Below are 144,179 nucleotides of genomic sequence, written 5' to 3'. Positions count from 1 at the left end.
AGCAAAGTATCTTCTCTGATGGAATTTTCATTTTAGTAATTTTGTCCTTCTTATTACAGCCTTAATCTGGAGTGCTAACCTTTGGCTTCCCACATTGACTCCCAAATGTCAGTTAATATTTTTTGTCCTCTATCACAGAAACAAATTTTGATAACAGGATCTATATATTTGATCTCCCAAGGTGAGTCCTATTGTTCATAGGAAAATCCCCTAGCTTTTATTTCCAATTTAATGTTGTACTCTAATAAATCATTTTCTAGTCCCTTCTTATGGCTTGAATCTCAACTCTTGTCAGTTTCCTGAGTTAAAAATCCAGAGACATTTCATTAACTCCAAATAGTCCAAATTGTGGGATGGGTATTCAGCAATAGTTTACCCATTTAGTCTCTGACTACTACATCTCAGGATCCCTACTTTTATACTTAAATCACCAGTAGGGATCCACTGATACCTTGCAAAGAACTTGTAAGTGCTGACTATTTTCCTGTTTCTACAGATTGCTAAGCCCTCATGGACTTTGTGTCTTGTCTACTTAGCTGAACATCTCTTTCCTTTCCCATATTGATTCAAACATCTCTCTCCTCACCCTAGTGTCTGTGACTCCATACATACCTGTGTAATCAAAAAGAAAATTATGGGCAAAACTACAGCCACAGAAACCCTTCATCTGTACGCCAGTCCCTTCAAGGACATAGACAGTTTATAAATTGTCAGCCCAAATTTTTCACTACACTACAGAATGTAAATCTTTTCAGTTATTACTGATAAACACCATAAGTTTCTCTGGACCTTAGTTTTGTTGTAATAGCAATCCCTCTGGAAACACTATATGCAAAATGAATGTGCTACTACATTGGTCCAAAGGCCACTAAAAGCAGCATTTGATCATGAGTTAGCTTTTTATTCAAATCCATCATGTTGGAACAACACCAGACATCAAAAAAATTAACCTTAATGTGAAATATTTTAATTTAAATTATAGTATCCTGTGCTCTTTATTTTCATCTGTAAGTGCATTGCTAACTGATGCTATAACTTATTTCAGCTCTTTCCCTAGTAAAGTGTAACATATCCATCATGCTGAAACACTTAAGTTACAGGCAGTTTACTCACATTAGATCTCATTAGCAATTACAATAGTGTTCAAAATACATTACCTCATTTGTCGCATAGTCCATATAGATTTTTACATAATGAATTAGGCCAATTAGTCTCACATGACAGAAGGAAATCTTAAATAACACTGTCCTTAGTATAAGACAAGCTTGACTGAAGTGCAATGAAAGAAACTATAAAATTAATTTGCTTGGTAAAATAAATAGCAAAAAGGATTAGATAACCAAACTTAAAGCTAAATGTTTGTGGTGGAGGCTAAGCATCAGAGAGAAGAAAAATAGCAAAACAAAGGACAATGTCTCACTCAGTTTGTTTTTTACAAGACATAAGTTCATTTGCATAGCTAAGAGCCATGTTTAGATGTCCAAACTAACTTGCTTATAGACTTCTCGATTGAGGTCATTATTGTCCTTTGGGGAAAACCTTGCTGAGTATAATCAGCCAAGAGCATTACAGCTATTGCACTGATCAGTAGCTAGAGAATTTTGGAAGCAAAGGCCAGCCATCTCTCCATGGGTTCATTTATCAGTATAAGTTGTTTCTTCATGACTTTCAAATTATTCCTTCATATGACTCTTTCCAACATCAAATCCAATTTCCTATGCACTGTATTTCTTTTTTCAAACTTCATGCAGAACCATAACACACACAGGGTTGATAGGTGTTACCCAACCAATTTTACATTTTAACCTGAGGAGGTAAATCCTAAAGACACTCCCATCACTCCACCTATGCACTCCATGACCCTGCAAGGAGACTGTGCCTTGTTACTCATCAGTATAGTAATTATCTCTTCCCTTTGTAGATCATAATTACTTTCCTCATTGTTCAGTTAAGGACTGTCATGCAATGAAATGACTGTGGGATGGTCACCTACTTAAAAGTGCCCCTAGTCTTGCATTTATGGGCATAATAAGTAGTGTCACACAGAGTCAACAGAAATACAAATCTGATAGCAAATCAGTTCCTGAAAATATACTCAGGAACCTATAGCAAAAATTTGTCCCATAATCCCCCTCTAATTAAGGTGACTCTTAATAAGTAACTTTTAAGTCATAGTAGTTAAGATAATTTTTCACTGAAGGGGAAAGTGAAATAAGTATTCTGGGTCAATATGGAAAGAGGTTTTCATAGAATTCTCATATTATAAGAATGAATTTTTCTTTTCCTTTTAAACCAACTATCCTTTTCAAAGGAAGGGTACATTAGAGAAAATAAGCCACCAGGACAGTAGAGTCCTTTGAACATGCCTGCTTGGAGAGATCATTTTCCTTTTCCTACCATTTTCTTCTGCTTACAAAAATATTTCACATATGAAAAGTTACTTACCAGACTTCACTAACACATGTACCTGATGTTTAAATTACATCTTTCTAAACTGGCATGGTTTTTAAAATTAGGTTTTTGAAAATATCACGGTTTTAAAAATATTGACTGCAGTATTTTTCAGAGTTGAACTAAGAGACTGAAGAATTTTTCAAGTTAACTTTTCTTTTTATCAGTTCCCAAAGTTCTGCAAAATTTCTCATTATACCTGGTGGGCAACCCTGGGAATTTTGTGCCTCTGAGTTAGGACAAAATAGAAATGTTAATTAAGAATTTGCATCCTTAAGAGACCTTCAATATTGCCTTAAAAGCTCAAAAATGACCCAATTTTACCAAATGAAAAATACAGTATATCCTCTATACAAGTGGTTGAAAACTCATTTCAATTAGTTTTTATTAATGAATTCCAAAAATTTAGCTCTTCGCTGGTTTTATTCAGAAATCCCCGGAATTATGTGAAATAGCTTCTCTCTGAAAGACTTCACAGTCTAAACAGGGGAGCAGTTTGTGCATGCAAAACAAATAATTATATCAGAAATTGTAACCTTACGTGACACTATTAGAGAGAGAAAAGATCAAACTGAGACAAAGATGGGGAAAATGACAGTTACTATCCTTAACCCTGGGAAGGACTTGGCTATTTGGACAGAGTTCAAGGATCCCATATGTTTTCTCAAAAGAATTGTTAACTTTGCCTAATTGATGGCCACATAGAACTCAGTCCTTCTCATGTCTAAGAGCCTCCCTGGCACAAAGGGGCCTGTGGCTTCCATCTGCCCCCAATAAGAAACTCACAATATGTGCCCCAGAATCACACAATCAGATTCTCTTCAAGAGACAGGCATGGACTTCTTCTTGCCATACAGGATTCAACAGTCATTAAAAACAGTACATCAGCAATACTACTCTCGAACTGTTTCTAATGTTTATTTCATTAACATTTTTAGAGACTTATTTATTTCTTTTTAGAGAGAGGGAAAGGGACGGAGAAGCAGAGAGAGAGAAACATTGATGTGTGAGAGAAGCATCAATTGGTTGTCTCTTGCATGCCCCCAGCCGGGGACCTGGCTTGTAACCAAGGCATGTGCCCTGACCAGGAATCAAACCTGTGACCTTTCAGTTTAGGGAACAATGCCCCACCCACTGAGCCACAGCAGCCATTGTTATCTCATTATTTTTTCTAAAATGTTATAAGTCCCAGTGGCTTCCTTGCTTTCTTTGGTAGCAATCAGAAGCAAAACAAGGCAGGCAAGTCCCTGATGATTGCTTAAATATGTGGCTGTCCTATGCAGTTTCTCAGCATCAACTTGTACACTTGCACAGTGTTAGCCAGAAAATTCCTTTTAAAGTTCTCTGATGTATGAAGAAGTTTACAGTGTAAGTACCATCTCCTTTCATTTCCAAGCCCAGTGGATTTGCAGTCATAGATCTATGTCATTTGGGTTTTATTATCATGAATCTAGGTCTCCACAAAGACAGCTTCTTCAATTTTTCCTAGGATTTAATTATTTAATTCTCTAGTCCCATGTTTAGCCGAAAGCCAGGGAAAGCCTGGATCTCTAACCTAACCTAGAAAAGAATAATGGCAATAGTAATATTGGACATTTATTGTGTGATTATTATGTGCTCATAACTGCATCATGAAATTTGTGTATAAAATCTCATTTAAACCTCAAAATCCTGCTGCAAAGTCACTATTAGATATCTATTTTATGGAAAGAAAGCAAGTCTCAAAGATATTAAATGACTTACACAAGGCCATTTAAAGTAGCTGCACAGAGATTTCTAATTCATTTCTGGTGCTGTGGCTAGTATCGATGTAGGGCATTTTCACGGGAAGAAAACCTAGTCCCTCTTGTTCTTTCTCACAGAAGACTGCCTGTCCATTTTCTGTCTGTCAGAGAGAGCCAAGAGATACTTAAGGGAGAATGTAGTTTTTGCTCCATACACTCTGGAGACTAGAAAGGCCTCCTTCAAAATCATAAAATCTTAAAGCTGAAAGAAACCTTAAAGATTAAGTAGCTCCAACCCATTGTTTTTAAAAATGTCCTTTGCATCAAGCAGTTCCTTATCAGCAGATCAGAATTAGAAGCTATAACCTAACTTCAAATCTAGATGGTTACTGTTTTCCTTTTAACTCATGAAGCTGCCAAATGACTTTAAACACTTTTCTCCCTGACTTACTGAGAATACTGAAGATGTTATAAGCTGTTGTAATAAATATAACAAATGCATTCCAAAATTTCATGGGCTCAACATACTTATTATTTACGTATCAGTCCAGCATGGGCCTTTCTGGATAGCAAGTGGCTTTTCCCTATAGGGTGTTGAGGAACCGAGGTTTCTGTGGATCTCATGGTTTCAGCCTCCTCTGGGAACTGAGCATTCTCTGTTTCTAGCTGGGCAAAGGAGAAAGGAGGTGGATGAGATATACTAGCATGTCAAAGTACAAGTGATACTGCATTTGCTCACCTTCCATTGATGAGAACTAGTCACTTGGCCGCACCTAGATGCAGCAGGGTCTGGGAACTGTATTCCCTGTCAGATATCTGCTTCCTAGCAAAAACGCTACTCCCTGGAAGAAAGACTATACATTTTTGGTGGAGAGCTAGCTATCTCTGCCACATTTTTTTCTGCCACGTACATCCTAAATAACAAACTCTAGTTTTAAACATCTACTGGCGAGTAGAATTTAGAATATTTCTAAGTTGTCCTAAACTTCAAAACTTGAGAATAGTTAATTAGATTATTTTTCCTGACATTTTGCTCCCTTCCTCAAAGGGATCATACACCCACCCATGACCTTGCTGTGAGTCTATAAATGGTCTTTCTCTTGGGCAGAGAACACTTCCCCATCCATTCATGCTGGGCATGAGGCGATGACTTGTCTTGCCGTGAATATGGGTGAAAGTGGTAGGTTCCAGTTCTGTGGTAAGGCCTTGAGAACGATTATCTGCTCATCTGCTGGTTTCTCTGCTATCGGCTGAGAGAAGAATATGCCACAAGTTGTTACTCTTCCCAGAACAAGGAAGTTGTGGGAGCAGGACTGAATCTAATCTGCATCTAAAACCAAGCACAGCTGATTTCAGCCAAATTCTACAAAAACTGTAACAAGAAAAGTAAGTGTTTGTTTTGTTAGCCATGAAGTTTTTAAAGCCTTGATTGTTATATAGCATTACCTCAACAATAGTTGACTTAAATATGAGATTTGATCATTACATGAGTATGAGTAGTTAACAGCTGGCCTTCTAGGAAGGTTGGCAAAATGACCATCTTAGATTTTAAAGAAACCAAAGATTTAACAAAAATCTGTTTTCCATTAATGTTCCTAGGAGCATCTCATTCTTTCCAAGAGTTCCAGGAAAAAATATTGTCTTTTATTATTAGGAGAGAGTAGTTCCTCTTCAGGAATAAGCCCAAGGCATCAACTGCAAAGCCTGCTTTTTTAAATAAAGGAGGCTCAACAGGCATTCCTCAGCTATGAGGAAATAAAGCTTGACAGGACTTCTCAGTGCTCCTCCAAAAAGCCATAGCCTCCTGAACTATAAAAATAGAGAATTTTTGCTTCCACTTCTCATAGAAACACTTTCACATATACAAAGGTAAGAACTATGGTCATGCACTTACCTAATCCATCTGATTCAAAGAATAATAAAACATGTTACTTCCAGGGTAGGCAACTGTGTCACACCTGCAGGTGGAAGGGAGCTGGAGCCTGTCGTCCTAAGTACAGGATATTTACATGTCAAAAGAGACAAAGGCAAGACATCTCTCAGTTGGAGACTCATGGGGCTACCTGGCTTGGCAGAGACTTTATTAGCATACCATGGGTTGGAGTTTAGACTCAGGCATATTCCCTATCCAAGGAGATGTTCTAGAAGGACAGGGGACATTGGCCACTTGATTCTTGATCCTCACATGTGAGGTATCTAGCTACTGGTTTTTAAAGCCATTTATTATTTACTGTAAGGTAATTCATAAGAAATACATCTCTGATCCATAGGACTTCATGTGAACATTCTAGATAAAATTAATGATAAATATTAAAAACCAAATAAAAACCAGATTAAAGGAAATGCCAATTTTATAAATTTTAATTTCCTTAAAGTTTGCTAACTTTTGCCTTTATTCTCAGGGCAGCCAGTGCTAAATAAGTACTCAATTTTTTTCTGCAGAATTCTGAATGGGAGTGTGGACTGGACATAAGCTGAAGCTCATATCACAACAGCCAGCATGGGGCTGAAGCATCTTGCCAGCAACCACTGCTTGAGCATAAAAGCAGATCCTCCAACCGGTCAAGAAGAGTTCTGCCCTGGCCAACAGCTTCGCTGCAGCTAGTGAGAGATCCTGGACCAGAACTACCCTGCTAAGCCACTCCTAGATTCCTAACCCTCAGAAACTGTGAAACAATACTGTTTTTAATTGCTAAATTTTGGGTAATTTGTTATGCAGACTAGGTAACTATTACACAAATGTAAAACATTTGTGTAGAGTGTGTGACACAGACTGTACACAATAAATATCAGCTTTACTACTAGTTAATAAAGACATGATACGTCTCTTCCAATCAGGATGTTTTTCCCCATGTACCCCCTCTCTCCCAACCCCATTCACCATCTCAGAAATCCCTAAAAGCAAGGATAGTGTATATCAGAAGCAATATTTGAATAGATGACTCAGAGAATTTCAAAATGCCAAAAAAGACTATATACAATAGATCTAAGAATCCCAAGATATTCCAAGAAGTAAAACTAAAAATGGTATTTATATCTGTACCATCACAGTGAAACTACAGAAGGTGAAGCCAAAGAGGAAGTCTTAAAAGCATCTGGAGGAAAAATGTAATCATCTTTCAAATGTGATTACTTAACTACTAACTTACTTTGTAGCAGCAATAAAAGCTGTAAGAGAATCGATTGATATCCGTCTTCTGTCCACCCAAAACTCTATACCTATTAAAAATACCCCTCAATAATGAAAGCAAAATAAAGATATTTCCAAGTGAACAAAATACTGAGAGCAAACTACCAGCACATTTCAAATAAGGAAATTCCAATGGATGTACTTTAGGTACAAGGAAATCAAGCTTGGATGTGGATTCTGAGAAACAAGAAGAAATAAAAAGAAAAAAAAATTGTAATATTTAGAAAACTTTTAAAAAATGTCTCCTGTGAATAAAAGAGACAGAATAAAAATATACAATAGTTATGTAGAAGTTGGGAGGGAGAAAATATGATTATAGTAGTTTAAGTTGCTTTGTTTTATCTGTAATTAAATTTAGACATTGGGAAAATAAGAAGGTATATCATAATTTCCAGAGTAATCACTAAAAGAAAAAAAAAGTGCATAATTTTTGACATACTATGGGAAGACATGGAAAGATCAAAAAATCAGTTCAGAAGAAGTCAAGAAGACAAAACAAAACATTCAACAAGTATGATAATTGGAGAGCACAAAATGAAATGTTGAATTTAAACTTGTATATATAAGCAATTATATAAAATATAAATGCACTAAATGCTCTATTTAAAAGATGATTATTTTCAACTAAAACCCCCCCTGTAATCTAACTATATGGTTTTTATAACAGACAAATCTAAAACATAAAATCCAGAAAGCCTGAAAACAAAACACAGAAAAAGTTATAGAACATAAACACCACTCAAAAATATAGTATAGCTATATTAATATTTTAAAATAAATATTAAGGTAAAAGACTTTATTAGACATAGAGAGTGCCAAAACATATGGATAAAAATATTATATTGACCCAGAAGATATAACAATTTTTATTTTGTGTGCATGTACCTAATAACATATTTATCAAAATTTATAAAGTTTTAAAAAACAGAATTTCAAAGAGAAATAGGCAAGTCCACATTCATCCGGCAGATTTTAACATTTCTCTTTTAGTGACTACTAGAATAGAAAAAAATCTTAACTTAGTGGGTATATTTAGAACATGGTACCTAACAACTGAATTGTGCACATCTTTTTTAGGCACACATAAAACATTTATGAAAGTTTGATCATAAACTGAGTCATAGGGTCAAGTCACAAAAGCGTTCAAAGGATTGAAGGAATACTCAGTATGGTCTCTGACCAAAGCATTTACAATTACTCTAGAATAAAAAACAAATATCTATTTATGTGAAAATATGTTGAAATAAAAAAACTTCTAAGTATCCCATAAGTCAAAAAAAAAAAAAAAAAAAACCATAAAGGACTTTAGAAAGTATTTCAAAATGATTGATCATGTATTACATAGTCAAATTTGTAGTGATGCAGTTAAAGCAGTATTTATAAGAAAAATTGTTGATTATATGTGTTATTTTTCTCTAAGTTTTTTCAAAATTAATGTAGTAAACATCCATATAAAGAGTTAAAAGAAACCCAACAAAAGCAGAATGCAAATAAAGAAATAAAGGTAAGCTAAAATATCATTAAAATAGAGCAACATATAATAGGTAATATTTAAAAAATCTAAAAGTCAGTTCTTTGAAAACATTAAACAAAATACAAATAACTATTACCAGGAATGAAAAAGGAAACACCACTTTATATCCTGCAAATTTATTTTTAGAAGTTATTACAAACAAATTTATTTCAATAGATTTGAAATTTTAGGTGAAATGGATGACTATATAGAAAAAATAATTTAGCAAAATAAACTTTAAAAAAATAGAAAGTATAAATATTTACATAATTATTAAAAATACTGAATCAGTACCCAAAAATCTTCCCAAAGAGAAAACTCTAGGCTAAGATTACTTCTCTGGCAATTTCTATCAAAAATTCCAGAAGCAGTAATTTCAGTACTATCTAAACTCATCCAGAAAATGCAGGGATTGGGTGGGGAAGACAGGATGAAATCGCCCCAACTCATTTAATGAGGCCAGCCCAACTCTGACAACAAAGCCTGCATGGACAGTACAAGAAAAAAGTTAGGCCAAGTTCACTCATGAACATAGATTCAAAAATTGTACACATAGTAATAACAAATGGAATCCAGTCTATATAATGCATTCTGACTAAGCAGATTTCTTTAAGGAAGTTAAATTTGGTTTAACATTTGGAAACCAATCAAAGTAATTTTACCACATTAACAGATAAAAGGGAAAAAATCATCTTATGACCATCTCCATAGATGCAGAAAAAGCATTTGATAAAGTAAAATTTTTTTAAATATTTACAAGTTGATTTTTAAAAATAAAGTGTCCACAAGTGACTCGAACACAAAAGTGAGAATCTGAGAAAAAAAATAAATACATCTATATTGAGAGATATTAAAGAATTAAATGTATTAGAAAATAAGTCATCTCTGAAAGTTGGAAAAATCAATTTTATAAAAAATGATCACTATCCCCAAATTTATCTTTAGATTCAATCTAATCCCAACTAATCCCAGCCATTTTTAAACTTCTTTGCAGAAAAGGAGAAATTACTATTAAAATTTATATCCCAAAAAGTTTTTTTCTGTCAAGAAGAGCCAAGACAATTGAATAAAAAACAGATTTGGAAGACTTACTGACTAGATGTCAAAATTCATTATAAAACAGTGTAACATTGCTGCAAATAGAGGAAATAAATAAGAAAATAAATTCAGACAGTCTAACATTGGTGCAAATAGTGAAAAACAAGCAAATGAAAAAGATGAGAAATAGACTATATATGTATGGACACTCGCTTTATAGATGTGTACTTAGTGGTGAGCCCCTGGCTGGTTTGGCTCAGTGGATTGAGCGTCGGCCTGCGAGCTAAGTGTCGCTGGTTCGATCTTCCAGTCAGGGCACATCAGAGAAGGAAAACTCTGACTCCAAAAAACCTCCGCTGCCTTGCGGCATACCTCTTCAGGGGAAAGGCTAAGGGAGTAAACCCCGACAGAAAATCCGGAGCCGGAGTCCCTAAGGCGGTTTGACGTTGTAGTCAACACCGGCAACTCCTGCGGCGCACCTGAAGCCAAGCTGTATTGACTCCGTCTTTCCCTTGGACCCTTCAGCTGCGAAGAGAGGGGGGGTCTGCTGCATGGGCAACAGCAGACCCTCCATATCACCCTGCCCAGGCTCTGTAGCTTCAGCTTCACTGGAGAGGACACTCCAGCGTCATCGCAAGATGTCGATTCAACACGGGAGGAGACAGATACCGGGTCACTCCCAAGTCGGACTGCACAGCCATTCTCGGCGGTGCAGATAGGCTCTTAAGAAGCTACACCATCGTCTCTCGAGACGGACGGCTGCCGACGACGACTTAGTGGTGATCAATGTAGATAAAACAGACTTTTAAATAAATGTCATTGGAACAATTTGATGTCCATATGGGAAAAATATTAAATTAGTCCATGAAGTCAGACAATACATACAAATCAATTCCAGGTGGATTAGAGATATAAACCTTACATAAAAGACTATTAAGCTTTTATGTGATAATAAAGAGGAATATCTGTATATCTTCAGGGTAGGGAAAAACTTTGTAAGCAAGTAAAAAAAAAAAGTATTACTAAAAAGGACAAGACTGGCAATTTTACTACATTAAACTAAGAACTTCAGTTCATCAGAAGACATCCCAAAGAGAGTAAATAGACAACACAGAGATTGGAAGAAAACACAGAGAAGGACTCATATTTTAAACACACACACATACACACACACAATTTTGAAATGGCCCAAAGATTTTAAAAGGCACTTTAAAAAAAAGAAGATCCAAATGGCTAATAAACATATAAAAAGGAACTCAACCTGGGAAACACAACCTCAGTGAACTAATACTGTATACCCACAGATTCTTAGGTAGTCACCCGAGAGAGACTCTCACAGTAGCATTGTTCCTAGGAACCCCAGACTGAAAATACCTACATATACACTAGCAATAGAGTGAATAAATAATTATGGCACAATGGAATGCAGCATGACAATCTAATCTAAAATAGTAAAAATGAATGAATTATGTCCATAATACAATTGTAATTGTATTATGTCCATAATATAATATGGACAGATCTCATAAATATATAATTATTTAATTTAATAAAGTTAAAAATACATAAAAGTAAACTACATTTACTTTTATGCATGTATACATATTTTTATGTATGCATACATATGTGGAGGGTATTTTGGCAGTGTTATATTTCCTGACCTTGGCCATGGAAACATGCATGTTCACTTTCTACTATTTATTAAACTATCCATTTATGGTTTTCACAGTTCCTTGTATATATGATTAACTTCACAAGAAAATATTTTTTAATGTAAATGAAAATAATTATCTATGCTTGTTTTTATCCCCAGTGGGTCCATCCTAAAATCTATGCTATTATTTAAAAATTTCCATATGAGATGGCCATCTGTATAGGTAATATATAACATGCCAGTGAATTTCTTACAGAGATAAGAAAGGAGATTAAAGAAATGATTGCATCAACAGATTCATCCAAGCACTAAAAATGTCTTTGTAAAACCCCATATACTCTTTGGATAAGTAATCATGATTTTGCAGCATTTTAAGTTTCCTTTGAGGTAGTTCAGTGATGTGGAACTAAATCATTAGCCAGTTCTTCAATGTGTAACTTCTCTTACCTGTGAAGAGAGGCAGAAAATGAAGTGTTTGGAATAGCACAGAAAATTTGTGTTAGCTGAATGCTGAGAGACTGGCACAAGTGGCTATTTCTGAGATTTAAATATCTCCTAAAGATGTCCCGCGGGATGTGGCAGTTCCTATTTCTTACAAGGTTGATGACTATTACCTGGAGATCTTTAATAAGCACAGCTGGTGAGCAATGGGACATAGAAGTGTAAAGAGTCACAGAGATAATTCCAAGGACAGATATGCTTAGGGATGTCCCTCTGAAGCCCTTGTTTAAAATCACCTTTTTTATCACACTTCTCTCTACCTTTTCTGTTAACATATCCTGACCTCTCACTAAGTACTGACTTTTCTTTCATCTGTCCTTTTTGGCAGTTAAAATGATGATGAAGAATTGAGAAAGAGGGATGTCAAATGGCATCAACCAAAGAGTTCTGGTTCCAGCAAAAATGGAGTAACATTTATACTGCTACATTAAACAGCTAGAAAACATGACAAAATGTGTAAAACACAGCAGTCTCCAGGAGTGCAAGACTGTGATCCCTGAGAGAAGGGAAACAAGGTGAGCTCTGCCATGGCCCTAGCTTGCTGCCTGGAGAGTGTCTAGGCTATGGTGCAAAAAGGAGGATCCAGGGTTCAGTTGTCACATTGAATTGAAGAGAGACAAAGACTACAGCTTGGAAAAGCCCAGGCAGCTAGAATGTACCGGGAAAAAATAGAAGAGGACTTCAGACAGAAAGAGAGCTCTGTGAATCTACAGAATAGTCACTTCAAGACTTTGGTAGAACATTGCTGTGCACATGTATGAAAAAAATGACTTGAGACCAGGCTAGGACACTCCAGAAAAAAGTAGTGGAAACAATATGTGGAACTTGCACAGGGTTAGGAATAGTTTCTGTTCTCACCTACCAGAGTGCTAAGACAAGAGTGTTGGGTACAATGCTCAGAAACTATTACTTTAGTAATGGGGCTAAGTACGCACTAGATCAAAGTTTGCTCAGAATCTTCTCTATAAAAGATTAAAAGGAAGCCTCAAAATGATCCAACTGAGTCCAAGCAACTTATCTGCACACCAGAACAAACACCATCATTATTTTTTAAAATGTAGTAAAATCTAATGACATACTTGGGTAAAATTCACAATGTAAGTCATCCAATCAAATTTATAATGTTAGCATCCAGAGAACAGGAAAAATCTTTGCATATTAACATACGTGCAAAGAAGCAGGAAAATAGGACCCATAACTAGAAAAAAATCAATCAATAGAAACAGACACAGAAATCACACAGATAATAAAACTAGCTGACATAAAGGTCAAAAATGATAAATACACTCCAAATATTAGGAAAGATAGAAGAAAATATGAATATGTTGAAAGAAATACAAAATACAAAAAAAACACAAATAAAATTTCTAAAGATGAAAAATATGGTATCTGGCATAAAAAAAAATTCACCAGCTAGAATAGAAGCAATTAGATTTTGCAATAGAAAGACCAATGAACTTGAAAGCACATTAATACAAACTCTTCCAAAATTCAACTAACTAAAGATTTTGAAAAATGAATGCACCATCAGGGACCTGTGGACAAATATTAAGCAGTCTAAAGCAAGAAATTGAAGTCACGGAGGGAGGTCGGAAAATACTTGAAAAATAATTGCTGAAAATTTCTCGGATTTGATGAAATCTCTAAATCTATTAGCTAAGAACCTTAGAAACCAAAGAATTAATCTAAGAATTTGAATGGAAAACTAAATTTTAAAAAAATGAACATTTATATAACTTGGAGACTAGTCAAGAACCACATTCTAAGAAGTTCCCAAAGTGACTCTCCATTTTGAAGGGACTGAGTTTTTTTTTTTTTAATTATAAGTCAATTTGAAAATCATTCAGAGTAGTGTGATATAAAAATTTACTTAAAATTAAATTGGTTAAAGAAGTTCAAGCATCCTTGAATAGTGACTACACAAAAATATTTTTTGGTAATCTCAAGATTTCCTCTGTTTCATCTGACATCAAGGTTCTCTGTCAATACTTTCATTTTTCTCCTGAGTTTTACTGATTTTTTAAGTATATTTTATTGATTATATTGTTACAATAGTTCCAATTTTTCCCCTTTGCTCCCCTCCCCCAGCACACCCCCTCCCCAGCAATGCCCCCCAAGTCCATGCCCATGGGTCGTACATACAAGCTCTCCCACTTCACCCTTTCATATATTCTTCTTCTTTTTTTAAAATTAATTAATTACTTTAACAATAAAAAATAACAATCCCTCCCTCTCAGACTTAAGACCCTTTATAATCTTATAAAGGACAATGGGTGAAGGTCTCAAGCTCCTCTAGCTGCTTCAAGCTAAACATGGTCGTTGTCCTACCTACCCTTGGGTCCAGACATTCCTAATAAGAGTGGGGGTGGGGAGGGGAGGGTGGCCTTCCCACATGGGGAAGGATCATGCAGACTCCAGGTCAGTTGGCTGTCCCCTGAACAGACAGCACACAAAGTTTATCTGCCTCTTCCAGGAGACAAGTTTATTGCTTACCAATCCAGTCTAGGGCTTTCTTCCAATCCCATGAACTAGGTAGGGCCTTGTGGAAACACCAACAGAAGCACACATTACATTTATTCTTTCCTAAAATAATCATCCTTTAGCTTCTTCAGTCACAGCTCATATGACCTCCAAACTACCAGAGCCTGAAATCCCATTTACCGAAGCCCCTTCGAAAGTAAAGCACGGGGTATACTGAGCATGGCTGGACACGATTGGTGTTTGACTTTTCTTGACCTACAAGATAGACCGAAAGTGCATGAATTCTTAGAGTAAGAGTGTCCTGTTGGTTTTTTTGTTTGTTTGTTTGTTTGTTTGTTTGTTTGTTTTTCTAATTGCCTAAATTCATGAGATATTTTATACGAACCCTCAGGTCAGACCTAGCCCATGCTTCATAAAACAGGCTTAAAATATTAATCTCCTATTACATTTCTTTTTCTTTTCTTAGTCTATCAATATTACTTAATTCTATAGTTCAACATATTCACTATTCAGTTATTTATAATAATAAAATTTCATAAACAAGCACTCTTCGTTTTCCTCTTAGTATGTATGGTATACTAAGTACAGTATATTAAATGTTGAGACAAGATAAGAATCAAGGACAGAGCCCTGTAGCAAAGATATTGATCAGAGAGAAAGCAAGCTGTGAAAGAAAGGAAGGAAGATGGAGGTTTTAGAATGCCAGTAGAGAGAAGAGACCCCAAGTTATATATTTGGTCTTTGGAGTCCTTGTCATGGGTGCTTAAATTTATATATATTACTTAATGGATCTTGTAAGAACAATTTCTCCTCTTGGGGAACAAAACAAAACAAAACAAAACAGAAAGAGGTGACCCAAATTTAATTGGCACTTACAACAAAAGCTAACTCTGCCAAAAGCTAAATTTTAACCAAAATTTATTTTTGCAATTTCTAATTGATTCAGAAAATAATAATGGGTGGCACCACCTCACATTCACAGAATTAAAATATTTCAACAAAATGTGCTGTCCAGCATCTTTTGTGAAAAGGAACAGTATGGTTCCTTGTCTGAGTACCAGTAGAAAAACTTCTGTTGTAGCGTATGTTTTTCAGGGTTTATGTTCTAGTTCTGATATCTTCTGTGTAATCTGTGTAGCTTCAGGTAAGTTACTTAACCACCTTGTGCAACATTAACTCCTTTTATAAATCTGTAAGAATGCTCATCTATCTGTAAGAGTTGATCATGAGAGCTGACATTAATTATTTGCTATATGCCAGAAACTTTTCTGAGAGCTTTAGATATTTTTTGATAAGAAATACGAGACACAGAGAGGCTAAACAACTTGCCCAAGTTCACACATTGAATAATAGTAGATTCCAGATTTAAATTCAGTCTGCGTCCAAGAAACATGCTTTTATGCACTATCCTGCTTTCTCAATAGGCTAAAAATAGTGCAAACCTCAAAGCAATGCTGTGAGAATTACAAGAAATATTACAAGGGAAATAGTTGGAATAGTAAGAGTTCACATATATAACTATCAATACTGTTTTAAAATCAGACATCTCTGACTCAAATAGCACATTCCTCATACACCTTTCCAGGAATTTTCAATGCAGCACAGGACAGTTTATCATTTTAAAATACTACATCAGTTTGAACAGTTTCAAGATGATGATTTATTTCAAATAAGTTTTAAGTCTAATTGTCTCTTGTAACTTGCAATAGGCACACGTACTAATCCATACAGCACACACCAACTGAGTTTTGAAATAGAATTTTCACAAATGGAGTTAATTTGAAATACATTTGGAGAATTTAACATGTAATAAGAAATCCCAAGATAAATGCCTCCTCAGAAAAATAGTAATTCTGAAATAAGAACAATCTACTTGCTCTGCCCATGTAAATATATGCTTAAAATAGTCTTAGGGCAGAGAAAAACTACAATGATGTCAAAAAACAAAGGTAGACAACATCCTGAGCTGCTGGCCACCCTAGATCCCAAAGCTGCGCTGGAGATGTGTCACATGATCATGATCATTAAGCAAGCAGACTGCCACTTATTTCCAGGAAGAGTCTAAGAGAAAAGCAGGTCAAAGCTCTGTCCTTCTGCAAAATGTAACACGGGGAGAGAAAGGAGGTAAGTGAACGCATGGTCCCCTGGTTTTGTCATTGTGTCGTCTGCTGGTGAGTGTGAGGATTTCCTTGCTAAGAAGCTGTCTGAGGCCTGTGAGATACGCAAAGGCAAGAGAAGTGTAGCACTGTCTCCTTCACAAAGGAGAGGACTGAAACACTGATGAGCGTAACCAACAGGCTTAGTGAGTCAAAGCACAGCATGAACAAGGAGCCAGAGAAAAGATGCCAGGAAGGAAGTTTACGAGTCCCTGAACAAGGCCAATAAATCCTTCAGCACCTGGTGTCAAGGCCTCAGTCTGTGCACCAGATGCAGCCTGATGGATGGGTTTATCTGTCCCAAAAGGCAGATAGAGATTGTTCTGCCTTTGGCCCCACACATAGTTGAGACAGAGCTCTAGTGTTTCCCGCCTCTAGCTTTCTTCAAATGTTTTACATGTGTTCCATTCAGTATTTCAATTCTTTGCCTTCCAGTATTACCACTGAAAGAGCAACCTTGGGCCTTCAGTATATAAGGAGTGTGTTTACCATTTTTAGACTTCCAGGACGTTGGAGTAAATCAATGTCCATTAATTCAGCCCACTTGGAAGAAAGTGAGATCATCTTTTATTGCCTCTCACCAACAGAATCACTCTAACACACTTAGGATCCTCGTCCAATGTCCTTCATAATCACTTACCAGAGGGTAGCTCAGGCATAGTTCCTGTTTGCTCATCACTGGATATAGATCAGGGTTGAATATTAGCCAACAGGTCCCAGAAGCCAATTATTCACCTGTACCATACAGAAGGTCAGCCTACAGAGATGCATCTTTATAAACTAGAGGACTGGGTTTAGCTCTGCCTCTGAAAAGCTGAAAGAGGGTCACAGGTGTGGTCCAAATGAACAAAATTAGGGTGGAACATATAGAAATGTGTGTCAAGAACACACTACCTTGTAAAGTCCTGAGCTCCTAGCCTGAAATAGTGTAAATACCTGACATTAAGCTTTTGATTGCCAAGGCATGCATTTCAAAGACATCTATCTTGAATAAACATACTGCCAGCTACATGGTACAACTACCAGCAAGTCAACTAGATAAGGAACAGGCTGCCCCACCCATGAGGTTCCCCTTTTAGAAAGGCCTGGGTTCTCTCACCACTTAAATGACCTGCCTCTTCCTTTCCACTCCCTAATTCCTGTTTTTATGTTTTAATTCACCAATAAAGAATGAAGCCATGAAACCTTAGACATCCCATCCTCAGACACTAATATAAAATGTAAATAATGAGATGCCATTCACGCCCCTTTCACACCCACCAGATACGTAAAAAATGTTAAAACTGGCACAGATGTGGAGCAATGGAAAACTTCACATACTGACATTAAGAGCATGAATTGGCCCAACTCTTTGGATGGCAATTTGGCAATACTGAGGAAATTTGTTTGTTTATACCCTATAAACCAGAAATTCTTCTTCTGATAATTCATCTTGAGATATTTTTGCATATTGTATTCAAGGCAACAAGTTCAAAAATATTTATTTTCTTATTATTTGTACTTCTTATTGAAAGATTGTACTTCTCGTTATCCATCAATAGGAAAATGGATAAATAATATACTATGGCATATGTAGATAATGGTATATGATACAGCAGTTAAAATAAGCAATAATACAGCATTGAAAATATCAAAGTATGTAAACTTCAGAAACATGCTAACAGTAATAAGAGCAGATACATAGTATTTACAATGTGCCCTATATTGGTCTAAGTGCCTTAGACATATTATTTAATTTTCTTCACATCAATATTTACCTTTCATCACAAGCCTAAGAGACTGGTACTATTATCATCCCATTTACTAGATGAGGTAACTGAGGCACAGGAAGGTGAAGTGACTTACTTGAGGCCATACAGCTAGTTGGTGGCAAAGGAGTATTCCAACCCAGTCTAGCTCTTAACTGCATACTAGTATATTACTTCTGATTTTTTTAAATTTTATAGTATACTATTTACATTTATTTTTAAAACTGCAAAACAATACCATGTAATTAGCATTCAAAGATATAGAAATATGCTATAGAATTATAAAACCATAATTCATAATATAATTTACAATAAAAATATTTTATAATTTATAGCATAAACATCACATTCTAAATGTTTCATTCCATCCCTTACCCCTGATTCCAATTGCTCCCATGTAAAGAAACAGGAGGTCATTGCTGCAGCTGAAGACCTCATGATGTACTTCCCGCTTCAGTTCACTCCCCTAAGGCAGCGAACAGCTGTGGTCGGTAAAGCAGTCACTTCCAGCCTCAGTGTCACCGCAGCCTAAGTAGAGTGGTCTTTGATATGTCTGCGACTGTAGCAGGAGTGTTTGAAGAGACTGAGACTGGAGAGAGGTGGGGGTCAAGAAAGGGAAGCGAACACCACCCCTTCTCATAGCCCGCTTCAATTCTACCTGTCCCGGCTTTAAATGGATCTGTGCAGTTGAAACCACCAGTTTGGGCTTCACCACAGGTTCAGCCTACAATGTGGACACTTCAAAGACTTCAAAGGTAGGGGACACAGTACTATATCTGGAGTGACACCAAAAATGTAGGATTTAGCAAAGTTTTCGGAGGGTGGTTCAAGGGCTTGAAGTGATTTCCACTTCAATACACTGTAAGTGAGTGAACAGAAAAGAATAAAAAAAAATAATAGGCCTGAGGAAGGGAAAAAAAATCTCATTCTTCTCTTTTGTTAATGCTATAGAAATATCAATCCTGAGGCCTTGGTGAGATTTTTATAAAGCCTGTTCCGTGAATCTGAGCCTTACTTTCAGCAGCAAAATTCAGGAGGCTCTACTTTTATGCTTTTCAACCCAGTTTCGTTTTTAAATAATTGATAGGTGAAAAGAAAAGAAAGGAAAATGCAATAGGAGTCTACTCTACACCAAGTTGTATGCTAGGTGCTTTCATCTAGTTTTATTCTCATAACAACCCTATAAAGTAGTATGACTGGTTTCCGCTTTCAAACGAGTAAACTGAGGCTTTGAGTGGTGACAGCCAACATGCTTCACTAAGGCACAAAACTGAATCCAGTCTAACACTTTGACGCTGCAAAGCTCATGCCTTTTCACCAGGCCATGAGGCTTTATAATCATCGAATTTGAAAATGGCCTAACTAAATAAGCCAAAATATGATAAACACTCCAGTTAAAAACACTCATTTTTAAATTTACATACAAGCCAAAAATGCTTTTTGGATCTCCTGGAAAACTCACTGGGGGTTGATATTGTTTGATTTTGGTTTCCTGAGGTATGCTCAGTGGTTTCATAAGGTTTTAACTAGTGCCCATCAGTAGTGATGGCGGGCATTGCAATAGGGGCTCTCACAGGCCCAGAATTGATTCTCTGAAGGTTTTCTGGCATCTACTGTTTGAGTTCTAAACAATTAGGAAAACTAGATATGATTACAGTAAGAACCTTTCTAATTGAAAAATATAGGGTTTTTAAAACCAGTTTCTCTATGAACTGCCTTGGAAAAATGAATATTGTGTAATTTTCATTTTGAACTAAAGACTTGGAAACCTGAGTAACACAGAGGCTAATGATAAACTGAGTTGAGCAGAGTCTCTTCTGAGAGCCATAGTGATGTATTAAAACAAGAATTATTTCATACTCTGGGCTGTACTTCAACGCTGGATTCTCAGCAGACTGCGAAATTACTTTCCAGATAATGAAATTATAAAAGAATTTTAATTTCATGTTAGAACTTGTATTACAAATTATTAGGAAAAGAAACAGAGGAAAACATAATTTTCAAGCAAATTCCTCCTGTGGATTGCCAAACTGGACAGACTTCCTGATGAGAAGACTTGTGAAAAGTGTTATTAGAAGCAGCAGAAATACTTGAAATTTTCAAAATACAAATTCTGTTTGAGAACAATGTGAATGTACTTAAGTGTCAAAGACATTTAATGGCTGTGATTCAATAGCACTGAAGAGGAACACTTTCAAAGTACACTAGATGAACATTACACAGTTTTGGCATCAAAGATGCCTTAGTAAAAGGGGCCTTGGACCAAGAACAAGTGCTCTTCCCCAAGAATGAGCATGCAGGCCTGACAACATTAAGATCACAATCACGCATCTGTGGGAGCTGATATTGAGCAACCACTTTTCCGTGGATGTAACCAGCTATACCATTCCCCCACAGAGCTGCTTCCCAAACCACGGCTGATTCCTCTGATAGACTTGGTGTTTGACTGAAATGAAATAACATATATTAAAGCATCTTCAGTTTAATGAGGCAAAAGGAATTTCCTCAAAAGCCTAAGGCAATAGAAGCCAATTCTATGGTAGAAGGATGTTTAGGAGTTGCTCTTTACTGGTTAGAATTTTGCCTGTTTTTACAGCTTAGAATTCTTTTTGTCCCCACATCTCAACACCATTGAGGACAGCAGGTGATCTCCTAGTGACACTGTCACACCAGAAGAAGGCATCAAAGCCCCCTGTGGTAGGTAGTCAGGGTTTTCTCCGGCCGTTAGGAAGAAGTAAGCGCCTAAAGTCCCAAGCTGATTACAGCCCATTTTAGATGTCTTCTCCCACAGTAGGACACAAGACAGCATTCAGGGTGTCAAACATATGTCATCAAAATGTCCTTAATACTCATTAAATTAAAACAATATGGGTCACAAATGAACATAACTGCTAAGTAATACATTACTGAAACATTATCACATAAGGTCATGAATATATTGAAACTTCCCAAATGTTTCAACTGGGGAAAACACACACATAAACACCAATTTGTGTGTGTGTGTGTGTGTGTGTGTGTGTTTGTATGCATGTATATACAAATGTGTGCATCCCTATGTATGTATATTAAGTTCAGCATAATGAAAACTTTGAAAAGTATTTGAGGTGGCGAAGTAGCAAGATAGTAAATGAGCTTTCTCTGACATAGATATTTTTTTCATTCATTAGCCTAAAGAGAAACATTTTACAAAATAATACATAGCATTTTGTCTAGAAAACAAATTTACAACTGAGTTATCTCATTCTAAAATTGACCTTAAATGCCTCACATAAATCTCAAAGTTAAAGCCTGCCCTAGACTGGGAAAATAAGTAGGAACATGGAGATAAAAACAAGAGTAAAACTTGTGGTTTCATGTTGGCGAACAAATCTACCTTAGAGCACATGTTTAAATGTCAGTGATGAAATCATTTCTTTAAATTTAGTGATTTTATTCTAAATACAATTTCAGACTTTAACCACCTTTAATGTACCCTCACGTGATGTGCAAGCCACTGGAACTCGGCACCAAAAAAAGTCCTGGTGATAAAGAAAAGGACCAGCATGCTCCTCAAGTGTTCTTCATGTTGCTTTGGACCTGACAGAGGACAGTGCCTCTTAGTGAAAAGCCCATAGCTCCCAAAGCATGAAAAGCGATTCCTATGAAAAAGGCCAAAGCTAAGCAGTGGGTTAATAGCTTGGCCCTGGAGTCAGAGCAATTTCAGCCCCACCACCTAAGACCTGTGCTACTCAACCTTTCTAAACTACAATTTCTTTACCTCTAAAATAGGGACAGCAATAATGTACACCTCATGGGGCAGTGAGGAGAAAATGAGCCAGCTGTACTCGTAAATCTCTCAGCTTCGTAGTGGCCTGCCATATAGTAAGCATACAAATGCTCAGTTCTTCTTCTGGCTGTTGTTTTCACCATTTTAATTATTATTATACACATCTCTATTGGAACATACATCAACTCATAGCACCCAGTTAGTTGACTAGATTTTTTTTTTTAAAGCACACATACAGTAGGTTTCATTCTCTCTTAATTTTTCATTTTCCTGATTAGAAAATGCCATTCAGTATCCTGTATTCTATTGTTAAGCACAAAATTTAGCGAAAAACATCCTTTGACCATGCCCTGGCTTTTGGTTTCAAAAGCTTAAACTCATAGAAGGTTTTCTGAAAGATATTTTAAGATCAGGCATGAAACTGAGAATAGTAGAATCTGTGTCATTTTCCTCCAAGTGCCCCAGGAAATGATTGTTTTGTGGCACCCAAAGATAGCTGACTCGAGTTTCCAGCACCAAGCTTCACCTGGAACAAGCAGAGTCACTGTCCTCAAGAATCATGAGGATATCAGGTTGACCAAACCCAAAGGCTCTCCTTGAACATGTTGCTGCATATAAAATTCTGGCCTCTCTTACCCACCTACTCAGGAAGAGGGACCCAATAATGAATGAGACTGAATTCCCACCACCTTGGCGTGGTAGGCACTTAGGGTAACAATTTCTTAGCTTTTAGGAAAACAGTATGACATTTCTTGCACAGTTGAGTGTATGTGTGCATGCACACATATATACATATATGTGCATATATATACAATTAAACATACATAACTATGTATACATATATACACATATATTTAAGGAGAAAAAATTTATCCTCACTTCGATAATTCTAGAATTATCAATTATTAATGACAGAATTTTTATCTTAGAGACTGAAGTGAAGAGATGACAGCGATAATGGCATATCTATTCTCCACAATACCCATTCAAACCAGAATTAAACTGATCTAACTTCCAATAAAATTTTCCCTTTCACATTACTGCATTTAAAAATATCATATCTCAGAGGATTCAGTAAGTCGATTGCTTATTGACTTTCCAGCAGGTCCATATAATGTAATGAGTCTTTAGGTCTCTATTTTAAATTGCTATTGGATTTTTAAGATTAAACAAAGCATATGAGAAAAATTATAGTGTTGGAAATTGGGAGTTGGTCAAATGACTACATTATTATCCTATCAAAACTATATTTAAACTTTCCAGGATGAATATTAAATCACTACAAAGGTTGCTTTTAAAAAGGTTCTTACATTGAACAGTTTATAAATTATATCTTTGTAAATTGACTATCTTTTTATAATTTTAGTTACTATAATATGAGCTTATATCCCCATATAAAAGTCTAATGGCCTTCTCTAGATTAGGTAATAAAATTAGGTCCCAACTTGAATGGATTTGTGCTGTTATATAAAAGTCATAATGAGACTTTCCCTAAAAACTTAAAAATAGCAGAAAAATTCAGAACTTTTGACTATGATACATCATAATCAGAATATTATTATAGAGGCAAAACTGACAATGGACTCCACTGTTTAAAATACTTCAAAGGTTTCCCATTATTCTAAGGCTAACGACCACTATTTTGAATAGAGCCTGGAGTTCCAGCATGGCCTGGCCCCTGCTTAGTACCACCACGCCACACGCCACTCTCCCCACTTGCTTTCTGCTGCCATGTGCTTTGTTTCTTGCCACCTGCCTCCCTCATCCAGCTAACCCCTTCCCATTCCTTCTCTTATCGTCCATATCCTTTTGGAGAGCCCTGGACACTTCCATAGCACTTCTTCATGTGATCCATTGTTCCACATTCGACTTCACCTAAGTGGTTTATTTATTTACCATTATGCTGAGCCCAGCATTGAGCACCAGTGACTCAGAATCACATCTGTTGAAGGAGTGACTGGCTTCAGTAGGACACCTGAGCACAGGGTGCCCACTCCAACAGCAGTAAAGCCCTCCCTTAGACCACCATAGAGACAACATGAAGATAGTTTTCTCCTTGCAGTGAGGTAGAAGGAATATAGCTTCTCAGCCTGGTGACTGCTGGTAAATTAGATAGGGAATCATTCTCATATTATCCATGAATATCAAATAGCACATTTGTTCTGGGAAGTTTTTTCTCCAACTGACTTAGAGAGACACCAAAAATCTGCAAATCATATATTTGGTAAGGACCTAGTGTGCAGAATATTTATATACAACACTTAGAACAAAACAATAAAAGGACAAATTACCCAGTTTTAAATGGGCAGAGTATTTGAACAGACATTGCCCCAATGCCGATATGCAAATGGCCACCAAGCAAGCACATGAAAAGATGCTCAACATCATTACTCACTGAGGAAATGCAATCCAAAACCACAATGAGATGCCACTTCTCACACCACTAGGATGGTTACAATCAAAAGACAGTCAATACCAAGAGTTGCTGAGGATGTGAAGAAATTGGAACCCCAATACCTTGCTGGTGGGAATATAAAGTGGTAAAGCTGTGTTGGCAGTTTCTCAAAAAGTAAAACATAGAATTATGATACAGGCTGAATTGTGTCACCCCAATGTGACTGAATTTGGAGAAAGGGACTTTAAAGAGGTAATTGAGGTAAAATGAGGTTGTATTAGTGGATCCTAACCCAACAAAGGTAGTGTCCTTAAAAGAGGAGGAGGCTGGGGGGCGAGAGAGAGAGAGAGGCACACACAGAGATGACCATGTGAGGACACAGAGAGAAGGCTGCCATCTGGAAGCCAAAACAAGAGACATCATAAGAAATCAAACCTGCTGATACCTCAATTTTGGACTTTTGGCCTCCTGAACTGTGAAAAAATAATTGTTTAAGAAAAAACAAAGCAAAACAAGAATTCTATTAATATTTAAGAATTTTCTTCCATCCCCCTACATCATTTTTAAATAAAAATTCCCAGTGGGAAACAACAGTCCTAAGGGTATACCCTCATGTAGAAGACACAGAATGGAGCATGAAGACTATGATTAAAAGCTGTATGGTATCCTAGTATAAAGCCTTCTTTTGATGACTAAACTACCTTTATAGAAATTTTAGAATCATTTGCCAGAAGAAATGGCCCAGAACTTTAATGAACTACATAAATCTGAATATAATCACATTTCACCCTACCTGTTTATTGCTTCTCATGAAATTCTCTTACCAAGTCCTACTGTATTTGCCATTATCTGCCATACCTGAAATAAAATGATAATTCCCTAAATAATATTTGAAATGTGTTTTCATTATAGGGTCTATTTGGTTAGTGTTCTCTATCACCTTTTAAGTACAATGCTGGACTATTATATATTTATTTTCATAGCGTTCTTCACTTACTTGGCACAGTTTAAATTGTACTTGTAAAACCTAAGATAGACAAACATTAAGGTCCCATTTACTCTGGCCTTACAAACTGTTCTGTTATAGCTATACAATAAAATTAAAACAGATGTTGTTGGAGAAACTGGGAGGATTTCTATCCATTTGTGCCAAGATATATTTATCTCCTTGCTATCACCCAAATACAGGCTGAATTAATTAAAAAAAAAAAAAAAGTCTTTGTACTACCCCATGAGTCCATTCTTCCGGCTATATAAAATTATTTCCAAGTACCCTCTGCCTTTAGTCTCAAAGTTTTTTGTTTCTTTGTGTTCTTTAGTTGTATTTCTTCTATTGCTCCATGAATGGGGGAAAACATGTAAGAATTCAGTTTGCAAATGCTTGGTCTCGGCCCCCAGGGAGTCTATCTCTCTGCCTCAGGCTCCTTAGACCAAGCAATAAAAAGGCTCCATGAGTTGGATATTTCTAGACTGTGAAAAGGCTTCCCTTTTCTTAGCCTTAAATTAGAGGATTATAGGAGTCCATTTAATTTTTACTCAGCTTTATCTGTTTGGAGTGGAACATTTCAAATTTAAAACCATTTCCCCCCATAAGCCTCAAATGAATTATATTTTAATGTGTTTGAGTATATAAGTCAAATAAAAGTAAAGGACCAATTGTATCATGAGTCAAAATATACCCAAGATTTACCAGCTCTGATTGTGGCCCAAGATTAGGTCACGACCTATGATGACCCAACCTATCATGAGGACCAGAACGACTCCCAGTTTTGTAAATCAGGACGGCCACTCCTGAGCAGAGCAGCACCCATGCGTGTAACAGGGCACCCTCAGCTCTGTCGGGTGCAGCTGCCTTCCTAGGACAGCACACAGAATCTCTAGTAAAAGTCTTCCCCATTTCCAATTACTCATGTCAGCGAAGGAGTATACCACTCTGGGGGGAAATGCAAAGGTGCATTTTCCTAAGTAATATAATGTGTTAAGGAGATATTTTGAACTGTTCAAAATGAACATGTTCTTTTCAAAAGTGTCTACTCCATGTTTCAAGGATGCAGGTCCAGGGATGGCAGGGGTTTTACCAGATGTCTCCTTTGGTGAGTCAGTTGGCCTGGCCGTCTCAGGAGAAGAGTTGGGCGAGGCAGGGGACTGCCATCGCTCAGCGTGAAGCCATCCAGAAAGTCTGCAGGCCTGGGACAAGGACATGGAGGACCCCAATAAAAAGAAGTTCATGGAGTACTTAGTATTTCCCTCTGTACTTTGAGCTAAAAAAACCTCACTCCTAAGAAGAGAGATGCAGACGCCATTTTAGCAAACCCATTCCCCTCACCTAGCTGTTTTAGTAAACAAGCTGTTAAGTGACTGTGAGAAAGCTTCTGAAAGAACTATTCTCAGCCTTTCTGACCTATAATAAGTAAGCGTATTCTTAAGGAATTTGCTTCTGAACAAAACCTACATTGGTTTGTGGTATGCATCCTGCCATGACATTTTACAGAGTGGGGCAAAAGTAGGTTCACAATTGTGAGTACACAAAAGTTTATTCTTGTATTTTTATTCATTATTATATTACTTTCCATAGGAACAACTGAAACATACACACACACACACACCACACACAGTTTATAAGGTACTTGAACATTCCCTAACATTGGTATCTGCCAGGGTCGTGGAACCAACCCCCCGCAGATACGAAAGGCCGATTACAGTTAAGTTTGGGGAGAGTCTAAACTTACACTCAGACTTTTTACTGTGTGTGGCAGGGGGGACACCTAATCCCTTCATTGTTCAAGGATCAATTGCATATTTCTGGCATCTCAACAGCAGCTTAAAGTCTCCTGAGTATTTCTGAGGAGAATAGTCCCAGGAATCTGAGAGGGTGAATACAAGATGAGTGAGAAACAGCTGCTGGTATCGGGAGCCAGGCCGCCATTGGAGCTTCAGTGGATCAGTAAGTGACCCGACGTAAAAGAAAGATGGGAGAAGGAGCTAGGGACTTCGGACGCCAAAGAATGATTAAGCTGATTAAGATAAGATTCCAAGTTTTGGGGAGCCAGCATGTCAAAAAGCATGCAGAGGTTATTTTGGGGTTCCTTCTTTCTTCTTGCATTATTTCTGCACTCAATTATGTTTGTTTCACGGCTAGAATTTCATTAGTCATACACCTTATTTATTAAAATCTGTGAAAACAAGAAGCCTAATTCTAGACCCATACAACATTTGGTCCAGACTTCTTAAAATGCAGCACAACATCACCATCTAGTGTCCAAAACCTAAAACTAAAGTGAGATGTCACTGACCTACAAAATCAGACAGGAGTCTCGGGAAGAAACCACTATTCAGCCGATAAGAAAACAATTCCTGAGAGCCTAAGGGATATATTTGCATGTGCTCACAGAACTAACTATGCGAAAACAGATCTCCTGACAGCCAGCCCAGTCCTGTTGATTCAAACCTAATTCAGTGGTAAGGGAACCTAAATTACTTAGTATTCATATGGCCTAATGACATCCTAAAATGTGTTGGAGGAAACAGCAACAATAGGGGAAGATCCTCTTTTATCTCAGTCTTCAACTCTAATCCATAGATCTGCCCTCAAAGTTAAAATATTTAGATGATAACTAGGATGTTATCAAATGTGCACAAGCAGTTGAAAGGAACTTAAATAAATACAGATTTAATTAAATAAGCCTCCAACTAGTCCTGGAACAAAGAAAAACATTAAGAGCATTAGGTAAGGGCAACTTATTTCCCAAAGGGCTTTTTGTTTAATAACCTACAATATTCAGTATACCAGTACCAAAGGAAACATGTACCTTACCCACCTATAATATTTTGTTTACAAGTAAAAGAGGAATTTTAAAATACTTATCTTCACCAACTATGTTATCTAAACCTTCAAACAATAGCTGAAAATAGGAATTTAAAACAATACTATGGTGATTTTATTAACAACTTCTATTGTACTGTTAATTTCCTATAAAAGTCACCTTTTAGGCCCTCATTAGCCTCCATTACCTATGAACCCATATTTAATAGCATCTTTCTTTATCAGCAACCTCAGGACAAGGTGGCTACGAGTTAAGAAAGGGTGGGAAAGCACTTAGATGGGGCTCACTTTTCCATCTCATTCATAAATCCAGCACCTGGCAGATTAACCCTAATCTCCACCTATACTTACATCAAAGGCCTTCAACCTCCTTCCTTCTGGCTGCTCCTGGGTTATCAATGCCCAGAGTTCAGCGCAAACAGCGGAGACAGCCAACAGTGCTAGTAATGCTCATGGCACCTGCTTACTTTTGATTTTCTGTGCCTTAGCTGACTACTTATGACAAAACCCCCTGCCATCAGAGCCCTAGCTTAGCTGGAGTCCTGACAGGGCCTCTGCTGCCCTTCCTGCCCCAATTCCATGCTTGCCCGAGGGGTACAAGGCTTTAATCAAAGGCGTAAAACCAGGATTCTCAAGAAGGGGTAGGGAGCTTATCAGAATCACCTTGGGAGATATTCCTAATTATAGCCCCCCCACACACACACTTCATCTTTTCCTTACAGAGGGAGGATTTTATAACCCTCAGGTATGTTAGAAAAGGGAAAAAAAAGTTGGAACCCATTGGCTTCAAACAATGAGAAAGGTGAAGTTAATCTTCTTTTGATTCAACTAGAAAATACTTTGAAAGAGAAAAATGAAACCCAGTCTCCAAAGGACAAAATTATAATAAAACCTTAATTAATTTGGACCCCATTAATTCAAAATATGTGATAATTAGAAAAATGGTTAGGTTAAAATTTACCTTTCCTCCAGCTGGGGGAAAAGTGACTGAAGATTACTTTCTTGTACCTAGGAAAAAATGAATTTGCTAAGCATATTAATATTTCCAAAGACAAAAACATCTCATTGATTGAGCAAGTAGTTTCCAGACAATTTAGGTACATTTAACAGATAAACAAGTGCTACCATAATTATAAATCATTTCTTTCTAGTCATTAGAATAGATTCCTTCAAGGACCTTTTCTAGGCAGACCCAAGGAATAAATAGTATCTATTGGAGGTAATAAAATTAAAGTTCCTCTTAAACCTTCCACAAGTCTGGCTGATCTAACCCCCGTTAGGCCCATTTCTATGGTCTTATGAATTCCACGTACTGATATACTCAGAAAGCACTCCTAGCATCTCCTGCTTATGTGTTTCAGTCATCAAATGGTATCAAAATATGTTCAGGTTTTTATTACAGCAAAGAGCAAATAAACAATACTTAATGAAAATGTAAGAATTATGGGGGGGGGGGATCCAGCTTTGCAATATATACACACAACTGATGCAGTACTGATATTGGTTTAAAAACTATGTATCAGTGTTTCCTCCAAATTTTTTTTAGTTCTCTAGCTTGTGCAAAGGTGTTATTCAGAGTGGAGTTTGTGGGGAGTGTGGGGAGAGCAGCTCTGTGGCCAAAACATTTTGGGAAATGGGGGTTGAAACTAGTTAAGCAGGTTGCTTTACTGCAGAACCTTCTGAGCCTTTCCTTTGCAAATAGGCAATGTCTTTTACCAAGAGAGCAGTGCAGTACTTTCTAAAGGGAATCCTTTCTTCACTGAGCAACCGGAAACATATCCCAGTGCTCCATGAATACTCTTTGGGAAACGCTAAACAATTTGTATAACAATTAATGAATATCCTCAGAATTTCAATAATTAGCTAAAGATTTTCTACTGCCTAATTATTTCAACCCAGCAAACAGAAATAATAGCAAAAAATTATATCCCATATTGTTAATATATTTATCTACCCTATTGCATTTGAATTTCTTACAATTGCTGGCTGTAACCTGAGGCTTTGTGAACTGAAGTTCCTATGGTTTGACTTAAAATATTTTAATTAAGTGAAGCTTTCTGCCCTAAGGCCTTCTAAAGCAATTTTCAAAACCTTAGAAACAAACAAACAATCATTATACCAATGGGTTACCATTGACAAACCACAACCATTTCCAGGCCCTCATTTCCTGCTTTGTTTTACTATGTATGCGTAGAAGTATTTTATTTCAAATGACAACAATAAATCACAGAGTTAGGCACTGCACTGCCTAAGTTATGTGCCCTGGGCATTGTGGGAAATACAAAGCTCACCACAAAATACCTTCAGCCACTAAAGAAGTCATCTAATACAGGGGGTGTTGTGCCTATATCTAAAGTAGAACTAGAGCCCTCAAAGTTTTCCTGGGGGAGAGTTATTTCTGACTTCCTTCGGAGTGTTATATTTCCACTTTAAGAGTATAAATATATATTTTAATGTGGTTTTGAAAGGGCTCAACAAGAATTTCTCAAAGTGTGGTCCCAGGACCAGAAGCTTCAGCATCACACTAAACAAATTCTAAACTTTAAGCCTTAGAGTCATAAAAACCTAAATTTGATGTCACTTAATCTTTCTAAACCTTAGTTTTTTATCCATGATTTTTAAAAATAATGTTACCTACCCCCCAAAGTTGCTTTAAATAAGGGAAAATGATGGTATTCGAGGGGGACACCCCCCAAAAACAGAATTTATTTAAAAATTGTCTATTTATTCTTACATGGTTTTTTTTTTTTTTTTCTATAGAGTGCATTTTTATAAGCCACGATGAACAATTTGGGAGAAAGAGACAGTAAGTTAATTAATTAAGTAAACAAAAGAGCTATATTAAATTACAGCTTAAGTAGGAAACACCCTCCTCTTTAATAGATCTATTAACATAAATGTGAAGCCCCGTGAGGGAAAGCAAGGAAGGAGAAAGGCCATATAATGTACATCCAAACCAGGGCACAACTGATAAAAAGGGTAACAGGCAAGCACATTTTTATTTTAATGTTACTTAACCCTTTTACTGCTCTAGAAAAGGCAGATTGAGTTTGAGGAAAGGATACTATTTGAAACCCTGCAGAGCTGACCATATAATAGCTCTGAGGGAAGCAAGATGACTTGCAAAGCTGAAATGCAGGCTATGGGGGGAGGGGAGTCATTGGCTTGGGAGGGTTAAGCAGCTTTATCTGATCTTCACCTCTTTCACTGAACAATTAATGGCCTACAGTCTGGAGAAATAAAAAGGTAAAAGTGAAGCCGGAGCTCCTCAAGACTCTAACTGGCATTAAATGTCCAGGAATAATTTACAGGCCAGACAAAGCTCCTATTCTGAACCACTGATGAGAAAGACATTTTTTTTTTAAAGGAAAAAGAAAAGCAAGAATGGAAAACCGAATTTAGGAGCTAATTTACGCTCAATTTTTAAGTAAACATCAGTTGTTAAAATCTTTTTGCCTTTGTTATTAAACTTGTTTGATAAAATTGCAACAGCAAAGTATTTTTTAATAAACTCTTTTTCAATTGTTGTTCTTTACAGCTGTCCCAATTTTCCCCCATTGCTCTCCACTGTTCCACCCCCCCCATCCCCACTCCCAGAGTCAATCCCCACTCTGTTGTTCATGTCAATGGGAGAAGTGGGAGAAGAAGGGGAAGGGTCTAGTCAAAGAATATGTATTCTTATATGTTTAAACTTGAGTCACCTTCAAAGTACTCTTCATTTAATGCAATATACGTACCTATCAAGACATTTTTTCCACTACTCAAAACAGCTTTTGAACTCATCAATTTTGATGCTTTTTAGTGTCTCTGACATTTTTGGTTTCACCTATTCCACATCAGCAAAATGTCCCTTTGAGAACTTTTTTCATCCAGGGAAACATAAAGAATTTTCTCAGGGCAAGATCGGGTGAATAGGAAGCATGGGGCACAAAAGTTGTGCCATTTTTGTCAAAAACTGCTGAACACTCAGCGTGGTGCAAGCAAGTGCACTCGTAAATCACCCATCGTGAAATGGACAAACACGTTGAAAGAGTCTTCAAAAAAATTCACTGAAGCCAAATGCAGCCTCTCACAACAACACCAGCTGGTACACTGATACAGATGGGTTCCCAGAACACTCACACAGTGAGAGAAGCCCGGACTACAAGGTGGCCACCTTCCAGAAGAAAAATTTTTTTGTGTGCGGGTCCCTTCCCTTTGTATGTAAAACACTTTCCATAGTGCCAGTATTTAGTTTGGAAACAGAATAACTAAGTAATTTATTGACCCACTATTCGGGGGGTAAGGGAAGCCCTGATTTAGAGGGAAAATAAACCTTTCTTTTCTCTACAAAGTTCATTCTTGAATGGATAACTCAGGGCACTCTAGTATACTGTGAACCCTCTATAGGTGTGCCTCACATTTTGTTCAATGTATAAAGTTGTTCTTTGCTATTCCATATGTACAACGTCTATCCAGAGAAAGTCCAGCCATTGTTAATATAATGGGAACAGTTTGCACAACATTGATGTAACCTGACAGCCAAGGAGAGTGGGCTGGAATGCGCATGCATGAACAATGATGGCTTTACTGTACTAGTCAGTGGGGGTGGTGGATGCCATTGAGTGAGCATGTGTACTGTGTGGCCATCACATTCAAAATCAGTGAACAAGTAGAGCAACAAAACTGCATCAAATTTTGCTTTAAACTTGAACATTTCTCTACAGAAACTCTTCAGATGATTCAGAAGGCTGAGCTATGGGCAACTGGTGATTGGCAGCTTCATCACCACAACCTGACTGCTTATGCATCACATCTCATGCAGAGTTCTTCGGCAAAACATCAAATCACCCAGGTGACTCAGCCCCTCTACAGCCCAGATTTGGTGCCCTGTGACTTCTGGCTTTTCTCAAAACTAAAATCACCTTTCAGAGGGAAGAAATTTCAGACTGTCGAGGAGATTCAGGAAAATACAATGGGACAGCTGATGGCAACTGGGAGAACTGTGTGGGGTCCCAAGGTACCTGCTTTGAAGGAGACTGAGGTGTCATTGTCCTATGTACAATGTTTCTTGTACCTTGTACCTTCTTCAATAAATGTCTCTTTTTCATATTACATGGCTGCATACCTTTTAGACAGGCCTCATATACTTTTTCTACAATGGCTGTTGGGCAGGACATTTTGGCAGTTGGGCCCTGTGGTCAGTAAGAGCAGGACGAAAACTTGCTGTCAGGTAGGAGAGAATACATCTTTGCCCAAGAAAGGTGCAGAATTGATTGAACCAGATGAGAAGTTGGCCTCTGGAGCTCAAGAGAGTGCTGCCAGGACAGTGAACAGTACAGGGACTGAAGGGCAAGGGGACAGCATTCACAAGTGCAGGGGCTGTGACCTCTAGGTTGTTTCACTTAATCTTCCTAACACCCCATGAGCCAGGTCCTACTCTTCTTCATATTATAGGTGCAGAACCTGATCATTAGAATCATAAAGTAAGGGACCCAAGGTCACAGAGCCAGCATCCACACCTCCCTCTGACTCCTCACTACACGCCCCATGAGCTCTCAGTCCCTGGGGTGCTATTATGGACACTGCCATTATTCTTAAACTGTAGTAGTGATTGTGTTGAAATTATTGCTGAATTGCTTAGTTTTGTTTTGAGCTTTTCAATTCCTCCAAGTACATCACTAAATTTCTAATATCCCAAAGTGCGCCAAGAACACGGAAAGGAAGCTAAGTGCCAGGCTAGGTTTTATTAAGTTTCGACTCAGGTATTGTGCCCTTGTGCCTTGCCTTTAAAAACCACACTGCAAAGCTTGGCCTCCTTTGATCTTGTCTTCCTCTAAAATGAGTTCCTCTAGAGTAGGTTTAAAATTATATTGGTATTCTATCTTGAATGCCTACAGTGACCTGGAGTCTCATTTTCTGTCTTCCCCTTTGGAACTCTCCCCGGGGCTTCTGTTTCCTGCTTTCCCAGCCTGAAAACTTAATTGGCCTTATCTCTCCCTCATCACCTCTGGCCCTGCTGGTAACCAGTCCCTCCGGAGGAGGCTCCATGCAGTGTGCAGATGATGTTTTATTGAGCTGTGTACTTGAAACCTGTATGGTCTGGCAAATCAATGTCACCCCAATACTTTCAATTAAAATAAAGTAACATAATTAAAATGGACATCAATTTTTAAAAGAAGCCTCAGTTGTAATAGAGCAGGGGCTGCTCTCCTTCCATTTGCTGGAATAGCCCCGTGACCACAGGCCTCCATGCCAGGAATCAATTGAACCCACACAGCTTAGCACTGTTGCGGCTTCTCGACCCCCCACCTACTTTTTCAATATCATCTTATCAGTTCCCTTCTGATCCAATCCATTACATGAAACTGAAGTATACTTCATTTATTAGTTGCTCTTTTAAAATTCCGTGAAGGCTTGGGGAGCGGAAGAAGGCGGAATGATAAACGCTCAAAAATGGAAATTTTGGTCATTTTGGGAAAGAGGTATATTGAAGTCTCGGTACTTGAGGGGTTTCATTATATACTTCAAAGTAAAATTAACACTATTTCTGGGTCTTATTCATGCCTTTTGAAATACATATCCATGCTGGCAGCATCCCGTCTCTTAGTAAACTTGTATTTAAGACTGATTGATCCTCTTATCTTTCACTAGGACGTCTTGGCCTTTGAAGAGCATTTCCTGTGTCATTAAGGTTTTCATTTCCAGTTCTTGAAGTTGACAACAAACACCACTTTTCTAGTGTTATGGGACAGTTGGGCCCTTGTCATTAGCAAACACTTCAGGTTTCTGAACTGACATTTTGTTCAAGAGGGTATCAGAGGAGCTAATTACGCTACGTCTCTTTGCTTTAGAGCTGTTGGCCTTGGTAGAGTGGCTGTGTATTCAGAACTTTGCAAGATGGGTTGGGTTGTTCTCGGGCCAAAGCAATCCCTGCTGTAATACAGTGTTGTGAGTTTAGCTAGGCTACTCCATGGTATTGCTGCCTAGGCCTCCATTTTGTGTGACCGAGTGGTCTGCGGGAGGCCTGAAACTGACTCTAGGCCCCTCACGCATACCCTAGATAATAGCCCACAGAGTCACAAGTAAACAATCAACAGTCTCTCCACCCCACCTCAGGGCCTTTCTCTAGCGCACCCCTTAGAGTAGACCCCCATGGAGCTGATGAAAACTCTGCTCTTTTTGGTTTGAATTTACCAATTGCGCCTTAGCTTTGGGAACCCCAAAGCACCCCATCTATGAACCCTAGCCAAGGCCTGCACCCCAGGCCCTACTGCTCTCTCCTTGTGCTATGCCTTGACCTTCCCCTGCAGCCCCTTCAGGCATGCCATGTATTTCCTCCAGGACATGTGAGTAATAGACTTTCCCATTTCAGTTTCCTTTGTGGACTTTTTGTTAAGCCATGGCTCACCACCGGGCACCCTGTGCTCCACTTAATAAATGTTAATTTAACGAAGTCATAGTACACAGTGACATAAATAGAACAGCAAAGGTCTGTGGGATACTTCTGCATCTTTACCAAAAGTACACCCAGAATGTATCTGCGTAAGCAGTAAGAAGTGAGAGAAAAACAAGATAGAGTGGGTGCTTGTTTTAATTATTTCCCTATTAACTCAAATAAAAGGTTTAGAAAAGAGCAAAGTCTATTCTCAAAAGAAATGTGTTTTTTAGCGGTGTGCCGAATTATTTGGTTTCAAAAAAATCAGCACGTACATACTCAGTTTAAGGAACTTTCTCTGATGTAACAGAATGGGGATACTTCGTTTTAGGAGATTATTTGTCTCAATGTTGAAAACCACCTTGCACATCATTACTGGGGATTAGAGAATGCTAAGTCCTTCCAATTCTTGACTCAGATGACAAACAAGATTTCTTTATGCTATAGTTAATGTCATAACCTATGTGTTGAAAAGCATTTCTGATAGTTCTTCTAAAAACTTAAATCACAAAATACTAATTCCTCTAGCAAAGCATTAACTGAAGACCTCAAACATTTGGCAATTAGGCACCAATTAAATTTTTCATGTACCCTCCTGTTAAACCTCCTCCATGTCTTTAAAAGGAAGCCTCCAGCATTTTAATTCCTTCTTTATGTCACCATTCCAAAAATTACCAGATCCAGGCTTTCTTTATAATCTTTAAATACAAAAGGGGATATTTTCTACCTGAGCTAGAGATAGGAAGAGAAAGACAAAGCTCTCCTTCTGTCCACAGCTCAGGCTAATCAAGGTTTCATTCATCTTCAGACAGCTTCCTGGACAAAACCAGCCAGATCTTTCATTGCTTTATCTACAATGACCTCAAGCTGGCACAAACCATAATGCCATGGATTACTTTTCTTATGATTCATGGAATCTTTCTTCTTCATCCATGTTCACAGTATCCTCTTGTTAACTGAAGGGCAGCCCCTACAAGATAAGTCAGTTACAGCATTTCTAAGAGAGGAAAACGTAAGATAAACCTGCAGTCAGGAAAACAAAATCAATAGACATTTTTCATGTTGAATTCATGTGCTAACCATACAAAGTTCATTGAAGCTATAATCTATCTCCTTCCAGGACTTGTATTCCTAACAGGATATTTTTCCAATTGTGACTTTTATTTTTATTCTCAGTAAATGTTACTTTAGCCCATCAGGGAAAGTAGAACGCAGAACTTTCAGATGTGAATTTCTTGTTGATTCACATTTCATTATGTCTTTAAATTGATACCTGGTAGATATATTTATAGTGCTGTCTATTTCTGTAAAGACAGCCGCAAATATAAAAGCTTAAGAATGTAAAAGTGGAAAAAGTAATCTGTGATGAAACTCACATTCCATAACCTTCCAGCCAGTTATAGGCTAAGGGAAAAGGTGGCCTTCAGGTGCAGAGAAAAATGCTGAGAGACAAGAGGCAGGCCATGGTGGGTACTTTCATGGGCTTAAAGTTGTGTCAGACTTTAACAATAAATTACCTGACAGCAACACTGGATCCATGAAAAACCCCTGTCTCCCAAGGGCTTCAGTTTGGCCACTTATCCTTCAGATAAACTCAGAAGTTTTCTTTACAATTTTAAACAGTGTGTTATTTTGAAAACATAATAACTGGGGGTCATTCAGGGAGCAACAGCCCCTGCTTTCCATTTCTAGTGGTTTCTCTTCATTGACCAAGAAGAGCACAGTCAAGTTTCACCTTTCAGCTAAAGTGGCACATTTTGGTTGGGTGCTTGTGAATTTAGACCTATTTAATAATGATTCACATACAACTTCCTCTCTCTTAGTAATATCATCTTCCATGCTTTTGACAAAAAATCTAGAAAAATCCAAGGCATCTGTTAATTTTTGGCATATTAAATGTTTGTGACAATTCTTTCACAAAGTAAATAGCATCACTTTAAAAGAAAACTTTATTTCTTAGCATATTTGATTGGCATGCAGAATAGGATCCTGTTACCATTGAGGAACTTTTCTGGGACAATGGTTTTTCATGAGCTCCAGGGAAAAGATAACATTGTTATCCTTTTTTCTTATTATTTTAAGGTTTACATAGGATATTTTACTTGGACATTTTTTCCCATAAGAATGTCTTTCTCTGTAGTTCCTCCATTATTAAGCAGTTCTCTATCTTGTACATTGTAAAGACATCTTTGCCAGATTTCCATAGCATTCAGACATTCTGATTACAAAAAACCACAGTTAGTACTATTTTATATGAAACTTTTTGAATTTATATCTGGTAATATTATTTCTACTCATCATGTTATTTCTTTAGTTTCTTGAACACAGTTCCACTAAAAATCATTTACAGATTAATGAATGCAATGAAAGTGTATGATCCATTCAAAATTTTTTTGACCTTTTTATAGTATATGGACTTTCTACAATATTCCTGTTTCATTACAAAAAGGCTTTTACCACCTCAGAGGTCTATGTACTAGAGGAGCTCTGAATAATGTTATCAAAGAAAAGAAAGACTTTGGATTTAAATCCTAGCTTTTCTATTTGCTAGCTATATGGTATTGGAAATAGAAAAATAGGAATAATAGTTCTATAGTAAGATTGTTCTCCTAGCTTTAAATGTTTGTCACAAAGCCAACATCCTATATGTTGAGGTTAGTATTGCTTTAAATCAGAAAATAGTCTAAGAAACCCTGATCATATACCACACGCACCAACTCCTTCTGAATAAAACATCAATAAAGAGTTCCTTGAGCACAACCCTTGATTTCTAAGACCCCACCCCCATTCCTAGATGCCTAAATCAAGGTAATCATCTGAATCATACCAACAGTAAGTACATAGGTTGGCCAGCAGCCTGTGGCATCACCTAGAATGAGAAATTTACACAATAGCAAGACTATAATAAGTAGTGACAAACAATCCTATAAGATCTTCTCATGGAGTTTGAATGTAAGGCACCTAGAGATCAGATGTGGAGCAGAGCAGATGGGGAGGGGTGTTTGGAGAGAAAGGGGAATGCAGATACCCTTTAGGAGCCAAAATAAGAGAGAAGTCAGGAATGGAATAGAAGCACATAGTTTTAGTAGAAGAGGTAGAAAGAAGGTGAGTCCTGACCATGAGGGAACGATGGACACACCCATTCCAAGGGGTGGTTCCTGGAGTGGCTATTGCTTCTCTAGAACATGTCAGGTCTCCTAGATGTTCAGCTGTGAACAGCCAATTGTCAGTGATTCCTTATTTCCTATAATATTTATCCCTTGTAATGAGTTCCCTCCATAGGGTTTGCCCTTGCGCCTTGTGGTCAACCTGAGCATTGCTAACGTGGAAGGGAGGAGAAGCCAGGGAGGAAGGGACTGGCCCAGGGCAGAGCTCCTCACTTCTCAACTCTTCACGCTCTCTCCTTTGCCTCTATTCTTTCACTTCGACCACTTAATTAATCTTAATGTCAAAAAGGGCCTTAAAGATCACTTAAGCTACCTATCCATAGGGACATTTACTATTCAATGTCTGCCATTAATTATAATTCCTAACTATACTTCCATTTTCCCCTTTTGAAATGCTCCCTCTTCTCCTTTGGGCAGGGTGGTGAATCCAAGTGCCCTAATCTCCCCACACACCCCCCAAAATGCTAAAGGGGTCTCTAGAAAGTCCTCCTATTGGCTCCTGCCTCTTCTTGTCCTTATTCAGCCAAGAAGTGAGCACACATTTTAAGCTCACCTAATATGGTTTTCTCTCTAGAGACTTACATTTTAAGGGGAAAGGCTAAGGTCAGAAGAGCAACTGACATTATTTTATTTTATCACCTTCCTTCCCTTCACTCACTCTATTCTGACCCCACTCCCTTCTCATTGCTTGTTCTACTCATTTTGCAGTTGTTTTCCCTCTCTGTGCTATACTCTTGCCCCAAGGTACCACAGGACCCATCCCATCCTGGCCTCTCATACCTTCTCCATTGTTCTAGTCCCCTACTATGGTTCCTTTCAGAACTTGTTCTATTATTGTTCTTAGTCTGAAAGCATATCACTACTCCAGCTGTTACATATTTATTTGTTTCTTATTTTATTGTCTGTTTCCCTGGCTAAAAATACAAGCTCTACAAGACCAGAGCATTTGTTCATTTTCTGTGATATCCCAGTACCTGGCTCTTTTGATATTCGATAAATGTTTAAATAAAGCAAAAATGTATTCATTTATGTGATGGTATCTGGATTGCATTGTGGAGTGGTTATGCCAACTAGACCTTTTGGAGTTAACTGGGTTTTTCTCTGTTCAAAACCTGTTCCATTAGACTCTCCTAGCAACTCCAAGCTCTCTCAAATCCTTTCAATACATTCCATTCTTGCATAAGTTGCTTAAGATATTTAATTTTGTTTTAGTAAATAAACCCTAGTTTACACACTTCTTAATCAATGTCTGAATTTCCTGTAACATACTCTGCTCAACCCTGAGTAGACACCAAAAGAAAATGGAGAGGCAACATCCCACAGCTTCCCACCTTAGAAAATCCTTTCCCTCTACTATAGATCCCAGTTTTGCTCTCTGGGGCAAAGGCAAACCAACTGAATTCCTCTTCCACTAATAAAAGGTAGTGGGTTATAGGGCCTCCTCCCAGTCACAAATGAACTCTCTTTCCTAAAAAACTGATTTGTCTACTCTCTAATGATGTTTAGACTAAAAGGACATAACTTAGTATGGATGTTTTATATAGATGCCCATTAAAAAATAAATCAAACAAACAAGGGAAAAAATGTGCTGCAGATATAACAAAGAATGAAGCTAATATTCACCAAAGAGATACAGAAAGATAATAACTCTCTTGGTATCAGACTTATTCTCATTCCAGATCCTGGTTACAGTCCTCCTACGGTCTGGCTACATTGTTTGCCCTTCAAATAATTCAATATCATCTGACCCGCCACCCCACCCCCCAGCCCCATAGCTAGAGTTAGTTTGAATGGCTTGCAACCAAGCAATCTTTCTGAAAAATAGCCCATCTAGTACATATTAAATATTTATAGATCCTTTAAAGTAAAGGACCTAAAGAAAAGGTTAAACCAATTCAAAGTATGAATAAAGGTGGTCCCAGCTTTTAGAGTCAACTTGTGCTTCCAGCGATCTCATCTTTAAGAGAAATTCCACTAAGGCAAACCTTCTGGCCCATGCACTGTTTGCAGGTTGTCCATTTAAGGTCCTTAGCTTTAGTTTTCTAGACATTGATGGAAAACATCAAATGATTCAGTACAGGCATGGAAAATGAAAAACAGGTGTAGGCATCATATTTTTTAAAACATGACTTCAGATGTACTTATGGGTACTTGTCACCAGAGTGATTCTTCTAAAACCCAAAACTGCTTCAGCCATTCCTGCTTCTAATCCTCTTTCAGTGCCCCATTTCCTTTCATATAAATGCAAACTTATAGATGCTTAATATCTACTTACCCCTCCAATTCCTTGTTCTACTTAATTCTTTAAGTATGCCTTACAAGCACTCCTCAAAGTATTTCAGCACAAGTATCTCTGTCTCTAGAATAAAATAAACAGATCTTCTGGGGTCTAGGGACATTACCAAAAGCTGCTCTTGCAAACAGAAGATTTATGTGAAATAGTCTTGTTTGATTACATAAATTGTTACATTCTATTCAATAATATATACATATTTGTTTTGAGATACCGTTCCCCCTTAAACGACAATCCATAATGAGTTTTAAGAATGTTACATTTGTTTTTCCATCTATAATGTCTGTTAAGAGTGCCTAGCACAGATTAGGTGTTCAATAAATATTTGTGAAGAAGTAAACAATTAACTCTCAGCAGATGAATAGTCATTTCTGTTCTGTGGTCTTATATAATACGCCTGGCACAGAACTTGGTCCGACAGCTCGAGAAGCAGAGCTGCAGTCAACTTAGAACTGCTTGTCATCTCCTGACTCTAGCACACTCTTCAAATACAATTACCTGTCATGTGCTTGGAAGCTTTCCTCCACTATGTAAAGGAGAGGTATTTCTGTGCTTTGCAAGCACCACTATCATGAAATTTAGTATACTGTACTGTAATTATTTGTCTGCTTTGCTGTCTTTCCTACAAGATCAGAAACTCCCAGAGGTAGTGATTCATGCCCTTGTTCCCCCCCCCCCCCAGGAACATCAGCACTACCACATGGCAGGACTGAGTGAATATTGTGTTGAATGAGTACATCAGTGAATAATTCAGATTACCTGAAATAGACACATGGCTGCCACTGTTTAGGTCTTTGCAGGTCACCGCTAAATGCAGAAATCAGCATAGTGAGAAACTATAAAATGTGGGATATGCCTCTGGCCAAAACATCATCTGTTACCTCTCCTTTAGAAAAACTGAGTAGAGAATGAGGTTATAACCAGAACCACTTTAAATTCAGAGACACCAGTGTAACTGTGTTTGCACCAAGAGCTGCTATACACTACTATTTCTTCCCCCTCAGTGGGTATTACAACTAAGTAGTCATGAACTAAAGGAGCAGAAATACATCCCTCTTGCCCTGATCCTTCCCTTCAGCCACATGGCCTATTACTCAAAGAGGCCCAGTTACTCTTGCCAAAATCTAACTTCATTTCTTAGCACAACTAAGCATTTAAATATGTTAGAAAATTAAACACTAATGAATTTGTCTGACAGCCCAAATATTTATCTTTTGCTTTAGAAACACCAATGGGGGAAAGTAGAAGTTTATGCAGTGTGGGTCATGGGTATGGAGAATAAACAGCCAATCTCCAGTGCAGTCTGTACCCTATTCAATGTTAGGAAACCCTTCCAACATTACTGTGTCCTTTATAATCTATAACACTTTGGGGAATCTGGAAATTGTTTTGCTGCCAAAGCATAGAGGGGGAAGGAAAGGCAACAAGCCAGCTCCTCTTAAAGCCAGCACAAATGTGCCATTCTCTCATCCAGCAAAACAATAAGATCAGCTCCTTTATCACTAATTTTTCACTCTCCTCGCCTACTTTGTAAACACGGCATGGATGACTTTGCTCCTTATCAGCTGCAAACTGAATCTGCCTTTGTTGAAGCACAGTCAATCAGCAGGCTTTCTGTGCATACACTCAGTGATATACCCTACTGAAAAAAGACAGGCTTTCATTTTCCCCAGCAATATCAGAAAGAGAAAAAAAGAAAAACAAAAAAGGACTCCTCTGAACAGTATAACCTGGAGTTCATTTACTCTGCCAGAAAGAATGAGATTAAAAACCAATGAAGGTCAAAGCTATTAACATTTGGATCACAGGGCATTTTGCCTGTTAGGATCTAGTTAGACAGGGCCTTTGTAATTGCCCAGTTTGTTTCCAACGTGTCATGTAAACACTAACATTAGCAAACGCCTGGGTGGTCTCAGGCAGCTCAAAGGCCAGCTTTATCTTTGATTAGCAGCAAAAACACTCAGTTCTTTATAAACCAATTTGAATAGTCAATGAACCTCTTCGTTTTTGCTGGTATCACTTGATTGTGACATTTCCAAATGGACCATAATTTGATTTCCCATTAGAACCCTCTGCTGTACCTGGTAAGTATATGATTGACAGCTTCCTTGTACACTAGGCAACTTTGAAGGCTAGCACGTAGACTTAACAAAGAATGCCCTTGATCATCAGAAGAGACTAAGGAAATTTGAGTGCTAGTCCAAAAGATAACCTTTGTTCATTAAATCACTGTCAACACACCGTGAAACAGCTTCTTCCTCAAGTTCTGGCACTAACATCTTTTCTTTGCTCTTATGCTTCCTGAAAATTGTAGCTGAACTCTGAGAGCATTTTCTCAACTAATTTGCAAATAGTGGGAAAGCTGTGTGTAACTTTGAATGCATGCCCAAACCCTTCACAAAAAGATGAGTAGTATTTACATTTCTATAAATATCAGTACATGTAAAGGAAACTCTCCTACCTTTTACACCTCCATTTTCTTCTCTACCCACACAAACCTTAGTCCTCAAATCTTGAATTTTTCTGAAGTCTTCCCTGACCATATCAAACGTCACACGTCTTCCACTATTACGAGTGCTTTATGTGTGCACTGGTATGGTTTGTTATTGTTTCTTGATTACTTATATCAGAGTCTTAAATTATTATTTATTAATTCCCATCTCTCCTGGTACAATCTGAGCTTATTAAAGGCAGACTCCTTTGTTGCACATCTTTTTATTACCAGCAGCCCAATGTCACTGAAGTTATTTAAATCAAGCATCATGGCTCTGTGTATTAGCTAGAAGAATGTTGTAACCATTCTTCAAAAAACTATATATACTACGTCATTTGGGAGTTACAAAAATTCCATAAAGTCTAAATACCCTCTAGGTTATCTTTTTAAAATTAAATGTTATTTGTTGCATTATTCTTACTACTTTGATTTGGCTAGACTGTTTTATTGTAATGAGACAAACCCCCAATGAAGCTAGCTTAAAAAAAATAAGGAATCATGTCAAATAGCACAGCTCAGCCTGAGAAGAACTGCAAAGTCAAACATCTACCCCTTTGTTCCCATCTTCACTTTTGCTTCTCAAGTGACTGTTCAATTTTTTTCCCACCTCTACTTGTACATCACTGCCACCTCAACACTGTGGTTTCAGCTTTTGAGTCTATATATAGTACTGCAGACCAAGAAACTGGAGCAATCTGAACAGTTCTACCCATGTCTCAATTCAAATTTTGACATGGAAAAACTAACTGGCCCAGTTTGATTTATGTTTATGCCTCTGGTCTAGTCATGTATGGCCAAAGTCACAGAATATATACACTGCCTCTCTTATGAGATATGGGTAGGATATGCTCTCTAAGATGGGAATAGAAGAAAACAAAAAATATAATAGACATCTCCATTACACATATTTCTGAATATTTCTACCATGATCAAAAATCTGAATTAAATGTTTATTATTTATTAATGCAACCAACATTTACTGATCATTGACTTTTTGAGGATCTAACATAGACTCCCCGATACAAAGATAATTTGCAGACTCAGTGCAGAAAAAATACTTCAGTAAGAAAGAAGGCATGGAAAGAGATAATTAAAACATATTATGATATGATAAAAAGTCCTGCCAGCTCTTCAACAAATAGTGTTGGAACATTTGGATATTCATATGCAAAAGAATAAACTTTGACCTAAACCCTACATTTCATACAAAAATTAACTCCAAATGGATCATAGGTCTAAAATGAAAATGTAAGACTATAAAAAGTTTAGACAAAAGCATAAGAGAAAACATTCATGGCCCAGAGCTATGCAAAGCAGTCTTATATATAAAACCAAAAGCATGATCTGTAAAAGAAAAAAAAAATGATAAATTGAACTTTTGCTCTGCAAAAGAAACTCCTAAAAGATTGAAAATAAAGTTACAGACCTGGGAAAACATATTTGCAAAGCACCATAGGAAAAGAAATAAAAATAAAAGGTATAAGAATATAAGAATTAGAAAGGAGAAGACAAAATTGTCACTAGTCACAAATAATAAAATCACCCTATTACCCATCTTTTCAAAGATATTTTAAATTCTGTTTCTGATAATACTAGTATCTGAACAATCTCTGGGGTTTTCTTTTTCCTATTGTCTTGGTTTTTATTCACTTGATTCTGTATCCTGACATGCCTGATCAGTGTTTATTGAACATTGGACATTGTGAATGCAAAACTGGAGAAAATCTGAATGATATTTTATTCATTGGAAAAGATACAAGGTTCTTCTGGTTGGCAGTTAGATTTAGGGCAGATCACTTTGATTCAAATCAGGAATTGACCTATTACCTGCTGGGTATCAGATATTGTGGGTTTGTTCTCAATACCAGGGTGTAGTTTCTAGAAGTCTTAACTAAAATCATGAAGTATTTACCAGGACTCCTGGAATATTCACCTGTAAAATCCTCTGGGCCTATTGTTTTCTTTGTGGAACATGGTAAAAATACTAATTCAATTTAATGACAACAGGACTTTTTAAAGCTTATTTTTCATCTTATGTTTGTTTTTAATACATAATTTATATTTTCCCAGGAATTTCTCTATACATTGGTACTGTTTTCAAATTTATTGAAAATAATAAAACTATGTTTAATATTCTAATATTCTCATTTCTGTTCAAGCTGGTTCCTTGTTTCATTCCATTTATATGTGCTTTCTCTCTCTCTTTTTATCTTGATCAATCTTGCCGGAGATTTTTATTTATTAGTCTTTTCAAATGATCAGTTTGGCTTTGCTGTTTTACTCTATTGTACCTTTGTTTTCCTTTTTTTTTTTTTTTTTTTTTTTTTGGCTCCTTTTATCATTATTCTCACTTTATTTTTCTAGATTTATTCTTAAATTAATTTTTTAACTTCTAATATTGACAATTTAGCTTACTAACTTTTAGTTGTTTATTATTATTATTAGTTAATATAAGCACTGAAAGCTAAAAGTATTCCTTGGAACACCTTTTCAGATGTCTCCAACAACTTACTGCATAATATGTTTACATCAACAGTCAATTAAAAATACTGTTAATTTTTATGTTTTATTTCTTATTTGGATAACTTTTTTAGAATAGTTTACTAGTTTTTATAAGTATTGAGTTGTTTATGGCTATCTATTTGTTATTGCCCGGGCTGGTTTAGCTCAGTGGATTGAGCGTCGGCCTGCGAGCTAAGTGTCGCTGGTTCGATCTTCCAGTCAGGGCACATCAGAGAAGGAAAACTCTGACTCCAAAAAACCTCCGCTGCCTTGCGGCATACCTCTTCAGGGGAAAGGCTAAGGGAGTAAACCCCGACAGAAAATCCGGAGCCGGAGTCCCTAAGGCGGTTTGACATTGTAGTCAACACCGGCAACTCCTGCGGCACACCTGAACCCAAGCTGTATCGACTCCGTCTTTCCCTTGGACCCTTCAGCTGCGAAGAGAGGGGGGGGTCTGCTGCATGGGCAACAGCAGACCCTCCATATTACCCTGCCCAGGTTCTGTAGCTTCAGCGTCATCACAAGATGTCGATTCAACACGGGAGGAGACAGATACCATGTCACTCCCGAGTCGGACTGCACAGCCATTCTCGGCGGTGCAGATAGACCCTTAAGAAGCTACACCATCGTCTCTCGAGACGGACGGCTGCCGACGACGACGATTTGTTATTGATGTTTAACTTCATTGCATCTTGATTAAAGAATGTAATCTATGTGATATCAAATCTTTAAAATGTGTTGAAATTTGCTTCATTGTCTAATAATGACTATTTTTTATAAAAGCTCCATATATATGCTATAATTGTAGGTTCATTTGATAAATCTTATTAATTCAACTGTTCAAATACAATTTTTTTTATCTACTGTTAACAAAGAGATGTTTTGAAATCCTCTTCTATAGAATAGTGAATTTATCAATTTTTGCTTTATGTGTGTGAAGGCTCTTTTATTAGGTTCATTTAAGTTTCAAATTCTTATATTTCCCTAGTGAATTGAACCATTTATTATTGAGTGATGATTCCATTTATTTCTTAAAGTTAATTCTTTAACTTATATTGTTTATCTTCAGCTTTCCTCTAATTTTATATTTTAGAAACATTTCTCATGAACTTTTTAATATACTATCTGACAATCTCATTTAGTGAGTCTAATCTAATACATTTATATATTTGGATTTTTCCTGTCATATTATGTTTTTATTTCTCATTCCTTTTCACTGCTTTTTTATTCTTTTGGACTATCTGCTTTTTAAATTTTTCTTATTCCTTTTCTGCCTTTGTTAATTTATAATTTATACATACCATTTCTATTCTTTTTGTTTTCCTTGGTATTTTACCATGATATTGAAAATATCAAAGTCTATAGTAAATGTATATCTCTGTCTCTTACAAAACTTACTAGAACTTCAGAGTACTATATATTGAGTCAAACCTACACCTAGATTACATGCTATTATTGTTCAGTACTTTATATCTTCTGTGTTATCATTATTTTTTAATTTAATTCCACAAATTGTTTCTGATTATTTATTATTACTATTTACTCTTGCTGTTTTACTGTATTTTGGGCTTATCTGAATGTCTTTACCTTAATTACAAGATATTTTGCTGGATATAAAATTCTAGGTTCACAGTTATTTTCTGTCAGCATTTTACTATATTATTGTATTTTCTTTTAGTTTCACTTTTGCTATGGAGAAGTCTGCTTTAATTCTGCCATTGCTTTGTAGGATAGTTCTTTTTTCTCCATCTATTTTTCAATGTTTTCTACTAGTCTTTATTCTGCAGTTACATTGTGGTGATCCAGATGTGTATTTTTTTTTTCATTTATTCTTCTTGCTACACGTTGTGCTTGTTATATAAATTGATTTATTCTCTTATTAGATATCTCTTCAAATATTTACTTGTTCCCATTCTCTACTTTTGTCTTTAAGAACTCCAATTAGATATATGTTGGACTATCCTTTATTTTTTGAACTTTTCTTTCACATTTAATTTTTTTCTTTATGCTGTATTATGAGTACTTTCTTCCCCCACCTACCTTAGTTCTTATTTTTCCTCAGCTTTCTCTAATCTACTAGTAAATTTATCCCCTTTGCTTTAATTTTTTGATTATTATACTTTTTCTCAGAATGTCGCTTTGATGTTTTCCAAAACTTACCTGATCATGTAAAATATTCATTTACTTCTGTCTCTTTTATTACAAATCATCTTTTATTTCCTTAAAATACTATAAAACTATTTTATTATCTGTATCTAATCATTTAAATATATTTAATAGTCTTTGTAAAACTAAATCTGTTATTCTTTATATCTATTGTATCTATTCTTAGTGGATTATTTTCTTGTATATTTGGTAATTTTTAATTGCAACTTTATAATTGGCTAAATTTAATCTAGATGACTCCCAAAAGGCCTCAGGGACATTTTTCTTCTGAAAAGATTAACATTTGTTTATTTTGATATCTGGGGATGCTATCACACTTACACCACTATACTGAATTGCTCCAAGAGTAGACTTATTGTCTATTAGCATATTCAAATCCTTCACTGGCATGAACTGAAATATATACAAACAGGTTTCCTAGTCGCTTATCTTCATAGGCTGGCAGACATTTTGCTGCCCATACTTTCCTAGAGCTATAGGATCATTATTTGTCCTGGACTTATACATGTCCCAAGTGGACTCAGCTACCCCCAACCACTAGGCCAAGCCCAAAACTTAGTTCTCTGCCACTCTAAGGGGCTGCTAATCTTCAAACTTCTGGTTTCTCAGTATTGGCTTTCGTCCCCCAGGGCAGGACCAACTTCTGCATCAGTATTCACGTACATTATAGTTTCAGTTTTCTTCAATTATTCTGTCTTTTAGAGATTTCCTGAACCTTATTATGGTCTTAGCAATACATTTTAAATTGTTTTTGTTGTAATGTATTTGGTATCTGAATATTTAGTGTTTGCGCGAGTCTTTTTTCTTTTTCTTTTCTTTTCTTAAATATTTTATGGTTTATTTTATTGATTATGTTGTTACAGTAGTTTTATTTTTTCCCCTTTGTTTCTTTCTGCTCAATACCCTCCTCCCTCCAGCAATCTCATCCCACTTAGTCATGTCCATGGGTCATGCATATAAGTTCTTTGGCTTCACCCTTTCCTATATTATTCTTAACTTTCTCCTGTCTATTTTGAATCAATTGAATATGATTCTTAATCCCTGCACCATTTCCCCATTTCTCCCCCTCGCCCCTCTCAGCTGATAACCCTCCAAATGATCCCCATACCTATGATTCTGTTCCTATTCTGGTTTGCTTCATTAAATTTTGTTTTTATTTTTTAGATTCAGTTGTTGATAGTCATGAGTTTGTTGTAATTTTAGTGTTCATAATTTTGATTTCTTTTTCTTAAGTAAGTCCCTTTAACATTTCATATAATAATGGCTTGGTGATGAAGAACTCCTTTAATTTTACCTTGTCTGGGAAGAACTTCATCTGCGCTTCCATTCCAAATGATAGCCTTGCTGGATAGAGTAATCCTGGTTGCAGGTTGCCTTTCATCACACTGAATACTGCTTGCCAGTCCCTTCCTGCCTGCAAAGTGTCCTCTGAGAAATCAGCTGATAGTCCTATAGGCAGCCCCCTGTAGGCAACTCTCTGCCTCTCTCTTGCTGCCCCCAGGACTCTGTCTTTATTTTTCACCTTTGATATCCCAATCATGATGCGTTCTGGTGTGATTCCCTGTGGGTCCAGCTTGCCTGTAACCCTCTGTGCTTTCCAGACCTGTATGTCCATCTCCTTCACAAAATTTGGGACTTTTCCTCATTTTTTTCAATTCTTGCTTCCTCATTCTACACTGGTTGACTGTTTTTTCTTCCTTGTGTTCCAAATCATTGATTTGAACCCCGGTTTCCTTCCCTTCACCATTAGTTTTGTGTCGATTTTCCTTCGTTTCACTTAGCATAGCCTTCACTTCTTCTCTTATGTGTTTGCCATACTCAAGCATATCTGTCAAGCCTGTGAGCATCTTTATCACCAGTGTTTTGAACTCTGCATCTATTAGGTTGGCTATCTCCTTGTCGCTTAGTTCTCCCACTGGAATCTTGATTCGTTCCCCCTTTTGGGTCATACTTGTCTGTCTCCTCATTCTGACAGGCTCCTGTGCTTGTTTGCCTCTGTGTCCCAGGTAGAGCTGTTGCTCCTTTTACGTTGTAAGGGGCAGAGCCTTAGGGATTCATCAGTGCAGGGCGACCTGTTTTACCATGTTGTGGCGCTGTATGTGGGGGAGGAGTCCAAGAGGGAACAATGCCACCTGCCTAGCACTCGCCCCTTTTCTAGGCACCTCTTGCACTTCCGCATTGGACTGGCACCCCTCTAGCTGCTTCCCTGGCCATTGTTCCCAGAATGGGTGGGTCTGCGGACATTCTAAGACTGTGGGGTCCCTTTAAACAAGTGGACTCTGCTAAGAGACCATAAGTTTCTGCCTCCACCCCAACCCCCACTGGTCTGTACAGTCAGAAGCAATGAGGCTTGATTTTTCCTGGTACTGGGACCATGAGCTGCTAGGTCCAGTGAGGAGCTGGGAATGCTCCCCAGGTGTCCATCCTGACTTTAAAATGTGTGACTGCACTTTCTGCTGGCCTGCCACTGCCATTACCACTGCTGCTGCTGCCACCACGCCACATCCTCTCTGCCCCAGTTCTGCCCCTCCCACTTGTCTGGATGAGTATTTCCTCTTTATACCTTTGTTTGCTGGACTTCCATGCAGTTTGATTTTCTGGAACTTCTGGTTGTCTCTAGTTTTGAGGTAGGTGTATTACTTCTTAGTTGTGGAGGGACAGGCAGCATGTCTGTCTATACCTCCATCTTGGCTGGAAGTCTGTGCAAGTCTTTATAGAATACCTTGTCTTTGATACTGCCAGAATCATTTGGGTCAGCTATTAATTACTACTTTTTAAAATTCATTGACTCAGCTAATAGTTTCAATTTCAATTGATAGCCCCTTGTCAATTTGAAAGTTTCTTTTTTTTATTTTGGAGATTTACTGTTTAATATCTGCTAATTAGACTTCTTCTATTCATTACATTATTTAGGTCTTCTGTGTCCATATTTTTGTCTATTTAATTACTCATGAAATGAGAGCAGTAAGTTAATATCTCCTACTATAAATGTTTCTGTACATTACTCCTTGAATTTCTTGTCATTTGTGTTTTATTAATGTTTATGCTATGTTACTTGGTACATAGCTCTTTATCTGAGTCACCCCTTATAAAACACCTTTCTTATTGTTCAATGCTTTTTGCCCTAAATTTAATACAATCTAAAGTTAGGATCTTAATCATTCTCTCTCTCTCTCTCTCTCTCTCTCTCTCTCTCTCTCTCTCTCTCTCTCTCTCTCACTGCCTTACAATGCATTTGCTTATTTCTGAATATCCAGTCTTTCTTGCTTACTTTGTCTCCCTTATTTGTGACATAGTTGGATTTTAGCCAACTACTCTTAACTCTTTCTGTGTCTGCTCAAAACAATAAATCTTAAAGGTGATTATTTTTCCTTTTAGACTTTGATATGGTATAAAAAATTAAGGTGAAGTTGGAAATAAATATTTAATATTGATAGTCCTCTAATTAACGTCATGATTTTTTTAAACTTCCATAAAACTTCTACTTACATATTTCCAGCTTTTAGATCAGAGAAATAATACCTTCTCCATTTATCATTCAGGTTTTTTGAAATATAAATACAGAGAGGTAACCATCTTTTAAAATTGTACATATAAGATACCATCTCTTTTAAAATACATTATATCTTGCCTTGTTAACTAAATTGGGAAGAGCCAAGTTTAATCGTTCGTAAATTCATGGCTGTCAGAAAACAGTCCAGTAACTTGCCTATTTTATTACATCATAAATCATGGTTGAAGAGCTGAGATCACTGCTCTGTACCACCAGAAGTACAAGAGGCACAGCCACACAATGCATTCATTACTTATAATTCATTACATATTATTAGGTTAATTCTGTTACTGACTAAATTGGGACAAGCACATTTTAAGGTATTTCTTAATTTCAGATATTAATTCTGATTTCTGTTTTTGAAATACTATATTTGTATTATCTGAGGATCATCTATTTTAAAATGTTGCTTTGTCTTTTGATTCCTCCACTTTCTCTTTTATTCCTCTGACTTCTTTTACAATATTCCAATGATTCATTGTCTCTGTCTTAGATCCCCTTTATTCTTTGTCTCAAAAATATACTGATACTGTTTTCTGTTTCTGCCTAGGGAACAGTATATGACTAAGTGTGGCTTCTGGTATACTTCCCAGGTCATTTACCTGAAAATTTATTTTAGTCTTTATTTCAGTTCTATAGTTCACAGCCATTATTTCACTCAATAAGAAAGATGGAGCTCATGGAATTTACTGACCAAGAAGTAAATTTGAAAATACTGACCTGTGAGACACCTATATTATTTTCTCATTATCCCTTCCCCAGAATGTCTGTGGCCAAGAATTCCAGGATAAATATTAAGGGTGTAAATTACAACCTGGTCAACCAGAATTATCAGATACAACATAGAAACACTGAAAAGATGACTATATCTTGGAAAATCTCTAAGTCTTTGTGAATTATGCTTTCATAAATGGGTACTGTATAATTTTAATCTACCTTCCCTACGCTGGGCAAAAGAACACAAGAGATCAATAATCTGGGGTGTTTCTAGTCAATGTTTTTTTTTTTTTTTTTTCTTCCATGAAACATGGACTTTTACTTTTTTCAAATTGGGAAAAAATTTTAAACAGATTTTCTGTTAATTTTTTTTTAAGTTTTAGATTAATAATTGAGAGAATTCTGTGTGATTACAGAGTTCTCAAGTTGGAAATTAAGTCATGAAAGGATCTTAGGATGTCATTTAGCCCAAACTTCTACGTGGTAAACCTGAGGTAAATGATTAATAATAAAGACATATGTTTGAGGTTAAATCTCTAAAGAATGCACATTATAAGTCTGTGAGCAAGGGTTTAGACAGGTAGTTCTATATTATCTGTTCCATACCTAGTTTAATTTTCCTATTACATGAAAAAGCCAAAGTCAACATAAATTTGTAAGAGTAAAGAAAGGAGGCATCATCCAAGAAATCTGATCCCAGTTTTAATCCCTTACACTGCTATAGACTTGAATCACAGATATTTCCATTGCTTTCAAGGAGGTTATGCCTAACACATCTCTCTAAAGCTGATAATGGGCATAAGCCCACAGTTTAAAGAAAAGTTTTCTAAAATAAATCATGCTATTGGCACTAACGGCACACAATATTCTTTTTAAATGAGGCAAATTTTATAATTAGATTTCTGAATCTCTCCTCAAAATGGACTCTTAGCACCATTAGTAAGGCATCATTCTTTCAGCTGACAAGGAAATGTTCATTCTGGTGGACTCTTAGTCCCCATGTTTCTGTTAGAGGTTGAAGTTGCTTGATGAATGCCAGAAGTTATATACAGCAATCTATATCTACAATACGATAGAAGACATATACAATGATGGCTATTCATGGTTATGTTGCAAGAGACTCTGTTTTTGCCATTTCTGCTATGAACTTACTAAGTGCATCTCTGCACTTTGTAACTGCTCATGAGTCAACCATGTCTATCTTAAATCTTTTCCTTAGAGTCATTTTGAAGCAAATTTTTAAAAGATAGGAGCAAGAGAAATCTCTATTAGTTTTGGAGGGTTAGGCGACATTCTGAATTGGGTGACTCATGCTTTAATCATTTGTGACCTGGCTTTTTTTTTTTTTTTTTTTCTCCCTTTTCTTTTCTGTTTTTTTTTTTGTGTGTGTGTGGGGGGGGGGGTGGTTCTTACTTTATTCTGTCCCTTTACTATAATCCTGCCTAGTACTGTTCCAGGAAACATCCCCCTCATCCACTAATCATACATGCACTTTGAGAAGAATCTGGTAAACAGTTTACCCTGAAGTATGAAGGACAGATAAGGTTTTGTGTGCCCAAAGTCATTGGTCATTTTATAAAAAGAAAAGCAATGCTTGTAGTTAACTATAACCTAAATTACTAAAATTCTCTTTATGAAATTCCAAATGTCAGACAATAGCTGTACATTTCTTGGAAAAGCTAGATAGGTGTTTCAGTACCCAAGAATATAACTGTTTGTTACTAGATCAAGAATACTACTAATAGATAAAAGATGTGTATTAGTATGTGAAAGGGGTGAAATAAACAAAAAAGGTTCTTCTTAGTTCTGAAGCCAAAAAGCAAAACAACAACAACAAAAACAGAAAGAAACTTAAGGAATATCATCATTCTCTGGAATCAAAGTTCAGTCTCACCCTTTTTATTTCTAAAATGAACATTCGCAAGCAACATCTATAATGGGCTTTGAGATGAGGTCAAGAATGAGGCCATATGCACTGTTCCTCATTCCTGGCTGTGAAATGTACTATATATTAACATGCACCTCTCCCCACAGAGGTCAGAGGTGAAGCAGGCTATATTTTGATATGGTGCTTTGGGATATAAAACAACTGTGGAAAATAAAACTAAGGATAGTTTAACCCAATAAATTAGTTCTTCTCTGAATACTCCCTTAAGAAGGAAAAATATATGTTAAATATGCTTTATGTTCTTAAAAACCTTAGCTGATTAATTCTAAATAATAACTATATACATTATTCTTTATGGTACTTTTATACAAGAATGTGTAAATAATTATACACACTAATTCATTAATCCTTGGACATCCTGTGGGGGTGCAGGTGGGAGGGAAGGGTTGTGAGAAACACATGGTAGATGTGCTCTGCTGGGATGGTTAATTTTTCCAGCACTGATTTCATTTTTGGCTTGAAACACAAACTATTGTGTGAGTCCTGCTTAAACTAAGAGTAAGAACAAGAATAGACCCTATTGCTAGCTTAGAACAAATCACTTTGCTCCCTATGTCTGAGCTACGTACATCTCTGAAATAGCAGAATTTTATAAAATATGTCCAAATTCATCAGGCTTTGACATGTTCAGATGAACTAAATTATTTCACAGGCATTTGTCCCCTAGAAATGTTCTCAAATATCTACCAAAATTTTATCTTAGAATGTGTGTGAAAATTACACATACCCGTTGTAACATAAAACTGTAAGAAATAATTTTGTAAACCAGGATACAAAAATACTATTTATCAGGGGGAAATTAAGATTGGCAACTTAAAAAACTTTAAGCTAGATATTTGCAATGCATCTAATTGATAATGGATGAGAGTTCAGACTATCTAAAGAGTCCTATACATAGACTTGAAATATGAAAAACAAACCAGCAGAAAATGAGCAAAAGATATAAAGAAGCAATTGCAGAAAAGGAAGCCCATATTACCAATAACCATTAGGAAAAAAATGCCCAATCTCAATTCTAATCAGGAGAAGCAAATTAAAAATAATGTGTCAGGTGCAAATAGTCAAGAATGTGAATAGACAGGTACTCTATACTCTGGAGGTGAGAGTGTAAATTAGTTTAAGTACTTTGGACATCAATTTGATAATATCTAATAAAGCTAAAAATGCATATGCCTATTTCTATAAATTCTACTTCTAAGTATATTTCCTATTACAATTTTTGCATATGTGAACTAGGACTCATATACCAGGAGATTTTTTGCAGCTTTGATTTTAACAGCAAAAAGCATTATCTCCTTCTACCCTTTCTTTCTATGTTATTTCCTGTACCCATTTAATGAATTTTTCATTATTCCTCTTTGTCATCACCTCAGAAGTTAAGCTTTCTACTTCTATTTTAACAGCAGCATTCAAATTTATACTGTGCCTACTTAACTTTTAAAAGTCTTTAGTAAATTAATGTTTGCATTCTCTTCCTGGATTACTCAAGGATCTTATACATTGATATATATCTATATAAAGGGGGAACCCCCAAGAAGAACAGAATTATCTTCTGGAGGATGGGCCCCTTGTAGTACACTGCCCCCACCAGAGGAGTGTTTTTGGAAGCCATTTGTATCAGTATACCAGCTGGTATTGTTGTGAGAGGCTGCATTCAGCTTCAATAAGTTTTCTTTTTTTCTTAAAGACTCTTCCAATGTGTTTGTCTCTTTCATTATGGGTGACATACAAGAGTGTCTGCCCATACCTCGAACTGCGTGTTCATCAGTTTTTGCCCAATAACAGCAGGAATCTTGTGCCCTACCATCCTATTCACCTGATCTCACCCCAAATGACAGGGGTTTTTTGTTTGTTTGTTTCACCAGATGAAAAATGTCCTTAAAGGAAAACATTTTGCCCATGTAAAAGAGGTGAAACAAAACAATAGCAGAAGCACTAAAAAGCATCAAAATCAACAAGTTCAAAACTGTTTTGAGCAGTGGGGGGGGGAAAAAGTCTCGATAGATGTATTGCATCAAATGGAGAGTATTTTGAAGGTGACTGAAGTTTAAACATAAATACACAATTTTTTGATAAATAAATTCTGGGTTTTGGGGGCCCTTTATCATATGAGGAAATCTGATATAGTAATTGGGTTACATGATCATAGAGGCCAAGAAGTCTTCAGAAACCTGCTGTCTGACAGCTGAAGGTGCAGGAAAGCCTGTTATAATTCAGTCCCAGTCCAAAGGCTCAAGAATTAGGCATCTCATGATGTAAGTCCTGGTCCAGATACTCAAGAACAGGAGTGCTGACATCTAATGGCAGAAAAAGATGCTTGCTCCAGCTCAAGCAAAGAGAATGAATTCACTCTCCCCCTGTCTTTTTGTTCTACTCAGGCCCTGAATGAATGATGCCCACCCTCACTGAGGAGGGTGAAATCTTCTTTCCTTAGTCTACTGATTCCAATGCAAATCCCTTCTAGAGACATCCTCAGAGACCTCACCAAGAAATAATGTTTTACCAGCTATCTGGGCATTCATTAGCCCAGTTATATTGACACATAAATTTAACCAACAAAAATAGCATTCAGTGAACCCCTACTATAGGGCAGGTATACCATACTCAGCCCTTTATTGGTAGTTCATTTAATCCTTACAACAATTTTCCAGTCTTACTGATGGGGCAAGGGGCAACAGGAGGTCTGAGAAGATAATGTATGCCCAGTGCCACACATAAGCTGTACAGCAGATAAGGGCATAAACTAATGAATGACTACATCCAAGATTCCTGCTCTTTCTTTTCCAATCCTTCTACTACTTTAACATCAGCATCACATACACACACACTCACTCACTTGTGCAAGAAGCAAAGTTCTTGGGTTTTCATTCCACTTAAATCTATTTTATTTAACTCACAATATCTAATTATGTCAATTTGGTTTACCAGGTAAGGTGCAGTCCTGTCCTGGAATACAAAGAGAATCTGACACCAAGGAAACTAGATGAAGAGTAAGTCAGTTTAATTGGATGGGATGATGTCAAAAGGGCCCAGGGGACAGAGGTGCCCAAGCACATGAAGGCAAGAGGACCCTAGACAGAGATTTTTGTCTTTTGTCACCCAGTCTTTTCTATACTTGCTATTTCCACTCACTGTTTTTCCCAGCTCCTCCAGCATTCCTAAATCCACCCCTATGCCCCACAGATTAAACATCCAGACACAGAAATCTTCAGGCTCATATCTATAATTCTTTTAAAAAGTTCAACAACAACAAATTCTCAAAATGAATCTGAGCCTTTTATTTCTTCTTACATGCACTCTTTGTGTTAGGATCATCTAAAGAAATGAAAGAACAAAATCAATCCCATTTCATATTTGGATTTCAGCAACACGTGGGAATTAGTTGAGCCATTTCCTTGTCCTATATAGGGAAATATGTTTTCCATGACATGGTTGGCTGGAACCACACAGGTAAAATAAAAATCTTTAAACTACTTCCCTTTGGATCCAGAAATGATGAGCAATTGAACATTCTGTATCCCCCCAACTGCAAACCAGAAAGCCCCCTGTCAGAAGCTATTCTTGCAATATTATACCTCTAATGTTGTGGGAAGTTATTTGAGGCAAAAAGCAGTGGTCATAATGGGATTGTGTTTCAAAAAAGAGCTGGCTCTAAGGCCATGCTGTAAATGAAAAACATCATAAAAGAACATTACCATACTTAAAAAACAGTGAGACTGCTCAAATAACTCATTGCAGGCTATTTTATAGTCCCCTAATTCTGTTTTTAAAATCAAATGCAACTCTAAAAGAACAGCTCACTTCACATTGGGAATAAAGCCAAACCACTTCAGTTTATGGAGAATCTCAAGTTTTACCTGCTAAAATTCATTCATTTGATCAGCATTTATTCATTCCTTCAGAAAAGCATATATTGAGCACCAACTATATGTAAAGTATTGGATTAGATGGGAAGAAGCACTTCCCATGCAGTATTTTGTAATTAAACACAGGCAATAAGACCTGTACATGTATCACTAATCAAAAACATAATAAATTAGATACACAAAAGAAAAACACACAAGGGTGTGATAATAGTGAGAAGTTGAGAAAAATCAACTCTGGCTGAATAGATTCTAAAAAGCTTCATGGCTGAAGTAGCATATAGGCTCAGCCTTGGAAGATGAGAACAGAACACCCTTGACCAGAGAGACAGTGTATAAAAAGGCAGAGCAAGAAATTATACTCGTGGAAGGCAAACAATTCCATTCAACTGGAATCTGAAAGGAATGTAGACAAAAGCCCAAAAGGCAGACTAGGGCATGATTTTGGAGAATCCATTGTGCTAAGGCTAGTTGTGTGGCCTACTGTCTGATCAAAAAATAGACTAAGAAGTTTTAATTGGCTGCTATGAGTCACCTGATTTTTAGGGGATGACTGAAAAGGGATTTAAAATTTTCATATAGTCAAAGAATGACTATAAAGACATTCTCTTTGCCTTGGTTGTTATGCTACTGAAAGTTAACTCCTCTAGCAAAGAGAGGGAATCCTGGCATTGATTTTGCACACACCTCTCATTTCTGGTTTCAACTTACATTCCTTAATTTCCTTTGCCCTTTGTTCTTAGTTCTTCACATAAAAAATATATTTCATATTCCATATGCTTTTATTATAACACAATGATCAAATAAACAGATTAAATACAGAGATATAAATGAAGAACAAAATAAAAATGAAAGTGTATGCCTCCAAATAAATCCATTTTCCAAAAGTTATATAAGTAATGCTCTCCAAATATACCATCCTACACATTATTCTCTGATGATCATTGATGAACAAATTCTGTAATTTCTATAGTTACAGATTTTTTCCATAGGTAATTTTATATAGCCCTAGCTCTATAAGTAAAATGAGCACTACCTTTCTTTTTCAAAAGAAGAAATTAGATCTCTTAACATGGAATTGGTAAGCAAGCAGGAAAAATAATTTCTTAGGCAGTGTTAAAGCCACAACCAGATCTGCTTTTGCCCTAAACCCAAATTAATGCTTACCATAGCACTATGACATACCACCTCAGAGCAAAACATAACAATTCAAAATTTTTTGGCATATCCAAATATGATGTGGCCATGATAGTCATAGTGATAATGGGTAACAAAACATGTACCCTAGGACATCAATGTCCTATGCATTTTCAGATGACTCATCACTCATATCACCCTAAATGGGTAACTATTTAGTGTTCATTAAGGTATAAATCTGCATACTCAGGTAAAATTGTGGTTATAGCCAGAGGGGAAGGCAGTGGGCAAAAGGGGTTAAGTGGGGACAGAAAGAGACTTTGCTTTGGGTGATGGGAACACAGTGCAGTGTGCAGATGATGTTTTGTTGAGCTGTACAATTGAAACCTGTATGGTTTTGTGAAGCAATGTCATCCCAATAAATTCAATTTAAAAAGGATCCAATTCATTTATGTACTCTTCTAATATTTTCTATTCACCTTAGCAGTGTACTAGTTGTAAACTAACAAATATCAAAGACCATATCAATGTAATTGTATGCACACTGAGGCATTTAAAAGAAATATTAAGCCAATGTCCAAATGGCTTGTCTAGGTCTAGTTAAAACATCTGAAGCAATAGGAATGAAAATGAAAAGCAGGAAGGATCAGAGCTGAAATTCCTGCAGTCCAGTAAATATTATCAATGTGTATTGGAAAGAGGTAGTGGGAAGAGATAGTGGATTACCCACATGGTTTGTTGGTTGGTTTACCCATTATACAATATCTTAGCCACTGTTGAAATAGAAGCTTAATCACAAAACACATGCCTGAACCCTGAATTTATGGGGGAGCCTGGCAGTAGAGTGTGAGTTCTATACCAGTCTGATCAGGGAGTCAAAGTATGTCCTTAAAGTATAAATACATTTCCTTAAGAGATTTTCTAGCATTTAGCTTGACTTGCATATTCTCGAGCCAATACCTTCCTCCCAAAAAAATGTAAGAGAAAAAATATTAAAGACAGGAGGCTTTCAAATTTCTACCTGCATTAACATACAAGAGCATAATAGTTTTGAAACCATTTCTGCTTAATGAACACCCACATTTGCATTTCAATAGTACCTCGGGGTGCAATAAAGTCAGTACAGCATAGATAATTCTGAAATCAACCCTTTTCTCCCTCTAAAAGGTCCTTTAACTATAAAAAACAATTTTAATAAAAAGGTAATTGTACTCAAGATCCTCCATTATATATAATACTCTTCATCATAACATAAAGGTTTGGCCCAAAGACCAACTTGAAGGAATTCACAGTAGATTAATGTCATTATTAGTCATGACTGTGTATAGCAAATCATGTTCTCACAGCTCTTCCAACATGAGGTCAAAACAGAAAACTAAATTTTAATTTCTGTAGAGTAATTCCTTAGCTGTCTGTCTACCCTGACTACTGCATGAAGGATGGGATCAAAAAAGAAGACTCTCTCGTGATCCATTAAAGAGACTGCCAATGGCATTGAAAAGAAAGTCACATAATGAACACTTTTGGTCAGAAGTAACAACATTAAGTTACAACACGTTCAATCAAACTGCAGAAATGCCTCCAGTTATAGCAGCAGATAGGAAAACTAGGGTCACACATCCCCACATGCCCAAGACCTAGAATGTCAGCACATCTAAAGTGATGAAGCTCATGGAGATGGGCAATTCATAAAGCACAGACACCCATAAAGCACATTTTTACATCAGATATTTAATTTCAAATTTACATTATATATAACTTATAATGTATATTATAAATTCAATCTATGATCAAAGCTATTCTTCTGCATTTTTTAAATATTAATTTTACCTGTTCACAGTGCCCTGAACAGTGCCTGGTATATAATAGTCATTTACTAAATATTAGTTAAATGAATGAATGAATGAATGAATGAAACAGAACAAGTGTTAGATCAACAAGAGTCTCTCCTCATCTCCCACGGTAAACTCCTTCAAGTATGAGCTCCTCATGAGCAGGTAGTAGAGGGCCTGGCTCCTAAGGAGCATTCAGTAACTCAGCACCTAGTTTTGGGGTGAGTGATGTATTGATTTTCTATTACTAACCTTACAAAGTATCATAAACTCAGTGGCTTAAAATTCTTATTTTATCATTTATTACCTTATAATTCTGTAGACCAGAAGTCTAACAGGAGTTGAAATCAAGTGCTGTTAGGGCTGCATTCTTTTCTGTAGGCTCTGAATGACATCTGTTTCCCTGCCCTTTCCAGCTGCTGAAGGCTGCCATGGTCCTTGCGGGTTGGTGCCCTTCCTCTACTCTCTCCACATCTGCATTCTCTGTAGTCTTCAAAGCCAACAATGGTAGTTCTTCTCCCACTGAATCACTCTGACCCTACTTTTTTCTCCTATTTCTCTCTTTTCAGCCTTCCTCTTCCACTTTTAAGGACTCTGCTGATTATTTTCTTAGGCTCACCTGGAAAATCCAGGCTACTCTCCCCATCCCATGGTTAGCTGATTAGCAACCTTAGTTTCACCTGCAACCTTAATACACTCTTGCTCTGGAACATATAGTATATCCACAGGTTTTGAAAGTTAGATGTAGACACCCTTGGGGCTGCTATTCTGGGGGTGGGGGGCTGGTAAATTCTTGGTTGTTGAGTGTGTGAGTGAGTACCCATAAGCCAGTGAGAAGACTGTTCTGAGCTTCAAATGGCAGGGCAGGTTATATAAAAGTAGCAAGATTTTCTAAAATAGCCTAAGATGGTTTTACTTGAAGATAAGGGACACAGGTAACCCCTGAATCCACTTTTGATCAGAAGAGTAAGATAATGGAAGTTGAGTGTATGGAAGACTAATCAGGACACAGAATGCCCAATACTTTAGAGAAAGAGAAGACTGGAGGGCAAGACCACGGAGAAGACAGGTGTAAATATTTGAGTGTCAGGGATAAGGGTCTGAATTAAAGATAGGAAGGATGAATGTGAGAGACTCCTCAGAAAATGACTGAATGGGAATGAGGAACAGAGAAGAAACATGAATCAAATATGTCTACAATACTGTGAGCCACAGAGATTAATGAAGAAACCAAAAAGTTAGAAGTGGAGCCAGTGTTCACATATGAAAAACGTAGGCTTGAGGTGACTAGATAAGATCTCTAGGTTGAAATGTTCAGTTTTTATCTAACCAGACAGAGTTTAGATAAGGAAGCAGGACAGGAAACCATCACCTTTAGTGTTAGAAGTGAGTAGCATCCACAAGTGGTAAAGGAGCTGTAGCCAGGAACCCCAAGTTTGTTTTATCCAGAATAAATCTCACCTGTAGTCAAAGCTCTTTACTCCATAGTCTATCACTCTGCTCCTTCCATAGCTCAGAATGGCTCTCAGACACCTGAGGGCAATTCTTAATGAACAGGCACCTGTGCTCTGATTTCTGCTACTTAGCCATGTCTTGGTCTCTCCCTGGACTTCAGCCAAGCTCAGCAGAGAGTTTGGGTTGCTAACTTCTGTTCCTGATATCTGCCAGCTGTCACAGATGTTCCTGGGCCCATATTAAAATGCTTGGTGTTTGAATCCTTGCTGTTCCTCACATCTGTTGAGTGTCCTCTCCTTAACTTCTCTTTAAACTTTCTGGACCTTCTGCCCATTCCTGTTTCTGATACTTCAGCACTTGGAATACAGGTTTTCTAACTATTTATCTGTACCTTGATTCTATCATTAAAAAATGGTAAAGGAGGACTTCTGGCCAAGATGGAGGTGTAGACAGACACACTGCATCTCCCTCCACAACTAAGAAGGAATACAACTACCTCAAAACTAGAAACAACCAGAAGTTCCAGAAAATCAAACTGCATGTAAGTCTAACAAACAAAGATATAAAGAAGAAATACTCACGGAGACAGGTGGGGGGGGGGGGGCAGAGAGCCAGGGCAGAGAGGACACAATATGGTGGTGGCAGCAGCGGCAGCAGCATCAGACCAGCAGAAAGCCCAGTCATACATTTAAAAAAGTTGGGAGGGACACCTGGGGAGCGTTCCCAGCTCCTCACCGGACCTTGCAGCTCAAGGTCCCAGCACTGGGGGAAATCAAGTCTCATTGCTTCTGACTACGCAGACCAGTGGGGGTTGGGTTGGGGTAGAGGCAGAAACTGCCGGTCTCTCTACAGAGTCTGCTTGTTTAAAGGGCCCCACAGTCCTAGAACATCCACAGACCCAACCATTCTGGGAACAATGGCCAGGGAAGCAGCTAGAGGGGCGCCAGTCCAGTGCAGAAGTGCAAGAGGTCCCTGGAAAAGGGGCGAGTGCTAGGCAGGTGGCATTGTTCCCTCTTGGACCCCTCCTCCATATACAGCACCACAATGTGGTGAAACAGGTCGCCCTGCACGGAAGAATCCCTAAGGCTTCACCCCTTACAATGTAACAGGAACATAACAGCTCTACCTGGGACACAGAAGCAAACAAACACAGGAGCCTGTCAGAATAAGGAGACAGACTAGTTAGTATGGCCCAAAAGGGGAAACGGATCAAGGTTCCAGTGGGAAAACTAAGTGATGAGGAGATATCCAGCCTAACAGGTGAGGAGATAGACAACCTAACAGATGAAGAATTCAAAACACTGGTGATAAAGATGATCACAGGCTTGACAAATATGCTTGAGTATGGCAAACACATAAGAGAAGAAGTGAAGGCTATGCTAAGTGAAACGAAGGAAAATCGACACAAAACTAATGGTGAAGGGAAGGAAACCGGGGTTCAAATCAATGATTTGGAACACAAGGAAGAAAAAACAGTCAACCAGTGTAGAATGAGGAAGCAAGAACTGAAAAAAATGAGGAAAAGTCCCAAATTTTGTGAAGGAGATGGACATACAGGTCTGGAAAGCACAGAGGGTTACGGGCAAGCTGGACCCACAGGGAATCACACCAGAACGCATCATGATTGGGATATCAAAGGTGAAAAATAAAGACAGAGTCCTGGGGGCAGCAAGAGAGAGGCAGAGAGTTGCCTACAGGGGGCTGCCTATAGGACTATCAGCTGATTTCTCAGAGGACACTTTGCAGGCAGGAAGGGACTGGCAAGCAGTATTCAGTGTGATGAAAGGCAACCTGCAACCAGGATTACTCTATCCAGCAAGGCTATCATTTGGAATGGAAGGGCAGATAAAGTTCTTCCCAGACAAGGTAAAATTAAAGGAGTTCTTCATCACCAAGCCATTATTATATGAAATGTTAAAGGGACTTACTTAAGAAAAAGGAGATCAAAACTATGAACACTAAAATAATGACAAACTCATGACTATCAACAACTGAATCTAAAAAATGAAAACAAAATCCAGTGAAGCAAACCAGAATAGGAACAGAATCATAGGTATGGGGATCATTTGGAGGGTTATCAGCTGGGAAGGGGGAGGGGGGAAAATGGGGATATGGTGCAGGGATTAAGAATTATAATCGACTGGTTCAAAATTATCAGGGGTAAGTTAAGAATAATATAGGAAAGGGTGAAGCCAAAGAACTTACATGCATGACCCATGGACATGAACTAAGGGGGGTGGGATTGCTGGAGGGAAGGGGGGTACTGGGCAGAGGGGAACAAAGGGGAAAAAATGTAACTACTGTAACAACATAATAAAAAATATACTTAAAAATAAAATATAAAAAAAAAAGAATAGTAACTGGCAAAAAAAAAAAGTACAAATGGTTGTTACAGAATGGTCATGGGGATGTAAAGTATAGCATGGGGAACGTAGTCAATAATAGTCTAATAACTATGCATGGTGTCAAATGGGTGTGTGATTTATCAGGATGATCACTTGTGTAACATCTAACCATTGGGTTACACCCCTGAAACTAACATAATTATGTCAACTGTAATTGAAAAATAAAAACAAATTATAAAATAAATAAATAATAACCCTGAAAAAAAATAGTAAAGGAAACATTATTCAAAATGGAGAGGGGAAGCCATGAAGGGCAAGCTCTCACACACATACCACTCATCGCAGCCTGTGTAACCAGCAGGAAAAAGAAATATTAGAAGTATTTTAACCAGGAAGGACAATTTTTTTCCATGAGAATTTTATCTCCTGCTTAAAAAGAAGTAGAAGAAAAAGAAACAAGGCACTAACCACCACTTGCAGCCAATGTGAAACCACCACAACCTCCATCTCCTGTTCTCCTCTGGTGAATTTCTGTTCAAAACAACCCACCCCAATTTCCTCCTAAACCCTAATGAAAGCTGACCATGCCTTTGTCTTTGGGACTTGCCTGCAACTTGCTACAGTTTGCTTGTTCCAAATTGCAATTCCTCTGCTATTTCCAAACAAACTCTTCATTTATAATAAACTGAGCTTGCCTTAGTTTACCATTTTGTTTAGGTCAACACTATTCACTTCTATGCACAATGATATGGAGGTAAATAACAGAGATTTCCAGAAAGCATATAACAAACAAAACTCCCAGCTGGTATGCAGAAGCACACTGATGTGCCCGACTGGGTTGCAGGTATGTGAGAGAGTGATGTCATCCAGTCACCTTCAGACTTGAGTAGTCTCATCTAGAAACTCCTCTGTGCTGCACAATCTTCTACAAGCATTACAACGTGAACCAAAAAAGTTGGAAAGCATGGATCTATAGTAAAGATCATAGAGGTGAGGAAGAGCAGAGAGAGCAGCTGGAGGGAAAGAAAAAGGAAAAACAGTGTCATGGAAGCCAGAGGACAAGGACATTTCAAGAGAAGGGGAGGCAGCACTGTCAAATGCAACAGAGCAGCCAGGAAGAATGAGGACTGAGAAAAGGCCATTGGGTCTATAACTGTGAAAGTTCATTTATCATGTCAGGCAAACAGTTGATTCAAGAGGGAAGTGCAGGGCTAAAGGGAACTAGAAAAAAGGTCAGCATGATGCCTAAAGAAGAAAAAGAACATTAAAAGGTATCAGGAATGCTTTACTAGTCAGGCCTAAAAAATATGCCAGAAAATTTAAGGTGATCTTCAGCTAGAAATAACAAAACTGGCAGAAATCATTTACATAACTGAGGCAGCTTATTAAGTCAACCATAACTGTCAACATTTGCTTAAGTATCTCAAAACAAAAAAGGAATGAGAGGCAAGTGTTTAAGATAAATAAAAATTAATCCAGTTCACAATCAAATGGAGATGCCATGAGTCCAAAGAACATTTATGTGTGGGATTTTGTTTCAAGACTCTAAATTTAACAAGCTGAAATTACCACAGCATTCAAGAGTTTGAAATGAAGAATTTTCTTTTAACTGGATATTTTTATTTCATTCAAAAAAGAAAAAAGTAACAAAACATCTATAACTTAGTTTCCAGAGAAGCAAGTGTTTATTGGGCTATTAAGATAAGCTTTGTAATGGGATAAAAGGGAAACGGAGTTGTCCCTCCCCACCCTCTCCAGCCCTTTCAACACGGACTGTCTCTTGCTTGCACATGGAGGCTCACTATAGCAACTTGTGAAGGCACCCAGGTAAACATGAGTGAGATCTAATGCCTTTGGGAAAAACACCTCATATTTGCGACCTCCACCTCGGTACCCAGGAGCTTTTTCCCCAATCCTCAACACCCAGTTGGCTGTCACTAATGAGAGGTAGAATGATAAAGTAGTGTTGAGGAAGAGCTTTGCATTCAGATAGAACCGAGTTCAAATATTGACTCCAATACTCAGTGCATCAACTTGGACAAATTATTTAACCTCTTCACACCTAGACTTACCACTTTTAATATCTACCTTAGTTGCTGTGAGGATTAATGTATGTAAATGCCTTGGCACACAGCTATTTGAATGATTTCCTATTTGTCTCCTTTACCCTCACCCATTCTCAACCCCACAAAAACCATTTTCCTGCCTCAGCCAGCTTCTCCCTCTCCTGACCTCTGTCTTCCTCTACCTCACCTTGGTCATACGGGGCTCTCTATGCAGCCTCCCCTTGTCTGGCCCTAGTTTATATTTCAGCCTAAAGATCTATGGCTATCTGACTCCCTGAGGAATCTAAGTACCAATGGAGAAAAACACTATGAGAAAGATAACAGCACACATGTCAATGTCCATTCAACCACAATTACTGAAATAGGACCCGTGTCACCCAGTAAGAGGTATGGCAGTTTTTAGCTACTTGAGCATGTTCAGAAAACAGGGCAATGTAGTCTTTTATTATTTGGAAACCTACTTCACCTAGCCTATATCTCCCAAGTCACTATAGTAAGCAACTGCACAAACATTAGAACTTCAAAAATTCCTAATAAATTTGAGGGGGAAAATTATTCTTCTCATTCAGCTTTGCTTTCATTATCTAAATTCAAACTTTCAAAGAAGTGACCTAAGGCATGATTACCTAGAAGCAAAGAAAGAACATTAAAAAGTTTTAGATCATTTTTTTACCTTCTTACATGTTAAATGTATTACCTGAAGTCTCATAACTGAAATCATGACATCATGACAAGTTGAAAAGTTTGAAGAAGAATGATTTCTTTTAACCCTGTTGCCAAATCTGTTGCCTCCAGAATACAACAAGGATGCCAGCCTGTTAAACCAAGCATAGCATACCATGGTCTGGGGACAGTCAACTGACCTGGAGTCTGCAAGATCCTCCCCCATGTGGGAAGGCCACCCTCCCTTCCATACTCCTACTCTTATTAGGGATTTCTGGACCCAAGGGTAGGTAGGACAACAACCATGTCCAGCTTGAAGCAGCTAGAGGAGCACAAGACCTTCGCCCGTTGTCCTTTATAGGATTGTAAAGGGTCTTAAGTCTGAGAGGGGGAAATTGTTATCTTTTTTTATTGTTATAAAAAATTAATTAATTAATTTTCTTAAAAAAGAAAAACATAGGAAAGGGTGAAGCCAAAGAATTTGTATGCATGACCCATGGACATGAACTAAGGGGGGGGGGTTGTTGGGGGAAGGGGGATACTAGGCGGAGGGGAGCCAAGGGGAAAAATTGGAACTATTGTAACAACATAATCAATAAAATATACCAAAAAAAGGGAAAAACACTAGAATAGAATTCATAAAGATGAAAAACTCAAAAAATAAAAAATGTTTGAAGAAATGTGATTGGATCAATTCCAATATGGGGTAGAGCAAAACTGTTTGGGTAGACATGATCAAGCATTGAGCAATGCTCTCTAAAGTTCCTTGTTTTAAGGAAATTTGACAACATATTCAAAAAAACACCTTACATAAGTAATAAATCAAATTGTAAAAATTGATGGAAAAGAATGTACAATGAATCAAAGCCCAAACTCTTTTGAACCATTTTAGTAATTTAATTAAGAAACCTATTAGTGATAGGTTGAGGCAATTAACACTGTTCAGGACATAGCCATAATTGATAGCTGTTTGGTAACACAAATATCTTTCCTAGAGAGAATATAATATTATTCTAAAGTAGCCTCTTAGATCATCTAGCTAGAGTTGTGATATTGGGTTCAAAAGATTTATGCATGCCTTACAAATAAAAATAAGACAGAATTATTATTTTTTAAATTGAAAGTCAAAGTTAGGAGGAAATTTAGAATTGAACTCCTATGTTTTATAGAGGAGGAGACCTCTAGAGACCTCAAACTTGCCCAAGTAACAAAGGGAGTTATTGGTGAAACCACAACTAACAGGTCATCTACTGGCACCTGGTTGAGGCTGTAGATGTGTCACATTGGTGCTACTTCATGGCTCAGGCCAGCCTCTGATAGTCCTGGGCTCTGCCGAGCCCATTGGCTTAATCGGTACCTCTGTATAGGACTACAGTCATTACTCATTAGCCCACTCAAAGTCCAGCCTGCCTGTCCCTTTGTCATCTAACACAGTCACTGTGGCTTTCACAGATATACATCAACCAACCGATATCAGAAACAAAATGGCAAAGTCTTTGTTGATTAAGAAATTTTAAGTGTTATGTGTACATTGTTTAAAAATCAAATTGTACAGAAATATTATGAAAAAAGAAAATTTTTTCTAATCCACTCTCCACTGTAAATTCCATCACCCTTTGTAGTCACAATTTAGTCATCAGTGGTCATAAATATGTTAAACATCTTTTTCATGATATCTTAATTATAGACATTAACTTTTGACTCAATGATATTAAAGCTGAGAAAAAGTAGCTCAATTATATTTTTTCCTTTCCCTCCTCATAAAATTTTATCAGTTGTATTATTTTTAGTCCTTCTACTGCTTAACTTTACAATTTGAAATAATATAGCTAACCCTCCATATGTTTTTCCATCAACTTTAAATTGGCTCTCTTGACCTTCCACTGTTAGATGAAGAAATTTGAACCTTCCCCTGCCCTCCACATCTTCCCACCATCCATCCTCACCCCTGACTTCTGTCAGCTCGAGCACGATTTCCATATTGTCAAGGTTTATAAAACTCACATTTTGCTCCATAACTATAATTTAACGTTCAGTGTTTTGTCTGTGGGTTGATCATAAAAGTAAAATGCAATAAAAATTATCATTTATTATATTATTATGATGACTATTTTTTTCACTACAGAATCAAGTCACGTCATTGGCCCAAAGGAGAAGGGAATATATCCTACACATCACTAAACCTCAAGGGAGAGTGATGCAAGTGTAAGCACTAGAGAGTACCAAGCTACTCCAGTCTACCAAGAGTAGCAGCATTAAGCCCATTAAGAAACAGTTCTCTTTAATAATCATCTGCTTGTGACCGCACCCTTCCAAAAAAGAATCATTCTTGACCACCTCAGCATACTTGCACATTCAGCAAATGTGTTAAGCTCAGCTACCTGCAGCCAAACCTAGCTGCAGATAGTTAAGGCAATTTTTTGGATTCTCATCAACAAATTAATGTTGATAATGAAAGAGCTTCTCTAAGAGCTCTGTATTATACAAAAGGGCTTGTAGCTTTAAGTCTAAATTACACTTTGCTACCTAAATTGCTGTGAAAACTTCAGCTTCCCTGAGCCTCAGTTTCCTCATTTAAAAAACATTAGAGCAATACCAGCTATCACATAGGCATATTGTGAGGATTAAGTTAGAAAAAATACGTGAAAATGTATGGTAAATTATAAACTGTTATGCAAATACAAAGTATTGTTGTTATTAACAAGGAGCACAGGGTGCTGCTTTCTATGAAATTGAAATGCAGTACAGATGCCTAACATCAAATTAAGGACATTTTGAGATAAAAGAATCAAAATAGTATTGCATAAATTGGTGTTCTTTCCCAGGAAGGAATTTAAAACTGCACAACTAGACATTAAGCAACCTGCTGCTTTAGATAACTTATTCAATACATCGATAATTTTACTCAACACACAGACTCAGCAAGGAGCCTCGTTCCTCCCTGCCAATCGTCAAGGACAGGATTTGCAAGAACTACTAAATGGAGCATTTCATTGGTCAAGTGAGAATAAAATAAAAATGGGTTTTAAGGTTTTGTGTCATGGCCTATACCTGAATCTAAGTCAATAATAAGGAATTAACTCTGATATCATTTCACATCTCCACAAAGGAAAAATTTTTAAAGTTTAGGAACCCAAATAGGTTTAAACACTCTTAGTGCTGCTCCTTGGACAGTCTTTCCAAATGTTAATAACAACTTCTTTTATTATTGCAGCACATATAACACAATCCTTTAGGGTTATTAGAGTATCATTCAAATTCAAAGAACAACGTAGACCAGGGAGTCAAATTAAATTACTCTAGGGCTGTAAAAGTAAATCTAGGTCTCATGTCAGAATTGTCCATTGCACATGATACTTCAGAGTATCTTACTAGGAACCTCAAGTCCCCAGCAAAGAGAATATCCATGAATATTATTCCCCCAACCTAAGGGGGGAAAAGTCCTAACCTAAAGACTCCACACCAGGGTTCAGAGTCATCCCCTCTATGTTTGCCCTTTCTTAAGGTTAACACACACAACCCTGGGAACATAAATCATTAAGCTATTTCTAGGATCTGCTAAGACCAAAATATGCCTGAGAAACATCCGCACACCCAAAAAGTCATTTGCGATCCAGTGCTGGATTATAGGACTCATTAGAGCTGCAGACCGGCTGAACCCAGCCGATCTCCACTCGTTTTAAGAGTCTGTCTCTTTTACCCTTAAAGGTAACTGAATTTTTTTCTCAGCTGGTGATGAGAAGAATCTCTGTCTTTATTGAGTAGATATTTCCCTCAAGTGTTGCTCTCCTTAATGGCAATTTTACCCTATTATGTGTATTTCCCAGGGAGCCAGAGAATGTTAATGAATGTCAAGCCCACATTTCTCTCAGTGGCTGGATTTCCAGTGTGGTTGGAGCAGTGGACTGCTGCAAGCACACATGCTAATCAGCCTCCATCTGCACAGGAGGCTGCGTGCAGAAACAGACAATTATTTTGCTCCGTGCAGGGCTGCTTGGGGAGGGGAAGCAGCTGCAGAGGAGTAAATTCCCAGGGCTTATGGTTATTAGGGACCCCCCAAAGTACACTTAAGTCTTTGAAATAAACACCCAAAAAAACTTTCCAAAAATCATGAAAAGAAAATCTTACTCTTCAGGTCCCTTCACCATTTATTTCAAAGCCTTTTCCATCAGAGGAAATATTTCTCTCCAACTGATTCAGGGACAAGGTCCCAGGCATGGGGAGCTATCCCACTGTGTACTCAGTAGTAGGTGGGTAGATTTTCCTTTCAACTAAATGAAGAAGTTCCGGAACAGGAGGTTGCAGACAATGCTATACCATTGACACTTGAGAGTGGAAAATATTAAATATATCTCCCATTGAGTAATCATTTCTCTACTGTGGTGTGCCCAAGGGGAGAAGTCATAAATGAATTACTGATCATCATAGGAATGTTGAATTTACAAACTACGAGACATATTCTCTGGTGGCCTCCATTCTACAAATGGAGAAATTTATGGCTCTTTAGGCACCAAGAAACTCTATGTCAGATAATCATTTGACATCATTATTTTGAAGTCAAAAAAATATTACATGATCATGCTTCTCATGTTTCACCCCAAGCCTTGAAATATGTTTTTGGGAGGGTGGCACATGCATGCAACAAGAAAGCAGGGATCACGAAGGCAATCTGATAACTGAAATTTTTGGATTACCAAAAGAGCTGCCCCTTTGACCACACAACGGAAGAGAGTAATTTTCACATCATCCCTAACCCTCAGAAACTCCTAATATACTACCTCTGGTGTCTGAAGAGGAGCAAGACCAGACCGACTGGCAGTTTTAGTTTCAGTGTGGATACTTTTAAAAACCTGGTGCTGGCCACATACAAGAGAACTCCTGGAAGGTCATGGGCATGGCCAGTCCTTGGTCACTGAAGCCTCTGCTCTGGAAATCCCAGAAGAGAGCTGGAGCAGAACAGAGGCTGCCTTGGGTTCTGGAGCTTTCCAGGTACCCTAGGCACTCCTGGGACAAGGCAAAATTCGCCCAGGGCATGGCCCAGGCTCTCATAGCTACTCCAGGAATAAGTAGCATGACCAGTCTGCTACGCTCTGAAGTGCGACTCTGCAGGAGCCCAGGGCCAGAGTGCTGACTCCCTGGTTGGGGTAGAAAGGAAGAGAACAGAGGGGTCTCCCAAAGAAGCTGGCTACTGGGCACCACCGAAAAGAGACTTGTTTCTGAGATCTATCCATTCAGTGTCAGTGAAGGCTTCCCTGTCAAGGAGCCTGTAATTGTTTTCCTGAATGACCGTTTAGTAAACTCATGGGATTGGCCCAGTTTGATTAAATCTTCTCTGGAGTAACAGGCCTCATAGCTGCTGATACAGAAAAGTGGGTCAATGGTGAAAAAAGGTCTTCCCACCAATGGAGAGGAGAGACTAGAACAAATGACAGATCTCTATAACCCACTCGTTGCCTCATCCGTCTTAAATATAACAGAGAGAAATTAACATGTGACTTTGCTCCTCTGCCCTCCAAAACCCCAACAAATGGGAAAAGAAACTCAGTTTGCATGTCCAGACAAAAATGACAGAAAAGTATTGCTCAAATGTATTGTCCAGAGATGGGTCAAATGTTCTGAGACACATAGAGAGGTGTGTAATTTCCTAAAGCAAGGCCCATCACATGCCACACAAATAAGCCAGCCACAGGAAATCCTGATGGTCTGACAGCATGACTTAATCTTGACCCCAGGACTCACCTGGTTGTATACTAACTTCACTTCTATGTTCTAACCTTAATCCTGAGTGATGGTGGAAGAAATCCTGAGCCAAAAAAAGCCCCAGTTTTCTGTGGAGCTAGACTAGGAAGGAAACAAACCTGTGTGACCCTAATGCAAAATTTTCTAAGAGTGCTTTCACAGGAAATGCATTCTGACGTCAAAGTTTAAAAATATCTTCCCATTTGTCATCACATTTAATCCCCACCATTACACTTGAAGGCAAGTCTCATACCTGTGGGGCATAGATTACAAGTCCCTTTCTATGTCCTAAGAAATGAAGCATGCAAAACATAACTGAGTGGCCCAGCTTTGCCCAGAGTTTTAGTGACATTGATGACATTAGAACCTAAATTGCCCAATGCCTGTGCCTAGCTCACCAAGAAGTCCCCAAGACCCCTACAGGCAATGAGAGAGAGCAAGCGAACAAAGTAATATTGGGCTCCATATGGTTCTGATTTTTATATTATTGTGCTTTATTTTAATTTACCCACCAACAAAAGAATAATAATAAAGGAAACTAGGTGGAGACTGGAGCCACCTCCTCTGTGTCAGTATTACGAATAGCATTTGGAATGAGCCTTTCCGACAGATAGACCTGGAAGCCACAACCAATCATGGGACAGTTCACGAGGCAGAAGTGAGATGCCACAGGAAAAAACCCTCATGGGACATTACCCTGGAGTAAGTGTCTTTTGATTATTAAGTGATTTCCTGATTTTGCTTATTTATTTATCTAATAATTCTCCTGTCCTGTCCTGCTTCACACATTGACAATTTTCTCCTTTTCCTCCCTCAGGTAGCAAAGCCATTCTGTGCTCTCTCGTGGCACAGCAGAAGGATGCAGCCATCACATGGCCCTCTGGCCTTGTCCTTTGCCTCACACGTGTCACTAGGCCTCGCTGGAGGGTATGTTGCACAAATAACCCAGTCATAGGAAATCCTGAAGGTCTGACAGCATGGCTTAATCTTGACCCAGGACTCACCTGGATGTCTACTAACTTCACTTCTCTATGCTGATAGAGAGCAAGTAGCCTCTAAGTCTCTTCCTAGCCGCTGAGTTTCCAAAGTTCAGTTTCCCTGGAAAGATGGAGATGTCTAGAAGCATCACTGATGCTTGAACTAAGGGAAGAGAAGAGAGCAGAGAATCTAAAAACTCAGCTTTGATGAGCCCTGTTACAGGCTAATTGTGCCCCCACCCCAATATTTAGATGTTGAAGCCCTAACTCCCAGTACCTCAGAATGTGACTTCATTTGGAGAGAGGGTCTTTAAAAAGGTAATTATGATCAAATGAGGTCACTGGGGCAAGCTCTAATTCAATATGACTAGAGTTCTTATTTTTTTAAAAAGAGGAAGTTCAAGACACAGACACACACAGAAGAAAGATAATGTAAAGAGAGAGGGAGAAGATGGCCACCTACAAGCCAAGGAGAGAGATCTCAGGAGAAACGAATCCTGCTGACACCTCGTTCTTGGACTTCTGGCCTCCAAAACTATGAGAAAATAAATGTCTGTTGTTTAAGTCACTTAGCTGGTGGCTTTGTTTTGGCAGCTCCAGAAAACTAAGAAAAGCCCCAAAGAAAGGAATCTGAGTCTTCCTCCTAAGAAGACTTCAAGCCCAGGCTCTAGGGTAAGAGAGGCTCTTTGATGAGTGGCTTTTTCCTTCTATGCTTCCATTTCTTTATCCATAAAATATGGGTAATAATAATGAATACTTAACCTAAACTCTTGTTATGAGAACTAATCAAGGTAATATAAAGAACTACCTGCCTAGTAAGCACTCACAGATTATTTGCTATTATTATTCCTCCGAATGAGGGCTGGATCTTTACCTTTTTGTGACTCCTCAAGGCACCTTCATTCAGTAAATTCCCAACAAGTATGTTCCTAGGATTAACAGTTGCAACAAAAGAAAAATTAAAACAGAATATTCATTAAAAATAGGTTCGCATAACTGCCTGAAAAGTGGATGTTGCAAATTACTCACCACTGAGCAGTTAAAAAAGGTACAAACAAAATACAGGTCATAGCCTAGACAAATAGGTCTCACCCATCTGAAATAAATGGAAATGGGGCTCTAAGAACACACTCACATACCATTATTTAGCTACTGATATGTTTAGACTCAGAAACAAAAGCTATTACCTAGCAAACGCTACAACTTCAGAGAGGAAAATAAGAAGCAAAGGACTGCATTTTATTTTGCATTAATGTATGACATTTTCTGCCCTGGAAAAGTTCATAGCTATAGTGTTCTTTTGTTGTTTAGGGTGTGTGTGTGTGTGTGTGTGTGTGTGTGTGTGACCTTTTTTCTCCACATGCATTATGGTTGAATGTGATGATTGTGAGTAAAGTTAATTCTTAGAAAGGAGCAGTCTCACCTTATACATATTAATAAGCGCTTTTTTTGAGAAGCAGTGACAGCCCTTGATACATTTTGACGAAAATGAAAGGGGAAAAAAAAAAACAGTACCACTATTAAGAACACCCCTGAGGTGATAGAGAGCCACATCTTTGATATATCAGCTCTTGGTCTCAATGCACATACTTATTAACTCACCTATGCACCAAGAATTAGAATGAGCTCCTTCTTTAGACACATATTCTTAACAGCAGTCCCAACAGACATCTTGGCACCTACAGCAGGGTTTCCATGTGGACTGTGGTGTAATTTTCTCACAGCCTCACTGTACAGTTTGTACCAAGAGCATCTCTCAGCAGATTAGAGACAGGCAGCATGGAAGTGATCGTTAAAAAGCTTGACAAGGCCAAAAGGGTGGAAAAAATATCTCAGCTCCAAGCAAAATGCTCGCTGTTCTTTACTAAGAGAAGGGCATGAGGTTGTGCCTTCCAAATTATTGCCTCAAAGATGCCAAATGATCTGAAATAGACATACAGGGACAAATGGGTGCCGAGTCCAGAGATCCACATTTGTATGACTACTGTGCCTTTTCCTCAGAAAGATTCGGAGTGCTCTGCAAACAGTTTCATTAAGCCCCTCCACTCCCTTGGAGGGAGCTGGGTGGTGGCAAGTATTATTAGAGCTCTGTAGTTAGAGAGGCAGCAGCACAAAGGGACCCAACTATGTGCAGGAAAGCTTTCAAGAATGAAATGCCTCGACTCTCAGGCTAAAAGCAGCCACTGCAGCAAGATTTTTGATTTAGAAGAAATACTAAAAAAGAAAAGGGATGCATACTAACCTATGTAAGTATTTTTCCACTTTTTTGCTATTTTTTATGAGTGTATTAGTCAAGATCCTTGGAATAACCAGAAAGTAATGCGCACAGTGACAAGAGTCTATTGCAGGGCCACTGGAAAAGGGAAGCTGCCCGGGGAACTGCCCCGTCTGGTGCAGAAGCACTGACCAGGACTCCTGACTGCATAGGGCCTGGGGATGGAGATGCAGCATCGTTCACAATAGTCACCTGGCTCAAGCAGCCTCTTTGCTCTTTATTTCTCTACTTGTGTTTTCTGAAATACAATAATAATAATAATAGCTAACTGTACTGATTGCATAACAAACCACCCAAACCTCAGTGCTTTTAAACAATGATCATTTACTATCCTTATACATCTGTGCATTGGCTGAAGTTCAACAGATCCAGGCTGGGTTCTCCAGGGAACTCTGCTTCAGTCTGCAAAAGTTGGGTGGCCCCACTTCTCATTATGGGCCTGGGGCTGCTCTGGTCCTTGTATCTCTCATCATCCATAAAAAAGACAGTGATCTTGCACCTATTCTTTCCATATTGGTGGTTAAAGACAGAAGGCAGAAACAGGGAAGACTTCTAACACATAGACTCAGAACTTACACATAGTCAATTTCACCCATATGCCATTGGCCAAAGTGAATCATGTGGCCAAGGTTGGGGTCAAGACAGGTGTGAACATAGGGAGCCTGTAAAGAATCAAAGCCAATAAACTCCGTCTTACCTCACTAATATCCTGAGCTAATAACAAACATATCCTGAACAAACTCATTTACTTACTCCTCACAACATGCTATGTGATAAAGACAAAAAGAAAGAGGTTCAGAGAGGTTTGCAAAGGAATAAATGCCCACCATCCTCTAATAAAATGTCTCCTATGGAAGAGTTCACACCAACCACCCCCAGAGGCAGGTACCTGAGATGACCAGCCCCTAGATGGCTGCCTTCAACAGTGCCTGGGCCCCGAGGCCATCAGCCGTGACTAGCACAGCAGGACTCGTCGGCAGCCGTCCGTCTCGAGAGACGATGGTGTAGCTTCTTAAGAGTCTATCTGCACCGCCGAGAATGGCTGTGCAGTCCGACTCGGGAGTGACATGGTATCTGTCTCCTCCCGTGTTGAATCGACATCTTGTGATGACGCTGAAGCTACAGAGCCTGGGCAGGGTAATATGGAGGGTCTGCTGTTGCCCATGCAGCAGACCCCCCCTCTCTTCGCAGCTGAAGGGTCCAAGGGAAAGACGGAGTCGATACAGCTTGGGTTCAGGTGCGCCGCAGGAGTTGCCGGTGTTGACTACAACGTCAAACCGCCTTAGGGACTCCGGCTCCGGATTTTCTGTCGGGGTTTACTCCCTTAGCCTTTCCCCTGAAGAGGTATGCCGCAAGGCAGCGGAGGTTTTTTGGAGTCAGAGTTTTCCTTCTCTGATGTACCCTGACTGGAAGATCGAACCAGCGACACTTAGCTCGCAGGCCAACGCTCAATCCACTGAGCTAAACCAGCCAGGGCAAAGCAAGCACAGCAGGACTAGGACTGCTGAAACTATGTAGTTAGAGCCATAACCTCACTGCAGAGAAGAAACTTGGAGCTGTTATTCTCAGCAGAAGGCTATACAGTGGGTTTCATGGCCTTTCCAGGAAAATAAAATTCTTGTGTTTATCAATGTCTCAATAAGCAGCTTCTCCCAGCCAAGAGCAAAAAAGATAAGCTAACTGTCTACAGCTACATTAGGAGACTGTTACAGAGCTACTCTCAGGGAATCCATCCACAATAGAAGCTATTACATAAGTAATAGAATAATACATAATCAAGCACTTAATGAGGATATCGAGGATTTTGAATTGAACCATTTAAAATGAGCATGGTTGTTTTCTGGCCTCTCCCACCCTTACTGCAGCTACAGGAGTCCCACAGAGGCATGCACACCCCAAACAAAGACAAAACACAGCCTAGGTTAAAGAAGAGAATCGAAAGTCTAAAGTTTGGGACTTCCGGCCAAGATGGAGGCTTAGACGGACACGCTAGGTCTCCCTCTACAACTAGAGAGGAATACAACTACTTCAAAACAAAGGATAACTAGAAATTCCAGAAAATAAAACTACACGGAAGCCCAACATATGAAGTTATAAACCAGCGGTGCCATTTGGGCAGGTAAGAGTTAAAGAGGGCAGCGCTGTTTGCGGTCGCACCTGAGACAGCGGTGGGGCGGCGAAAAATCCCGGCGGCAGTCAAGCCCCTGGCAGTGCGCGACCCCAGCGCTGGGGAAAGCAGCCACCGCATCGCCTTGAACAGTGAGGCCCAGCGGGGCGGGAGGACGGATCCCGGTCTCTTAGCTGAATAACTGTGTGAATCCATCTTGGACCCCCGCCCCCAAAGAAAGCACCACAGGGCTGCGAAATAGGTCGTGGACAGGCAGGCGCCGGTCGCTGAATTGTGACGCGTACACAGGCACTGCCCCTTACAGCCGGCCCAAGAAAACAAAACGCATCTGTCAAAATGAGGCAGACAACTATAGAAATCCCGGTGGCACAGCTCACCAGGCAACAGATGGAGAACCTGACAGATGAACAGATAAGAAACCTGTCAGAGGCTCAGTTCTGGGCCATTGTTATCAGGTGGCTTACAGAATTCACAAAAGAGCAGGAAAAAGATAAGAAAGAAGCGAAAAACATTCATAACGAAAGGAACAAAACCACATACGAGACAGATGGTGAGGAAAAAAAATCCAGAGTTCATTTCAACAAACTGGAATATGGAGAAGGAACAAGCAGTCAACCAATGCAGAGAGAGGAAATGGGAAGCAACAATGAGAGGATCAGAAACCTCTGGGACAGCTATAAAAGGCCCAACATAAGAATCATTGGTTTGCCAGAGAGTGAGGAAGATGAACTAGAACTTGAAAAATTGAGTGAAAATATAATAAAGGAGAACTTCCCAGACTTGGGGAAGGGAATAGACTTGCAGGTCCAGGAAGCAAGGAGAGTTCCCAAGAGACTGGACCCAGGGAGAACCACTCCAAGACACATTATAATCAAAATGTCAAAAATTAAAGATAAAGAGAGAATCTTAAAAGCAGCAAGAGAGAAGAAAAGAATTATGTACAAAGGGGTCCCAATTAGACTATCAGCTGACTTCTCAAGGGAGACCCTACAGGCAAGAAGGGACTGGCAAGAAATATTCAAAGTAATGAAAATCCAAAACCTACAACCACGAATACTCTATCCAGCGAAATTGTCATTCAGAATAGAAGGACAGAGAAAGTGTTTCCAGGACAAAATAAAACTGAAAGAGTTCATTAGATCCAAACCACTGTTATATGAGATGTTAAAGGGACTGGTTTAAAAAACAGAAGCTAGGGAGATGAAACAAAGGCAAACTAAACAGGCAACGAGAGTGGAAAAGGAACTGTGGGTATGGGAAGCATATTAGGGGGAGGTCAACAGGGAGGGGGAGTGGGGAGAGGGAGGGAGATGATATAGGAATTGGGGATCATGGTAGGAGGGAATGGAATAGACGGAGAGAGGTTGGGAGGAACTGTATGCACAACTAATGGACATAATCTAAAAGGGGGGGACAACTGGAGGGAGGGGGGCCACCGGGTGGAGGGGAGCAGAGGGAAGGGAAATTGGCACAAATGTAATATTTTAATCAATAAAACACATTAAATAAAAAAAAAAAAAAAGAAAGTCTAAAGTTTGAAAAGGCATCAGGAAACATTTATTAAATGACTCCTATATGCCAGACAATTTGCCTACGTCATCTTATTGAATTCTAAAACTTTATGAGGTATCTACATTCCCATCTTAGAGAAAAGTAAACTGAGACTTGAAAGATATAACTTCCTCAGGGTCTCACATCCAGAAAGAGGTGGATCCAAAATTCACATCTGAATTTATATGTCTCTAAGCACATGATCTTTCCAAAAGATTGAATAGTATTGCTTTTTAGAGATAATCCATATGTTCAGTTAAACAAGACTTCAATAGGAGTCTCTTTAAGCACCAGCATTATGTGATCCTGCTTTGATCAATAGGAAGGTTGGGGTCATCCTTAACTGGAGTTACATGAGGAGTGACCAACAGTTTCAGTAGCAGAAAATAGATGAAAAAAAAAAAAAAAAGGTTATAATTTGAGGCTGGAGATGGAATATGGAATGAGAAGTGGCAACTATAGTAATGTAACTAACCTTTCCCACCCGTCTCCCTGGCCGACCTCACCCAGGCATCTACAGATTCTTAAAATAGTGTTATACCATCTGTAGCTGCTTGTGGAACAGAGACTCTAATTATTTTAATTGAACATTTAGTGGGACAATAATACCCTAACATATGAGATGACTTGGGTAAATTTGAGTACCCCTTGGAAATAACTTGAAATTCTTCAGGCCCATGAGTCTCTATAGTCATTTGAAAAGTCTAAGGAAGCCAGACCATATATTTGACTATGTGAAGGAACCAGACTACTCCAGCTCAAACTCAACATGTGTTTCCACTCACTTCTCTATCTATCCTAGAGGTTCAAGGATAAATCGCTGTAAAAATTAGGATCTCTTCTAATAACTGGAGAGCTGAAATCAATTGGATCCTGTTTCCCAGGGGTGTTTCATACCTTTAATTAGATGTAACTTAGCTAGTGTTTTTTTTTAAAAAAAAAAACAGTCAAATACTGGGCTTCAAACACCTTAATGTACTCGTTAAGAGAAGAGACAGTGAAAGGAAATGCTGAAAGCAAGAACTAACCCATTCCTTCTGCACCATGACCGGTGTGCCATATCAAGGTTTACATATACTGTAGAATATCTACTCACAACGAGAAGTGGCCCTTGCCCTAAAGAAGCTTAAAATCAAGTAGCTTCATTTCATAGCACAAGCCAGTTTATTCTTATGGTGGCAGATTCCTTGGAAGTTTTCCAGGCAACAGCAAGAAGTTTCAAAGCCCAAACCTAAAGTTCTGTGTGGTTCTAAGCATAAATTTCTCATTAATCTTCACACACATGATCACTTTCCAGATCTATAATAAATTAAGAAAAAAATATTAAAACAAGAAAATGAGGGCAAGACAACCCTTCAAATCACTGAAAAGTGTTGGAAAAGATGAACAGTGAGAAACTGAAACAAGAGAAAAACAACAACTGCATTTGCAATTAGTAAACTATATAAAAAGTATCCCAAAATGCTCTCTATGAGAAGCCTACGGCAGATACAAACTTTCAACCTTTAGTTTTCTATTTCATTTTAAAAGCTTAATTGGAGGTTCTACCACATTGTAAGTTAAAAGCAGTCATAGAAAGTATTATTAAAATTCACAGCTCTTATGGCAATATAACCATCATAAATGTGATTTGCCAGACCAGATGTTCCAGCTGTGGTGGAGGCCTTGCTCCCTTCATATAAGCTCGTGTACAACCGTTCACATTTTATTTCACTGCTGTTGAACATGGCCCTTCACTTAATTTAATTAAAGCCTGAGGCACCAAATAATCTATTTTAAAACTAATTCTACAACTAATTTACTTTAAGTAGATATTATTGAAGAATTCAATCCTTACTTGTAGCAATTATTACTTTTTTAGTAAAATAAATGTTAACAAATTGTGTGGTAGTACCTGGAACCCATGACCTGATACTTGCAAGCAGAAGCCCAGATTTATCAGCTGGCCAAAAAAAAAAGCGCCATTCCTGATCACTCTCGCCCAAGAAATTAAACAAATGAAGAGAATCTGGGTAGGCAAATCCATTTTTGACTTGCTAAATCCACCCAAAGCTGTGATTTTTATAAAATCATTGGTAATTATTATCATTTATCATGTTTATTTTACAGTAAAGAAAATTGTATTGAATAATTAACTATATAGATAATATGCACTGAAATGGAACTGAAAGAAAAGGAGAGAGAACTTCAAAAGGCCATACAACTTCTGAGAGAAAACACTCATGAAGGGTTCTAATACTGAAAAAATAAATAGTCCTCGAATTCAGTATGTTGGAATATTCATTTTATCTAAGATGTAATGTTTCATGCAGTTGTGGATCAAAGAAATAATAAGATGCTTAGTGCTAAGAATATCATATTTATTGAATGACATATATCATTCAGTATGTTTGGAGACTTCCTCAATTTAAAAATGACACAAGATGCTTTTTGATTTTTAAAGCCACTACTGGCTCAAAATATAACTCTTATTTCATGGACATTATATATTTTTCTACCACCTACTAAAATTGCTAGGCACAGGAAAACCCAGTCAAACTTTGAAGAGAAACACAATTTTGAGGTCTAAGCCTTCCTCACACTGAAATACAGATAACACATTCTTAAATCAGAGAAAGAGCTATGAGGCAGATACACCCACAAGCAACTTCCCTAAATGACTCACACTAAGAACTCAGGCAGAGTCCAGGGACAATGAGTTCGAAGTTAAGAATACACCTATGAAGTTGTCTGGCTTAAAGAGAGCATTTGGAGAACGATGAAATAAAGTGCAGAGCTCGAGATGTGGGTGTTACATACTCATAACATGGATTTCTTTACGGAAAAATTTCAGAAGTCTAATTCTGTTTTTCACAGAGATACTCACGAAGATGGATATGGGAAGGCCTGAAGCTGGTAAGAACAGAGCAGTCTCTCAACTAGTCCAGAAGAAAATAAAATGATGATCTCAACAAATTATTTCAAAGTGACAGGAATGGATTTGATCTACATAAAGGAGCAAAGGGCACTGTGGAATGGGAAGAAAGGCATTTACATCATGAAGAACTAAACATTTGCATCTTTTCTATATATAAAAACATTACAAGGTTATACGTGGGATCTTTAAAAAAATCAATACTCTAATATCAAACATTCCACATTCCCTGCAGGGTCAACAGAATTGCTTTTGATGCTATAGACACTTTCCAGGTGTGGGATGATAAATGGTTAGGAAAAAGTGAATCAATAATTAAAGGCTGCTTCATCAAAATCATCATCATCATCATCATCCTCTCCTTTACTTCACAATTGTACGCAAAAATTAATGATATGAATGAATTTCTCCAACACACTTTAACTGCAGATTTTTGTTATTTTATTCTAAATCATTACAATTCTCAAATTGTTATCATTCTAGTTTTAAATAACCACCAGAATAACTTTTCTAATAAGATATATTTTTTCTTTTCCAATTTATAGATTAAAACAAAGGAATTTTTATGTAATTGTTTTAGATAGCAACTTTTTGTGGTAAGGGTTTATTATGTTACTAAAGATGACCACTTTTTAAAGAGAAACTAGAGTGTAAATGGTATAATCCAAAATCAACCAGCTGGCCTCATGAAAATAAATGAATAACCCTCAAGCCTACAGTATATTTAAGTTTCCTAAGGGAAAGTACTTTGAAGACTCATTGGGGAGAAATTCTGGAATAATGTTTCTAAGGGTATTATGGTTCTCATGTTTCCACCAGGCATGAGATATAACTCTCCATTAGAGCAACCAGGACAGTTCAAGTGAACCCCAAATAGTTGAAATAGAGAGGAAAGGAAATCCATACATTACTTGACCCTGTCAAGCAAAAGAAGATTCATAAGCCTATTATTTCATAAATGCAAGAAACTGTGTAAGAGCATAACTCATCTTCCAAATCCCATTTATTAAACTTAAGCAAAACCTTTTCTTTATAGATCTTTTGCTCAAAATATTTTCCTTTCAATTTTTATGACTAGTCATTAGTTTTCATATTTTAACATATTGAGATGTATTTGGAGGTAGTTTACTAAATAGCATGATTTATTTTACAGGTGGGGAGTGCACATTTGTTAAACATATTCATGGATTTTTCTTTTCTAAAAAATGATATATTTTCCCTCTGTAGAAAATGTACAGAAAATCTCATCACACAGAAAAGCACTCTTTCTTACTCAACACATATCTTCACAATGACTAAAGAATGCCAGACTTTCTCAGACAGATAAATCTCTAGGATTCAAAGGCCTGGCTTCTTCAAAAGTGTGTCTTTCTAAGGCTACCAATTAAAATTGCCTTAGAAATTGTAAGAGAAATTTCCTGCACACAGAATGTAATGTTGGAGACCATAGCACATCTCTGCCCTTGCAATGCCTACCCATAAAATAAAACTGAAATGTGGGAGAACCATATAAAGAATGAAAACCAGATTTTCTTCTTCTAGTTAAGGAAACACATACAAGGGGGGACCCCCCCAAAAATGGAATTTATTTATAAAAAATTGTGTATTTATTCTTACATGTTTCAACTTCAGTCATCTTCAAAGCACTCTCCATTTGATGCAATACACCTATCAAGATGTTTTTTCCACTGCTCACAACAGATTTTGAACTCATCAATTTTGACACCTTTTAGTGCTTCTTCCACTTTTTGTTTCACATCTTCCACATGGGCAGAATGTTTCCCTTTGAGGACTTTTTTCATCCAGGGAAACAAAACAAAAGTCACTGGAGTGAGATTGGGTGAATAGGGAGGGTGGGGCATGAGGGTTACGTCATTTTAGTCAAAAACTGCTGAACACTCAGCATGATGTGGACAGGCGTGCTCATAAATCACTTGTTGTGAAATGGGCAAACATGTTGAAACCGTCTTCAAAAAAATTTACTGAAGCTAAACACAGCCTCTCACAACAACACCGGTTGGTATAGATGGGTTCCTAGAATACTCACCTAGTGCAGGAAGCCTGTGCTACCAGGGGCCCGCCCCCCAGAAGATAATTCTGGGTTTTTTGAAGGTCCCCCTTGTAGATAACTCTCAATGAATTAATCACATAGGTGTCAATCATCTAAAACAAAATTTAAACCTAAACTATTTATCCTTGACTCTATAATATTATGTATAGATACTTATATATTCTTTTGTACATTTATATCAGAATTGAATTTGCAATTCTGTAAGGTGGAGTAATACTGTGGAAGGTCAGTAAATTATTTTTTCTCCCACCAACTTGCCTATTAAAACAACTATTTAATCTTGTGTCCCTGCCTCAGTGGAGGAATATGGTCAAAAATAAAGGTCTCTCTATGGTTTAGTTTCCAGAAGACTAAACCCTGTTAGGAGATTATACCAGGTACACAAAGTTTCAGCTGGGTTGGAGAGAATGAAAGAAAAGGAGAGAGAGAGGGAGAGAGAGATGTGGGGTTCTTGAGGATGGGGCAGGATCTGAGGAGCCATGCAGGCAAGAACATCATATATCTTAGCAAAAGGCTTCCAGAGGGGCTTTCATTGCTTGAGAGCCCAGTGGAGTAGAATAGTCATCCACAAGCTGCCTGCACTTCACTGGGGGAGCACCATCCCACCCCAAGGCCCAGTGCACAGGGCCCTCCTGAACTAAGAACTAAGGGTGACACATCAAGCAGCCTGCTTGTGGTTTGGCAGTGCCCAGAATGAGTGATTCCTCCATGTGCCCTGGACAGGGCTCATTCCCTGTCTCCCTCACTCTGAGTGAAGAACCACTAGCTCATAACAACCCATAGGCCTAAGACAGGGGCAGAGAGCCCAAATGCCTAGCAGGGTACAATAGTGCACTTATTCTGGGACACCCTGAACAGAAGCAGCAGTTAGTCACAACCCTTTCATGAGTGTTTTATTCTGGCTATTTTAAAATTAGTTTGTAGCAGATATCTGAAGTTCAGGAGACTACACTTTGTCCCCGCTTCCACCTGGGGAGCATGCTAAGTTAAGGAAGAACGTTGATTGAGGACTTAACTTTCCACAGATAACCTCTAATGTACAAAATGCCATGTGAGGAACAGAGATCCCAAATTGACCTGTGGAGCATCTTTGTAAACAAACACTGCAACCTATCCTGAGGGCATCTCCCTGTAGTAAAGAATGAGAGGAAGAGGACAAAGAGGCCACCTTAGCTTAGTGGTGCACTGCGCACCCTATGTCCTAATGCATTTTTCTTCCTTACAGAGAGGCCCACCTTCTCCCTTCGGCCATCATATGTCTTCAGCATATCTGGTGTGTCATTGCTCTGAGACATGTGCAATGTTAGTTCATCCTAAAGTTTCTTTAACTGAACATCTTTAAAGGAAGAAAAAAGAAATGATTGAGGGATATATTTTTCACATAGGAAATAAAAAACAGTACCTTTGACTTATCTGTGAAGGCCTGGTGGTCTTCAGAGATTTTAGAGCCTATTCATGAACACAAATAATTACTGAGACAGATTACATCCACACAACCAAACACACTGCACGCAATCCATTTGTCTCCTGGCAGGCTCTCCACATTGAATTATTTCGTTTTCATCAGTTTTGATTTCGTAAAGGTTAGATGTTAGATGCTGATAGTGATATTAGAGAGGATGAAGAAATCAATCTTCAAGTCACTCTAAAGCAGAATGAGAAAAGCAGTTTGTCAAAGTTGACCTAGTAAGTGCCATATTTTCCCCACACTTAAAGCATTGGACTCAAAAAGTACAGATTTATCATGACTTTTACCCAGGCAGCACTGTCTTTGGAAATTTTGTGGAATATTTCTAAATAAACAGAAATGACAACAGTCCGGCCATTGGTTTTCTCTTGTTCATTGATTTGATCTTTAATTTTTATTCATATATTGAGCAACTACATGTGCCTAGAAGATCCATCGAAAGAGAAATGCTTGAGCTGTGGCTTTGAGATCAAGCAGGCACTTGCAAAGTGGCTAACTGGAAAGGAGGGGGTGGGATTCCAGACAGAGACAGTAATCTACAAAGGGACAAGGCAGAGCTGGGCATGCTTGGAAAGCTCCAAGTCCTTCAGGGTTGATGGGCCACAGAGTGCCAAGGTTAGAGAACTGAGGGACGTGTGACTGGACATGAAGATCATGAATAGCCTTTTGTGCCATGCAGAAAAATCAGCAAGATCACTGAAGCTGCAGTAGGGCAAGATTTGAGACAGGCAGAACTATTAGAACACTGTTGTTGACCGTCACAGAAGAATATTTAGAACTTGACACTGAAAAATTCCAGCATTGGAATAACTGCTGATTCTCCTCTTTCCTTCATACCACTAGATCATAGTTGCAGGTCTTGTTCTGGCTCCCATCTATATGTGATCCAACTTGCCTGTCCACTTTGCTCATTTTTTCACTTGAATGTCAGTGTGAGGTTGAATTGGTGCAGATGCTTCTCCTTAACAACTAAATTGTTGACTTGGAAACTAACAAAGACAGCCCAGAAAATTAATTGAGAAAACTCTGAACTGAACCATATAGAGTCTGTCAGAGACTTTAACCTGTGCAGAAACAAACCAGAAGTGTCTTGCAAATCTAATTATAAGGTTTTTCTGGGGCCATCTGTGTGCCTTTCTCAGGGGGGCACTGGTGAATTCCCTAGTCATGTAAAGAACTATGGGAGGGAAAAAGTGCTCACCTCCTTTTTTCCAGCATGCTTCCAGTTTCCATATGAGAGTTGCCTGCAGTCTCTTCTGTGTCTGGCATACAGAGCTCACAGACATCCCACATCAACCAGGTGACAGGCCCCCTCCTAGTATTGGTGCCAAGAGTAGCAAAGAATTCTTGGTCTCTCCCTGGATAATTGTTCTAAGATCTAATATAAAGATAAAAGATTAAATCAGCTATGTTTATAAAACATTAGTTATTTGTGTTATGTGTTCCTGCAGATGCTAAGAAGCCAGGGCACATAACTCTTGCCCTTAAATTTCAATATGAAATGTGCCTGCTACCAATGCCAACTCCTCTCTTGTGTCTGATCAATGGGAAGGGGACTTAAATGAGCTTTTCTGGCTTTTGCAAGGAAGAGAAAACATTCTGCTCTGAGCCCTGACTAAAAAAGTTTTCTTTCCATTACCTTAAATCATCCATTATATTTTCTTCAATTGGCACCCTATTAACACCCACCACCAAATACAGCTACTGAGCCATTTCATGTCCTCTCACATTTGCATTCCTGTAACACCACCTCCGTGTTCCCCATCTGCAAAACAGAGAAAGTGAAATTTACATGTAGCTCCTAGCACTAAGATCACTACCTCATGATAAATAACACAAGAAACCGAAAATTCTCTTATCCATGGTCATCCTAACCAGGTATTTTTCCATCTGTAGTCACCATAAAAGGCTTCTCTATTAAGCTCCAAGTTATAGGTCCGCCCTGTAATCATTTCATTAGTAGAACAGCAGAATCAAGGGAAAAATGGAGTTAGGGCATCAACCCAACCAATAGATATGTTATTAAATATTAACGACAAGCACCCAACTTTCCACTATTTCAGCAAAACAGGCATAAGTTCCGGCAGTTTGTCTAAACCTCCTAGAGGAGGGATGCAAGGCAATCACAGAGCTTTAACCACAGATGCCAGCCCTGGGGATGCATTTGATGGCAAAGTCTTTCCCTTTCATTCATGCATTAGTGCTGCAGCCAGAAGAGAATCAGCTTTTTCCTGTGGGCAGAAACCATATGCTTCTGTGTAGAGCAGAGATAAAATTGAACTTCTCTGTCTCAGCCTGTTCTGTTCAATGCTTTTTCCAGCATCCTCATTTGAGAGAAGTTTCCAGGTATGAACTGAGTGCAGACCTCCCTTTACCCAGCTCTTTATCTGAGAGCTTGGTTTTGAAAGAGAGAGCGGGTACTGAGGCATGTCTCAGCTCAGTTTGATGGAGCCATAGGGTGGTTATTTAAATGGGCTGTTTTTCCAGGCTTGTCTGGAATGTCTGTAAAACTTATGACAGATTGCTCCACTCTCCTGAATCCCCTTTTTTCGGTCAGCTATGAAGAGACAAGCCTTTTTTTTTTTTTTAAGTAAATCCCACAGCAAAAGCTTTTGTGAAACCTGTCTATAAACTAAGAACCCATGTGAAAGCCACATAGGGAAGGCTGTCTCTATGACAAGCAGTCATTATTTGGAGGAGTACTCATGTCACCAGACACGAGTTGTAAGCTGATGATTGAGGACCAATGTTCTCGACACAGTTTACTTTTCCTAAAATAAGTGTGCTAATTACCTCAGGGAAAAATAACTATATCTTTGACTCAAAATTCAATCCTCCCCCAATTCATTTTGCTTTAGGTTAATTTGCCTGAGGACAAAGTCCTTAGCAAACTACCCTAGCAGATTGGAGACAAGTGAAGAGGAATTGGGTGTTGGCAGACAGCCCTTCTCTGTTATGAGTCAGACCTAAATACTGCCTTTCCCTGAGGCAATAGTGATTCTTTCCAGAGGCTTCACAGAGAGCCAAGGCAGAGTTCTTCCAATGATTACGGTGGGATCAGGATAGGCTTAAAAAAATTTTTTTTTCAGGCCAAGCATTTTATGTAGGAGTTACCATGCAAGAAGCCATTCTGGATATCACACTACCACAAAATCTGTCCATGCATCAGTTGTCCCAGCCTCTAGACCTTAATTTGTATCCACCCTTCACATCAAACAAAAGGCAAAGTTTTAAAAAGTTGATTCTCAGTAATTTGTATTGACTTACAGACTTCAAAACTTACAAAATATAAACATAGGTAAATTTTTTCTTTTTTTATATTTGTACTTTTATTTTTCCTTGGTCAAGTTAGTCATGTATTGGTCTATTTAAGAAGATTCCCCCCAAACAGAACTTGCTGTTGGTTTTGTCATACTGCTTTACTTTCTCTTGTGTTTTCTAATTTTGTTTTTATTTTTGTTATTCAAAAGATAAATGCTGGTGTTTTTAGTCATTTGAGTAACTCAGGGAAAACACCTTTTCCTCAAATTAATAAACAGAATAAAAACAGACTTTTTTCTTGCCCTACCTTTCACCCCCTTAATAACCTGAAAGTCTGTAGCAGAACAGCCATGTCCACAGATTCAGTGTGCACACCACTGAGTCCATGAGGGACACACTCAACATGCAAGAATTGGGCATATTTTCTCAGGGCACATATCAAACAAAATTTCTAATAATAAAGTATTCTAACATGAAGTAACATGAAGATTCTAAAGAATAATGACTATACCAAACTGTGGTGTAGCTAACAGAAAGACTGGAAAGCTGGCACCTCCATGCCTCAAACTATCTTCCTTAAACTTTCTGAAATGCCACCATTAAACATGCATGACTTTAAATTAGCAAGGCCTTTGAAAAAAAATTTTTTTTCAGTTATTTTACTCACTTTGGAGATCTCAGAATATTTTAAGAATCAGAGGAAAGCTGTGGATCATCTCTACAGAATAAGGAACATAGAAATCCAAACACAGAATCTTGCATATAATTTTAGGGGTTTATAAACCCCAGATTAAGAAACCCAACTCTAGTGTCAGCTGATGCAATCAGCTATTTTCTCTACTATATAACTGTGGTAAGCACATTGACAGAGAAGATGGATGGTGGAGATGTGTAGAACGGATGAGAAATAAGGCCCATGAGTACATAGGGAGCAAAAGACAGATGCTTTGTAGAAATAATGGGATGCTTTGTAGAAATAATGGGAGAAAATAAAGAATCTCTACTTCATACCTATGTTTAGATCCAATTTGCATACATGTAATGTGCTTTTTAAGAAGTTATGTTGTTTTCCATGATTATTGTGATGTTATTTTTTGTACTTACTTTTCAGATCATGATATCAAGTTGAAGAGAGATTGACTCTTTGGCAGCATTTATAGTCCCTGGTTGTTGAGCTAAATCGCAAGCAGTCAGGATGTGACTCTATAATCAAAGCTGGACAAGGAATATGTGTGAAATCACTGCAGTGTGTGCTAACAGCCTGCGCATCTTAATTGAGAGGGAAGATAGTGGACATCTTCATGCACTTCATTTTTCTAACTAGAGTGTCACATTGGACAGGCAGTAGTGATAGTAAATAGCAGTGCATGAGGCTGAATTCCATCTCTGAAGAGAGGCTTCTGAGAGTACAAAGTATCATGTTTGTATGCCATAAGATAAATTACTGGAAGAGTCATAAATCCTATTCTTTCTACTTTGTTATTTTTTCAGACACAAAATAATTACCTTGAAAGACATTTAAAATCAGAGAGCTTTGGTCAATCTAAAGGTTCCTGGGAAGTTATGTCCAAGAACTGACATCACAGTTTTAACACTTATCTTTAAACTCAGGTCATTCCTGTTATTGCATTGTCTATATGTACCAGAAGCTTCTCTTCTTTCCTTTAAAGATTTAGACTTTTAAAAAGAATTTTACAAGTTCAAAGCCCAGTGCACTGCAACTCTGCCAACTTGTGATATGTTCCACCTTCCCCAGGCCAGCGGAGACTGAGAACCTTTCAACACCAAATGAGTTCGATAAGTGAAGAGAGAATGAAAGAAAAACCCAACAAGGCTCGGAGCAGCAGCTGCCCTTACTGAGAGCTGTTGCTGGAAATTTAGTGAAGGAAATGCATGTGCCTGCCACAAATAGAAATTTGACCAAAGAGAAAAACCAAGACTGTCTGCCTTGTGAAATTCCTACCCATGTCAGTTAGAAGTAAGGCTCATGGTGAGCCTGTGGCCGTAAGACACATACAAAAGGAGAGAAAATTAAGAGAAACCTAAGCAAAATGGGAAGCAATTTTCACGAAATGGCAAGCCCTGTTTGACTTAGATAGCCATGGAGACGTGGAGACAGTCCAAAGGAATGGATATGTTGGGAGAAAGCGATCAGGACACATGTCAGAGAGGTGTCACATTGATTTAGACAGACTGTAATCTTTCTCTCTTTTTTAAAAAACATTGATAGAGTGGATAGTTTGATATCCACTCTGAAACTATCAATTTAACAGCCACTGAAGCATGGAGTAACGAGATGAGACGTCAGTTTTCCAGCAGCCTTCAGGCTTGCTGAAAGTTCTACCCATGAAAGAACTGGAAATTGGAGGAACAAAGGGTCAGAGAGATGTTTTCTAAAAGGAGCAGAAAGAAGACATATGAGACTGAATTTTTACAAGGAAGTAAAGTTTCAGGCAAAGAATAGAAAGTCTAGCACATTCTAAACTATAATTAAAGAAAATGCTAATCAAGATTACACTCAGAGAAGCAAAAACTTATATTTATTCTCCTCTTAGCTGAAACTGTATTTGTCTGTGTCTATAACTGCATTTCTTGGATTTTATTTGGGATTTAGAATGCTAAAATGAAATAATATTGGCCTTCAGACCAGAATGCCATAGACAGTTGGTACAAAGTAGGCTAAATAGCCCCTGAAAAATTCTGGAAAAGGCTTTGAAGCAAACCTTGCTACTTCTGCAGATAAGCTACCCCTCATCATCATGTGGCAAACTTGAAAGAGGGCTAATGCTGCAATATGGCCTTGTATACATGGCCCAGCAGAGCCTTCTGGCCACCTAGTTCCATAATTAGCACAGGGGAATGCTCACAGAGAAAGTAAGTGAAAGAGGGAGAGCTTAATTCCCACAGAGAAACACCCTTCTCTCACTGATCACAAAATGCGCAGGACAAAACTATCTTCACTGCCTGAACAATCTCAGCAGGGTAAGGTGTGAGTGGGACCTTAAACAACTCATGATTTAGACACCCTGGTTTGCAAAAAGAGCTACTTTCAAGTAGTTTAACAAATACTTTTCTCATGTCTTTTCTTTCAGGAACTATAGATTACGGGAAAGAGACAAGGGAACTAGACTGCTAGTCTGGGGCATGGTTGCCCAGCAGCGAGTGAAAGGCAGCATCTAGGGCGAGCCACGCATACTTCAGCTCACCACTGACTCCAGGGGAGTGCCCACCAGTTAATGATCCTGCCCCCACTAACTCTGCCAAGAAGAAACAAAGAGGTAAGCAGATTCCCAAAAGAGTGGTGTCTCAAGAGTAAAACAAAAACACTTCTGAAAAATGTATTTTTACCTTTTTATTACTATATAACATTGCAATGAATACCCTCTTATACACATAAATTTTTATCTGTTCAATTATTTCCTTTGTAAACACTCACAGAAATGGGATTACAGATCTTGTGGAATTAACATTTTGAACTAATAAAATCAGCTTGGGCACATTTTTCAGCCATTGCCTAACACAGCATAAAGGTTGTGGTTTTGAGGTTTACTAACATCTAGGACCACAGAGTAATCTGGCTAATGGGTTCTGTTACCACTTCTCTTCAAAACCTAATCTATGAGCTCAGTTTACTTTTTCCATCAATGCTGTAACCATAATCTGCCCTGGCCATCTATTCCCAAGAGTACTATCATCCCTGACATATCTACACTCCCTAACACCACCCCCACCTCCACCCTCACGCCTACCTGTGGCCTCTCTACCTTCCCACACCTGTTCATCATGCCCCCTGATGCTGCTGCTTCAGAACCAGTATGTTACTTTGTGTCTTCAGCTCTCTCCTGGAATTTGGAGAAGTAGCAGAATAGAAATGGCAGAGCTGAGAGAGGAAGTGATAGCAGGGTTAGGGAATTGGGTGTACTACACTTTCACCATTTCAGATGGTAAAAAATAAAACATGAATTTTCGTGGGTAGGATGGTGTGGACACTGCGGGAGAGGGTTGGGTCTTAGTGGTCCTGCTGTTCATCCCAAGGATTGCAGGTTAATTCAATTGCCATTTATATGGGTGACTCCAGGCATGACCTCTCCTCTGAGCGACAGATGCATATGTTTGGTTCCTTATTTTATCTTTCCACTCAAATGTCTCAAAGGCATCTGTTATTAGTCTGCTATGGCTGCTGTAAAAAAGTACCACAAACTAGGTGGCTTAAGCAATAGAAAGGTTTTGTCTCACAGTTCTGGAGGCTAGAAGTTCAAGATCAAGATGTCAGGTGTCACAGGGCTGTGAGGAGAGGATCTATTCTCGTCCTCTCTCCTTGGCTCATAAATAGTGGTCTTTTCCCTGTATCTCTTTATATCATTTCTTTCTATGCATGTCTGTCTCTGGTGTTCAAATTTCCCCATTTTTTTAGGACATCAGTCATATTGTATTAGAGATCCACCCTATTCCAGTATGACCTCATTTTAACTAATTATAGCTGCAACAACTATATTTCCACATAAGGTCACTGAAGAGTTAGAACTTCAACATATGAATTCAAAGAAACACAATTCAATGCACAACAGTGTCTTATATTCAACATGTCCCCAGTTGAACTCATGACCTCTCCTTCCAAACCTGATCCCTTCCCAGTGTTCCTCATTGCAATGAATGTCATCAGGCAGCCAACCAGCTGGTGAGCAGGGCTGTCCATCTCCTGCTTTGTTTAACTAACCCCACATACATGTCCACTACTGTATGCTGGCATAGTCATATATTTCTAAAATTCACCCACCACTCTCTTCTATATCAATATCATCCTAGCCCAGAGCATCATCACCTCTTGTTTGGCCTTTTGCCATAGCAGCTTGATTGGTTGATCTTCAGGTACGGATTTTTTAAAAAAATACAAATCTAACTGCGACACAATCATCATGATTTAAAATAATTAAATGACTTTTCATTGTCCCTGAGCCCAAGTCCTTAATACAGCCTGTGAGAGCCACATAATCTTACTCCTTTCACATGACTTTTCATTCCCATTACCACACTTATGTTTTAATTTATTTTCTATTACTTAAATGTTTCATACTTAAGTATGCCAAGCTTCCTTCCCCCCACACATGCACACACCCTCTGACAACTCTCTCCTCCCCCTGCCTTTCTCCACTCCCTTTGATTAGTTGATTCTTATTTCCATTCACTCATTTAGTCAGAAAAAAAAATTGAGTATTAGTAGATGACAAGGCACTGGTCTGGTTGCTCAGGGTGCATCCATGAGCAATATATTAATCCCTGCCCTGTGGAACTCACAGTCTAGTGTGAGAAAACGGGTAGTAAACAACAAGCCCAATAATTGGGTTAAACAGCATTTTAGAGAAAGATAAAGGCTTTAGATTCCATGGGGTATCAATGAAGTTTATGGGTGGGTCTGAAAGAAATGGGCATGCCTCAGCACATGATTATCCTTATGTGTAAACTATATTATGGACAGGAAGCCACTGTCAGAACAGAATATAAACAGAATGGTTTTCTACAGGCAAAAGTGTCAGATATGGGGCATTTTACTTATCTGTTTGTTTAATCCATGCAAAGAACATATCAAGCCCTGGCTGCTGTGGCTCAGTGGACTGAGCATTGGCCTGCAAGCCAAGTGTCTCTGGTTCGACTCCCAGTCAGGGGACATGACCAAGTTGCACATCAGGCCCCCGGTTGGGAGCGCAAGTGAGAGGCAACCACACACAAAGAACATATCATACAAAACACTGGACTAGACTCAGAGGAAAGTGGAGTGAAAATTTGTGGAAAAAACATTAGTAACTTAAGATACGCAGATGACACCATCTTGCTGGCAGAAAGTAGCAAGGATTTGAAATAACTTCTAATGAAAGTGAAAAAAGAAACTGCCAAAGCAGGACTGCATTTGAACATCAAGGACAAAAGTCATGACTACGAAAGAAGTACACATACAATTTCAATATAACAACTGAGACATTAAAATTGTTAAAGATTTTGCTGACCTTGGTTCAATCATTTATTCAAATGGAGACTTCAGCAAAGAAATCAAAAGAAGGCTGAGACTTGGGGGAACAGCAATGGAAAAATTAGGAAAGATCACCAGGAGCAAAGATGTGTCATTAGAGACCAAGGTTAAGATCATCCACATTCTCATATTTCCAATTACTACACAGATATAAAAGTTGGATGGTAAAGAAGGCTGATTAAAAAATTGATTCATTTGAAGTATGATGTTGGAGGAGACTTTTACAGATGCCCTGAGCCAGCAGAAAGATGAACAAGTGGGTCCCAGAGCAAATTAAGCCCAAACAATGCTGGAGGCAAAGATGGCAAAACTGAAGCTGTCTGACTTTGGGCACATCATAAAAACGCAGGGTTCTTTGGAAAATCCAACAATGCTGGGAAAAACTGAAGGCAGCGGGACAAGAGGAAGTCCAAGTATGAGATAGATTGACTCTACAAAAGAAGCCACAGGCTTGAGTCGACAGGAGCTGGGCAGGGCTGTTGAGGACAGGACATGGTGGGCATTATTCATTCATAGGGTCTTCAGGAGTGGGAGCTGGCTCAATGGCACATCACATACAAGCGCCATAAAAATAAAAGGAAAAGTAGAGAAAAGTAGGAATAAAAGGGGGAGAAGATGTAGAGTGAGAAGTCCGTAGGTTACAATTTAATGAAGTGGTCAATATAGACCTTCTTGGCAAGATGACATTTAAGCTAGCATTGCAGGGAGGTAACAGACTTACCCATGTGGGTATCTGGGGGAAAGAACATTCCTGGCAGGAGTAGCAGCGAGAGCAAAAGCCTCAGAGGTAGCACATCCAGCATACTTGAAGAATAACAAGGGGGCATTTAACTGGAGCAGAGTGAATAAGAGGACAAGTCCTAGGAAGTGAAATGATAGAAGGAATGGGGCTGGGGAAGGGACAAACCATATAAGCTCTTGTAAATCCTTGTTGAAACGTGGGCTTTTTACTCTAGGTGAAATGGGGAGTCATCACAAGGTTTCACACAAAAGAGAACTAAAATTTGATTCACAGTTTTAAGAAGTTTATTCTGGTTTGCTCTAATAAAAATAGACACAGATGATAAGAATAGAAACTGAAAGACCAGTTAAGAAGCTATTAAGTAACCAAGGTAATGAACAATGGTGGCTTAGAGCAGAGGTGGTAGTGACCCCAATTCCTAGTATGATACTTGGCAAAGGAGCAATATCAATTTGTAATGCCACTGAAGCATTACAGATTTTAGCGTGTAAGATTTACCATATGTTTAACCAGCATTCTCCCCCTAAAGCCCAAAATTAAGCACTCTTTCATGCCTCTTTTGGTGTCATATAAGTGCCTGGAACCCTTCATTCAAGCCCCCAAGTGCCTGGTTTTCTGGACTCACCAGATGACACCAGGAGACCTCACTTTCCATCACTCTTTGCCATTGTTTACCTCTGCCCCAGCATGCTAGCTGAACGGTTTACTTGAAACTACTCTTCCACCTAATGACTCCCATTCTCTTCTCACCACAGTGCTCACAGTTTCTGTTGGCTCACCTTTCACTTTCTCTTCACTTTCCCAGGTCTGCATTTAGAGGGAACTGCATCTTAATCACACTGTACTTCTCTCCACGGACTTCCCTGGAGCTGGGCCTTATACACTGTGTCCTTGCTCAGTGATCAGTCTTAGTCAGGGGACACTTTCCAGACCCGCTGCTTTTGCAGCAGTGGAGGGTCAGTAAGCCAGCATTCATTAATTCTTCCTCTGCTTCCTCCCTCGAATGGTCCTTTGTCTGCCTTCTTTCTCCTCTCTTGTTTGAAAATGGTCCTGAATTCCCTTTTTCTCTTTCTTTTTCCTTTCAACCTCTGGCAGTTTCTGCTTATTCATGTCTCCAACCTCAAAAATATATTTGTTAACCTTCATCCTGACCTTTTTTTGTGAGGACTTGACTTGCCTATTCATCCACAAGCAATTGCCAAGGAGGCTAGATAGGTTAGTGTCTGCACAGAGCTCTCTTCTGAATGCCTCTTATTAATGCTGGGAGCCCTGAAAGATAGGGCAACACAGAAGGCTGCCTCTCTCCGCTTAATGGCCAATGCCCGGTGATTCAAGGACAACAATAACATTTCATCTAGAACTCTACAATGAGCAGTGTCATTTTTCCAAACTGGGGTGAAGGTAAAGAGGTCTCCAAGCAGCCAAAATATGTCACAAACACCAGGCACTAAAGCTGAGGCACTTGTCTATAGGAAAGTCACCCATTGATGCTTATTGTCCATGTAATTCTGAAGGTGGGAATCATAGTGCTAATCTCATAGTTAATTAGAAATAACAAGTTTGAAGAAGGGATGTAGACTAACTTAGACAAGAAAATTTATAGCAGTGAGAAGAAAGAGTACACAGCCCAGAAGGAAAAAGAGCTATGAAAGTTAGAACTCAAAGTGTATGGACATGTGCAGTTTATAGGCACAAGACAGCTCTGTCACAGCAAAGCATGGCTCAGATGTGAGCATGATGTTCTGGTAACATGGACCTGAGAGAAAGATACCAGGATGCTGGGGCAATGGGTTAGCAGCAGCAGGTCTGTTTTACTTGAGGGGCTTCAGTGGCTAGGAAATGATGCTGTGGATCTCCCCACATTTCATTTTCCCTGAGACCATGTCTCCAGGTCTACTTTCCTTGCTCCCCATTCTGTACCCACTGATTTTCACACCTGACCTCAGGCTCCAGAGGTAAGAGAGAAAGTGGTAGGCACACTGTGTCACTCACCCCTTCATACCAGACAAGAATCTGAGTACCAATGCTGACCACTGCATGGCCCACTATGACTTCTTATGCCAAGATCTATGAGGTCTATCTGGAAAAAGTTCAACCATTGTTAATATAACAAGAACAGTCTGTGTGACATTGATGTAACTTGGCAGCCAAGGAGAGTGAACTGGAATGTGCATATGTGAACAATGATGACTTCACTGTACTAGTCAGGCTGGTAGACACAATTGAGAGAGCATGTGTACTATGTGGCAGTTGCATTCAAAATGACTGAGAGAGCAGAGCAACAAATCTGCACCAAATTTTGCATTAAACTTAAACATTGTCAATGGAAAACATTTGAATGATTCAGAAGGCTACAGCTATGGGCAACTGGTGATTGGTATCTTCCTCACAACAATGCGCCTGCTCATGTATCACATGTCTTGAGTTTTTTGGTGAAACATCAAACCACCCAGGTGACTCATCCCCCTACATCCCAGGTTTGGCATCCTGTGACTTCTGGCTTTTCCCAAAACTAAAATCACTTTTGAAAAGAAAGAGTTCTCAGACTGTCATTGAGATTCAGGAAAACATGATGGGGCAGCTGATGGTGATTGGGAGAACTGTGTGAGGTCCCAAGGTGCCTACTTTGAAGGGGACTGAGGAATCATTGTCATATGTATAATGTTTCTTGTATCTTGTACCTTCTTCAATAAATGTCTCTATTTTTTATATTACATGGCTGGGTATCTTCTGGACAGACCTCGTGTATCTGTCCCTTCCAACTAGGCCAGCATTTTTTAAGAATCTACTACAAACCAGGCATTTTTCTAGGTACTTTCAGGGAGGTAATAGAATTTGATCCTCACTGTAACCTGATGGGAATATGTTGTCATCCTCATTTTTAGAAGGAACCAAGGTTCAGTAGCAAAAGAGATGAGACTGAAATTTAGTTCTACTGACTCAAAGCCTGTGGTTGTTATACCGATGTACAGACGGACATAACCTGTCTCCTTAGCCACACCCCAAATCACTTGATTGTTCCCATTCAGAATGCATTTTCTTTATACTTTTTACAGAGCAAAATTTTATATTTCTAAAAGTTTCTTGGCATTTTGTTGATTGTAAAAATAATTCAAGTCCAAAATCTATAATATAGGTATTCATGATTAGATAACAATGATTTAGGAAAAGTTCTTCAATACCGCTGAACTTCAAATTACCTCTTAAGTTATTTATTTTTAGCAAAGCACGTATTAAGCACATTCACAAATAACAGGAAATATTTTCAGATGATTCCCAAATGGCATAGCCTAGGTGGAGAACAAAGGGCATAAGGTGTGGCTTATTTCCCTTGATTGATTTAATGATGCTTTTTCTTTGCTCACTAGAATACTGGCTTCAGTTGTATGTTAATAATGATCGAAATCAGTAAAACACAGTGAAAGCATTCTCACTACTACCATTGTACTAAAATACCCATTTCATACCTATATTCAAGGAGTTTTCTCAAAGGTACTTTTTTTTTTTTTTTTTTTTTAATTCAGATCTTCAGGCAAGTAAAAGCTGAGACATTGCTAATCCAGTATTTCTCTTCTAAAAATTATGTTTCTCAAAGGATTTTATGAGGTGTTGAAATAAAATTCTTCTTTTGCCATTCAATTTATACTCTTACCAGATCTTGATAAAACCGTGTCCTTTCTCTTTGGATACATCTGGGATAGCTTAACTGTCCTCTGTCACATAGCACCCGAAGCTCGGGTCCCGTAACAGAGAACCCAGCAGTGAAACTGTCTCTTTTGCAAACAAACTCGACATACTCGCCGTGGAAAATAAATGGTCTATTGTCAAAATTCCATTTTAGGCGTACATTATTCTTTTCCATTTCATCCAAAGATAATGTGCAAGGCTCTGGTAGATGGCGTCTACGTAATGAGTAGTCTCTCAAAGGTACTTAGATGACATCATCAAAGTTGCCTAAGTTGATGTGAGCACTAAGAAGCAAGGAGGGAGAGATCTAGGTGTGTCCATATTTTAATATTCCAACATATGTACCATATATTCAGACATGAGCATGTCTCATATTCCAGTCTAGAAATCACATCCTTGGTGATTACCTAGTTGGTCAGGTTCTACATTTCCCCAAGCACTCCTTTTATCTCCTACTGTAATGGATAATGCCTTCAGCCTTCCACAAAGTTTACTCTGGTTAAGGTAGCAATCATTCACATGCTAGTAGAACAGCGGTTTTCTCCACAATCTGACCTTAAATCACATTCTCAAAAGCATGGCTAGTGGATTCCCCCTCTGGATATGCATATCATAAATCATGTCTGTTTGGTTACCAGTGCCTTAGAGGAAAGTCATACCTTTCCTAGTATGAACATACCCAGAGTCTGTAGTCGAAGAGAGGCCAGCACAAAATGGCATTACAGGGTGCAGATATTGTTTTCCACTCTTTGTAAAGTATAGTGAGTAGTCATACATTTTCAGCCATGCCATAAACCCCAACAAAATGTTTCCTGATTCATCAAAATTGACCGTGAATATTAACTGAAGCCCCTACTTGAGCACAGTAATCATGGCAACTGGAGGAGAAAAGACAAATAATAAAATATAGCAGGATCTTTTATCTTAATAAATATTCAACCATCCATTCAACGATTATTAAGCAATTACTGTGTGCAAACCACACTGTTATAGACTGGGTTGGCGAATGGGGCAAAAGAGGCATCGCAGATGGACAGTCATTGTATAGTAGACAGGATCCAGTCAGGAGCACAGAAACCCCACTAGACATTTCAATAGGGTATTTATTACAGGAAATTGGTGACACAGGTGTTGGAGGACTGACATGACAGAGTTAACAGCTGTAGAAAGCAGTGTTCCCTCGGGGCTGAGGAAACAGAGGAAAACCTAGAAGCTAGAGGAGTCACCCCCTCCTCTGGGCTCCAATATCTGAATAGGGGCCACCACTCAGTGGTCACTTAGGGAACTGGAGGTAAGACCTCATAGAATTGGGTTGACCATGACACAGAGGGGACTGTGCAGCTGCTGCTGGTGTCTCTGAGGGACACCATGAGGTGTGTTCTGGGAGGCTGGAAGCCACTGCTGCTGTTGAGGCAATGTGCCATCCCAGGGACATTACTTTCAGAAACATCAAGCAAACACAAAGGAGCAAGTCCCTACTCGCTCGCCACTTTCCAGTCTCTCCTCCTGGTGCCCCTAATGGCAGACCCTAAAGTGGGCAGCCACTAAGGCAGGCGGGGGGTTTGCAGTGTCTCAGGCCCAGCATTACCGAACAGAATGAAGGGAGTGAATTTGGAGCTGAGTCTCAATAGTTTAATAATTGGCACATGTGGCTTCTGCTGCCAAATCTAGTAGGAAAGATAAAATGTGTGTGCAAATATAAAGTTAAAATTAATATACACCCTAACACTGTGTAGAAAATGATGTAAGTGTTCTGTGGAGAATATATTTCCAAGTGAGGAGAGCAGGAGAAGTGTTATGCCGAGGATGAAATTTCACATCAGTCTTGAAACAAGATAAAGTTTGAATAAAATGAGAGAGGACAAAGAAAAAATAAGGCAGAACATACAGTGAGCAAGAACACGGTAGCTGGAAATCACAGAGAACAACAGATTGGGGAGTAGATTGCGAAAATATTGTTAGAGCTTTAGAATTCAGGTAAAGAATGTCCTGGATTTTATAGATTCTATAGATGTTAAAATACTTTTAACTCTTGACCCTGCTAGAGTGTTTGAATTCCAGATGACAATATTCAAAATTAGTGTAGGAAGTTGTCTTTCTTTTAAGGGTGACAACAGCCCTTAAGATAAAGTAGGTTATAAGGACCCTCAAAAATCAAAGTTGGACCTTGTAATTCTCTGTAATGCTCTGCAGTGCCAGGCTCTCCAGGAGTAGCCAGCAAATTGAAGAAGTGCTAGACATTTCACTAAACTCAGTGTGGTGTTTAGACAATTTGGAGTTCATTTTTGGCATGGTCTCTAGGCAGTGACACTTTTCATTTAAATCTCTGCCCAGGTGCTGTGTGAACAGTGGTTTAAATGACACACCAGCTGTGCAACACAGTCATCTGTCATTCCCAAACATGGACAAGAATGTCATCAGTCCTGTGAATGAATATATTTATTTCCCAGTTATAGAGGTTAACACATTGAAGAGTAACTGCAGTGTGCCACTAACTACAAATTTGAGGTGGTGGGGAGAATAGCAGAATCAACTTGGAGTTGGAGTTATTTATTTGAATCTATGACTATATACCATGGTGTGGAGGTAAACTGGGTCAGGGGCAGAGGGGAAAGAGCCCTGATTTTTGTAGTGTTTTGATATTTGTGATGTAAATACTACCACCATGGCCAATTCCAAGCTATCAACCTGAAGTCACTAATATTGGAACTGGGAAACATATGCAAAGTTGATACTCCCAAGCCAGTATGAGCTAGCTCTAGCACAGTGCTGGTAGGTGTTAGGTAGACAAGGAAATGATGAGATGTAGCCAAGTGAAAGGGGCCTAGAAATAAGGATTACAATTTAAGCTAAGGGAAAGGAGAGATACAGATGCAAAAATTAATAGACCTTGCCAGAAGTTTTGAAAGCTCTTGGAAACATGATCATAGGAAAGGAGAAGAAGAAAGAAATGACTGAAAATGACCAGCATGTTCAACTGTCTACCTGGTGGTTTAGCTTTGTAAATTACCTAATTCACCTAGCTGATAATGAGTATTTTATTCTCCCATAGTTCATCCTAATATTTCTAATTTTTAAAAAACTTGGAAAAATAAATTGTTTTAGTTAAAAATTCTGAGGCTAAGATGTGTGAATTTTATATGAGAAATACGGCACATGCATAACTTCTATTTTTTTATTCTAGAGATCAAACTTTTTTCTCATGATTTTGAGAGATGGCCAATTTCTTTGTATTTAATAGGTTAATGGTACAAATAAATTTGTTCTGTAGTATCCTGATGCATGGTGTAGCACTCTCATGTAGTCTAATGCTAATGGCCTGCTCACCAACCTAAGTCCAGTAAAATATTTAATTCAGCCATTAAAAATGATCACATTAAAAATTGAATTAATAATGATTAAAATTAAGTATTAACCATTTGATTAATTTTTAAAAATTCAGAAAATTTTAATTCTCCTAATGAAGAAAAACAGTTAATAAGCTTGACAAATATTTAATAAAATATTTAACTTCATATTCAGATCTTATATGAAAAAGAAAAAAGTTAAATTTTGATATTATAAGTTATAAAACTGTCATGTGCTGAGATTTTACAATGCCCTTGAGTTAAACTAGAATGCTGATGGAGAATAAGCTTGTGTTTTCAATCATAAAGAAGGCCTATAAATCAGAGCCAGGAGTCAGTACATTTTTTCAATCAATGGATCTAATCACTTAACACAATTTCTCATGGAAAGCAAAGGATTTGAGTGCTGGCTAGTTATTAAACTATGTGCCACACTCTCTATACTCAAACACAAACATCTGAGCACACAGAGAGAAACAGCAGCTGAGGCTCAAAGGTAGGTGCCGGTAATCGGTTCCTGCCTTGCCAACAACGCAGCATCCAGCCTCACGTTGGAGGATCACCTTATGCTTATTCTGCCACCTTGTGTGATGCACACATATTACAAGACAAAACATCTTCAGACGCTTGTTCTATTAGCCCTTAACATGCTGTTTCCTTCCTCTATAAAAGAACACTGATGGTTCCATTTCAATGGTTACCTATGCCAAGTCATTCGTGCAGCTGAAGGGCAATGATCTGACTCCTGATGTACTTTTATCTCGGGACTGTTAGCTTGTCATGCCAGGGCACAGAGGCTGGCCCACATAAATACACAAAGCAAGATGCTCACAATATGCAGGCACGATCTCGCTGAGCTCAGAAAACACTCAGTCCAGGGCACCCACAGGTGGAGATGAAGTACGGAATGATGAGGACCACACACTGATTCTGTGCCTCTGGAGAAATGATTGGTGGGTGATCCTTGGCATTATCCCACCTGCCCCATCCACCATTGTGCAAGCTTCAAGGCCAGTTCCCACACAGCTCACTGCGTTTGCATCTATGCTTAGTACCAGCAGGAGGGATTTGGAACAAGACATTCCAAATGACTTCCCTGACCCCTCTGACAAAACACAGGAGGATGGATCTCACAGGCTAAAGCTGAACCGCATTTGGAAGTTAGAGACACCATGAGCTGAGGAGCCTGCTGAGCAGGGGGCACAGTTAGACCTCCCACTTTCTGGACAAATCTTTACAGATAGCAGGCCAACTGTCTTTAGACCAGACATTAACACTTGTCATTCTGGTCTTTTTGGGCAAGGAAACTGAACCACATATACTCTGGTTCCAGAGTAAATGTCAAATTTTATTCCTGGCGCTGCTGAATTCTTGCTAACACCGTCTTAAATATAACCACACAGGAGCAATGGTTATAGATTACAATACTTGGGAAATGTTATCATTTTTAATATTACTCTCCCTTTTAAGTTATATATTTGCTGGTAAACTTACTCTTCTGATTCTTATAACCATATCTGAAATATCATCAGTCGCTGAAGGTAGTTTGCAATGACCCTGATTAGGTGTGTTGTGAACATGTGCAGAAGGCATTTCTCTGAAGGCTTTGCACTGGGAAGAGAGCCCCAGCTCCAGCACCGGTGGCGCCTGTTTTTCAATCCCACCTCTTCCCATTTAATAAACCTCTCTGATTTCAGTGTAAAAAAGAGATAAGAAATGTTAAAATACCTACAGTGGCATAGTTTCTGTGTATTAGCAATAATATATGCAAAAAGTCCAGCACATAAGAGACACACAGTAGGGACTATTCCTAATACAAATGTTCTGCATAGTGTGGCCAAGCAGATGAATTGCAAAAATAGGAGAAGAGAGGGAGACTAGAATGTATTATGTCTGAGACAAATGATGCTTATATACTTAAATCTTATACTTTGATATCACTGAAAAAATAAAGTTTTTTTCTTTTAATTTTATCATTTATTGACAAGGATTTAACCGAGATGTTATGCTATGCTGTGTTATTTTATGTGATGTTGTGTTATATAGTGCAATGAATTTCAATTTATGGAATTCCTCCTCAAAGTTTAAAGGTATCATAACTGAAAGCATCAGGGAAATTTCCTGGCTGAGTTGTGTGCGGCAAAAGATCTGGACTTGCATTATTTGAGAGAAGATGAGGCTGCCACTAAACCAGATAAATTCCATCTTTCAGAATAATCTCACCAAGCACATGAAGAAAATAATGTAGAAAGATGTTTTATTAGGAGAAAGCAGCAATGAGCTCTCAACCTTATTTGCACAGGGAGAGAGTATGATAGTCTCAGTGCATGATGAGCCTCACCATAGTCTATTTCAAATATCAGACACACCTGGTTTGAGGCCCCAAGACTCCCAGAACCAGATGCTACACCCTCACTTAATACTGGGTCACCCTCTCAGCTCTCAGACCTGCTCTAGATTGGGGTGGGGCCCTTCCTTAGCACTCTAGTTCTTTTAAGCTCTTGATTGCATCAGCAGTCACTGGTCCCCACAGCCACCAAGATCCCTCTCCCTCTCTCCTTTCAGAGGGCTGTAGGAAAATGCATTTTCCCCTGAGGACTTTTCCCTTTTGTTCTCAATTGTAATATCCCAAGAGCAAATGTCCTCTCCAGCATTTTAAGTCTGCAGGTCTTGTCATTCTTCTCAGAACAGAATATGCATGGGTGAATGTTGCCTTCATCCTTCTGCCCCCTGAGAGCTTTTCTACCAAGGAAAACAATTAGGACTTTGTCACTGAACCCCAACCTCAGCACAGGGCCCCATGCATGGTAAAGGAACTACTCATGTTTGTTGCTTGAACAACCAAATGATTAAACAAACTCCTGTGTTAGACACAAAGATTTTCAATAATTAATTAGCAAGGGTTACTTTTTTCTGTTCAGGAGAATATTCATATTTTGCTTACTCTTCCAGAATGACATCTAGCGATCTTTTAAACAATTTCTGCTACCTGCTTCTATATTTGTTATCATTATTTTCTTTTCTGTCATAAATCTTTGTGTTATAGCTAACTGAAATTCTAAAAGAAATTTAACATCTCCTAATTAACATCTTTTAATTAGCATATTGAGCTTCCCTGAATGCCAGAGTAAACTGCAGTATTCATCAAAGCTACTAATACTGACAGAATTGAAAAACACTGGAATACTAAAACAACTGGTGCAAATCAAAAATCAATTTCTAGAGAACCCTTACAAGATAGAAAAATAAAAAATAATGAACAGGAAAAATTATTTTTGTTCACTTGAGAGAAATGTCTGAATCTTTTTGCAAAATGATTTTTTTAGAAACTTAAGAAGTTGTAATAATGCATGTCTACTCATCTGGTAAAGCAGTAATGACATGTGAAGTGTTTAGAACACTGCCTGACACGTAGCAATTAAGAAAACATGTTATTATTAAAGAAATAACTAAGCTCACAAATATTTAAAGAGATAACAAAGACTTAAAAAAAAACAGTATTAATAAACCCATAAAAAATTAAAGAATCTCAATTTGTTTTGCCTTAAAAAGATTTAATTGGTGCTTGTTACCATGAGGAGACACCTAGCTTCCTCTCCATCTCTATGGAAAAAATGAAATTTTAAAAAACGGGCTTAAATTTTAAGGATTTGTTCAAAATGAGGAAAAAAATCATTGATAAAAAGATAAATTAACACTAACACAAGCTACCTAGGATGATAGGATAGTCTGTTCTTAAACATGTTTAAAGAAGGTCTTAGATAACCTGAAAGTCTCTCCTTATAACCTTACTTACTGATGACAGAGTTGATTAATATGGGGAACCCTTCATAATTCTGCATGAACTTAAGAAATGCTGTAATATTGTAACAAAGAAAGGAGACCCGAAAAAGAATCTTAATTCTTCTTTTGTTTAGAACAGGGGAAAAAATCATATAATCTGAGCATCAGAAGAATATGCACACCCAGAGGCAAGAGAGATTCAAAGGAATTCAGCAAAAGCCTGGACAGCCCAAAATGCGAATACTTGTTCTGTTTGGCTTCTAGGAGCATCTGTCTTTGCTGCGTCATTTCTGCATTCCTCTTGTCTATGTCACTCTTGTAAGCAAGAAACAAGATCAAAGCACAGAGAAGTTCTTTTCAGGTGCTTGAGAGAGCAAGAGTCTGCCTATTTTAAATGATGTCTGCCGCAGGAATAAATCATGCCAAAGCACGGGCTACATGATTGTGCTACGAAGTCTGAAAATGATAACTCCCCAGATTAAGACAAAGCCAGAAAAAAGCTGAGAAAATGGACTCTGAAGAGCGCTTTTTATGGGGGAATAGGGTTTTTTTGTTTTTGTTTTTGTTTTTGTTTTTTTCAGACTTATAACCAAGGCTAGTGGATTGAGACCATTTGGAACTTGGCAGGTTTGACAACATGTCTTTATGTTATATTGGAGCCAAGGTTCTACATATTTCTTATGCAAGTCTAAAGTAGTGGGTCTCAAAGTGTAGTCTGGGGCCAACAGCATCAAAATCACCTGGGAATTTGTTAAAAATACAAATTTTTGTGCCCACCCTGATCTGCCAGACCAGAAACTCTGGAAATGGAACCTAACAACCATGGTTTTAACAAGCCTTCTAGGTGAGTCTACTGCCTGCTAACATTTGAGAAGCTCTGTTCTGGGTCAGTGGCACTCAAGTATTTCTGGAACCACATTAGTACTTAGCTGGAGATTCACAGGACAATAATTTACCCATTCCAGTCTATTACAGTAGAATATTCTGGTTCAGAAATTAGATGTCATAAAGAACCAAAAGATGCAAGTGAAATGGTTGCATGGCTGAAATAGATGAGTCATTCTCTGTGACTTAAGATAATTGATAAAATACAAAAAAAGTCACAAAGAATAATGACATGATTTACAGTGAATATAGGATTGTTTTATTATAAAATATGAGATTCCATATGTTATAGTTGATTTGTAACTAGGTGACATTGTTGTTAGGTAAATTCTGAGATTAAACAAATGGTCTACCAAAAAGCGAAACTGTCTTTAGAAAAAACTATATGCTCTAAATCTTAGCTATATGCACATATCAGCTTAATAACTGGTGCAGAATTTTAGTAGCTAAAAATGAAACAGGTTGTATTTCTTATGTTGTATATTGCCAGTAAGTGTGGTTGAGGTTAGTATCACTGTCCCATTCATTAAAAAGCTTTATGTATTTGCTCAATCATTTTAATACTAGAAATAAAAGATATGTATATAGAAACACACAGAGAAAAATAGAACATATTCTCTGACCACAATACACTAAATAACAATATAATTGAACTAAAACTCCATTTACTGGTGGAAAAAAAATAGAAAGAACTATCTCCTTAAAAACAATCAGGTCAAGGAGGAAATTAATCTGTATAAATAAAAGATATTTTCTGTGTGTTTATTATAGAATTTAAATGCTGTATTTAGCATGGTCTAAAGTAAACTATACACTCTAAGTATATGTAAAATTTGCCCTGCGGGTCGGAGGGGAGGGCTAGGAAGCACATATTGAAACAAACTGTGTCCTTCTGAGTAGCTAAACTGAAAAAAGTGATGAGAGATGGTCAGAGAAAACAAAGAATGGTTTAAACAGGAACCTTAAAACCCCATTCAGAATACAAGAGGACTCCCTGAATGGCAGGTGTTAACCAGCAGAACTAATTGCTCACTGGGGCACCCTGCTCACAGAGTGACGCAGAATCAGAATCAGTGTCCCCCGTGTTTCTCCTGAGACACTTAGGGGTTTATTATTAATCTCAGACCTCCAAACTTGGGGCCACTTGCTTTCGTGGGCCACAGCTTTCTTTCATTCTTTTGACTGGTTTGAGTTAGAAACTGCAGAAAGCCGAGAACAGAGACTAACCCATGTTTCCTCCCCTCTTATTCCTGATCTAATGTAATGCAAGGACTGTCTCGATATTGTCCACCTTGCTTGAAACACTCTGTCAGTGGTGTGGGGCTTTGATGATCCGAACATTCTGGACGCTGCAGAGCTGTTAAGACCAGCCTGGCAGTGGTCGTGGACACAGAAAAGCGTAGCCTACTGCTAGGCGAGGTGATTCCAGCAAGGACTGGACTAAGAGGGGTGTGTTCTGACCCCTGCAGGGGAGAGAAAACTTTTCCTCTTCTCCTGGACCCTCTTAGAGTCCCTGGCTACACCTAAAAATTAAACTGACAAAGACAGATTTACAGGAGAAAAGTACACAAATTTATTTAATATAAGTTTTAGGTGATACAGGAGCTGTTATAAGGAACTGAAGATCCTTCCCAACCCCCAAAACAGGTTAAACCTCAGCGTTTTTATGCTAGGTTTGGTAAACAGTGGGAAGTCGCAGGGAAACATGCTAGGACAAAGGGTATGAGCTCAGGGCAGTAAACTAAGGGAAAATTAGCAAAGCCTGTTCATTGGGATTCCTCTCAGCATCCATCTGTCTTCTGAAGTAAAGATGCTCCTTTCCTTCCAGCTCTCTGACCTCTGGCGAGGTAGGAGGTCAGAGAGCTGCTGCTTCTGCTGTTTCTTAAATTTTTTCAGCTTAAATTATCCAAGATGCAAAGATGCCATATTTTGGGGTGGCATATCCTGATTCCCTTCACCCTTTTTATTCCTTTCCTGGGACAGGTATTGAAGTCTGTGATGGTATGCAGTTATAATCTTTTCTTTCTCTTTTTTATCTTAATCAGGGTACAAATGGATACATTTTTTTTCTCTACTTTGTTTATGGAAATATTTGTATCAAAGGAACAAGCAGGCAGAATTTCAAAACAGAAAAGCATTTAACCTAATGGTTCCACTGCAGCTTCTGGAGGCAGACCTGCTGCGTTCAAGCTCTGGCTCTCACTGGCCTCCCTGTGCCTTCATTCCCCCTTCTGTGAAGGGGTGAATAGTATCTATCACACAGAGTTATTACGTGATTAATTAGATTATTATTCACAAAATGTTTAAAGTGATACTTGGCACGTAATTGATTTATTAGTATCAGTTAACTTTAAAGTGGCTTTAAACAGACTTTGAAGCTTGTAGCTATTCTCTGAACAGTAAGAAGTCAAACTTTCACATGGGGCACAGTGACTTTAACACACCTTGCTTGTAAACAACCATCTTAGCCTCTTAGACCTAGAAGTTAAAATGAGGAAGAAAAAGTAATGCATGAAGACAGAGCCACAATCTTATACCCATTTATGGGATTTTTTCCTGAGATCTCTAATAAGCCAGCTAGTTATACAATATATGCTTATCTATATACAAAAAATGGTAATAAAACACAATAAACTATATGAAATTTATTGATCTACTCATAAGCAAATTTATGTTCAAGTGTTCTTATTGTTTAAAAAATAAAAAAGAAAGAAAAAATAATCAAATTAATTATTTAGGAGAAGAAATATAAGTAGCTTCAGGAAAGAGAAAAATACTGATAATAAAATAAGAAATTAAAAAAGAAAAATAGTAGAGTTAATTGATAGCTCTTAAAAACATAGCTCTTAAAGAAAGAAACGCAGAAACAGCACAATTGGAATATATATATATATATATATATATCGTCGGCAGCCGTCCGTCTCGAGAGACGATGGTGTAGCTTCTTAAGAGTCTATCTGCACCGCCGAGAATGGCTGTGCAGTCCGACTCGTGAGTGACATGGTATCTGTCTCCTCCCGTGTTGAATCGACATCATGCGATGACGCTGAAGCTACAGAGCCTGGACAGGGTGATATGGAGGATCTGCTGTTGCCCATGCAGCAGACCCCCCCTCTCTTCGCAGCTGAAGGGTCCAAGGGAAAGACGGAGTCGATACAGCTTGGGTTCAGGTGCGCCGCAGGAGTTGCCGGTGTTGACTACAACGTCAAACCGCCTTAGGGACTCCGGCTCCGGATTTTCTGTCGGGGTTTACTCCCTTAGCCTTTCCCCTGAAGAGGTATGCCGCAAGGCAGCGGAGGTTTTTTGGAGTCAGAGTTTTCCTTCTCTGATGTACCCTGACTGGAAGATCGAACCAGCGACACTTAGCTCGCAGGCCGACGCTCAATCCACTGAGCTAAACCAGCCAGGGTGTATATATATATATATATATATATATATATATATATATATATAAAATACAGTTACAGAAAATATTTTAAAATTATAAAATGTACTATGGATAATTATAAGCAAATAAATTAAGAAATCTCAGCGATATATAAATTACCAAAACTGATTTAGTGAAAAGAAGATAACGGGACAAGAGAAATACTGGGAAAATTATCAATAGCATTATTAAAAAACATCTCCCATAAAAGGCTTCTGCCCATTAAACAGGGAATTATTTTAAACATTCAAGGTGCAAAGAATTTCCATGTTGAATATAAACAGTTACTGTATAGAGAAAAATGTAAGAGAGCACTCACATCATTTAATGGAATCAATATAGCCCTGATACCTAACTCTAACAAAGTTAACACAAAAATGAAAGTCATAGACCAATTTTAGTTATGAATATAGATGCAAAAATCCTAAGTTATGTACAATATTAACAAAAAGAATCCAATACATATTAAAAATAATAATAATAATCCACCAATTCCAATTAGTTATTATCCCAGGATTTTAAAGAGGGATATTAGAAACATACTATATCATATCATATGAGTAGGCTAAATAACAAAACCTGAATTGTTCAGTAGATACTTATGACACTTAATACCCATTCTTGTTAATGACATTTTAAAAAGAAATAATGATTACTGTCTTTACTTATTAACAAAATCTTTCTCCAATTAATCCTGACATTATATTTCATGGGGATATATTATAGTATTTTTTCCTAAATGGGAGTTCCTTGGAAACGCTGTCATCTAAAATTTTAATATGTGCTGTTCTAAAAGAAGGGGTAAGATATGAGGACTCTTTGTGCAAATAAGGTGGGAAATGTTGAATTGAACAAGATTTAAACATATTTTTGACCTCAGGACTTTTTAGAAGCATTAATTGAGAATTGCAAATCTCAACGGACTGCAAGGTTTTTTTGCTCAAAGCATTTAATTCCCTCAGAACACAGTTTGGGAAATGTGTCTTAGAAGGATTCCTTTTATATTCAGATAAAATAAGGATGCCTGTTATCTCTTACTACTTATATTAGTTTACAACTTCTGACTAGTAAAAGCAGACAAAATAGGCATGAGTATTAAAGAAATGTGAAAAATATAGATTGTATTATATAATCATATCACATCACATAACTGTCTACAATTATATGATCTATAATTATTATTATATTCCCAGTAGCAATGAGATATAAAATTTTACACATGTTCTGGATGTTAAAAATGGACATATAAAAAAATACAAAAGTTATGAAAATAAAAACATTTTAACAAATGAGTAAACAATATTCTCAATTAAGAAGGTTGAATATTACAATCAAAATTCCATTTATGTTTGCAGGAACTTTAAAGATAACTTTAAAGTTTGCCTGAAAAACAAAACCAAAAGTGAGATGAAGTTCTCTCATATCTGAATGGTGTCATTTAATTGGTAAATTCTTTTGGAAAGCAACATGATTAAAGCAAGTCAACAGTCTTTAAATGGATCGATTCAGGAATTCCATTTTGGAGTTCTAGCCAAAGAAAATCATACAAAATCTTAAAGTGCTATAAATGCAAAGATGTTCCACATTTCATTATTTATAATGTCAAAACCAGGAGAGTACCTAAATGTTAATAGCTACCATTTCCACAGCACACATTCACTAAATACATGGCAAATTATACAGGTATGAAAACTGAGGCTCAGAGAGGAAAGGTTACTTGCCTCTGATCACAAAGCAAAAATTTGTTGAGCCTACATTCAAGCCTGATTTCTGGGTGAATCCCATGCTCTGTTTTCCATCTCATGCTGTTACAGAGCAGAGTCCCCCAAAACTCCCTACAGCCCGCAGTTTGGGAATGGAAGCTGGGACTCAGTGGTGCACAGCCATTTTCCTAAGAAATACTTAGTTTCTTAATATGCAAATAGCTATGGCCATTCCACATGCCAAGGAGGTAGGAGGGGCTTTGACCATAGAATGGTGACAAAAAGCTTACAGGGTCTACGCAAAATTCTACAAGTGGCCGCGACCGGTCACTATACCCATGACAACACAGGCCACAGTCAGCCATTTAAAAATAATATGGCAGCCACCAATTACGGGAACTCAACGTGGTTTGCAAGGAGGTAGAGAGAGAGCCATGCAGGCTGAGAGAGAACCACGTGGTTCTGAATTAAGAGCTGAAAAACACCATGACACAGGAAAAATGGCCCCAATCAGGCATGCATGAATGAGAATTGCTGGTAAAGCTGAACTGTGTTTGGGAAATACAAAGTCATAGACTTCTATTTTCCTAGAAGGAAATGGTACCTCTGACTTTTCTATTCTAAAACTAGCCTGGTTTGGCAGGGCGTGGCAGAACTAAGTGTTTGTGGGTGTTTTAAAGAAATTAAGACTTAATGGCAGAAATCTGCCATTAATCTAAATCTGTATAACCTTTAAATAAACAATTCCTTTCCTGTTCACCAAACTCTGATATTGGGAGTTATGTGTTTCGGTGGGGTGGGCAGCTGAGCCCCTCATAACTGAACAGCCCATGAGTTTTGCTTCAATCAGGGCAGCCCGTGGATTCTGTTTCAATGCTGCCACTAAAGCTATAAAAACAAGAGACTATTTAAATAAATATCTGTTACGTCTTCTTCAATTATGACCCTTCACAATAAAGATATAAAAATTTTGTAGTGAAGTGACAATGTTTATAATGTTGTAAAATGTAAAAAAGCTATAAGCATATATATGCCCTACAGCAACTGAAAGGGAAAACCTGCATGTCCAGAAAAAAAGTACTAGAAGAAACTAATAACATGCTAGTAGTTTTTTTTTTTTTTTAGGGTAATCACTTTATAGACAATACTTCTTCTCTAGTCTCCAGTTTGTTGGTAACATCGATATATTATCATAAAAATAAGCTCATAAATTGAACAAAGTAAAAACACTGTAACATACAGGAATAAAACCTATAAGAGAGAAAAGGTGTAGGAGCTTTGTCTAATACAAAGTTTGTTTTCTTCACAGCACCTTGTATGAATTTTGCACATACTGTGAACTAAATATGTTGTGATTAATTGAAGTATACCCCCATATTACATTTAACTTTTTGCAAGAAACTGAATGTTCACCCAAACAGCTTTTGGCCTAGAAACAAAAAACCTTATCTGATTGAAATTACAATTGAGATCTAAAAAATACAGTATCCATTTTGAAATTTGGCTTCAGCATCATTATCTATTGATTTTATATTGTCCAGAGCAACTAAATGCAGCAAACACATAATGTGCCACACAGTATACTGTCTACAGTTGCTTTGATCATCACCTAAATTTCAGGGAAGAGGCAGGAGATATTGAGACACTATCAAACAAAATTGATTTTTTTTACAGCTAATAACCTGTGCTAGGTGGCAGAACACAGTATCAAAATCATCATTCTGTGTTCAGATAATTTCACCAGCCTTCCCTGCTGCTCCCAACACTCCCACAGCTCTCCATCTGCAGCCGGCCACCTCGCTCCCAGCCATTCTGATGACCATACAAGGAGGGTTCAAAACGTGACCCAGTAATTCATGTTGTATCTTTGATACTCAGGGCCTTTTCCACTGTGATACGAAGATTAAAGTCTCGGGAAGGGAAAAGTGGTGACATATCTTTCAGGGGAATTGAACTTTTTGTACTAGAGGTGAGAACACTTAAGAGAATACTTTACCCTCGATACAACATTTCCCCTACTTTAGGAAAACAGTTTGGCCTGGAATGGCAGCAACGTACTCTTGATTCAACTTCCAACTCTCCTTTTCTCTAGCAAGGTGATGTATTACCATGTGAACTCTCCTCCCAGGGTTAGGTGCAATCCAGAACCATTAAACTCTAGAAAACACTTTTAACATCTGAATTAAACCCACATAAAATTCAGAGAAACACTTGCACAGGCAGTGGCTATCAGTCTCTATGAGTAGATGTCCCCTCCCTTACTGCCCCCAAACTGCCCCAGTACCCACAATGAATGGGAGCACATTGGGAAAAGCCAAATGAAGTGATCTATGATCTCTATGTTTTTCCACTTTTTATTTAATCTTCTGCTCCTTACTGAGCAGCACTGTTCAGGCTACAATTAAGGCGATGGAGAGTATAATAGGGAAGAGATTCCCCCATTAAAGGAAGAGAAGTGTGTGTATAGAGCACCATATATACAGAGAAATGAAGCTAAGTCCTCACTGAAAAAGGGGGCTAGACAGTCAACTGTGTATGGAATGATGGGTATACTACAAGTCTTTTAATTTTATCTTTGAAAAAAAATAAATTAACAATTTTAACAACTAACCAACAATATGCCTGACACCAGACAAGGCAATAGGGAAAAAATAACGAGCTTATTTGTAGGCTTGTCCTGGCTGGTTTGGCTCAGTGGATTGAGCATCGGCCTGCGAGCTAAGTGTCACTGGTTCGATCTTCCAGTCAGGGCACATCAGAGAAGGAAAACTCTGACTCCAAAAAACCTCCGCTGCCTTGCGGCATACCTCTTCAGGGGAAAGGCTAAGGGAGTAAACCCCGACAGAAAATCCGGAGCCGGAGTCCCTAAGGCGGTTTGACGTTGTAGTCAACACCGGCAACTCCTGCGGCGCACCTGAAGCCAAGCTGTATTGACTCCGTCTTTCCCTTGGACCCTTCAGCTGCGAAGAGAGGGGGGGTCTGCTGCATGGGCAACAGCAGACCCTCCATATCACCCTGCCCAGGCTCTGTAGCTTCAGCTTCACTGGAGAGGACACTCCAGCGTCATCGCAAGATGTCGATTCAACACGGGAGGAGACAGATACCGTGTCACCCCCGAGTCGGACTGCACAGCCATTCTCGGCGGTGCAGATAGACTCTTAAGAAGCTACACCATCGTCTCTCGAGACGAACGGCTGCTGGAAAAATATTTGTAGGCACTTTATGGTTTTCAGAATTTGGCTAACAAAAATGAAGTTGAGATTAGGCCCTAAATCAAGGGAGAAGCAATGGAATAGCCTGAAGCTAAGAAGATTTTTTGACATTTTTTTCCATGTTAACAGAAATGTCATGGTAAAAGGAGTAATAAGTAATCAAATGTATTAATGTAAAGTACCTATTGCAGACTTCTGCACTAATTAATATTTACTCAGGTTACTCTTGAGTAGATCTTAATTACTTTTAAACTTCCTATTCAAATCGTATTTGCATCCTCCTCCTTCCTCTCCTTCCTTCCTCTTCAGTTTGATATGTCTCCCCTCAATTCACTCCCTCTGCCCCTAAACCAAAATTCTTACTCCTTGAATCTGACATCATTCAAGTGCTAATCTGATTTAAGCAGTCTGTGCCAAACATTTGCTATGTGCAAATAGATGTAGTCCTCCCAGAAGGTATTGGCACCCCAAATTTCCACCAACCCAGTATTGACCTCATGGGCAGTAAATCTTTAGAAGTAACCATCCTCAAGCATATGAAATTCAGAGAACCCCTGCCAGTTAGCCATATTCTCTGAGACTCAAACTTCACTAACCCACACCCAGCTAGCGAGCTTCTGGTAAAAATCTAGAGCCCCAAGATCAGCTCTGTTCAAAATTAACATCAAAATCAGAATTCTTCCACTGTCTCTTCCATTTTGTTTCTTTAAACTCTTCATTAATGTTAAATTTGTTTCTAAATTAATTTTAAAAGGCATACTGGACACAAACTGTAACTTCAAATTCTGATAAAGTGTAAATGCCTCAGAAATTCCCAACTTCCCTGGGTGGTTTTTTTTCTTTTCAAAACAAATGACACTGGAAATTAAATTGACTTTTTTATTTAAAATCCCAGTGCAGCTCAAAGTGAAGAAAAGAAACTATTAGTACTGAGGTAACCCAGAAGTCGCATTTGCAATCAACAGAAAAAGCAAATTACTATTGTTTGCCCTGTCAAGCCTGGTTTAATAGGATTTTCCAACACATAAATTAGAAATTACAAAGAGCAAGGGCTACGTGTGAAGGAGGTGGGTATGCTTCACAATCTGGGCAACCCTGCTTTAGATAATGAAGAAGATAAAGGAGCACCTGGAATGGGGCTAAAACTATAATATATTGATGTAGATACAGCTGTACATGTATACAGACATATATCAGAGATATTGGGGTTTAAGTTCCAGATGCTGTAATAAAAAGAGTATCACAATAAAACAAGTCACAATCTTTTTGTTGGTGGAGGGTCTGATCCCTAATAATAAACAGTAACTTCAATGACTATTTAAGAATGATCTCTCTGTGCCTCTTGAAGGTCTCTCATGTGATTACATGAAGGTAAAAGGTAATATCAAAATATAATGCTATCTCCCAAACCCTGTGATTGGAGCTGCTCAATTAGAAGATTCTGGGTAATTGATCCAAAGGCAGAGATATTTAATCTGGGGAAGTAGTAATGTCAGCATAGGAGACCAAAAAAACATGTCCTTAGTCTAGTTAAAATCTTGGTTCAAATCTCTGCAATTACACTGATGAGAGAACACATCTTCATTCATTTTCTCGGAAAGGAAACTTGCATGTTACTTTTTCCCTATTTGAAACAAACAGAAAATGGAGTACATACACACTCCATAAAGGGATTTTCTGTATTTATCTTCTTCTCTTTTTCCACTGGCCATGTTGAGAGCAAGGACACAGTAGGAAGAATACATCTCCAAGTTTACGGGAAGCTCTAAGTCAGCCAAAGAAGATGCTTTTAATTAAGAACAAAATGGTACCTTTAATTACACAGAGGAGCAATTTTTAACATAATTCTTGTTGAGTTCAATTTTTCAGCTGTTTTAGGCTTAAATAGGCATGCTGATTTCAAAACTGCAGTTAGTTTTCTTCTATATATCAACTTTCTTCTGTACAGCTTATCTTAACATGACCACTCTAGGCTGTATCAAGCCTGAATCGAGGGAAGCACTAGCGCTCTCCTATTGGCTGAGAGCAAAACTTCCTCAAAGTGGGGAGGGGTGGGGGATGACCTTGGAGACCAGGGACAGGTTCATACTTGTCTAGGCTATTCAGTTACACTGGAGACACTGTGGTGAGAGGTCGTGTGCCGCTCTATATAGTGAATCCTATTCCAAAGTGTAGTCCAAGTTCTTGTCTGTATACAAGGAGTTAGCAGAATTTATTTGTTTATTTACATATGTACTTATTTCCTTTCCTTCAGATCATGTCTGCCTCTGCTATTTCTCATCATAAGTGCCTAAACAACTCTGATTTGTTTTGTTATATCTGTAGCAGTTTCACCATTCCCAGTCAAAGGACAAACATCAGCACATTTGTCAGGCAAGCCTCTTTTCCATATTCTTTTTAAGTAAAACTTGGTGATCAAGAAAAGTCTTGGGTCTTTCACAAGGTGTGCAAGCAGTGTTTTGAGAGTTTACAGATGTGGACAAAGGGGACACATGATAAATTGCCATTTAGTATACCTATAGTTTGGCGAGAGCCCAGAGATCATTCAATACCTGTTACTTTTGTATAGTGAAAACGTCAGGATATAACAAGAAAAGTAAATATAAAATTGAGTATCCTAGTCTACCATCAGCTATACACCCAGTGCCTCATTCAGCTGAAATCCCAGTGCCAGTTTTCATTGAACTACCCTCTTTCCAAAAAAAGGAGTATGGTGAAGAACTAAATGACAGCAATGATGAAGATTTTGAAATTGAAGATGACTCAGTTCATAAGGGATTTGATAGCATGAGTTCAATGATTTCGCATGAGATTTGGGACTATCCAAAAAGGCTTCAGAACTCCTAGCATAAAGACTGCATGAGAAAAACTTCCTTGAAAAAGGAGGGAAGGCATCCTACTTTTGATCAAGAGAAAGTGCATTTCTGCAGTACTTTGAAGTGACGGTGGCTTTGTGTATTGCCATAACATACATGGTTAATGGAGGAATTGGGAATTCCAATCTATAGCGCAGTTGAACGGCGACTGTTCATCGGTAGCTCAAAGCAGAGCTTGAAGTGTGTCCTCCTCCACTATGGCAATTTATTTGGTGCAGTCCCAATTGGCCATTCAGTCTTTTTTTTTTTTTTTTTCATGAAGAATATGAAGACATAAAGAGAGTCATTGATCTGCTGCAATATCACAAGCACAATTGGATCATCTGTGTTGACCTTCAAATGGTCTGTTCCTTCTTGGTCAGCAATGCAAATACACCAAGTATCCCTGTTTTATGTGTATGTGGGACAGCAGAGCTCATGAGAATCATTGGGTGGAGTTGAATTGAACTCCGAGATCTGACCTCAAACCTGGTGATCCAAGCATTCTACATGAGCCACTTGTTGACAGAAAGAACATTATATTCCCACCTCTGCACATAAAATTGGGTCTCATGCAGCAATTTTTTAAAGCTTTGCCAACTGAAGGAGACTGTTTCAAGTGTCTCATTTTGGCATTTCCTAGCCTGTCATTTGAAAAGATAAAATACCTTACTGTTTATGTTTGGTAGCAGAACTTTACTACTTGTACACAATTTGACTTACAGTAATAATATATAGCCTTTATATGAATAAAATAACTCTAAATAAACAGTATATTCAGGTTGTTTTTTCTTTATATTCCTTTGTATGTACATTTTGTATGATTTGGGAGACAAAGGGAGGGTATCCTGTACCTTACAAAATGGATGTGATAGAGAAAAACTGACGTAATTTTTGGATTTAGATGACAAAATTTAGTCAAAAACAAGTGTCAGATCTAACTCAACAAAAACTGTGTTCCCAAGTGTTATCTCCAATGTTATAAATAGAATGAACAGACGGCCTGTGGCTTAAATCAGAAATCATGAATCAGAAAGGTGGCTGCCACAGCATTGATAAGATTTTCTGGAGCCATCTAGAGAGAACAAAAGGAAAAATGGAGGAAAGAACAAAGCACAGGATATTTTCTGAGCATCAGTGTATGACAAGCACTCTGCTACATGCTTTACACATGTTATATGTCATGATAGTATGTCTCTACAATGCAGTTCCAAAAAGATAGAAAGGCCATTAAAATTTTTAAAAATAAACTTAAATGTTAGACTGTGATTACATTAAACTATAAATAACAATAGTTAACTATGGATGAAAAGGCACTTATTGTTTTAAGAATTGTTAAGGTGATTATTTAACCTACCAATATGTGTTTGCTCAGTCTAGTATTTAAAAGGATATATATATATTTTTAAATAATTATATTGATTATGCTGTTATAGTTGTCCCAATTTCTTTTCCCTCTGCTCCCCTCCACCCTGTGACCACTCCTCCCTCCAGTTGTCCTCCCCTCCTTAGTCCTTGCCCATTTGTTGTGCATATAGTTCTTCTCAACATCTTCCTGTCTACTCCATTCCATCCTACTATGCTTCTTAATTCCTGCATCATCTCCCTCCCTTTTCCCTCTTCCCCCTCCCCACTGACCTCCCCCCAATATGTTCCCCATACCTATAATTCTTTTCCACTCTCATTGCCTACTTAGTTTGCCTTTGTTTTGATTCCCTAGCTTCTGTTGTTTGTTGTTGTGATACAGTTTTATTTTAATGTTCATAGTTTTGATCTTCCTTCTTCTAAACAAGTCCCCTTAACATCTCATATAACAGTGTTTTGGATTTAATGAACTCCTTCAGTTTTACTTTGTCCTGGAAGCACTTTCTCTGTCCTTCTATTCTGAATGATAGCTTTACTGTATAGACTAATTGTGGTTGTAAGTTTCTGATTTTCATTACTTTGAATACATCTTGCCAGTTCCTTCTTGCCTACAGAGTCTCTTTTGAGAAATCAGCTGATAGTCTAATTGGGACCCCTTTATACATAATTCTCTTCTTCTCTCTTGCTGCTTTTAAGATTCTCTCTTTATCTTTAGTTTTTGACATTTTGATTCTAATATGTCTTGAACTGGTTCTCCCTGGGTCCAGTTTTTTTTTTTTTTTTTTTTTTTGGAACTCTCTGTGCTTCCTGGACCTGTAAGTCTATTTCCTTCCCCAAGTTAGGGAAGTTCTGCTTCATTATCTTTTCACATAATTTTTTAATTTCTAGTTCTTCTTCTTCACCCTCTGGCAACTCAATAATTTGAATGGTTGTTCGCTTATAGCTGTCCCAGAGGTTTCTGAGCCTCTCCTCATTTTCCTCAGTTTTTATTTCCCCTTTCTGCACTGGTTGACTGTTTGTTCCTTCCCTATGTTCCGATTTGTTGATTTGATCCCTAGTTTTCCTTCCCTCACCACTTGTCTCATATGTGATTTCATTAATTTCAGCAGGACTAGCCTTCATTCCTTCCTGCATTGTTCAATATCTTTTGTTAATTCTATAAGCTGCCTTATGACTATAGCTCTGAACTGAGCCTCAGAAAGATTTTCTATTTGTTTGTTAGTTAATTCACATATTTACTTTTTGGTTATCTGTGTGATTGATATTTCAATCATGATTCCTGCCATCCTGATCGTTTTTGTTTATCTTTCCTTCTTGGGTGGGGTGTCACCCCTCCTACGCTATTGGGGGCAGAGCCCTGTGCACTTGTCACTATCAGGTGACCCTTCTCAGCACACTGTGGCACTTTGTGTGGGGGCAGGGGTCCAAGGTCAATTCCTGCCATTCGCTCTCCACTGAGAGACCGGAAGCCTCCTCCTCCATCCCCACGCCCTCTGGGCCTCACAGTCTGAGGCAATGGGGGTCTGCCTTCCCCAGCGTTGGAATCACAAGCTGATGGGTTTAGTCTGCAGCCAGGGTTGGTTCTCGGATACTTCTCTCCTCCCCTTAAATACGGGTGTCTGAGCTTACCAGGTGCCACCACTCATCACTGCAGTTGCAGCCTCCAGCACAGCTTGATCTCTCTGCCCCAGATTCGCCCCTCCTACCTGTCTGGATGAGCTCCACTTGTTTATAACTTCATGCATTGGACTTCCAGGTAGCTTTATTTTCTGGAACTTCTGGTTATTTCTGGTTTTGTGGTAGTTGTAGTCCTTCTTAGTTGTGGAGGGAGATGGAGCATGTCATCTTTGCAAGAAGTCCAAAAGGATATATATTTTTTTTAAGGATGAAAAATCTGTTATTCCAGTCTGGATCTCTGGAAAAGCACAGCCTTATAGTTCAGATATCAACAAAGGCCAAGTGATCATTGCTACAACATGTTTGCACATCATCTTCATTGGCATAAAGGTAGGTATGGAAGAAAAACTGCCCCTACAAATATTGCCCACCTACACTTTACAACTTTTCAGAGAAGGAAAACTCTGACTCCAAAAAACCTCCGCTGCCTTGCGGCATACCTCTTCAGGGGAAAGGCTAAGGGAGTAAACCCCGACAGAAAATCCGGAGCCGGAGTCCCTAAGGCGGTTTGACGTTGTAGTCAACACCGGCAACTCCTGCGGCGCACCTGAAGCCAAGCTGTATTGACTCCGTCTTTCCCTTGGACCCTTCAGCTGCAAAGAGAGGGGGGGTCTGCTGCATGGGCAACAGCAGACCCTCCATATCACCCTGCCCAGGCTCTGTAGCTTCAGCTTCACTGGAGAGGACACTCCAGCGTCATCACAAGATGTCGATTCAACACGGGAGGAGACAGATACCGTGTCACTCCCGAGTTGGACTGCACAGCCATTCTCGGCGGTGCAGATAGACTCTTAAGAAGCTACACCATCGTCTCTCGAGACGGACGGCTGCCGACGACGACGACGACGACGACGACACTTTACAACTGATGAATAGCAACAAAAGCAGTGGTTTTCAAGTGCTAGCTTCATAAGGATCCCCTGAGTGTGTGTATATGTCTGTGTATCAAGCACTAATTTGTCAGATCTAGAATGAGGCCGAGGAATGTGCATTGTCACGAACACCGCAGGTGGTTCTGATGTGGATGGCTGGCCTCACATTGTAAAATATGCACCTACTGTTTAGTGGCTGATATGACAGAATGACCCTCATTATAATTATTCTTAGAATCTGAGGGCTGCATTGCAGGTACAGAGATGTCAACTCAGTCTATGTTGGTTGAATTTATTAATTGACCCAGTGAAACTAAGGCAGATGCAAAAGTTCCTGGGAGATAGGATCAAGGTTACCAAGTAAGCAATTATGAAGCCAAAGTCAAAGCCACCTAAAATTTAGCTTCAGATCCTCCATACTGATACCCACTTCAAACTTTCATTTTTCAAAAGAACAGCATCTATACAACATAGCTTTTATCAGAGCCTCCAACTGTGACAGATTATTACTTAGCAATGAATTTAGAATTTCCATGCCCTGCAGGACTGGTGAGCCATCATTGCTACATCAGGAAGGTCAGGAGATTTCTGCTATAGCTAGTCACACTGGTACTCACATCTTTTTTCCTCATTTTTTTGCTGGGATAAGACTAGCTGCTCTATACTGTCTTCCTTGTTCTGGTGTATTCTCTGGTAATGTTTCTCTCTTTTAAACTAGATTTAATAAGCAGTCTTCATGGGTTCAAAGGGGAAAAACCACAGTGATAACCCATCCTTTCTTTTCACAATTACCAACACTGGTTTTCTAAAACCACAGGTCTCTATCTCTTGTTTTCATCAACTTGTCCTACAGACAGCCTATCTTTTCCCAGTCTGGCTTCCCAGTTGCAACCCAACTTTACTTTATTGTCAAAGCTCACACTGACTTTTCAAACACTTGCTTCCTAATAATATATGGCATTGCTAGATGTTTACAGTCATGGCAGACATGTAAATTTTAGACTAATACAATAACTAGAATAATAATTATTACTGTTTATTGAACATTTTGCACAAGCTATGCACAAAGTACTTAAAGCTGCCTGGCAACTACATGGCAAAGTAGGTATTATACCCGTTTCATAAATGGCAAAACTGCCCAGCTTCGTATCACCAGTACTGAAAAGTCAGAGATTCAAAATAAGATCTGTTTGGTAGCAATGCCCATGCGCTTACTCATTGCACAAATCTCATGAATATACAGGAGTCCTCCTTATTCCCAACAAATCTTTTCTTAGACTTGTTATTACTGTCCAGGAAGAAAGCATACACAGAAAGTTTGATAAGGTTTCTGTTTTTGTTTTCAATCATGGCCATGATTACCACTGTTGCTGTTGCTGTTGCTAACACATCTCTTAATTACTCAAACACTGCTAATGTTTTTGATAATTTAATGTTTTATAAACAATAATATTGGATAACATACTTTTTAGCACAATCAAATGTACCTATACACTCAGTGAATATCAGTTTTAGAAATCATAAAGAATATGACTTTGATACATCTATTAGTACTCCATTGATATGAAATTGGTCAATCTTCATAGATATTACATTTTTATTTAATTTTGACATTTTACTGCATACATTTTGTTGTTTTGTGTTTTTAAAGTTGATCCCCACACACTCCACCCCCACTCTAGTTCCTAGACAGTGTTTCATTCAGAGTGGAAGTATGGCAAATGTTTGTTTGATTTAACTTGAGCCTTTAGAGATATATTCATTCTCTAAAATGCATAGAAGAGTGAAATAATCCATCCGGTGAGCTGTTAATCTTCTCAACAATCAATTAAGGGCATAGACATCCATAATAGCAACCATTAAAAACTACTAAGTCATTTATGTTGAAGTCTGTAAAACAGATTTCTGTTGGCAGACTTCAACAGCTCAAAAGCATCAGCAATATGAGTGAATAGAGTGAACAGGTCAATAATCCATACATTAAATCGTCACTAAGTACTAAAACTCATTGAAATGGTAGGCAGTTAGGGCTAAGATAGTTTCATTTATGGATATAAAATTCACTTTCAAACTAGTCTCTAGACATGAATTTTTATGCTAGATCACTCAAGATGCACTATGAAAAGTACGTGTTCATTCACTTAATAAACATGTATGTATTGAGCATCTACCATAGCAATGTGATACAAGTTATAAAAGGTACAAGAAAAAAAAGTTCTTAATAAAGCTTACATTCTTGGACTTCTGGCCAAGATGGAGGCATAGATAGACATGCTGCATCTCCTCCCACAACTAAGAAGGAATACAACTACCTCAAAACTAGAAACAACCAGAAGTTCCAGAAAATCAAACTACATGGAAGTCCAGCAAACAAAGATATAAAGAAGAAATACTCATCCAGACAGGTAGGAGGGGCAGAGCTGGGTGGAGAGGATGCGGTGTGGTAGCAGCAGCAGTGGCGGTGGTGGCAGCAGTGGTGGCAGTGGCAGGCTGGCAGAAAGTGCAGTCACATGCTTTAAAAAGTCAGGATGGACACCTGGGGAGCGTTCCCAGCTCCTCACCGGACTTCGAAGCCCACGGTCCCAGCACCAGAGAAAATCAAGCCTCATTGCTTCTGACTTTGCAGACCAGTGGGGGTTGGGGTGGAGGCAGAAACTGCCAGTCTCTCAGCAGAATCTTCTTGTTTAAAGGGCCCCCACAGTCCTAGAATGTTCACAGACCCACCCACTCTGGAAACGACAGCCAGGGCAGCAGCTAGAGGGGTGGCAGTCTGGTGCAGAAGTGGGAGAGGTGCCTGGAAAAGAGGTGAGTGCTGGGCAGGCGGCATTGTTCCCTCTCAGACGCCTCTCCCACATACAGCGCCACAACGTGGTGAAACAGGTCACTTTGTACTAACGAATCTCTACGTCTCAGCCCTTTACAACATAACAGGAGCAACAGCTCTATCTGGGACATTGAGGCAAACAAACACAGGAGCCTGTCAGAATGAGGAGACAGAGAAATGTGGCCCAAAAGGGGAAACGGATCAAGGTTCCAGTGGGAGAACTAAACGATGAGGAGATAGCCAACCTAACAGATGCAGAATTAAAAACACTTGTGATAAAGATGATCACAGGCTTGACAGATATGCTTGAGTATGGCAAACACATAAGAGAAGAAGTGAAGTCTACACTGAGTGAAACGAAGAAAAATCCACACAAAACCAATGGTGAAGGGAAGGAAACAGGAGTTCAAATCAATGATTTGGAACATAAGGGAGAAAAGAAACAGTCAACCAGTGCAGAATGAGGAAGCAAAAATTTTTTAAAATGAGGAAAACTTCCCAAATTTTGCAAAGGAGATGGACATACAGGTCCCGGAAGCACAGAGGGTCCTGGGTGAGCTGGACCCAGAGGGGACCACACCAGGACGCATCATGACTGAGATGCCAAAGGTGAAAGATAAAGACAGAGTCCTGGGGGCAGCAAGAGAGAGGTGGACAGTTGCCTACAGGGGGCTGCCTATAGGACTATCAACTGATTTCTCAGAGGACACTTTTGCAGGCAGCAAGGGACTGGCAAACAGTATTCAATGTGTTGAAAGGCAACCTGCAACCAGGATTACACTATCCAGCAAAGCTATCATGTAAAATGGAAGGGCAGATGAAGTGCTTCCCAGAGAAGGTAAAGCTAAAGGAGTTCATCATCACCAAGCCATTATTATATGAAATGTCAAAGGGACTTTTAAAAAAGATCAAAACTATGAACATTAAAATAACAACAAACTCACAACTATCAACAACTTAATCTAAAAAATAAAAACAAAATCCAATGAAGCAAACCCGAATAGGAACAGAATCATAGGTATGGGGATCATTTGTAGGGATATCAGCTGTTGAGGGGGGAGGGGGAGAAATGGGGAAATGGTGCAGGGACTAAGAAGCATAGTTGGTTGGTACAAAATATACAGGGGAATGTTAAGAACAGTATAGGAAAGGGTGAAGCCAAAAAACTTATATGCAGGACCCATGGACATCAACTAAAGGGGGTGGGATTGCTGGAGGGAAGGTGGGTACTGGGCAGAGGGGAGCAAAAGGGGGGAAAAATGTAACTGCTGTAACAACATAATCAATAAAATATACTTTTAAAAAAAAGCTTACATCCTAGTTGAAGTCTTATCTAAACAGATCAAATTAAAGCAATTATAAGTCCATAATGTAAATGTGCAGCATTGCTGGAAAGGAGCTTATTATATCAAAGGAGGTTGGTTAGTAGCATCTTAGCTGAGACTTTGACTTAGTGGGAAAGAACCACAAGACTTTAAGGAACAAAGGAAATATAAACTAACCTAAAATTAGGAGATCACACACAGAACAGCAGCAGATTCAAGATATCTCCTCAGTTTCCCAAGGCCCTACAAGTCCCCAAAATAGTAATTAGCAGTCCAAGAAGGCTAGGTACTTGTCAGTTCCATAAGGATTACTTTTGCCTATACCATGGTCCTTTCATATTTGGAGGCTTATATACCTATGCAGAAATAACTTGTCCATCTATGTACTTCCATTTAAGGGCATATTTAAAGACATCATAACTTCCACTTCTCATGTCAATCTCAACATTAGTAAAAAAAATAACCCATCAGCTAGGTTGATAATGATCAGTGTATCCATTTCCCTGACTCTGCTTCTATGTATCTGGCATCTAAGAAAGCACATATGCCCACACTGAGCCAGTTAGTAGAAAGCCTCAAAAGAAAGAAATTTAAGTTAATGTGTTAAGAAAGGATACAGATCAAAGGCCTTGTGAATAAGTGAATGAAACAGCAAATACAAAACAGCAGGACTGTGGAGTGTTTTGTATTCCTGCAAATCACAAAGATATGAAAATCAGGATGCATACTTATTAAAATCTGAGCAAATATAAAGGAAATTCAGGTAAAGAGTGAACACTGAACTTTTAATTCTAGCAATATGGCCAATAACTATACTGAAATTTCTTTTTTTGCAAGAAACATCTAGATATCCTGGATAAAATATAATAAATACCCTTTAAAATATATAGCTTAGATCATAACATATAAAGAAAATACCTAGAAACTGAAAAAAAGATAATGAAACTGAAAATCAGATGTAAAATATGGTGTACCTTGGGCATGTGCTCTTATCCATAACCTAATTTTATGTTTACACTTGTTTTTAAAAACAACCTTTATGGAAGCAGCACCTAAGCACTGGCTTTTAAATTGGGAACTAAAATTCCTGCATAAAGCCAGGATCCTTGTAGAACTACATTCCCACTGAAAGAGTAGGCATGATATGGAAGATAAGCCTAAAGAAATTGCTCCAAATGCAACATGAAGAAATGGAAATGTGAAAGAGAAATTAAGAGACACAGAGGACAGAATGAAAGACTCCAACATATGTCAATTTGGATTTTTTTTAAAAATAGTGAGAATTGAAAAGAGGCAATATTTGCAGAAATTACAACAGAGAATCCTCCAAAATTTATTTTGTAGATAAAAGAGTCCTAAGCTATATTGGTGACAATGAAAGACAAAAGATAGTGATCATTACTGACCAAATGTTTGTGTCCCCCCCAAGAGTCATGTGTTGATATCTTAACCCCCAATGTGATGGTATTTGGAGGTGAGAGATTTGGAGGTAATTAGGTTTTAGTATTATCCATTTCATCATCTAAAAATAGAACAAAAAGATGGTAGTCTGCTAGCCAGAAGAGGGCCCTCACCAGAACCCAACCATTCTGGCAACCTAACTCACTCAAACACCCAGCCTCCAGAACAGTGAGAAAAATATTTATGTTGTTTATAAGCCATCTAGTCAATGGTATTCTGTTGTAGCAGAAAATATATGATTCATCATCGGCAGCCGTCCGTCTCGAGAGATGATGGCGTAGCTTCTTGAGAGTCTATCTGCACCGCCGAGAATGGCTGTGCAGTCCGACTCGGGAGTGACAATCCCTGCCGCACTTGTTACAGGTGAAGGCAGATGGCTGTTGTTGCTGCTGTTGACCCTGCTTCCGCCTCGATCTTTTCTGGACCGCCTCCTCGTTGCGCGCAGCCTCTGCGCGTGATGTACCTTGTCTGACTGTGAGCCTCCAGGCTAGGCGGTCGTCTGCTTGAACTTCCCATGTGTTGAGATTGATGGAGCATTGTGTCATGTCCTTTTTGCAGATGTCTTTGAACCGCAGTTTTGGGCACCCTGTCATCCTCTTGCCTTCTGCTAGCTCGCCGTAGAGGAGGTCTTTGGGGATACGGCTTGCATCCATTCTTTTGACATGGCCGAGCCACCTGAGGCATCTCTCACTAAGAACTGCATGCAAACTGCTCATGTTGGCTCGCTTCAGCACCTCGGTGTTGGGAACCTTATCCTGCCAGGCGACATGCAGGACACGTCACAGGCACCTCATGTGGAAGCTGTTGAGTTTCCTTTCATGCCTTGCGTAGGTGGTCCACGTCTCGCTGCCATAGAGGAGAGTGCTGAGTACGCAGGCTTGGTAGATGTGCAGTCTGGTTTTCTCAGTGAGGCTGGAATTGTTCCACACTCGCCGGTTCGGTTTGGCCATAACTGTGGCTGCCCTGGCGATTCTCCGGTTGACCTCCAAGTCGACTGACAGAGAGCTCGAGATGGTGGACCCGAGGTAAGTGAAGTCGTTGACAACCTCCAGGGTGTATCCGTCGATGGTGATGCATGGGGGAGTCCCCATGCCTTGAGCCATAACGTTCGTCTTCGTCAGGCTGATGGCTAGTCCGAACTCCTTGCATGCATGGGAAAGGCAAGTGACTAGCTGCTGGAGTCCCTCTTCGGAGTGTGATATCAAGGCTGCGTCGTCGGCGAAGAGCATCTCACGGATGAGCACCTCTTTGACTTTGGTCTTGGCTCGTAGACGGGCCAGGTTGTAGAGCTTGCCATCGGATCTGGTGTGAATGAAGACACCCTCGCTGCAGTCCTTAAAGGCGTATTGGAGGAGCATAGAGAAGAAGATTCCGAACAGCGTAGGCGCGAGGACGCAGCCCTGCTTTACTCCGCTGCTGACTGGGAAGGCCTCAGAGGTTGCGCCATTGTAGGACACCGTGCTGTGCATGTTGTCATGAAAGGACATGACCACAGCAAGCAGATGTGGTGGACAGCCAATCTTCCGTAGCAAGCTGAAGAGTCCGCTTCGACTGACCAGATCAAACGCCTTCGTGAGGTCGATAAAGGCGAGGTAGAGTGGTTTATGCTGCTCGTGACACTTCTCCTGCAGCTGGCGTAGGGAGAAGATCATGTCCACTGTTGATCGGCCAGCTCTGAAGCCACACTGGGACTCTGGGTAGACGCAGGAAGCAAGGGTCTGCAGGCGGGCAAGAGCGACCCGGGTGAATACTTTGCCAACGACGCTGAGGAGAGAGATGCCCCGGTAGTTGTTGCAGTCGCTGCGGTCTCCTTTGTTCTTGTACATGGTGATAATGTTGGCGTCTCTCATATCCTGGGGGATGTAACCCTCCTTCCAGCAGAGACAGAGTAGATGGTGGAGCGGCTGTAGCAGGACTGGTTTCCCGCTCTTTAGGATTTCTGGAGGGATTCCGTCACTTCCTGGTGCTTTCCCGCAAGCGAGGCGGTCGATGGCTTTGCCGAGCTCTGCCGCAGTAGGTGGGGTGTCTAGCTCCTCCATGACTGGTAGGTCTGGGATGGCGTTAAGAGCAGTGTCTGTTACGGTGTTCCTCGTCGCGTACAGCTCGAGGTAGTGCTCGGTCCACCGCCGCATTTGCTGTTCCTGGTCAGTGATGACCTCACCTGTCTTGGACTTAAGGGGGGCGATCTTGGAGGGGATTGGGCCTGTTGCCTTCTTGATACCCTCATACATTCCTCGTGCGTTGCCTATATCGGCGGCTTCCTGGATGCTTCTGCACAGGTTTAGCCAATAGGCGTTGGCACAGTGGCGGGCGGTCTTCTGGACTTTGTTCCTGGCAGCCCGTAGAGCTTGAAGTGTACTGGGAGTGGGCGTGACCTTGTAAGCCAGTAGGGCCTTCCTCTTAGCCTCGATCATGGGTTCCATTTCTTCCCAGTGAGCCTCGTACCAGTCAGCGTTCTTCCGCTCTTTCTTCCCGTAAGCAATAATGGCGGAGTTGTATATGGCGTCGCGGAGACGTGGCCAATTGGATTCGATAATGTCGTCTGCCGCCATTCCCTCGCCGAGTGCATCTTCCATCCTGTTGATGAATTGCTGGGTCTTAACTGGGTTGCTGGCACAACTGGTGTTGATGCGTGGGCGACCCTTCATCTTGGAGTGGTGCAACCTCTTCGGCATTATGCGCACCTTGCTTACCACGAGGGCATGGTCCGTGTCGCAGTCTGCACTGTGGTAGCTGTGGGTGAGGAGGGTGCTGCCAATATCCGTTCTTCTGGTGATGATGAGGTCAAGCTGGTGCCAGTGGCGGGAGCGGGGGTGCCTCCATGACACCTGGTGGATCACTTTGCACTTGAAGAATGTGTTTGTCACGCACAGGCCGTGGTGACACAAAAGCTCAAGCAGTCGCTGACCATTCTCATTGATCTTTCCTCTCCCAAAGTTTCCAAGGCAGGTGGGCCAGGCCATGTGGTCGGCTCCTACTCTTGCATTGAAGTCTCCAAGGAGATAAAGAGCGTTACTCCTGGGGATCATATATTCTGGGAAAATATATGATTAGATGTAAACAAATTATATAAAATAATTGATTTGGGGAATATAAAAGCAAGTGAGAACTAAAATATTAGATAACAATAAAATAGGAGATGGGAAGGGTATAATCATGTTTAAAGAATTCTTAAGTTATTTTACTAGTCATGAAGAAAACAGGAATATTGAATTTAAACTTTGGTATATAAGTCGTCGTCGTCGGCAGCCGTCCGTCTCGAGAGACGATGGTGTAGCTTCTTAAGAGTCTATCTGCACCGCCAAGAATGGCTGTGCAGTCCGACTCAGGAGTGACACGGTATCTGTCTCCTCCCGTGTTGAATCGACATCTTGCGATGACGCTGGAGTGTCCTCTCCAGTGAAGCTGAAGCTACAAAGCCTGGGCAGGGTGATATGGAGGGTCTACTGTTGCCCATGCAGCAGACCCCCCCTCTCTTCGCAGCTGAAGGGTCCAAGGGAAAGACGAAGTCAATACAGCTTGGCTTCAGGTGCGCCGCAGGAGTTGCCGGTGTTGACTACAACGTCAAACCGCCTTAGGGACTCCGGCTCCGGATTTTCTGTCGGGGTTTACTCCCTTAGCCTTTCCCCTGAAGAGGTATGCCGCAAGGCAGCGGAGGTTTTTTGGAGTCAGAGTTTTCCTTCTCTGATGTGCCCTGACTGGAAGATCGAACCAGTGACACTTAGCTCGCAGGCCGACGCTCAATCCACTGAGCCAAACCAGCCAGGGTAGGTATATAAGTAAACATATTAAAATGTTATGAGTACTCACTCAAAGAAAGTAAAGTGGCAGTAGAAAATGAAACAAGCAAAAATCTCAAAGGACTTAGTAGGAAAAAAATGGGAAAAAAATTAAACAGGAATCTGAAAGTAAGATGAGGCAAATGAAAAGTATAAGTAATAATAAATGTAAATGAAAAGTATAAGTAATAACAAATGTAAATGACCTACTCTAAACTGTTCAGTTAATAAGCAGAAAGTGTTAAATTGGGTTAAAAACTATATACAGCCTTGGGCTTTGTATCAAAAAAATTACAAAGAGCATAAGGACTCAGAAATGTTTAAATTAAAGGTTAAAAAGAAAATATATCATTGGGCCCATGATGCAGTATGCAGATGATGTTTTATTGAGTTGTACACTTTGAGAACCAATGTCACCCCAATAAATTCAATAAAAATAAATATACGTAATACAAAAAAGAACATATCACTTAAATATTGTTGGATTAATACAAAAAAATTAAGAAAAAGACATTTTAGGCATAAAAGAAAGGTCCATTTTAGGTGGATTTTTTTCAATAAATATATAGCCATCTCCCTGTATTCCTGGGTTTTGCATCCTTGGATTCAACCAACAGTGGATTGAAAACAGTATTTTTGAGCCATGGTTAGGAATCCATGGATGTGAAGGGCTGAGAGTATGCACTTTTCTATGCCATTTTATATAAGAGACTTGAGCATCCATATATACTGAGGGACAACTGTAGTTAAGTTTGGGGGGAGTCAAAAGTTATATGTGGATCAGTGGGAATACAGGTTGAAGAGGCAGCTGAGGCCCAATTATGCAGGGACCAAATGTTGGAACATGGCCATGTTGTTCAAGGGTCAACTGATATGTAACAGGAGCTTAATAATTATTGATTGAGTACATTAAAAGAACCAAAATATCCCATATAGCAGACCAAAGAGCATGGAGGGCTGACTTTGAAGACTGGCAAGAATTGACTTTTAGACATTGGATAAGATACTGTTAACCTAGCAATAGGTAATTTGTGGTTGAGTAGCCATATGAAACTTTTTTTTAAATAGAAGCCAATGTTATGTTAAATTGTCCTACACCGGGAGCCCACTTTGAAAAAGAGTGTGGAACTTCAAGAGAGGAGAAATACCAATAATAAAAATTGAAACTAACTGAATATTTATCCAAAATATGAAACCAAGATATCCTTACAAATTTAAGTTTTTACCAACATTTTCAGATATTGCATTCAAAAGCAAAGGAACAGTTGTGGTAAATAAAATTTTCCTGGACTTTCAGTCAAAATGACAGCATAGGCAGACATGGCTTGACACAACCACATCAAAATTACAACTAAAATATAGAACAACCATCACTCAGAACTGTCAGAAATCTAGCTGAAGTCTGATAAATATGAAATTAAAGAAATCACATCCATCCAGCAGAAGGGGTACAGATGAGTAATGGGCTGGTCCCTCACCGACATGTGGTGGATAAAAATTCAGGAAGGATATGTTGGGAACGAGGAGTCCCAGCCCCACACCAGGCCCCCCAGCCTAGGGTTCCAGTGCCAGGAAGATATGTCACCACAACTCCTGGCTGTTAAAGCCAGCAGGGATTGAGTCAGTGAAAGAAACTGCTGGATCCCCAAGCAGTTCCTCTTAAATAACCAACACAGAGAGACTCACCTACACAGACTCACTCCCTCTGAGCTTCAGCACCAAGTTAGCAACTGGAAAGGCACCAGTGACATATACAGAGAAACTGAGGTGCCTGGCATCAAGATGAGCAGAGGCCATTGTCCCTTTTCTAAACCCTCCCCCCACAGAACCTGAAAGCTGGTGCCATACCTGAGATTCTATCAACCTGGCTAACACTGTTTGACCCACCTTGGAGATCCCCAGAGACTCTGCCCCACTCAACTTACGAGTTCATCCAAGCTGCTTTTCCATATGAATGGCTGGTGTTGGTTCATGCTTCACAACTTCCTAAATCCTCTCAGACAAGCAACAGCTGGCTTCAGTGCACCCCAGGTCCAGCACTAGCAATAGCCAGCCTAGATTCACAGTTTGGATTTGCCTGGAAATCTCCAAGTCCACCACAGGTAGCAGATATCTCAGACTGCTATATAGCTCATGTAATGTTGCCCCAGGCAAAACACAGGTCGGGACTGACCTTGGCCTGGACTATCCTGGAAATTCCAATGCCTGTGCACCCAGTGGACAACTACAGACCATGTGGAGCACTACTATCCTGCCTCTGCCCAGCTCATCATCAATGGAGGGCAGAGGTTGGTGATGAGTGGCCACAGGTAGTCCTTGCAGCTGACTGGCCTGGGTGAATCCCTCCCATTGATCTGCCAATACAACCAAGGCTCAACTACAAGAGGAGGGTGTACTCAGCCCACACAAATGGTACACCTCAAGTCCCAAGCTTGGAGGGTAGGGGAGGCTTTGTCACTGGACCCTACAGAACACCTACTACATTAAGTCACACTACCAACACACATAGTCAAAGAAGCTCTACCTAAGACATAGAAACAAACACAGAGAGGTTGCCAAAATGCGGAGACAATAAATATGGCTCAAATGAAAGAACAGATCAAAACTCCAGAAAAAGAGCTAAACAAAATGAAGATAAGCAATCTATCAGATGCACAGTTCAAAACACTGGTTATAAGAATGCTCAAGGAACTTAGTGAAGACCTCAATAGCATAAAAAAGATCCAGTCAGAAACAAAATATACACTAATTGAAATAAAGAACAATTTATAGGGAAACAACAGTAGAGTGGATGGAGCCAAGAATAGAATTAATGATTTGGAACATAAGGATGCAAAAAACAACCAATCATAACAACAAGAATGAAAAGGAATAAAAAAAAAAATATGAGGATAGTATAAGCAGCCTGTGAGACAACGACAAGAGGTCTAACATTCACATCATAGGAATGCCAGAGGGAGAAGAGAAAGAGCAAGAAATTGGAAACCTATATGAAAAATTTATGAAAGAAGACTTCCCTAATTTGGTGAAAAAATAGACATCCAAGTCCAGAAAGCACAGAGAGTCCCAAAAAAGATGTATGCAAAGAGGTCCATACCAGTACACATTGTAATTAAAATGCCAAAGGTTAAAGATAAAGAGAGAATCTTAAAAGCAGCAAAAGAAGTTAGTTACCTACAGGAGAGTTTGCATAAGACTGTCAGCATTTTATGAGAAGGGAAGGTCATGGTAAAGAAGACATAAAGTTCTGATGAAAAGCCATCTACAGTTTACTTGTGAGTTCAAGGCCAAGAAAAATTAAGACTGATTTCCCCAGACTGGGATAACACATGTTAAACCCACAGTGTTGTATTCAATATTTAGTGTATAATAGGTTCTCACAAGGTGTTAGTCACTTCCATTATTTTGCCCCAGACATGAAAGAGTTCTTTTGCCATCAGTATCAGTTCTGAAATCACAATGCTCTCTCCACTGCCCTTTATGGGCATCTACTTGAACCAGGCTTAAGAGAGCTGGTCAAGGATGCCCAGGAAGATCTGGAGCAAAAGTGTTGCTGTGAAAAGTTAATTAGATTTTAAAGGGATTAGTGATTGTATTATGATTTAATGGTAAATGTCACCTGATAATTTAGTATAATACTTCTCAATTTTTCTATCCATATAAAACCACCAGAAGACACAGACCATGCCTCTCTGGTTCATTATCACACAACAGTACCTACAAGAGTGTATAGTAGGCCCCCAAATAAGTATGTGTTAAATGAATAGTCAAATCAAGCAAATCATAAATGATGACATTTAAAATCACAGAGCCCAATCCATTTCACAGTGGCCCAGAGAGTTGCCCAAGGTCAAGGGAATATGCAACTAACCCTAAAAGTAATGGATTTCTATGCCCCACTGCATAGATCCCTGAATTATTAGCACTTTCTCCAACTGAAATAACATGAACATAATTTTCTTCCCAATTATTCTGGCCGAAGGATATACAAAAGGTTTCAGTTGGTGAAAGATTTATGGCACAGCTTCCGGGAAAGCCTAGAAACACCATGGGGCAACTGCAAAAGGTCTTATGGTAATTAAATTGAGAAGCCAAGGGACCCCTGGAGGCCTGCACGGTAGGCAGAGGGACAGCCCTCCCGGAGGAAGGCAGTTTTGCTGGCATCCATTATATAAAAGATCCTTAGGCAAGCAAGAATGAAAGCAAATACAAGAAAGGAAAAATGCCTGTGGTTTCCTATTGTTTCCAAGGTTCTCATATACACTGACCTCTAACATAGCCTTCAGCTCAACTGAAATATTTCCCTCTCCTATTGTAGTGAGGTGGACAAGTCACATCCTAAAACTCAAGTATACTGCAGCTTCTTTTGTATCCCTATAACCCAACTAAACCTCTCTTGAGCGCCTCCCTCTCACTGGAAATTGGGAGAATGGGAAAGGTAGAAATGGAGACCACTGAAAATGATTTTTTAAACTAATAAAGATTTCTCTGTTTAAGCTGGTTTAAAAGAACGTCTTCAAGTCTCATTTGGGAAAATACTCAGTCTCTAGTTTTCTTTATGACATCCCCACATTTTTCCAAGAGAACATGGCATGTGGGTATAAAGAGTAGCTTGCAAGTTTTCCAGGTGATAGGGCTGCCTGAGCTTGAGACTTGATCAGCAAAGGGTCCTCTGAATCCAGTCACTAGCGCAGCCCTGGGCCCTGAGGTCCTGTGTCCTGACCACTGTGGGGCAGCACTGTGCCAGTACAGCAGCTAGTGTCTGTATTCAAGGTTACCCTTCTGACTGAAAAGGGCTCCCTGGTTCCTGATTGTCCAATCTACTTCTGCATGTTCTCCAACAGGGCCCATGGGAACTTTGAGATCCTCTGCACCCCATCCACTGGCTTCAGAGACTGAGAAGTACCAGATTTATCTCTAGCCCATGGCTAAGTCAAATCCTGACACCATGAGTATCGGGTCCAACATATTGCTACTCAGACAGGATGACTGCCACCCTAGACCACTGCTAAGGAAGTAAGACATTCTCTTCTCTTCTTTCACTTCTGCTTCTTACTTGGTGAAAACATCCTGAAGTTCGTATCCCCTTTCTCTATCCTATGGATATATTTTTTTCTAGGAGGAGTCTGCCTTTGCCTTTTGTAGGACATAATAATTGCAAGGGAATAAAAAATATGTGGACTTATATTTCCAAAAATCTATATCCACTTCACTATAATCTCAGAGAGTTCAAAGGGACGTAGGTCTGACTCCTATTATTTTGGCCAGACATTGTTCAAAGATTAAGCTACAATATAAATAATGTAAAATGGCATAGTGAAGTCTTATTAAATGTAGTACAATGAACTATATTTAACATTTTCAAGTCATAACTAAGCTTTGGTTTCTTTATCTCTAAAATGTGAATACTAACATCTGCTCTGCCTACATCATCTGGGTATAAGGAAAATACTTTGAAAGCTATAAAGTTTGGAGAAATGAACCTCAGGATCGGAAATCCATAAAACAAGTTTTATTCCTGAGCCTCAACCCTGTGGCATAATGGAACCCACTATATGCACACGGCAAGAAAAGTCCGACCAGACATCCCCTGACACTCCCCCAAGGCTTAAGCAGCAGTGCCCCATCACACAGCATAAAGCCTTGGGGGGTATATAAGTGTTATTGTTGAGCCAGGTTTTATATGTGCTTTATTACACTCGTAGAAAAAGGCACATTTACATGAGTGTGATTGAAAAGATTTTCTGCAGAGCAACAATTTTATGGGAACGTGTGTGTGGGAAAGGTTTGACTGAAGTGCATGCGGCAATCATTCCATGTCGATTTCATAGCGGAAAATGCCTGTCAGCATCTGGAGCCCTGGACTGGAGGAGTTCAGAGCTCACAGATACTACAAACATTTCTAGGAGCCTTCTGCAGGCTAGAAATTGGACACTTTTTGAATCAAATCATTCTACAGAGCAGACTTATTCTGTAGTAGCCCTCCAAGTGCCTGGAACCCTTTGCCAAAAACAATTATGTTTTTGTAGTCCCAAATCCACTGCAAGTTGTACCAGCAAGGATCTACCTCAAAAGATGGGCAGGAGCACAGAAAAGCTGGGAAACACAGTGGCATGATGCCCTGCCCAAGACAAATCTTATTCCAAATGCCAGGCTCTCACTTCTGGGATTACTTCAGGGCCCACACACCCCATTTTCTCAGCCATGTGTCCATAGAGTAAATGATTCGTTTCACATTTGACCTAAAAGGTCAGCTATGTGCTTTTGTTATGGCTACATATGCAAAGTCATACATATATAGAAAGCTTTAAAATTAAAAAATAACACTTTAGTTAAGTCTTGGCTGTTGTGGCTCAGTGGATTGAGCATCGGCCTGTGAGCCAAGTGTCGCTGGTTCAATTCCCAGTCAGGGCACATGACTAGGTTGCACGTCAGGTCCCCAGTTGGGGGCACAGGTGAGAGGCAACCACATAGTGATGTTTCTCTCCCTCTCTTTCTCCGTTCCCCTCTCCCTAAAAATAAATAAACAAACAAATAATAAATAAATAAAATATTTAAAAAATAACACTTTAGTTAGTTGTGGCTTTCAGGTGTCTTCTAACTCTGCCAGGACCAGTTGCTCCCATCTCACCAGCTGGATGATAATACCTAACTGGTGGCCTGTGCTTATGTTTCATGAATTTCTTTGCCATGCATTGCCTTATATGATCACTTAAAAAATCCTGGCATAACAGCAATGCAGGCATCACTATCCCAAATGGAGAGAAGGACCACAAAATAATATGCAGAAAACCTGCTTATTTGGTAAGAAGAGCCACAATGAAAGTCCAGATCTCCAAAGTCCCAGATGAATCCTTTTGCCTTTTCCCATGACTTCTCAATCATAGATACATTAAAGTTTATTAAAGAGAATGATAGGCAGCCACACTTCTTTCAGCTATAGTCCTTGTACTGACAAGTTCTTTTTATAATATTTTCAAAAGCTAGATATTTCAAACTCTCAGATCAATGTTCTTACCTATCCTATTCCTCTGTTTGCATGATTCCCTGCCAGCCGCAGGGAGAGGAGTAGCGATCATTTGTCTCCCTGCTTGAAACATTCAGAGCTACCAGTTATTTTCATCACTCAACACAAGACGCAGGTACAGATAGGTATTAGGATTCTAAAATAGTATTGATTACCCTTTACCAAATAAAATGTGTAATTTATGAAGATATAAGTTTCCATCTGACTTCGTACTAGAATAGAAGAAAAAAAATGTGCATCTCATTAAAAAAGTTATATAGGTCATGCCACCAATAAGAAGTATTTTACATCTGAAATTTCAAGGTCAGGTAGGGCTAGAGTGGTAACTGGCTTCCACTTCCAAGCAGCACTACAATTGGCTAAGGTAACTAAGGTGGACTCTAGAGAGTCTTTGGGATGGCACCAACACAGATGCCTACTCTTTCATCTTCTAAGTTCCTGATGAAATTACAGAGAAAACAAAATTTATATTTATTTTTTAATAAGTGTGTATTTGTTAAGTTTATATTTAACAAGGTTATATTTATTCTGGGCACAAGGCAGAAGATTTAACCCAATTCTGCCAAATACTAACAGACCTGGATTGAAGATGAAACATGCAAGGCCAATCCATGATTCTCCTTGTGGAAAAAGAAATCCGTAAGGAAAGTCAATAGAACAAACTGAAAGGACCCAACAAGAAGCAGAAACTGGAGGTAAATGGCTGTGTGCGGGACACTGTGGTGACATTTGAAGTGCAATGTTGCCAGCCCCACCAACAGGGGAACTTAACTAAAGGTCTAAATTTGAAAGAAAAATGGAAAACTTTTAGAAAAAATATAGAGTAATACTTTTTAAACCTTTGAACAAGGTGAATTCTTAAGAAGGGCTAAAAGCATGAATTATAAATTAAAATAGTGGTAAATATGACTCACTTAAAATTTATACTTTTGTTATCAAAAAAACATCATTTCAAAGGCAAAATGACATGTCATATACTTGAGGAAGTTACTTGTAATGAATGTATTCAATAAACTATTCATATTCAGCATCTATACACAATTATTACAAATTAATAAGAAAAAGATAATAAGCTCCCCAAGCAACAAAAATAAATAAGTAAATTGGATTTCATTAAAATTAAAAACTTTTGTGTATAAAAGAATATTATCAAGAAATTGAAAAGACAATCTACAAAATAGAAGAAAATATTTGCAAACCATATATAGGATAATGATTTAATATCTAGAATATATAAAAAACTTCTAGACCTCAACAACAAAAAGATAAACTACCCAGTTTAAAAGAATGGTACAGAACTTGAACACACATTTCTCCAGAGAAGATACACAAATGACACATGAAAAGATGCTCAATATCAATAGTCTTTAGGGAGACACAAATCAAAACCACAGTCAGATGCCACTTTATACCTACTAGCTATGGCTAAAAATTTTTAATAGAAAATAAGCGTTGGAGAGGATGAGGAGAAAATTAGAATTTTGTACATTATGATGGGACTGTAAAATGATTCAGCCTCTGGAAAAACAGTTTGGCATAGAATCCTAAACTTAGATCTACCACAGGACCCAGCAATTCCACTCCTAAATGTATACCCAAAGAATGGAAAACAAGGACTCAAACATACACTTGTATGTCAATGTTCAGTTCAGCATTGTTCTCAATAGCCAAAAGTTAGAAACAACCTAAGTATCCGTTAACATATAAAAACATAAAAAATGCAGTATATACATGAAATGGGATATTATTCTACTATAAAAAATGCATTTCTGATACATGTTACAACATGGTGAACTTGTAAACATTATGCTAAGTGAAATAAGCTAAGTGGAAAAGGACAAAATATTGTGTGATTCCATTTATCACAAATATCTAGATTAGGCAAATCTATAGAGACAAAAAGTAGATTAGAGGTTACCAGGGACTGGGCAGGGGGAGAAGAAAAATTATTGCTTAATCAGTAGAGACTTCTATTTGGGATGATAAAAAATGTTCTGGAAATATATAGTAATGATGGTTGCATGACACTGTGAATGAATTTCATGCCAAACTTGTACATGTAAAAATAGCTAAAATGAAAAAAAAATTATATTATGTGTATTGTACCACAATAAAAAGAAGAATGAAAGAAAAAAAGATAATTAAATCAATTGGTAAAAGGACAAAAACATATAAACAAAAATTCAGAGATTATGCAGCCCAAAGGCCAATAAACATAATTAGATGCTCAGCTCCATTAGTAATAAGGGATACAAAAATGAAAACTATAATAAGATACCATTTTTTACTCATCATATTTTAGAAGATTAAATAGTTAGACAATCACAAATGCTGGAGGGCACACGGAGCAATAGACATGATGCCACAATGCTACTGGGGATGTAAATTAGTATTCATCACCTTGCAGAATGCTTCAGCAATATCTAGTCAAGTTACAGCACATATCATAGGACCCAGCAATTCCTCTCCTAGGTATGTATCTTAGATAAATCCTGTACATGTACTTAAAAAGAGATGCACAGCAGTGCTCATAGGAACTGTGTTTGCAAAGTCAGACACTAGAAACAACTGAAATGATCATCAAGAGGGTAAGGGATAAATTACCTGTTCATATATGGAAGACCACATAGATGTGGAAATGAATAAACTAGAGTCACACATATTTCACATGGAGGAATTTCTCAAACATAATGCTGAACAAAAAAAAAAGTGGCAAGTTTCAGTAAAATAGATCATTCCATTTACATAAAGCATTAAAATATGAAAAACTGTACACCTATTTTCTTATACATATGTATCATTGTAATCTATATATTACTGGCTTTAGTAAAAAAATAAAATGTAAATAGAAATAACAATTACCAACGAGGGGTTCCCTCGTTGCAGTGGGGAGGGGATAAGATGAGAAAGGATATAGGGAGTTCTAACTTATTGGTGACATTTATTTCTTAAACTGAGTGGTGAGTACACAGTTATTTATTGTATTAATGTTTAGAGCTTTTTTTATGTTTCAACATTTTAGTGTAACTGATAAAAGAAGATTAAAAATAATCATATTGTTTTTTAGTATACCTTGTAAAAGGCACCATGCCTGCCATTACGGATCCTGAGCTATCACAGCACATGATCTAGTTGTAAGAAAAACATGTGCAAAAAATGCATAATGAACATCAGATTGTATAGCATGAGGATTAAGAAAAGAAGCCAATAAACCCTACTGTCAAGTCCTGGAAAAATAATTCCATTTAACAGTAGACACAATAAATGGAAAGAAAAGAAAAGAAAATATATATATTTCATTATCTTTCAATTCCTTTTCTAATGTTTTGAGGGTTGGTGTCTGATTTATTTTTCCTCATCTAATTTCTTTAAATGCCTCATTCCCATGAGCCATATAAAATTTATGTTTTATGTGAAATGTATTTTATAAAATATGCAGATAGGGCCTGCATATTACCAAATAAATGCTTCACCCTTGGGTGTCTACACATGAGTCTATATCCCATATTTTCAAAGTTTGACACACTCCTCTTGGATGAGTGTGAGTATGGTTCATAATACTCTATCCATTTTCCCAAGTTTTCCTTATTCAATAGTTTCATACCTGCCTGCATGCAATTTTATATGAAAAGTCACCCGAACATATGGAAGTGGAAAAGGACACTCAATGGGTACCCAAGAAGAATTCATAAAATTAGTTACACCAACTTTTATATCAATGTAAGTATATTCTATGTTTAA

The sequence above is a fragment of the Furipterus horrens genome, unplaced genomic scaffold (assembly GCF_987537825.1).
Source record: "Furipterus horrens unplaced genomic scaffold, mFurHor1.1.pri manual_scaffold_6, whole genome shotgun sequence".
Taxonomy (NCBI): Eukaryota; Metazoa; Chordata; class Mammalia; order Chiroptera; family Furipteridae; genus Furipterus; species Furipterus horrens.
Note: the sequence above shows the minus strand (reverse complement) of the source record.